At 49.3% G+C, this 109,510-nt stretch overlaps 2 protein-coding genes and 1 pseudogene across 2 annotated transcripts; 2 read left to right on the plus strand and 1 right to left on the minus strand.

Annotated features, from left to right (window-relative positions):
• Positions 1–5,205: 5,205 nt before the first annotated feature.
• LOC132350608 (transcription factor E2F4-like) lies at positions 5,206–6,460 on the minus strand (annotated as a pseudogene).
• A 1,353-nt stretch (positions 6,461–7,813) lies between these two features.
• Positions 7,814–70,831, plus strand: LRRC20 (leucine rich repeat containing 20). Its single transcript, XM_059900340.1, has 5 exons — positions 7,814–7,902; positions 13,490–13,628; positions 41,299–41,448; positions 50,271–50,438; positions 68,251–70,831. Exons 2-5 carry the CDS (start codon positions 13,547–13,549, stop codon positions 68,403–68,405), a joined length of 555 nt encoding a protein of 184 aa, XP_059756323.1. The 5' UTR covers positions 7,814–7,902; positions 13,490–13,546; the 3' UTR covers positions 68,406–70,831.
• A 4,009-nt stretch (positions 70,832–74,840) lies between these two features.
• Positions 74,841–102,283, plus strand: NPFFR1 (neuropeptide FF receptor 1). The gene is given in 5 exon segments (XM_059899668.1): positions 74,841–74,911; positions 87,885–88,199; positions 95,093–95,192; positions 97,355–98,011; positions 98,013–102,283. Coding segments are annotated over 5 exon segments (1,302 nt in total). The 5' UTR covers positions 74,841–74,889; the 3' UTR covers positions 98,221–102,283.
• The last annotated feature ends 7,227 nt before the right edge of the window (positions 102,284–109,510 follow it).

Genomic DNA, 109,510 nt, shown 5'->3' on the forward strand with positions numbered 1-109,510 from the left:
GGGTCCCAGAAGGAGAAGAGAGAGAGAGGACCTGACAAAAAATTTGAAGACGTTATAGTCGAAAACTTCCCTAACATGGGAAAGGAAATAGCCACCCAAGTCCAGGAAGTGCAGAGAGTCCAATACAGGATAAACCCAAGGAGAAACACGCTGAGACACATAGTAATCAAACTGGCAAAAATTAAAGACAAAGAAAAATTATTGAAAGGAGCAAAGGAAAAAAGACAAATAACATACAAGGGAATTCTCATAAGGTTAACAGCTGATTTCTCAGCAGAAACTCTACAAGCCAGAAGGGAATGGCATGACACATTTAAAGTGATGAAAGGGAAGAACCTACAACTAAGATTACTTTACCAGGCAAGGATCTCATTCAGATTCAATGGAGAAATCAAAAGCTTTACAGAGAAGCAAAAGCTAAGAGAATTCAGCACTACCAAACCAGCTCTACAACAAATGCTAAAGGAACTTCTCTAAGTGGGAAACACAGAGAAGAAAAGGACCTACAAAAACGAACCCAAAACAATTAAGAAAATGGTAATAGGAACATACATATCGATAATTACCTTAAACGTGAATGGATTAAATGTCCAACCAAAAGACACAGGCTCGCTGAATAGATACAAAAACAAGACCCATATATATGCTGTCTACAAGAGACCCACTTCAGACCTAGGGACACATACAGACTGAAAGTGAGGGGATGGAAAAAGATATTCCATGCAAATGGAAATCAAAAGAAAGCTGGAGTAGCAATACTCATATCAGATAAAATAGACTTTAAAATAAAGAATGTTACAAGAGACAAGGAAGGACACTACATAATGATCAAGGGATCAATCCAAGAAGAAGATATAACAATTATAAATATATATGCACCCAACATAGGAGCACCTCAATACATAAGGCAACTGCTAACAGCTATAAAAGAGGAAATCGACAGTAACACAATCATAGTGGGGGACTTTAACACCTCACTTACACCAATGGACAGATCATCCAAACAGAAAATTAAAAAGGAAACACAAGCTTTAAATGACACAATAGACCAGATAGATTTAATTGATATTTATAGGACATTCCATCCAAAAACAGCAGATTACACTTTCTTCTCAAGGGCACACGGAACATTCTCCAGGATAGATCACATCTTGCATCACAAATCAAGCCTCAGTAAATTTAAGAAAATTGAAATCATGTCAAGCATCTTTTCTGACCACAACGCTATGAGATTAGAAATCAATTACAGGGAAAAAAACATAAAAAACACAAACACATGTAGGCTAAACAATATGTTACTAAATAACCAAGAGATCACTGAAGAAATCAGAGGAAATCAAAAAATACCTAGAGGCAAATGACAATGAAAACACGATGATCCAAAACCTATGGGATGCAGCAAAAGCAGTTCTAAGAGGGAAGTTTATAGCAATACAAGCCTACATCAAGAAACAAGAAAAATCTCAAATAAACAATCTAACCTTACACCTAAAGGAACTAGAGAGAGAAGAACAAACATAACCCAAAGTTAGCAGAAGGAAAGAAATCATAAAGATCAGAGCAGAAATGAATGAAATAGAAACAAAGAAAACAATAGCAAAGATCAATAAAACTAAAAGCTGGTTCTTTGAGAAGATGAACAAAATGGATAAACCATTAGCCAGACTCATGAAGAAAAAGAGGGAGAGTACTCAAATCAATAAAATTAGAAATGAAAAAGGAGAAGTTACAACAGACACCACAGAAATACAAAGCATCCTAAGACACTACCACAAGCAACTCTACACCAATAAAATGGACAACCTGGAAGAAATGGACAAATTCTTAGAGAGGTATAACCTTCCAAGACTGAACCAGGAAGAAATAGAAAATAGGAACAGACCAATCACAAGTAATGAAATTGAAACTGCAATTAAAAATCTTCCAACAAACAAAAGTCCAGGACCAGATGGCTTCACAGGTGAATTCTATCAAACATTTAGAGAAGAGCTAACACCCATCCTTCTCAAACCCTTCCAAAAAATTGCAGAGAAAGGAACACTCCCAATCCCATTCTATGAGGCCACCATCACCCTGATACCAAAACCAAACAAAGATGTCACAAAGAAAGAAAACTATAGGCCAATATCACCGAAGAACATAGATGCAAAAATCCTCAACAAAATACTAGCAAACAGAATCCAACAGCACACTGAAAGGATCATACACCATGATCAAATGGGGTTTATCCCAGGACTGCAAGGATTCTTCAATATATGCAAATCAATGTGATACACCATATTAACAAATTGAAGAATAAAAACCATATGATCATCTCAATAGATGCAGAAAAACCTTTTGACAAAATTCAACACCCATTTATGATAAAAACTCTCCAGAAAGTGGGCATAGAGGGAATCTACCTCAACATAATAAAGGCCATATACAACAAACCCACAGCAAACATCATTCTCAATGGTGAAAAACTGAAAGCATTTCCACTAAGATCAGGAACAAGACAAGGATGTCCACTCTCACCACTATTATTCAACATAGTTTTGGAAGTCCTAGCCATGGCAATCAGAGAAGAAAAAGAAATAAAAGGAATACAAATTGGAAAAGAAGAAGTAAAACTGTCACTGTTTGCAGATGACATGATACTATACATAGAGAATCCTAAAGATGCCACCAGAAAACTACTAGAGCTAATCAATGAATTTAGTAAAGTTGCAGGATACAAAATTAATGCAGAGAAATCTTTTGCATTCCTATACACTAATGATGAAAAATCGGAAAGAGAAATTAAGGAAACACTCCCATTTACCATTGCAACAAAAAGAATAAAATACCTAGGAATAAACCTACCTATGGAGACAAAAGACCTGTATGCAGAAAACTATAAGACACTGATGAAAGAAATTAAAGATGATACAAACAGAGGGAGAGATATACCATGTTTTTGGATTGGAAGAATCAGTATTGTGAAAATGAACATACTACCCAAAGCAATCTACAGATTCAATGCAATCCCTATCAAATTACCAATGGCATTTTTTACAGAACTAGAACAAAAAATCTTAAAATTTGTATGGAGACACAAAAGACCCCAAATAGCCAAAGCAGTCTTGAGGGAAAAAAACGGAGCTGGAAGAATCAGACTCCCTGACTTCAGACTATATTAAAAGCTACAGTAATCAAGACAATACGGTACTGGCACAAAAACAGAAATATAGATCAATGGAACAGGATAGAAAGCCCAGAGATAAACCCACATACCTATGGTCAACTAATCTATGACAAAGGAGGCAAGGATATACAATGGAGAAAAGACAGTCTCTTCAATAAGTGGTGCTGGGAAAACTGGACAGCTACATGTAAAAGAATGAAATTAGAACACTCCCTAACACCATACACAAAAATAAACTCAAAATGGATTAGAGACCTAAATGTAAGACTGGACACTATAAAACTCTTAGAGGAAAACATAGGAAGAACACTCTTTGACATAAATCACAGCAAGATCTTTTTTGATCCACCTCTTAGAGTAATGGAAATAAAACCAAAAATAAACAAATGGGACCTAATGAAACTTAAAAGCTTTTGCAAGCAAAGGAAACTACATACAAGACGAAAAGATAACCCTCAGAATGGGAGAAAATATTTGTAAACGAATCAACGGACAAAGGATTAATCTCCAAAATATATAAACAGCTCATGCAGCTCAATATTAAAAAAAGAAACACCCCAATCTAAAAATGGGCAGAAGACCCAAATAGACATTTCTCCAAAGAAGACATACAGATGGCCAAGAAGCACACAAAAAGCTGCTCAACATCACTAATTATTAGAGAAATACAAATCAAAATTATGAGGTATCACCTCACACAAGTTACAGTGGGCATCATCAGAAAATCTACAAACAACAAATGCTGGAGAGGGTGTGGAGAGAAGGGAACCCTCTTGCACTGTTGGTGGGAATGTAAATTGATATAGCCACTATGGAGAACAGTGTGGAGGTTCCTTAGAAAACTAAAAATAGAATTACCATATGACCCAGCAATCCCACTACTGGGCATATACCCAGAGAAAACCATAATTCACAAAGACACATGCACCCCAATGTTCATTGCACCACTATTTACAATAGCCAGGTCATGGAAGCAACCTAAATGCCCATCAACAGACGAATGGATAAAGAAGATGTGGTACATATATACAACGGAATATTACTCAGCTATAAAAAGGAACGAAATTGGGTCATTTGTAGTGATGTAGATGAATCTAGAGACTGTCATACAGAGTGAAGTAAGTCAGAAAGAGAAAAACAAATATCGTCTATTAATGCACACATGTGGAACCTAGAAAACTGGTACAGATGAACCGGTTTGCAGGGCAGAAACTGAGACACAGATGTAGAAAACAAACGTATGGACACCAAGCAGGGAAAGCGGCGGAGGGGGATGGTGGTGGTGTGATGAATTGGGAGATTGGGATTGATATATATACACTAATATGTCTAAAATGGATAACTAATAAGAACCTGCTGTATAAAAAAATAAATAAAAATAAAATTCAAAAATTCAAAAAAACCCCTCAGAAAACAAGACGGGAGCTGTGGGTCAGACGGAGGCTGGGCCAATCCTCAGGGACTCTCCCACCCAGATTCCTAACTAGAGATCTCCATTCCTCCTGTTAGCAACCTGCTCCTTCCCCCGCCCCCAGCAGGTTCTCAGGGCCAAGGGTCCAGCAGAAAGGGGGCACATGAGCGGTACAGAGGAGCTGTGTGGTCCCCGTGGGGAGAAGTGAAGGAGGCTAGGCTAGGTGCTGGCAAGTGCCCAGCTCCACCCCATGCTTCCTCCTGGAGGGGGAGGGGCTGGCAGATACAGGGCGGTGGGGCTGGACGAGCTGCCCTAGGAGGGTGATGGAGGGTCCTTGGATCTGTGCCACTGGGTGGCAGCTGAAACTGAACTCTGGGAGGGCGGGGGGAGGCTACCAGATAGGGGAAGTCCCCAAAAAAGGAGCGGCAAACACTTTGGCTCCACAGTGGAGCGGGCTAAGCCCCTTTCCCCTGCTCTCCCAGCACAGAAAACAGGTGTTGGTGCAGGAGTGGGACTTGTGGCCAGAACTGCGCAGTGAGGGAAGGCTGGGGAAGCCATGAGTCTGCGGCTCTCAAGCTGTGTAGGGGTGGGGTGGGGGGAGGTCCCCAGGCGGCCCCCAGGTTAGACAGTCTGTGTCCCAGCCACAAAGGGCATACCCCTGTCAGTCAGAGGTTGGGAACAGGCACATCAAAGAGGTCACAGACACCTTCACTCTCATCCAGGATGGAGATGTAATCGTGGTCTCCAGGGGATGGAGAAAGGCGGAGGAGGGGTGCAAACACTTCTGAGGACATCAGTTCCTCCAAGAGCTCTGAGCTCATGCACTCTCGAGTGGGATCAGATTTCTGACAGCTCTTTGGGGAGCTCCAGAACACCTGTGGGGTCTGCCTTGATGGGTTCAAAGGAGGTAGAAGGGTTGGGTCCGGATGAACTGCTATTGCTGCTGCTGCTGTCCAACAGGGCAGAGGACTGCAGCGGCTGGGTGTCCAGTGCTGTCAGGCCCAGTGGGAGGGAGCTGAACTCACCACTGTCCTTGCTATCGGTTCCAGGGCCACCACTCACTGTGATCTCAGCTGCTGGACCGGCCACCCCCTGGGCTTCGGTGCTGCCGGGAACAGGGTTGGGGATGGTCACCTGGGGACTGCTTGGGCGTGAGGCATTCTGCGGCTGGGCCAGCGCAGGCTTGGGCAGAGGCGGAGGGGGAGAGACAGCAGACGGGCTCTGGAGCAGATCTTCGGGTGGTGGCATAGGCACCGCCACAGGTGGTGAGCTCCATGCCTCCTGTTCACCAGCAGCACCTCGATGGGGCCACTTACATTCTTCAGGTGAATCTGGTACTTCTTCTGCCCATTGAGGCCCTCTGGGATGGGCACCTCCAGGCTGGTGCCCGACGGGGCCTGGATGGCATCTCCAGCAAAGCATCTGCAGATGTCCTCATGAGTCACGTAGGCCAAGCAGCTGTTCTGCACGTCCTCTGTGATGTTCCGGATGGTCTGCTGCACCCACACCTTGTGCTGGTCTAGTTCTTGCTCTCGCTGCTGCAGCTCCTCGATCTCTGCCTTGAGCTCAGTCAACTTGTCCGCAATCTCCCGGGTATTGCAGCCAGGCCCCACGCCCTTCTACTGGATGCTATTCTTGGATTTTTTCTCCATCAGCCCGATACCTTCCAGCACATTAGTAATGTCATAAATCCGCCACTTCCGGCAAACAGCTAGGGTGTCAGCTGCCAGCTTGAGGTCAAGCACGCCGTCCTTTGCCTCCTGCAGAAGCGACACGAACTTGGTAGTGAGAAGTTCCAAACTCTTCTCGTGCCGGCTTGGGGTGCCTGGGGGCGGCGGCGCCTGTGGCCCGGCCTCCGCCATAGCGCCCTCCCGCCACCTCCCCTCAGCCAGGCCAGGCCAGGCCAGCGTAGCCCAGGCATTCAGTTTTGAAAGACTTTCTTGGAGGTGTTTCTCATCCCCTTCCCTTTATTCCGACTCACCTACTGTAGCAGTTTCCCAGGGCTGTTGTAACAAATTGCCACAAACTAGGTAGCTGAAAACAAGAGAAACTTATTCTCACAGTTCTGGAGGCTAGAAGTCTGAAATCAAGGTGTCAGCGGAACTGGCTCCTTTTCGGAGGCTCTGAGGGAGAATCCGTTCCTTGCCTCTTCTTAATTTCTGATCCTTGCCCACAATCCTTGGGATTCCTTGGCTTGTGGACACGTCACTCTACTCCGCCTCCATCTTCACATGGCCTTCTCCCTTTGTGTCGATGTGTCTTTTCTCTTCTTATAAGAACACCAGTCACAGCCTATGCCAGTATGACCTCATCTTAACTAATTATACCTGCAATGACCATATTTCCAAATAAGGCCACATTCTGAGGTACTGGGGGTTAAGACTTCAACATATCTTTTTTTGGGGGGGAGACACAATTTAACTCATAATATCCATCAAGACCCAAGTGAATGTGTGTTCCTTATCTAACTACCCCAATCCCCAGGGGCAGAATTAAATGTTCTTTCTTCAGGACTCCCACATATTTAACACATGCTTCTGTTTATTAGAGCATTTGACTCATTGACCACCATCGCTGGTTGAGTTAGGGGCCTCATCTCTTTGGTCCTCCCCACAGTGCCTAGTAAAGAGTCTATGGGGAATCCTCTGTAAACGTAGGCCTGCGAAGCAGCTACCCTTCCCTGAACCATCATGCCGGGCACTGCACTAAACTTTTCAGGTATTAATCCTCACAATGACCCTGTGAAGTAGGTATTTATACATTTTAATTCTTATTTGATAGAGAAAAACACTGGGATTTAGAGAGGTTAAGTAACTTAGCGTACCCAGAATTATTGCCTCTAAAAACCTGAATGGGCGCCTTGAAGGCACCACGGGAAAAGCTTCCTAGTCCCCATCTTCACCTTTCTCAAAGTACCCCTGATCTGGCTAATTCAACTCTGCTCCCTCGAGAAAAACAAATCTGGAGACTCAGTTCTATTAATCCTGGGATCTGTTGCACGTGCCGGTCTACACTCCCGCCGTCCAAAGCGTTTTTCCTCCAGAAGCCGAACACAAAGCGGATCCACCCTGCGGACGAGAGCGCACAGGCCGCTTTTCCGGGGGCGCCGCGTGAGGACCCGCGCACTAATTGGTTGCGCGCGGCTGCCTACTCCCGCCCCGGGGCGGCTCCTGGCGCGGCGATTGGCCGGGCGACCGTGCGCTCAGAGACCGCAGCTCCTCTGCCCCCTCCCGGCCAGTTCCAGCTCGCCGCTGCTGCATGGGGCGCCGCCGGCGGCCGAGGGAGCGTGACTGCGCTGCGCAGGGCGCTAGGAGGCATTGTCGCCGTAAGTGGAGCAGAGAGCGGCCCGGAACGGGGCCCCACCTTCGTGCCCCGCAAAGTAAACGTAGTCTGAGGCTAAGCGCTGGAGGGGCTGGGGGAGAGAGGGAGAGACATGTCCCCGTTTCCGTAGTGTACCCTCCCCTCCCCCAAGTCACCCCGCGGAAGGAGCAGCGGTGCAGCAGCTGCGGCTTCTGCAGTGCCAAGGGGCCCGGCGCCGCGCCGGCTCTGGCTTGCAGACTGCGGCTGGACCCCGGCTGGCTTGGGGGAGCGGGCGCCGAGGTACCAGGGAATAGGGAGCCTGGGGAAGCCGTCCCGAGGGGGCCTCCGTTCCCCGCGGGAGGCGCCCCTGCTGGGAGAGGCTGTTGTAAATTTCGTGCCTGAAGCCACACTTTTCGGGGTTTGCTTCCCCTCCGGGGAGCTGCAGACGCCTGTCCCAGAGCGTTCCTCTCGGCCTCCGGGTAGCGCGGGAGTCCCCGGCCCTCAGCGATCACCAGCGTTCTCCTCTCTGCCTGCTTTATTCTCCCCAGTCTCCGCCTGCCTGGCGAGCGGAGGGCCGGCGACGAGGAGCCATTGGCTGCGGGCGCCGGGGGGTGGGGAAGACGGTGAGGCGGTCCCCTAGCGCGAGGCGTGGGGACCCTGGCCTGGCCACCGCGCTCAGTCCTGGGAGGCGCAGCCCGAGGATGCTTAGATGCCCATACAGAAGCACGCACGCGGCTCTGGGAACCTCATGGCTCAAAAACAGGGGGCCAGTCCGTGCCGCTCTCGCCCCAGCGGGCTTCTTTCCCTTGGGTGGAAAAGTGGGTCAACTCTGTCTGGGCTCGAGTGGGCCTTCGGGGCTACTTGGGTCCGATCCAGCCGACTGCTTCGCACTTCCCCAGTGGCTCCTTAGCTTGCGCGGTCCAGAGGACCCGCTGCAGCCAGTGGGGGTGGGAGTGGGGGGAGCTCGCACACATGGAGCAAGAGGCTCGAGTTGCCCTTCAGAGTGGCTGCCAGGCTCTAAAGTTCCCAAGTGCCCACACCAGTAACTAAATATAGGAGCAGCTGGTGCGGACGGGGTGTCACAGCAGCTCCTTTGCACAGATCTCGGGGCTTCAGATAAGGTAGAGTTCTCACTGATGAGGGCTGGAGCCCTGGCAGAGGGTTAGGGTCAGTGTTTAAGCAAAAATCATCCCCCCCAAACCTGTGTCCAGGTGAAACCAGGTTATAGATACAGGAGGACTCTATTGCCAGCTCTCACAAAGCAGGACAACTTCTTTTCTGACATTCCATTTATTATATCCTAACTTACCATCTGTAGCGGTTTAATCACATATCAGTAGTGCGTTGGTGTGGGAAATGCTTAACAGTTTGCAAAGATTTCTCAAAAGTTATATGTCATTTACTTCTCAAAACAACCCAGTGAGGAGGGTGGTATTTCCAGCTGACAATGGGACTGCTCACAACAGTGATAATTTTCCAAAACTCTGGTTGGATTAGGCTGCTCTCCTCAAAAAACCTTTCATAGTTCCCTGAAGAGAAACAGAGGACAGACTTACAGGGTGGCCTCCAGCCCCTCCCCCAGTAATCTGGGGACAGACTGGCTTCCTGTCTCCCTCTTTCTCTCATCATTTGGGTACTTCTGCTCAGCCCCTGCCTCTGTTCCCTCTTCCCAGCCATGCCATGTGCCTTCATGGCAGAAGGCACACATGGTCCTTGGGCCTGGCGTTGTGGCCTCCAGCATCTGGCTCATTCTGCCTTTTGTCACTGAGTCTCTCTTACCTGATGGGAAGCTTATTCTGGCCCAAGCCCTGTCTCTGTACCTTAACTCTTCCAGTGAGGGCCTTGTAGAAGGGCCCAGGACATGTTTGTTGGATTTAAACATTTCCTAGGACTATGATGCACACTCTGAAGAAAGAGGAGTTGGGGAGGGATGTGGAGAGGGATGTATTGCTGAGACAGCAGCAGTGTGAGTATGGGTTTGGACACTGTGTTGAAGGGTCTCCAGGATTTGGAGCACTTTGGAGCAGTTTTCTAAGGCTGACCTCTCATGACTGGGACCCCAAACCCAGAACAGACACATATGGGCTGGTGGTTCCTGTTTCCCCCCTTTGGGACACTCTCTGATTTTCTGCTACTACTACCCCTGCCTGTGGGTTGACCAGATGCCTCAAGGAGCCTGCCTGTAGGGTTGGGTTGTCTTGGGGCCCTGTGGTTGTGGTCTGGTTCCAGGAGGGCTGCCTTGCGTGCTGATTGCTCCCACTGGCCGGCAAGGTCTTTCTTTCATGGAAGTGCATGAGACTGGGCAGCCAGAATGGTGCTGACATGCTGATTTTGGTTGACTCAAATTATTTGCATAGATAGGGGCCCCTCATGTCCTAGGGTGGCCCTGCCTAGGAGGCTTCTCACTCAGTGAGGAGTGGGTCCATAGTTCTCTCCGTCACTCATATGTGACTCAGACAATTCTCTATTTTTCTTAAAAACAGTTTCAAACCAAAGAAAGGAAGAGCAGCTTGCCTTATTTCCCCCCCGCCCCCTGTCTCTGAGGGCTCCTGTTACATGCTCAATAAATTCTTGCTACTTTTTGGTCAGAGAGGTCCAGTGTTGGGTTGGGGCTGGAAGGAGCAGTCAGCAAAGTTGGACAACCTTGTAGGACCTCTTTTGGGGACCCACTCCAGACTCTCGTCATCTCAAGTTTGTTCTCCCCTCAGTTCTGGGGCCCTCCTACCCCATCTTGGGCCTTATACCACATATGGCCCTGCCACCCTCCCATTTCAGCCCTGCCTATGCCAAAAAGTGACAGGCCTTGGTCACCTGACCTGGGAGAGGGACTGTCAGCTGGAATTTATAAGAAATTCTCCCTTGGGGAATGGGTAGTTTTAGGTGAAGGGAGAGTGGTTTCCTAGCCAGTTAGTGGGGTTGGTGATTTTAGGTAGCCGGAACCCCTTTGGGGCCTAGGGCACATCTGTGCTGTATCCAGAGCATCCTCTGGGGCCTGTAAGGGGCCTGTCCTCCTAGTGACTTACTCTGACACCTAGACTTTACAGGCTGTTCCTGCTTCAATGTCCAATCTCTGACCCACACTATAGGGTGTCTGAGCTTACCACCAGGGGTAAGGTTTTTAATTTGACTAGTTTTCTTCAATGGGCTTTTTAGCTTAAGGCACCACTGCTCCCACCTGGTGGCAGCTATTAGAATTGCAGGCATAGTGCCTGATTGAAAGTAGCCTATGCAATCTCACCAGGGTTAGCACAGACCCTGGGTAGCTTGGAGATTTACCTTCCCTTTCCTCTCTGTTGTGAGGCCAGGATTGCCTCAGTGATGTTCCTTAGAAAGGTCGTCCTCATCAGAAGCTCATAAGTCAAAGCTCTTTCCTATATTTCCTTCCTCCCTCTTCATTCTTATGCCCTGTTCCTAGTAGATGCTCAATACATGTTTGTGGTTACTGATGATGAATACTGGAGATAGGAGAAGGAGGGAGCATGGTATGTAGGAAGAATCCTGGGCTGGGAGTTAGGAGACCTAGGTTTTTTGTTTCTGTTTGGCTGATTTACTTCCCTTCTTGGGTCCTCAGTGTTCTCATTCATAAAGGCATTAGACTGAGTCACCAAGATTCCAGCAACATTGCTGTGACTCAGGCTTAGGGGGTTGGTCTTAAAAGTAGCATGATGAAGGTATTGGGTCCAGTTTTCCATAGTCCTCACTATTCCCTGCTGTTCTACCCTGGACCACCTTCTGCAAGTTATCCACCTGGCATTGTTAGGACTTATGACCCTTCTCATTTAGATGGTATCTTTGTTGTAAGAGTCAGTTGACTTGTATTTAGATTTGAAACCCAAATGATGGCTGTTGATCATCATCACCATTGGGGGAAACTAACTGAACGTCTGTTTCAGTATGTGGTATGAAGTGCAGGGGGAAAGCATAGTATATATCTGCTCCCTGCCTTAAGCTGTCTGCAGGCCAGCTGCGGGGGATAAGTATGTATATTTTTAAAAGCTCATAAATAACCCAAGTGGCTTGAGCTAAGGCATTGCGTGCTACTGAAACTTAAGGAGGAGAGAACACTGAGGGCTGGGGCAATCTGGGAAGACTTCCTGGAGGTGGAGAGGTGGAAGTTCTACTCATTCCTTAAATATGAGTTCCACTGACTTGTTTGTTTGAGTCATATGGGTATGTAACTGGGATTAAGTGCTGGCATCGTATCTGCACGTGTACTGTTTCATCATTTCAGCTAGCATTTATTAAGTAGCTTACGTGTCCTGAGCCCTGGTCTAGAAAGGTATGTATTTTTTGTTCAATCCTCATATGAACCCACTGCAGCAGGTGTTACTAGATCTCCTACTCAGATGAAGAAACTGGGGCTCAGAGTAGTTCGGAATCTTTCCCAAGGCTTCTCAACTAATAAATGTCAGAGTTGGGCATTAGGCCTGTCTTCTTCCTTGGCAAGATGCAGGCACATACTGAACTCATCACTAACTCTCCCTGAGCACCTGAGTGGGCTTGACTCGGCCTTCCTGTCCAGTTGAGCACATGTGGACTTTTTCTTGGTATCTGTTTGTACCCTCACCCGCTTCTCTCTGCCCTTCACATTCTTCTGCCTTTGACCCTCAGATGTGTTCAGTAGAGCTCCTTGAGCTGTCTGTGGATCTCGGATTGGGATCCAGGAGCAAGAAAGAGCGCTGATGTTGGCCTCAAATTCATTATCTGCATGGGGTGTTGCCGCTAGTGATGTGGGTGACTTTTGTAAAGAAGTGAGCACTGGATGTAGAGTTGGGCCAGGTTAGTGCCATTTACTTACTTTGACCTTGGTCAGGTCATTGAGTCCCTCTCTCTGCCTCAGTTTCCTTCTCTAATAAAAAGGAGTTGGAGACATTTCCCGAGTCCCTTATGTCTTCTACACCTGATCGTTTTGATTGTGTCCTCACCCTTCTTTAAGCCTTTTCTCCCCAGTGATCCTGCCCCCCTTCCTTTTTCCTTGGGGTCTCGCCAATAAACTCAGCATCAGGCTAACAATCAGATCTGTGGCTAAAACTGTAACTTTCCCTCTGTATTGCTGCATGGAAAGGGAATTCTTAGAAACCACCCACCAGCCAGACAGTGAGCTCTGACCAGGCAGGGCTGTGTTTCATTTGCCTTTGTGTGCCCACTTCCCGCCTGCGGGAGGAACCTGGCAGAGGTGGCTGAGGAGAACTAGGAGCTGGAGCAGTTGTCCTGTGGACTGGCTCTGAGCCTGTGGGATGGAGGGACAGGTGTCTCTCCTTGCACTTGGCTGTACCCCGCCTTCTCCCCACTGCTCTGCCTGTTAAGTGAGTCACAGGCCAGCACACACCTAAATCCTCACACCCGCCTGGCCACTGGTTCAAGCCCTGGTGAGGTCATAGGTGTCAATTCTCCCAGGAAACTGGTAGGGCCGGGCTGATGGACAGATCAGCCACTCTGAAGGCTGAGCCGGATGTGGCCTGGGCTCTGGGCCCCTCAGGAGGAGGTGAGTGGCCTGGCCCCTCCCTGCGTGCTTCCTGCAGCCTGCGTCCCCGGGGGAGGGTGGGTCAGGGGTGGGTCCCTGGCTGGTGGTGGGCAGGCACTTCATGGCCCTTTGTCTTCCCCAAGCACAGGTCCCTTTATGAGCAGCAGACCAGCCTGGTGGCTGGCGGCAGGACACCTGAGTCTGCATGCTGAGGAAGATGGGTGAGGCCGTGGCCAGAGTTGCGAGGAAGGTCAACGAGACAGTGGAGAGCGGCTCCGACACCCTGGGTGAGTGAGGGCACGGCTTTTCCAGCTGTAGGGCACCCTGTACGTGGTTTATTGAATCAGTTTGGAAATGAGATAGAAAGAGAAGGTGAAAGGCACAGTATCAGCATGCACCCCTCGGCGTGAGGAGCTGTGTTCCATGGACTTCTGTTTTTTTTAAATATATTTTTGGCTGTTTTGGGTCTTCATTGCTGCGCACAGGCTTTCTCTAGTTGCAGCGAGTGGGGGCTACTCTTCGTTGTGGTGCGCGGGCTTCTTATTGCGGTGGCTTCTCTTGTTGCAGAGCACGGGCTCTAGGAGCGCGGGCTTCAGTATTTGCAGCATGCAGGCTCAGTAGTTGTGGCGCGAAGGCTCCAGAGCGCAGGCTCAGTAGTTGTGGCACATGGGCTTAGTTGCTCTGTAGCATGTGGGATCTTCCCGGACCAGGGATCGAACCTGTGTCCCCTGCATTGGCAGGTGGATTCTTAACCACTGTGCCACCATGGAAGTCCCTCCATGGACTTTTTATTGCAGTTGTGTTTAGTTTGTGTATACGGGGTCATAGTTCAAAGAGGTTTGAAAAGCACTGAGTAGGGCTTCCATCTGCCGGGAGCATGTCTGCCTGCCCTCAGACTGCCGATGACTCCAAGTGTGTATGTGCCCTTGGACCAGGTGGCAGTAGCTGGCACTGCACTGTGCTGGTGCCTCCCGAGTGTTGCCTTATTGAATCAGTAGTTGTGGCTGGCAGGCTCTAAAGCACAGGCTCAGTAGTTGTGGCACACGGGCTTAGCTGCTCTGCGGCATATGGGATCTTCCCAGACCAGGGCTCGAACCTGTGTCCCCTGCATTGGCAGGCAGATTCTCAACCACTGCGCCACCAGGGAAGCCCGCTATTATTTTTAATTTTTCTCATCTCCAAGGGCTGGAGGTGGGGCCTAAGTCCCTCCCCTCCCCCACCACAAACGCACCTCCTCCAGGTGTCAGCCAGTCACCTGGCTGGGTGTCCCCACTTGCCTTGGGATGGGGAGTTCAGTGCAAATCAACGGATCTCTGTGGTGAATAACCTACCCCTACCTTAAAATGGTGCACGGGAGAGAGACACATATGCGGCTCATTCTCATCCAGATGTGTGAAGGGGGCAGGGTGGAGGAGCAGTAGAGGGGGGAGAGTGGAATTCTGACCTCCCGGGGGACGTGCTGTTTGAGGGAGGATTTCAGGAGGCAGCAGTTAGGAGACGGGTGCCCCAGGCACCGGGAGGGCTGCGCCTGAGTGGGGGCGAGGCTGCTGCAGAGTTGCCGCTGGGGAGGGGGGAGATGAGGTATGCCACTGGCAGGCGGAGAGCCTGCAAGGCTGTGTTGAGTCTAGACTTCAATGTCTGAGGACCAGAGATTGCAAATTCAGTTGCCTCCGCAGGCCAGGTGGGGATTTCTGTGAACAGAGTGGACACCCTGCCTGGAGTGAAGTGTGCAGGGCGTCTAGGGCAGGGCGCTCTGCAACCAGCTTCTCTCTCTGCTCGGGTCATGCCCACTGAAAAACTGGCAGCCCTGCCTGGCCACTGCAGTGCCTGGGATTGGAACCCTAACTGGCTGGCACCAGCGCCTGGGCCCTCTCTGTTCTGGGGTGGGGGGCAGATGGTTGCCGATCGCCGGTCAACTTGGGAGAGGAGTTAAATGCTTGAGCCTTGGTGGTCTTGGCTGAAGCTCGAGACTTTCACGTGGAGGTGGCTGGGTCTTTAAACTTAGGGCTGAATGAGAGGGGGCCTTTTTACTTCTTCAGCGCCCAGCAAAGAAGCAGAATGTCAGAGCAGGCCACTTTGGGCGCCTGGAATCCTGACCCTTTGGCAGGTGGAGCTCATCAGGCTCATGTAATCTGAGGGGTCAGCAGTCAGCATGTATTGAGCACCTGCTGTGTGCACGGTGCTGGGGGGCTCCCAGGGATATGTGCAGTGGAGCTCTGGACCTGAGACTGGCCCGCCACTGGGACAGCAGTGACTGACGCACGGGCTCCGTGCTGAGCCGTGTCAGATGGACTACAGGTGGTGGTAATTCAGAGGTGGGAGACATTGCTGGGTGTTGAAGGAGTCTGGGAAGGCTTTCTGGACGAGGTGGGAATTGATGTGGGTCTTGAAAGATAGGTGAAGTAACCCGATATGGTTCTCACGTAAAAGAGCAAACAATCTGAAGCAACTAAAAAGCCAGTACTGGAAAATTGCTTAAAGAACTTTTGTTACAGCTGTGTAATGCAATTTACGTAGCTATTAACCATGGTGTGTAAAATTTCATTACATGCTTGAATGAGGACTGGCAAATTCTCATGTATAATGTGAATTGGAAAAGAACAAGGATCCCAAACTGTATAGACAGTAAGATGCCAATTATGTTAAACATGTATATACATAGATAAAAATTGGAAAGAAATAAGATACAAATGGATGTTAGAAAATACTATTCTTCATTTTCTGAATGTTCTATGATGAACATATTACTCTCACAAGCAGAGAAGAATAGATTTTAGGGAAAGGACCACCTGCCACTCTAGAAAGTGAAAGTAAAACCCACTTCCCAACAGCAGACAAGAGGTACAGGAGTTAAGGGAGTAGCTCCTGCTCTAAGCCCCTGCCCCTGGGTGTGGAATGAGCTTCCCTGGCTTCTCCCCTTCTGCTGGGTTCCCCAGCTTGCCTCCCTGTGCACAGGCTGGGGGCTCAGGCCCGGTGGGATGTCTGCTCCAATGCTGCAGAGTGGGAGATCCCTGCAGAGGCTGGGCTGGGGAGAGCTCGATTACAGGCTCTCACCTTACTCAGGTAGGTAACCCTGGGAAACATCACTCGCGCTGCCTCGGCCGCTCACGGGTGCACACCAGAGCCACGGGTGCACACCAGAGCCAGGCTTGCTCCTCCTGTAACCTGAGCTTTGGTTCACAGCCCTTGTTGCCTCACTCCAGGCCTCTTGACCCCCAAGAAGTAGGCTTCTTTCCACCTGGCCTCTGGTCTGCCCCTAGGTTTGAGTTGAAGCCACTTTCTTCCAGCCCCTCACCCCTCCTCAGCATCATCTGCTAGACTTTTCGGATGAGCTTGCAAAGAGTTGGGAACTCTGCCCTGTACTCAGACTCCCCCCCACACACACGAGGCACTCCTCTCTATGCCCCCCTTGTCTCCCCAAGTTAGTTTTTCCTCTTTTTAAAGGCCTCATGCCCACCTGGACTTCGCTGGGTCCTTGCACCCCTGAGGGGCTTCTGACCTCACCCTTCCCTCCCTGGCATCAGATGGCAGCACATCCAGCCAGTGGACCATCAGGCCAGGCTACTCTGCACCCTCTCCTTTCCAGGGGGAGGCTCCCAGGTTTGGGGGGATGACTTTAAAAAACTGATCATTACTGCAGAAGAGCAGGATTTGGAAAGGCTTGGGAGAGTGTGGGAAGGGAGGGCTTGGCTGGCTGAGATAGAGGCACTAGCAAAGATGGGAAGAAGGAAAAAACAAGGTATGCTGGGAAGGAAAGGAGCTAGCATTTATCTGGGGCCTGCTGTGTGTCAGGCTGCCATACTGGGCATTTAAGATGCCTCAGGTGGGCCCACATGCCTAGAGCCCGTGCTCCACAACAAGAGAAGCCACTGCAATGAGAAGCCCGCGCACCGCAATGAAGAGTAGCCCCCGCTCGCCGCAACTAGAGAAAGCCCGCGTGCAGCAATGAAGACCCAATGCAGCCAAAAATAAAAATGATAATAAATAAAAATAAATATTAAAAAAAAAAGATGCCTCAGGTGGTAAGGAGAAGGGGGCAGCCCCCGTGGGCTGCTTCTGCTTACATGCAGATCATGGACCCCACTCTAGAGCTTTCACAGTGGAATCTCAGAGGTTGGGCATGGTGACCTGCATGTTAATGGGGACCCTGTATGATTCTTCCCTGCCTCGAATTTTGGGAGCCACTGGCTTACTATTTACAATCTGGAACTTCCTTCTCCTGGTGGGTTCTGGAGGGCTGGGTGGCAGGGGTAGGGTGGGGTGAGGGTGGGTGGTGTTGTCTGGGCAGGCCTCTGGATTTCTCTGTGTGTGTGTGTGTGTGTGTGTGTGTGTGTGTGACAGAGAGAGAGAGAGGGAATGAATATGAACATGGACTTGATCCATCCTCAGGGAACTGAGCGGCTAGGCTGGGCGCTGTGAGATCACCAAGTGAGGAGACCAAGGCTAGTGAGAGAAGGGATATGTTGTTCCCTACTCCCCCCCTTCCCCTCCTTTCCCCCTTCCCCTCCTGCCCTCCCTCCCTCCTCTCAGGCTCACTCCTGCTTTGGCCACTTTTCTCCTGTCTCACCAGCAGATGGCACCCCGTCACCAGCCGACCTGGTGACAGGCAGCTGAGTCAGGGACTTGGCCAGGGTGTGAGGGCCGGGTCCCGACAAGGGCTTCCACGCCCTGGCCGGCTCACATCCTGTGTCTACATTCCTAGCTGACTCCACAGTGATTTGATTTTGCAGCCCCTTTCTTGAGCAAGGGTGCTGAGTAAGTACAGTATCAGGAAGCACTTGATATATACTCACTGGACAGAATAACATCTTCCCTTGGGTCAGACACTGCCACCAGCTCCTTTGTCAACAAACACACATTGAACACCTACTGTGTGTACCTTCCCTGGAGGACCCAAGTGTCCCAGAAGTGCCCAGTCTGGAGGGGGAGACAGACACACACACATACTCACACACATGTCCCGAGGGAGGGGGGCAGCCAGGGTTTGTGGTGGGAGCAGTCTTTTTTGGCCCCAGGGGGGGCTTGTGGGTCTACAGTTCCTGGCCCAGAGCCCAGGAGGCTGGTGCTGGTCGTAGGGGAGGAGTGTGTGTTTTGCTGCCATGTCTCCTAGCCTGGGGAGTCCTGAGGATCAGCCAGGTACAGGTCAGCTCTGAAGGCATGGAGGAGGGAACAGGCTGTCTGTCACAGGGCAGCCCTCAGCCTGGCCAGGGCCACTTGTCTCTTTACCGCGAGGGCTGGAAGCCTCAAATCTGCCGACAGGCCACCTTTCAGTTCCTTGAATTGCTAAACCCTTTCCAGCCTCAGGGCCTTTGCACATTGCTGTTCCCTTTGTCTGGGATGCTCTTCCTTGTTCTTCATGGCTGGGCCCTTCTCATACGTTAAGGTTCAGCCTAAATGTTTCGTCTATAGAGAGACCTCCCTGACTTTCCTTTCTAAGTGGCCTTCACCCAGTCATTTTTCTTTAAAAAAAAAAAAAAAGAAGAAGCTATGAAAAGGTATACACAGGTAGCAAAGTCCATAAAATCATATATACTTAGTTCAGCAGATATTTGTAAAACGAATACTCACGTAACTACCATCCAGGTCTAGACATGGAACATTGCCAGAACCTCCAGAAGCCGCTCCCACCCCCAGAGGTAGCCACCATCCCAACTGTTGTGATAAGCTTTTCCTTCCTTTCTTTAGTTTGATCTTGCTTTCCTTTCATTTTCCTGGCCCTTGGGTATTGGAGAGAGCAGACTGTGGGCGTTGGTGGTGGGGGATCAGGAGGTCTTGCTTGGCAGGATGTGCCAGTGCAGAGAAAGAGGTGGAGGTGAGACCCTGGCAAGGGCTAGTGTGTGAGGGTATCATTCAGAGGCAAATAACCAGTATACAAAGGGAAACCAGTAGAGCTTTCAGAGAGCCCAAGGGTTTCACTGGTACTGAGTTGGCACAGTGCAGTAGCCTGTGGTGCAGAAATGCAGGGCCTGCACCTGGCGTGCCCTTCTCATTTCAGAGGCAAGTGATTGGTGTCAGCCCAGCCCAGTGTGCCTGTGGAGTCCTGGCTGCTTCTGAACTGGCCCCAGAGAGGTGGACACATATGGCCGTGTCCAGGCAGGTAGCACTGAGCCCATTATTCAGGCAGGTGAGGCGGGGCCCTGGTGGGCATTTCTGGAAATCCTTTTATTTCTCTCTCTCTTTTTTTTTTTGGCTGCACTGCACGGCTTGTGGGATCTTAGTTCCCCGACCAGGGATCGAACCCGCGCCCCCTGCATTGGAAGCGTGGAGTCTTAACCACTGGACCGCCAGGGAAGTCCCTGGAAATCCTTTTACACCATGCTGTGGTCTGGCATTGCCTCTTTGTGCCCAGGTCGCTATGGGCTTGTTGGGGTCCTGTATGGACCCCCAGCCTCAGGTGTAGAAGGGGCCGTGGAGGGAAAGAGAACAGCTCAGTATTGGAAAGCAGCTCTTGGGATGGAGAGAGAGAAAATTTGTTCTGTGGCTCCAGCCTAGGCATTTGCACTCTGCGGAATACTTTTAAAACTATATGTGTTTAACTTAAAAAACAGGGCTTCCTTGGTGGCGCAGTGGTTAAGAATCCGTCTGCCAATGCAGGGGACATGGGTTCGAGCCCTGGTCCGGGAAGATCCCATATGCCGCGGCGCAACTAAGCCCGTGCGCCACAACTACTGAGCCTGCGTGCTACAACTACTGAAGCTCGCGTGCCCAGAGCCTGTGATCCGCAACAAGAGAAGACACCGCAATGAGAAGCCCGCCACCGTAACGAAGAGTAGCCTCCGCTCGCCACAACTAGAGAAAGCCTGTGCGCAGCAACGAAGACCCAGTGCAGCCAAAAATAAATAAATAAAAATAAATAAATAAATTTATATTAAAAAACCCCCAGTATGTATCACCTGTGCCTAGTGCACAAAGCACAAGGCCCAAAGGGTAAACGAGAGGCCAGGCTTCCTCCCACCCTGTCTTCTGGTCCGCTGGTCCCTTCCCCCTGGCACAGTGTCTTGTGGAACTAGAGGAACAGTTGCGAAGTTACGCTGGCTAACTCTAGAGTTGCTAAAGGATGAGGATGGTGAGCTGTGTCCTGAAGTTGTTTCTGTAGCAGTGATGGGACAGAACCCCAAAGCCCTTTGGTTGGGGCTCAGGTCTCTCTGTTGGTGGTGGGGGAGTCCCTGAGTCCCCGTCTAGAACTTTGGAAGCTCCAATGGCCACGAGCCCCACCCATCTCCATCCCAGCCCCACTGTGGGCCTCAGTCTTCTGGAAGGAGGGAGGATAAGAGTGGGGGGTCTGTGGTGGGCATTCTTAAGCACAGCACACCTGTTCCTTGGGTCCCTGTTTGCTGTGATGTTGCCCTGACACAGCGGTGGTGCTCAGAAGTCATGTGTCGGATGGATGGAGGAATTCCCTCATCCCACAGGTACAAATCGCTCAGTCTTCTTTCCTTAGTTTTCTCTCCTCTTCATTGTTCGGTCTGCAGAAATCACCCCAGCCATGAGAACCGGTCCAGCCCTGAGGGGCCTCCAGGGAAGCCCAGTGGGAGGTGGAGGTCTCATCACAGCAGGGAGACTGGGCCCTAGATGGCACGGTGACTTGTGGAAATGCCACAAGCCCTGGACACAGGCCGCCAGGCGGCCAGCTGATTGCATGGTGTGTGGAATGCTTGCAGGACCTAAAGTGAACTAAGTGAGGATGAGTTCCCCTTCTACTGTCTTGAGTTGTGTACACACTGGGTGTTGGTTTAGCATCCGTGTTAAGGGGGTTGCACAGAAGAGGCGGCATTTCAGCTGAACCTTAAAGGACGGAGCAGGTTTAGGGGTGTAGGTGTGGGACAGGAGTGAGGGGAAGGCGTTCTAGGTGAGGGTGTCTGAGCAAAGGTGGGGCAGCATGCAGGCAGGTGCTTGTGATGGGAATAGCAACACGGGAGAGCAAAGGGAGCTGAGGCAGGAGGGGAGGTAGGGGCTGGCCCAGATCTCAGAGGGCCTTGAGTGTCACCTTAAGTAGTTCCTACAGTAAAGTCCTAGCTTACACAGAGGTTAGGTTCTAAAGAGAGCCTGAACAGTGAAGATCACCTAGAGTCAAATGACCCATGAAAAAAAACAACCCGGTGATTTAATCATCGCTCAGCCTTAGCACGTAGCTGCTGTTATTGTCCCCATTTCACAGAGGAGGAAACTGAGGCACAGAAAGACGAAGCAACTTCCCCAAGCCGGGGGGATTTGCACCCAAGCGCTCCGACTGCAGAGCCTACGTTCTTAGCCCTGTGTTAAACCGCAGCCTGGGACAGACCGTTTTGATGGTTGGGGACCAGGTGAGGTTGCCGGCTCGCAGATAGCACACCCAGGCTGTAGGGAACCATGTACCTTCAAAAACACTAGAGTCACACTCAGCATCTGAGTTCAGCAAGTTAAATGGGGGCCCAAGCTGCCTCAGCTGTACCTGATCTGGACAGCAGTGGGGGGCCCCTGACAGGTTCTGAGCAGGGAGTGACGTGATCCGGGCCAGGTTTCGGAAGAGCACCGCCGGGCACGGGATGGATGCGAGACCATGGAAGGGAGAGCAGGGAAGAGACACCTTCCATGCGCCGGGCCTGTGCTGGTGTGGCCTTGTCCCGAGTCAGACCAGTGGGAGGAGGACGTGAGGAAGGAGAGGCTGCGGGAGGGGCTGGGCAGCCGATTGGCTGGCGTACAGTTTGAAACCTGGTCATCATGTAAACTGGGGAGGCCTGGGCCTTTTGGGTGGATGAGGGGATTCTGATGATTTGGGGTCCCCAAGGGACACCCCTGAAGAAGCACATAGCAGGGCAGTATGGGCATAGCCAGCTAGAAATGAAGATGTCTGCAGAAGTGCTGCTGCCCCAGAGGGGCCCTAGTTCTGGGGTCCCTGACAGCCCCAGTGCATCCTTCACCCCTCCCACCAGCACAGACCAGCAGACACCCCAAGAAGCAGGTGGTTAAATAGGCTGCCAGGCTGCCCTGTGTCACTGGCACTGAAGAAGCATTTTTTTGAAGGCAAAGAGAAATCTTCTTTGAAACCACATGGATAATTATTCAGCTTTAAAAAATGTATGTTGGTGGAAGAACAAAAATGTTCTGCTTCAGAGAGATAACCGAATAGATAATTTGGTGGCATCAAAAGCTTGTGTCGCCCAAGTATGAGGATGTTAGCCTTGAGGAGGTGATTTAGCAAGGCTGAGGAGGTTATTAAAATCAAATGCTTCCAGAAATGCAAACATGGCTCTGGCTGACAAGGCAGCTGGGGATGGAGGGAGGTGATGCAGGGGCCTGGCAAAGCCAGTCATTCTGGAGTGGAGCCCCAACACACCCCGAGCTGTAAGTGTGGTGACCCAGGCTGAAATGAGTGATCTGTGCTCACCTTTAGACGTTAGGAAATTGTAGTTTATTCAGAGACAGGTGCTGCCAAAGGTCATTATCATTAAAGATGAGGTTGAATTAAGAGCTGCTTAATTGGCATCTGCCTCATCGTGGTTGACTGTGTTTTGCTAAGATGCATACTTTTGTCGTGCTTCAGTGTATTGCTGGGATTCCTTATTCTGTCAAGTTCACGTCAGCAAACGTGTATTCACTGTGTGCCGTGTCTGTCTGTATCACGCTCTGCAGAGGATGGGGAGGTGAGAGGAGGAGGAGGGAGCTGATTACTGAGCTCCGGCAGGTGTCCCATTAGGCCATGCACTTGCTGGTATTGCTGCCTGGATCGTCCTTTGCCCAGATCTTTGCATGCCCTGCTCCTTTTTTATTCTTGTCTCAGCTAAATGCCACTTCCTCCGAGAAGCCCTAGTGAGGGTTGCTGCCCTTGCCCCTGCCTCAGTTACCTGCTCCCCATTACACCGTTTTATTTTTTGGAGAGCAGTGTCATTGCCTGACATTCTTTCAGGTATTTGCCTCTGTATTTACCACTCTTCTCCCCAGGCTGGCGTGTAAGCTCCTCGAGGCCAGGGACTCTGTCTTGCTCATCACTGTACCCTTGGACTGTGCTACCATGTACTGGATACTCAGGAAATCTTTGCCATATGAATGACTGCATCTGATTTTCTCAACTGCTCTGGACGGGTGGTATTTTCGTGTCACTTACAGAAGGGGAAACCGAGGCTCCAAGAGCTGTAGTGGTTTACCCAGATTCTCACAGCCAGCAAATCTTGTGCTGGAATTTAAACTCGAGTCTCTTGGCCTCCCTCGCCCTCTGCAACAGGCCACCCGCCTCATTGGGACCTAATCCTCGCCCTCAAGGAGCTCTCCGCCCTGCCAGGAAGAGTGAGACAAACACATTAGTCATTCTTATGGAAGACAAACAGGCGAGGGGCCCTGACAGAGGCGGCAAACACACACCTGCAGCTTAAGGGCGGGAGCAGTTCTGTCAGTTGAGGACTTGAGCTGAGGCTTCTTGGAGAGGTGGCCTTTAGACAAGACCTTGTAACATGGTGTTGCTGGGAGAGGATGTTGAGGATAAGGGGCACATTCTACTTAATGGGAACGGCACCAGCAAAAATACGGAGGTGGGAGAATAAAGGGAATTTGCAGGGAACAATGAGTAGTCTGGCTCGGCCAGAAGGTGGAAGCAGAGTCGCAAGCAGGATACCTAAAAAGGGGGATCGGACCCGGATCCCTCGGTGGGATTGCTGGGCTGCAGAGAGTGGGTTCATTCTGTGTGGCATGGGGAGTCCATTCTTGAATGGAGAGGGGTATTCAGGTGACGGGTATGGAAAGGTGGGGGCAGGGTGTGGAGAGATTCCTCAGTGAAGAAGCGGCCATGGTCATTGTCAAGGTGGATTTCAGGGTTGTTAAGCTGGTTTCTTTTAGGTAACAGTAAAACCATATTAGAGTAATCACATCTTTGCCACAGACAGCACGGATCTTGCCATGAGTTCAAACCCTAAACAGATATTAGCTCATTCTTTTCTTCATTCCCCGAAAGGGCATTTGAACCCCCATTTTATAGAGGGGGATCCCAAAACAAAGCTTCCCAGGGATGAGGGGTATGGTTACGTTCAGCAGTGTTCGCCCAGCTCTGAGCTGGGCCTGAGGGGTAGTCAGCAGGAGGGCACGTGCTCCTCCAGTCAGGTTCATTGCTCACGGATCCTGTAGGCAAGTCTGCGGATATTTACCAGTTGGGGGAAGATGGTCCAGCACAAGCATGAAGGCAGGCGTCCTGAGGTTGAAGGTGAGGTGGTTGGGACACCCTTCCTGGGGGAGGTGGGGCTGGGCTGGCAGGAGGAGCTATAGGGGCACAGCGGAGAGGGAAGGGCATTCTGGACTGTGGGAATGGCATGAGCCAAGTCTGGGTGATGAGTGAGCACGAGGACTGGCAGGTGGGTGGCTGCGGTGAGGTGTGCAGCCGGCGGCCAGGCCCTGGTGTTTGGCTGGGTCAGATGCTGAGCCCACGGTGCTGCTTGGAGGCGTTTGCTGCCACTTCCTGGGTCCATTCAGTTGTTCAGCTGTGACCTCAGGAAGCCCACTTACTCCTCTGAGAAAGCATGCCTTACAGGGCAGGATTCTTTATTATTTCAAGCCTGAGTGATTGTTTGAGGAGGAGAAAAGGCATTGTAAAAATCCAGTCAGTAACTGCAGCTCTTTTGTGCCCGGGCGCTGCCTTTGTTCGGTAAGTACAGTCTCCCCAGATGTCAGCTGCAGCCCCCTTGCTCTCTGCTCTGCTCAGAAGCCGGCTCCAGGCTAACTGAGTCGTCTGGCATCTCGTCACCCCTGGAGAAGCCTACATGCACACGTGGGCTTCTGCTATGGCAAGAGTACTGTCAGGTCTGCCAGAGTCTTACTCTGCCCAGCAAGTTAGACCGGGGAAATATATTCTAGGACATGCATTGGCTCCTCCTGTGGGCCAGGCCTTGTGCCGGGCACTGGGGGCGTTGGGGAGGATGAGAGGTAAAAGGACACTGTCCCTGCCTGCAAGGAACAAGTGTTTGCCTCCCTTTAACCATGTGCATGTGATGTTCACGGTTTTGGCCATGTCAGAGGGCCAGATGTACTCTCAGTCACAGGTGGAGTAACGTGATTGACTCTCAAGTCAGGCTGCCCTGGTTTGAAGCCTGGCTCAGCCACTCATTAGCTTTGTGACCTTGGGCAAGTTACTTGATCTCTCTGATCAAGTTAAGTCTGATCTGAGTTAAATTTCTGTTTTCTCATGTCTAAAAGGTCCTTACTTTCTAGAGTTGTGAGGATGAAAATTGGATAATGCCCGTAAATGTTTAGAATGGTGGCCAGCATATGCTCAGTGCTATGAGTATTAACTATGATTATTATTACTTAACATTTTTCTTTAAATAAATTTAGCATAGATACAATTTAAAAAGAACTTTATATCATTACTGTAAATGGAAAGTCAACATAATTTTTCATTAATAGTTGATAACCATAAAAACAAAGATGAAAACAGAACACCGTTATGAAATCTTAGGTTAGGCTTGAATCTGCTTCCCCATTAAAGAGGGGGTAAAGCAAGGACTAGAGGACTGAGAATTTGAAATGGGACTTTCTCACCATGTGGCTGATTGTTATTTGTACAGTGATCACCATCTAAGTCCTTCTCAAAGTGTGGTCCGAGGACCAGCAGCATCAGCATCCCTGGGGGGCTTGTTAGAAATGCAGATCCTTAGGCCCCATCCCAGATCTGCTGAATCAGAACCTGCATCCTGGGACTTCCTTGGTGGTCCAGTGGTTAAGACTCCATGCTCCCAATGCAGGGGGCCCGGGTTTGATCCCTGGTCCAGGAACTAGATCCCGCGTGCATGCCGCAACTGAGTCCACATGCTGCAACTAAGAAGTTCGCGTGCCACAACTAAAGATCCCGCATGCCACAGCAAAGATCCCCCCCTGCCACAACTAAGACCTGGTACAGCCAAAATAAATAAATAAATTTTTTAAAAAACAACAAAAAACCCTGCATCCTAACAAAATCTCCATGTAATTCATGGGCACATTACAGTTTGAGAAATCTGGTCTTTTGTTGCCAGATTTGTGAGTTACGCACTTGGAGAGAGATGGGCTCAGTTCAGTCTCTGTGTTTTATGCATGAGGAGGTTAAGGTCCAAGAGTGACCTGCCCAAGGTCACTTGATGAGTTAAGAGCAGCAGCAGATCAGAATCCAGGTCTCCAGACTGGCTCTGCAGGGCAACATCCTTGAGAGGATGGGAAGCCGAGCCAAGCTTGGCTCCTTCCCATCTTTACTTACTGTGTGACCTTGAGCACATTCTTTACCTCTCTGGGCCTTAGTTTCCTTATCTGCAAAAGGGGACTGACACTACTGCCCTTCCTCAGAGGTTGTTGTCAGGGTTAAATAAGATGATGCTCAGTCAGTGTTGGCTGCTGTTGTCCTTGTAGAAGACCTCAGAGCCTGCCGGGGCCTCTCCAAGACCTGGCTCAGCGTGTGGCCTCTGCTCAGACCGGCTGTGATCGCCTCAGAGCTGTTGGTGGCCATGCTTTCCGCATCAGTGTGGCTGCCGTTTCTGTTACCTTTTGTTCTACATGTTAGTGATGAGTCATTGATTGAATGAAGTAATTTAATATCTCAAATCAGTGACTGTGTATCACTTGGTTGTATTCTGTGTGGGATTAAATTTTGGTTTTAATTAAATACAGGATTTTTTTTTTTTAAGTGATTGGCTGGCTTGCCAGGAAGAAGCAGGGATTGTTTTGGCAAGTCCCACATCCCACAATAACACACAAATATGGTTGTCTCCTTGTGGTGATGTTGTTGGAATAAGTGACTGCCAGGGGTCCTCTTCATCCTTCAAGGAGCAACGGAGCTGAAGCACATCCTTGTAATGAATTCTCTCATCAAAACAATGTCTTTTCATCCTCATAACAGCATCTCTTAGTTACTGAGTACACACTGTCTGCCATGCTGTGCTGGGCCCCTTGTGGACCTTTTATTTCATGCTCAGAACTGCCCTGTTAGTTAGATCATCTTGTCCTCATTTTTTTTTTTTAAGATGAGGAATAATTCACATACCATAAAATTCACCATTTTAAAGTGTAACATTCTGTGGCTTTTTATATATTTACAAGATTGTGTAACCATCACCACGATCAATTTTAGAACATTTTCATCACCCCAAAAAGGAACCCTGTACCACTAAGCAATTACTCCAGATTTCTCAAATCTCCCCCAGCCCCTGGCAACCACCATTCTCCTTTTGTCTCTATGGATTTCCTTATTCTAGACATTTTATATAAAGGGAATCATCCAGTTAGTGGCCTCTTGTGGTTGGCTTCTTTCACTTAGCACAATGTTTTTGAGGTTCATCAATGTTGTATCAGTACTTCATTCCTTTTTATGGCCAAGTGATATTCCAGTGTAGGGAGCTACCACATTTTGCTTATCCATTCCTCAGTTGATACACATTTGAGCTATTTCTACGTTTGGCTATTGCAAAGGATGCTGCTATGAACATGCATGTAGAGGATTTTGCGTGAATTCTTGTTCTCTTTTTATGGAGGGGGAAACTGAGGCTGGGGTTAAGTGACTTCCCTGAGATCCCATAGCAAGAAAGCCCCAGCCCAAGAAAAGCCTCCGTTTGGATCTGGAGGAAGAGAGTGCTCTCAGTCCCACACTGTAGGTATCTCTTCCTTTTTTAGGTCTCTGGCTATTCTTGTGTGGTTAGAGCACATCCTGACTGTTGGGTGTGATGGCCACTGACCGGGGGCCAGAAGCTCAGCTTTGTTTGTGGAGGCAGGCACTCTGCAGTTCCATCATTTCCCAGAGAGGCTGGGACTTCTGCAGTAGGTCACGGAGAAAGCACCTCTGAGTTCCAGAGTCTCACGTGTGCAGCATTTGTTGTTGGGCTGTCGGCTGTGCTCTGCAGTAGCCCCTCTGAGCTTGGCCCTGGTGGGATTTTACCCCATTCCCCATGTAACCATCAGGATGGATCTCCACTGACCCAGCCTCCTTAGCCTGTTCCCCATGGATAGCTGGATGTTAGGGATGTTACTTTCTTTAAACTGAGGATATTTGTAAGAAGTAGTAAGTGCTTGTTGTAAAAATATCACACAATACAGAGATCTATAAAGTAGGTAGTAGAAGAAATAACACCCCCAAAAGCATGGCCATGTTCAGTGGTCTCGCCATGTTCCCAGAAGATGCCATGCACATTTCCCCTTTCCTGGGCACCTTTCTGCCCTTCTCTAACTCCCCGCCAGGGCCCAGTATAACTGCTGTTGTGGTGGAACTTTCTGGACTTCTGCAGTGCTCGGTGAGCTCCTCCTGTGACCTTTCCTCTCCAGGTGGCATGAGACAGATGGGGAAAGGCCAGGAAAAGGCTGCTCTAGAAACTGGGAGTTAAACACCAGCAAAATCCCCGAAAATCCCCAAAGCAGTTTTGTCTGGGGAAGGGGATTTTCCAGGAGGCGGGCCAGGGCTCTTTTTCCTCTTAAACCTTCTAGAGCTAGTTAGCTCTATAAACACTGTGCACAGATAACAGAATCCAGCCTAATTGTGTGCACTGGTGCGTTGATACCAGTCCTTGATGACTTGTTTCGCTTGCTCTCTGCACCCCGCACCTCCCAGCTTTGGAGATCAAACAGCATTTCAGAGACCGGCAGCCCTTTGGCTTCTTACGCCAGGATGCCAGCTCCCAGCCCCTAGCCCTTGAATATACATGGAGGTGCTGGGAGTTTGATCTTCTGGAAGGGGTGCTGGCTCTTCCCAGCAGGCCCACGCCTAAGTTTTCATTTTCATGTTCCAGAAGAATCTATTTTCTCTATACCAGGCTCCTGAATGAGAGTCTCATCCCACCCAGGGCCTCTGATCTGAGGCCCTCACACAATCCCACGTGTTGTATTGCTAAACTGAGCTCTCTCAGGGTAGACCGCCTGGGTTCAAATCACAGTTCTTCTATTTACCTACTAAGCCTGTGTTTCTACAATGATAAGATGGGAATGAACGTAATACTCCCGACTTCATGGGGTTGTTGTGAAGATTAAATTAGATAAAGTGTGTCAAATATTTAAGAAAGTCTCAGGCACATAGGAAGTGCCATACAAGGGTAAGCTATTATTATATCACCTTTTTTTAAGACTATCTTCTGACGGTAGTAGGAGGAGGGAGCATAGCGTGGTGTAGACTGATGTAGGGTCGTAGAAAGACCATGGGCATCGGAGTTGGGTTACTCTTGGTTCAAATCCCAGCTCTCTACTCATGGGCCTGGGTGACCAACTTCCCTGAGCCTCAGATCCCCCCATTATACTGCATGTTCCAGCGTGTTCTAAGGCACAGACAATTCTAGAACCCTTGGCGGCAGCTTGCAGCCTCTCCTCTTTGACAGGAGCACTGGCCAGAGCTCTTTGCTCTGTAGAATCACGGAGTCACAGAATGTCCAGCCTGGTTGAGACCCCCCCAAATACCATGGTGTAAACCCTCATTTACAGAAGAGGAGCCAAGGCCCCCGGAGAAGTTGTTTCCCTGAGACTCCACAGCTAATAGCAGAGGGACGGGGACGAGAACATGGTCCTCCTGAGCCCAGCCCAGCTGCTTCCACACTGACGGTCACCTGTGCCTCTTTCAGAGCCAGAAACATGCACAAGCAAGAGAGAAGAATGAAGAGACGGTGGCTCTGTCTTGAAATAGCCCAGTCTGAGGGGAATCGGGAGGCACCCAGGGCAAAGTAACTTTCCACAAGTGAGCAAACTTAAAGCCCCTGCACAGGCATGGACCAGCCAGCACTTAGTTAATGTGAATTGCTGTCATTTTTGTCACCATTATCACCATCAGTCAGGGCCAAGAAACCACAGCTGGTGGAGGCCCAGTCTCTCTAAGCAAGTAATTCTCAAACTCAAGTTGGAGGGCTTGTTAAAACACAGATGGCTGGGCCCCGCCCCCAGAGCTTCTGATTCTGTAGGTCTGGGGTGGGGCCTGAGAATGTGCATCTCCAACAGGGTCTGGGGAGATGCTGATGCCCCAGACACCCCTTGCCACTGAGAGTGGTCCTTGGACCTGCCTGGTAGAAATGCAGGATCTCAGGTCCCGCCCGAGACCTGTAGCATCAGAAGCCTCATCTTAGCAGGATCCCCAGATAATCTGTTGGCACATTATAGTTTGAGAGGTGATGGCGTAGTGCAGAGTTCTCTACCCTGGCTGCATGTTAGGATCACCAGGAGAGCTTGGGAACCCCTGATTCCCAAGCCCCAGCTCACACTAATTAAGTCAGAATCTCTGCGAACGAGACTCAGGTATCAAGAGTCTGTAAAGCTCCCCGGGTGACTGGCCCAGTGTGTCGCCAAGTCTGAGAACCACCAGCTAGAATTCAGAGTGGCAGCCAGGAGGGGTCTCAGAGATGATCAGCTCCAACCTTGGCATTTACCAGAGATGCACACCAAGGGCTTAAGACCCGAAGGGTCCTGCCTGAGGTCCCACAGCCAATTAAGTGACACATCCAGGCTCTGGATAATTCTTTCACCAGCTCTTTCAACTCTAAGCCTCCTTAATATAGCTCCATGGTAACTGCAGTATACCAGTGTCCACAGGAATTCAGTGTAAATCTTGGAAGGCCTGTCTGCTCATTGGAACTCAAGATCTCTTGTTTCAGAGCAGCTGACCATCCCAAGTGACAGTTACATATTGTAGGGAGGCTGTGTACATAGTGGTTAGGAGCACGAGCTCAGGGCCAGCTATGCCCTTTACTAACAAGCCCGCAGGTCTGTGTCTCAGATTCTTCCTCTAAAAGCAAAGATGGTGATAATAGTTCCCATCTCATGAGGCTGTTGTGAGGATTAAGAGTTAATATGATACTACTGAGCCTAAAAAAGGATGAAATTTTGCCATCTGCAACAACATGGATGGTCTTGGGGGGTATTATGCTTTGTGAAATAAGTCAGAGAAAGACAAATACTTATGATATTGCTTAAGCTGAAAAATAAAACAATCTAATGTATATAACAACAACAGAAAAACAGACTCACAGATATAGAAAACAAACTAATGGTTACCAGTGGGGAGAGGGGAAGGGGAGGGGCAAGATAGGGGTAGGGAATTAAGAGGTACAAACTACTGTGTATAAAATACATAAGCACAGGGAATATAGCCAATATGTTATAACTACAAATGGAATATAACCTTTAAAAATTGTGAATCACTATGTTGTACACTTGAAACATAAAATATTGTATATCAGCTATACCTCAATAAAAAAAATTGAAATTAAAAATAAATTTAAAAAATTTAAAAGTTAATATGACAATGCTGAGATCACTGACTTGCACATAGGAAGCACTCTATAAATGTTGATTATTATTTCATTAACTGAGTGACCTTGAATAAATCATATGACCTTGAGCAATCCAATCTTTTAACTTCTCTATGATTCAGTTTCCTCCTTTGTTAAATGGGGGTAAGTATAGAACTGACCTTACAGAGTAGTTGTGAGGAGCAGATGAGATTGTAGGTCTGAGGCCCTGAGCAGTTTTGGACCCAATGGTGGCTGTGGTCATATGTCACAGACAGAAGAACTTACAGTAGTAAGTTCTGGCTGGGGCAGGGTCTGAGCTGGGCTGTTCCAGACTCTCTGAAGGGAGCATCTAAAACCATGGGGATTGAGGTTTCTGAGATGTTTTGCCTGGAGTAAAGCTTATCATGTCCTTCATCCTCATATATGTAAAGCATTGTCACGTGGGAGCAGATATCTATGTGTGATCCAATAGGGCAGAAGGACCACTAGGTAGTGGCAGGGTAGCAGTTATATGGTTCATGAAAGAACTCTCTAACAGTTCAAACCATTCTGTGGAGGGGAGGGGAACTCCCCATCATCAGAGGTGTTCCAGAAGAACTCTGTGCTCTCCGGTGGAGACATTGAGAGAATTTCAGGTCTGAGATTGGAGGCTGCATTACTCAGTATTTCCCAACTTTGCTTATTGGTAAGAATCACCTGGGAATACTTGTTAAAAAAGGCAAATTCCCTGGTGCCATTCCAGACCCACTGAGGCAGAATCTCAGGAGTAGGGGCCTAGGACCCACCTCTCCAGATGCTTCTTACTGGGAAATTTGGAAAACATGGGCTAAATGGCCTTCAGCCTCCTTCTAATCCTGGAAAAAAGAGTCCACTAAAAAAGACGTTTGTGAAAAGAGATATTTTGTGAAAACAAGACATTCTGGGTGGGACTGGGTCACACTGGTGGCAGATTTCCTCCTGCAGCCTGGGGAGTCTTGCATCTTGGTCAGGCCACAGAGCCCACGCACCCGCCAGCCTGAGTCCGCGACACTTTCTCCTCGGGTCCTGTGGCTTAGTTGCCAGGGGCTCCATGGTCCTCTGCGCTCCCTGCACAGGGCCCTGTCACCAGGTCCACCTCTCAGCAGGAACTGAGCAGGGGTCAGAGTTCTGTTTCTAAGGAACAACACAAGCTTGACTCAGCCCTCCTGACTTCCCACAGAATGTTCTGTTTACTGCTTGGATTTTGCTTTTTCTGCCCTGTTTTCGCCCACCAGTTACTTTTCATTAGGCATTTGTTAGAATTTACGAGATAACCTTTAATGAAGGACCCATGCATTTTGAATTAAAGAGCTTCTTTATTAACATGAAGTACTATTCTAATTAGAGGTTTGGGACATGCAGTTTGGCCTTGTGATAATAATTATGATTATGAGGATAATTATGCCTTGTGTTTATTACAGTGCCTTCCCCCCAAGGGTCTCTGTTCTCTACTATAGCTCAAGTGTCGGTGCCGGGGGCACTGAGGAAAGGCACACTTGAATCCAGCTGCCATCCAGATGTTGACAGAGGACCCTGTGTTGGTAACCCCAGCCCCTGATGGGGTCTGTGGGCGTGCATGCACCACCAAGTAGCATGAAATGATTCCTTCCTCTCTGGCGAGGCTCCAGAAAATTGCAGGAGGAGCCAAGGCTCAAAGGTGGAGCCCCAGAGGAAATGAAGGTTCTCTGGGCTTTTGCTTATGCCATGGCCCATGCCTGGGTTGCTGTCCCTCTCTCCTCTCTGATTCTAGTAACCTCTCATCCATCAGTGTGCAGCCTGAACCTAGGCGACCAATTGCCCTGAGTTGTCTGGGGCTAAGGAGGGGTCCCCCAGGATGCAGGGCTTTTGGTACTAAAATTGGGAATGTCCCAGCCAAACCAAAACAAGTTGGTCACCCTACTGGAATCTTTGCATTCCGATTCTTTGCACTCTATCATCTCCCCCAAATGACCTTGGACAATTTACCTATCAACACGGGCCTCATTTTCCACCTGTGAGGAGGGTGACTCATGATTAATACATAAACAGCACCTGCTACTGTGCCTGGCACGTAGTCAGTACTCGTGATGCTAGCTATGCCTGTTTTTTTGAGTTGAATGAGAACTTTGAGATCACCCAGCCTCCATCTGGTTCAGGAATCTTCTCAGTGGTGACCCTGCCTTATCACCCCATGACGCTGCACTTACTTCCTCACATGGAACCTTTTCCTTATGACTGCTGAACTAGCCCCCATCCTGTCAGCTCTGAGAACCCATAGAGAATGGGACTCTCGGTGACATCCCATGGCTCCTGGAGGATGACTTGCCTGTCTCCAGCCTGGGTCTTCTCTTCCCTGGGTAGGGTCCCCCTCTCCCTTAGTGGGACCTGGCCCCCAGCTACATCCTGGCTGTGTCTTCTGGAAGTCGTGCTGTCTGCCCTCGTGAGCATTGGACTTGGCTCAACCCTGGGGGCTTTTCTCTACTACACACAGGCATAGTGGGTATAGAAGGTGCCCATCCTTTGAATTAGACCTGGAGAAGAAGTTCCTGAGGACAAAAGGCTCATGAAGAAGGCTGCGGGGCCTCTGTCCCCAGATCGCAGGTGCTGAACTGGAAAGGCCTACAGGAGTTTGTAGCCAAGGCCCTGGTGTCCCATTGAGCTACTCAGCAGAGACTCCACTTTCTCTGGCCTAGAGACAACTGGGCACGTTCTTGACTCAATGGGGCAGGATAGGAAAATGGTTAGTACCCCTGGCTGCCTGATCAGCCTAACCTGTATCCAAATCTTACTCCCCTACATTTAGCTGAATGACCTTGGGCAAGTCACTTACTTGCAGTTTCCTCATGTGTACAGAGAGGATAGTTCTGACAGCCTAGCTCACATGAAGTAGTGAGTGGTGCTATTTATGGTTATTATTATCCCCACCCCACCCAGGGAATGGACATGAAGTGTTTTGCTCCATCTGTACGGATGGGAAGGTGACTGGGCAAGGTCTGGGTACCTGGATCTCCGTATTCTTGACCCAGGGACCATGGAGAGCTGTGCCGGAGATCATGGGCCTGTCCTCCCAGTTGGGATGGGAGTTCACAGGCAGTGTTAGTGGCTGGTGACGTGACCTGGATGGGGGTGTTTGCATCACATCCCAGCAGGGCACTTTGTAGGAACCTTTGGGGGCCTTTGCCGTCAGAGGCAGCCAGACTGTTCTGAGCAGGAGCTCCATGGTGCACACTCCTACCCGAACACCAGTCAAAGGATGGAGAGAACAGACGGAGTCCCCAAGAACAAAAAAATCATAGGGAAGCCACAGGGCACAATGCGGAACAGTGCCTGGCACACAGTAGGACCTCAGTAGCTATTTGTGGAAGATAAATGAAAGCAGCAGGTGTGGATGCATTTCGGGCACTCAGCACCCCCCCCACCCCAGATGCCGGGCCATGTGCTTCTGTGACTGTGTCGGTGGGCAAGTGAGGCCGCAGAGGCCATGTGTTGCTTGCACTGGGGACTGGGAGAGTGGGGTGGTGTACAGTTGGGATGGCGTGTGGGCAGCCCAGGTGGGAGGAACAAGGCTGTGGGCTGGGCGTTTCTGAACTGATCTCCTCTGGAAGACAGCTGCTTTGAGGATCCTTGGAAATAACCTGAGTGGCGTTATGTCTCTTCGGCCTTCACTTTGAGCACTTTCTGTCCCCGCTTTGGGGAGCAGGGTGCATTATATGATTCTTCAGTAGTGCCTGAGTGCTGAAGGTGCCAACTCATAACTTCTACTTCAGTCCAGTACAGAGAGCTACTGTCTTTCTTTCATGGGTCTGCTTCTCTGTTTCTCAGATTGGTGAGGAGCTGGCTGGCTTCAGTTTATCCTTGAATATGCCAGGTTATTTTTTTCCAATAAAAGCTATTTTTATGATACGTTTATTTTTCTATTTTAAAAGTAAAGTATCACCATATATACTTAAAATATTTTTATGCAGATAAAATTGGTACTTATTTTGTACAAAATAAACAAACAGAAGGACTATAAATAGTAATAAATTGTTCAAATCCTTTGTAATAACCATTTAACATTCTGGTTATTTTCCTTTTGGTCTTCTTTCCCAGACATGTATACTTTTCTACATAGTTGGAATTACTGTGTGCACATAATTTTTATATTCTGCTTAAAGAAAACACCTAAATGCTATAACTTGAACTATTAAACAAGAAAAACAATGAACAGACATAGATTGATAATATTATTTAGGGAGCTCTACCAACACCTGGGGGGGTGATGGAGTGGGTGGAATGCCAGAACTCCAAATACATAGATTGATAATATTATTTAGGGAGCTCTACCAACACCTAGGGGGGTGATGGAGTGGGTGGAATGCCAGAACTCCAAATAGAAAAATAGCAAGAGACCTGAACAAGATTTTCCACCAGGGAAATAAAAATGGTTAATTAACCATGAAAGATAATCAGTCTCATGAAAGCAAGGGATACCATTTTCCCTGATCATATTAGCAAGGATTTTTTTAATGATCCTCTTACTTGTTGGCTAGAATATATGTAAATTGGTATAAATATCCTGGAAAACAGTTTGGCAACACATATCAGTGGCTGTGTATTTATTTACTAATTATGTTTTCTCCCTGGTGAATATCTATCATCTGGTGGCCTTTTTTTTTTTTTTTTTTTTTTTTTAATAAATTTTTATTTATTTTTGGCTGTGTTGGGTCTTCGTTTCTGTGCTAGGGCTTTCTCTAGTTGTGGCAAGCAGGGTCCACTCTTCATCGCGGTACGCAGGCCTCTCACTATCGCGGCCTCTCTTGTTGCGGAGCACAGGCTCCAGACGCGCAGGCTCAGTAGTTGTGGCTCACAGGCCCAGTTGCTCCACGGCATGTGGGATCTTCCCAGACCAGGGCTCGAACCCGTGTCCCCTGCATTGGCAGGCAGACTCTCAACCACTGCGCCACCAGGGAAGCCCCTGGTGGCCTTTTTTAAATTGAGTTATATTGAGCATTTAAAATAATCAAGATAACAACTTAGGTATCCTATTTATAGATCCTTTTTCACAATCTGTTGCTTGCCTTATTTTCTTCTAAGCATCCAGGTGTTTCATATTTTTTTATAGTTAGGTTTGTTGATCTGTTCCTTTGTGATTCTTCATGGCTCCTAGGTTAAGTGTTCCTCACTTAAGAGGTTGTATAAGTCTGTTTACTTCTGATTTTTTGATTTGATTTCAAAAAATATTTAAAGTGTAATTTTATCTAGAGTTTTTTTTTTTTGATTCTTCGGTTAATTGAGAGTCTCTTTCTCTTATTTTCCCAATATTGTTAATTGGTTATTCTGACATCAGTTATTAATCCTTCTCTTCCCTAATTTATTTGTGAGGCCTCCATTTTAGTGTTTATTAAACTATAACATATTATTTATGGACTGTATTTTCTGGACTATAGATCTGTATTTTCTATGTAGTTACTGTATTTTCTTTCTATGATCTATTTTTCCTATTACCCTCTGTTTTAATCAGTGCAGCCTTATAAAATTGGTTATCACTCCACCTTCTTCTCTTTTAGAGAGTCTTGCTTGCTTATTCCCCAGTTGAAATTTAAAACCATTTCATCAAGTTTAAAAAAAAAACTTTTTGGGCTTGGAGTAGGAATTGCATTAAACAATCTTTAAATTAACTTCTTTAAAAAATCACCGTTATTTCAATATTTTAATTTGTTGTCAATGAATGCTATATATCTCCATGTACAAACCCATTTTTATTTGTTTATTTTTTATTTATTTATTTATTTATTTTTTACTTAGTTTTTTGGCTGCATTGTGTCTTTGTTGCTGCACGCAGGCTTTCTCTAGTTGCGGTGAGCAAGGGCTACTCTTTGTTGCGGTGCACGGGCTCTAGGTGCGCGGGCTTCAGTAGTTGCAGCATGTGGGCTCAGTAGTTGCAGCGTGCGGGCTCCGTAGTTGTGGCTCGCGGGCTCTAGAGCGCAGGCTGAGTAGTTGTGGCACATGGGCTTAGTTGCTCTGCGGCATGTGGGATCTTCCCAGACCAGGGATCAAATCTATGTCCCCTGCATTGCCAGGCGGAGTCTCAACCACTGTGCCACCAGGGAAGTCCTCCCATTTATAAAAATATCTTTGTGAACTTTTCTACTTTTCTTTTTTTTTTAATCTTTTTTTAAAATAGATCTTTATTGGAGTATAATTGCTTCACAGTACCGTGTTAGTTTCCGTCGCACAACAAAGTGAATCAGCCATATGCATACACATGTCCCCATATCCCCTCCCTCTTGAGCCTCCCTCCCATCCTTCCTATCCCACCCCTCTAGGTCATTGCAAAGCACCGAGCCGATCTCCCTGTGCTATGCTGCTGCTTCCCACCAGCCAACTATTTTACATTCGGTAGTGTATGTATGTCGATGCTACTCTCACTTCGCCCCAGCTTCCCCCTCCCACCCCATGTCATCAAGTCCATTCTCTATGTCTACCTCTTTATTCCTGCCCTACAACTAGGTTCATCAGTACCGTTTTCTTCTTTTTTCTTTTTAGATTCCATTTATATGCGTTAGCATACGGTATTTGTTTTTCTCTTTCTGACTTACTTCACTCTGTATGACAGACTCTAGGTCCATCCACCTCACTACCTATTAGAGAAATGCAAATCAAAACTACAATGAGGTATCACCTCACACCGGTCAGAATGGCCATTATCAAAAAAGCTAGAAACAATAATTGCTGGAGAGGGTGTGCAGAAAAGGGAACCCTCCTACACTGTTGGTAGGAATGTAAATTGATACAGCCACTATGGGGAACAGTATGCAGGTTCCTTAAAAAACTAAAAATAGAACTACTTTTCTTAATATTGGTCAGATATATTTTCCATTATGATTATCTCTATATTTTATATTATATTGCTGTTTGGAATAGGATCCTAAAAGCTATATTTATTGCTGGCATATAGGCAATTCAATATTATTGAGTTTTGCACTTTTAATTAGCCACTTTGCTGAGATCTTTTTAATTTGTGTACTTTGTCAGATGACTGCTTTGTTGAGGTTATGCAGTCATCTCACATGCACATAATAATCATTTTGTCTGTTTCTAATGTTTATGCTTTCTATTTCTTTGGCCGGAACTTCTAAGACCATATTCAGGGACACCGATGATGGAAGGCATCCTTATTTTGCTCTTTGTTTTAAAGGGAAAGCTTCTGACATTTTCCTTGATGTTGTTCCTGGCAGGTCTGAGACTGTTGCTTTTAGCCAAAGGGGCTGTTGTGATTCACAACCACAACAAGATTCCTTTCTAGACCTTTGTGCATCTGGCACAAAGCACTAGGGGGCTCATTGTTTGGAAGTGTTTGCTCTTTGAAGAATCCTCAGCTTGCCCCAAACTTCGAGCCTACAGAGATGGTCTGGTTCCAGCCCTTGATCTATTTTTACTGGAAGTCTGACCTCTGGGCATTCGTTCTTCCCGGCAGGACCTTGCACTCTCTTCTGCAAACCCCACTTGCTGATATAAGAGCAGGTACCTGACGTTGGACTGGTACGCAGGGCTGGGGTCACCTAACATAGCCCTGGACCAGAGGAAACAGTAAAGACACTTCTTTTCTTTTCTTTTTGGCCACACCACGCGGCTTGTGGGATCTTAGTTCCCCGACCAGGGGTCGAACTCAAGCCCCCTGCAGTGGAAGCTCGGTGTCCTAACCATTGGGCCAACAGGGAATTCCCTAAAGACACTTCTTAACAGGATGTCCTACCCCTATGGTTCCTCAGTCTTTTGGACTTTTGCCCTTACCCCCACCTGTCCCCTTTCTTTCCTTAAACCGGCTTAATGAGGTCACCAGTAACCCTGCCCTGCCCCCCAAGCCTGGTGGACCTCTGCTGACACTGTGCTCTGGGGGTCTTCCCAGTCCAGTGGGAAAGCAGACACAAAAGGAGGTTAATACAATACAGGATGAAGAGGTCTCATTTATACCATATGAGACTCAGAGGCTGGAGCTTAGGGCTGTCAGGGAAGGCTTCGTGGAGGAGGTGACATTTGAGCTGGTATTAGAGCCAGAGTAGAAATTCTGTGAAGCAGATAAGGGAGAAGGGCTTCAATTTTGATTATTTCTATAGACTTTGCATTATTGGTGCTGTTCAGAATAGGATCTTTAAAAACTGTATTTTATTGCTGGCATATAGGAATATTATTGAATTTTGTATATTAATATTGGAACAATCTTCAAAGGCTTAGAGGTGCCTGGGGAAGCCCGGCCTCTTTGGGGAAAAGACAAGAGTTTGTTGAGAGATGGGGCAGTGCTGTTTGAGTTGGTGAGTGCTCCTGAACGGGGTTGCGGGGGCAATCACCAGTAATGGGGGTGATCCAGGAAGATTTCCAGAAGAGGTGGGATGGGAACTGGCCTTGAAGCATGGAGACGATTTGGGTAGGGTGGGAAGGGGAGAGCAAAGTGGAAGGTGAGTAGGGAAACGACATTTGTATTTAGCATTCCCACTACTTATCTGCCAGGCACTTGGTTAGTACATTGAGTACTTTTTATTATATTTACTTTTCCTGACAGCCTTGCTAGGTAGAAAACGATACCCCCGTTTTACAGATGAGAAAACTGAGGCTCAGGAAACTTAAGTGACTGAGATGAACTGGACAGCCTAATCTCTGAGCCTCCATGCTTTCAGTGTCTCTCTGCTGCCATATATATGAAACAGGTTTATTGAGATATAATTCACATACCATACAGTTTAGGTTGTACAGTTCAGTGGTTTGAGTATATTCACAGAGCTGTGCAACTATTACCACATCCAATTTTAGAACATTTGCATTACTCCAACAAAGAAGCTCCTCACCCCTTAGTTGCCATCCCTCAATACCCCCAGCCCTAGGTAACCACTAGTCTACTTTCTGTCTCTGTACATTTGCCTGTTCTGGACATTTCATATAAATGGCCTCATACAATGTATTGTCCTTGGTGACTGGCTTCTTTCACTTACCATAATGTTTTCAAGGCCTGTCTATGTTGTAGTATATATTGATACTTCATTTCTTTTTATTGCCAAGCAATATTCCTTTTTATGGATATAAACATTTTGCTTATCCATTCGTCTGTGGGTGGACACATGGGTTGTTTCCACTTTTTGGCTATTACGCATAATGCTGCTGTGAACATTCATGTGTACTGTTTTGTGTGGACACATGGTTTCATTTTTCCCAGGTATATACCCAGGAGTGGAATTGCTGGGTCATACAATAACTAGGTTTAACCATTCGAGGAACTGCCAGACTGTTCTCCACAGAGGCTTCCCTGCTACCTCTTAGACAGACCTGTCTTCAGAGTGACAGGATGGGGAAGAAGGTCAAACCACAAAGTCTGTGTGAATTGCCTGTTTTCAAAGAAGTAGACTATTATAAAGTACTCTTAAGACCCTGGCTTCGCCGTTGAGTCTGATGATCCTGGAGGGGCTTGTGGATCCTTCAGGGCCTCAAGCACACGGCTGTGAGTGCTGGTCATCAGAGCTCTGTCTTCTGCATTCCAGCTAGCAGGCTGTGCTGTTAGAGAAGGTGCTAGAATAAGCCGTTAGGTTCAGTGTGTGAGACTGGGACACAGTGTGTGTGTCCCAGTGTGATGAATGGTGATGAAGGCTCTTGGAGGAGGGACGGCAGGGTCTTGAGCCTGGCACAGGGGAGGCAGGTAAGGAGACAGAGGAGGCCGGGAGGAGAGACAGGGTCGCGTCTGTGGGGTTTGGGGCAAGTCCATGGGCAGCTGTGGCTGCTAACTCCGGTCTTTGTCCTTTGGCTGCAGACCTGGCCGAGTGCAAGCTGGTTTCCTTCCCCATTGGCATCTACAAGATCCTGCGAAATGTCACCGACCAGATCCACCTCATCACGCTGGCCAACAACGAGCTCAAGTCCCTCACCAGCAAGTTCATGACCACGTTCCGTCAGCTCCAAGGTAGGCCCTGGTCAGCTGAGGCCAGGAGGGCATGCTGACCCTCATCCTTCAGGCTCCGACCCTGTCTGGGGAATGTCACCAGGGCTAGTCCCCAGTCAGCTAGTCTCAGGAAATCATTCCCAAGGGGAGGCTCTAAGGGTGGACCTGTGTTCTCTGGAAATCTCTAAGTGCCACTCCTGCCTCTAGCTGACTGTGAATCAGATTGACTCATGGTCAAGGGTGTGGGTCCCGGAGTGATTCTCTTGTTTTGAACAGACCAGTAGGGTATTTGGGGTCCTGCAGCTCAGGAGTAGTTATTTTTCGGTAGACTTGAGCGAGCCCCCTTCTGACCGCCATGCCCCAACCCCCCTGCAACCTAGCATTGTTCTCCCATGTTGCTTTCTCAGTTCAGGAGTGACAGACGCCAGGGCTGTTGTTTCCTGTGCTGTGCACACGTACAGCAAGCAGACACGGGTGCTCGGCAGGGAGGTGGGCAGGAGGCTGGCAGGTTGAAATGGCTCCTCCAGGTAGACAAGCAGGCGGCAGTGCCCGCTCTCCACTCTCCAGGTAGCCCCTCCATCCTTCTGCAAGAGTCCACTGCCACTCTGTGACCCGTGGGATGGAGTTGCAGCCTGGGCGCTTGGTGTGTGTTCGTGAAATGGTGGGGTGGGAGAATTGGGGAGGGCACAGGGGGCACAGGGGAAGTGATTCCTGCCTTCTGGAATTCTCTGTCTGATAGGGGCCTGAAAGGAGTCTAAGAGCCTGTTTAGAGAAACCAATATGTAAAATGCTGATGGAACCTGCGGGACTTGAGGAGCATATTTCATGCAGCTTCCCACAGGAGGTGCGAGCGCTGGGTGGAATCAGGAGGGGAGGGGGGAGGGGTGAATTGGCAGACCCAGTCCAGGGAGAGGAAGCGGCTCTCGGACAGCGGCTCAGGAGGGAGCTACAGGCGGGACCTAGACTGGGCGCAAACACCAGGACAAGCAGGAGGGATTGGTCTGTGTTGTCGTTTCTGACCGAAGCTCACAAAGCTCATTGCGTTCGTGCCTAAAAAGCTAAAGTGCTTATGTTGGGGTGGAGGGGATCCCAGGGCAAGACGTGTTTCCCCAGGGGCACCTGTGGGTGCTTTTGACCAGGCTCACTTTTCCCGTCCTTCTTTTTCTGGTGGCTGCTTCTTTACACAGGTGAGACGGGTCCTCCCAGCTGCCGGGGCCCTTGGACCAGCAGCTCTCGGCCTGGCTGAAATTAGAATTAACTGAGGAGTTTTTCTACAAACAGCATTGCCTTGGCTCTACCCCAAGACCAGTTGAATCAGAATGTCTGGGTGTGGGCCTGGGCCTAGGCATCTGTTAACATCAATATCAGTCGTTCTAAAGTGCCGGCAGTCAAGATTGAGACCATAGTTCAGGGGTTATAAACACCAACGCCTAAGAGACTAGCATGTAGGTAATGAGTGACTCAGATTGGGCATGGGACAAGAGGGAGTGGTGGGGACTGTGGCCCCTGGTACGTGCCCTACTCAGCTTCTGCCAGACGTGCCACGGGTTTGTTCTGGTAGTTTTATTCAATTGAAGCTGGAAAGGTGGATATTTATGTAAATTTTATCCATTTTTACTTAATTTTTATTTTAATCTGGAAGCCAATAGAACACATTTTGCAAGCTAGACTTAGCCTGTGGGCCACCAGTTGGGAGAATCTCCCATAAAATATTAGAGCTGTCACTGCCATCTCACCTCACGGGTGGAGAAGGAAGGTCAGGGCGAGAAGGCACTTGTCCAGGCTGTCAGAGCCGTACACCCAGGTCACCCACCCTGAAGCCAGGGCTACCTTTCCAGGCCACCTGCATGAGCCCAAGGGCCTGGAGAGGACTTGACATGGCAGTGCCTTGTGGGATAAGTAAGTAAGCCGTCTCCAGGGACACAGCAGCGAGTGTGGGAGAAACACACTTAGGGCCCCTGGATTCGTGATGCATCATGATACCCTTCCATCAGAAGTCTGTTCAAGAATGCCGTTTGAACCCCCTCCTGTGCTCTGGTGGCTCCTGGCTCCCCCCACGCCACCTCCGATTACAAAGGCAAGGCTGCCATGTGCCCAGTAATTGGATTTCACAGAGGCAGCCGTGGACGAGGTTGGTGACCAGGCAAGGAGGGGCTGGAGCTGAGAGACCCACCTGTCTCTGGACCCCAGCCTTTGTTGTGGTTTCTCTTTCAAGTAAAAAAACCCTCTCCTTTTATGTGTGAAGAGGAGACTGGAATAGGCTGTGCTGGGCTCCGCACTGCCTGCTAGCGTCGTCTTCTGGATTCTTGACAGAGCGGGTGGGCTGCCTTGGTGCTGGGGAGAGAGCCACCTGCTTGCTCCCTGCCTGCCAAGTTGTCTCCTGTGGGTACCCTGGGGACTTTCTGCTGCTGGGGTCACGGCCGCCTCAGAGTTGGGTGGTCTTTAATTACATCCCCTTGATATCCTTCACCCGTCTTATGGCGGGAAAAATGGAATCTGTCGAAAGGGCACATCGGTTCTGCGGAGAGTGGATCCTGAGGTCTGGCTGTGGCTCCTCTGGCCCCTCTCCTCCTGTGTTCCCATCTCCCCACTTCCTCCAGATGCAAGTCATTCAGCTCTTCCTATTGAGTGTGTCCTGGGCCTGCCAGGCCAGAGGTGTGTAAGACACACCTGCAGAAATAGACAAAGACCACCCAAATGAGAACCAGCAGAGGCTGTTCATTCAGAGTTTGCTCTAGCCAGGGAGTCAGCCACTGTCACTTGCATTTGGCAGAGACTCAAAGGCAGGCAGAGGAATGGGAAAGCTTCGTAGTGGATGAAAGGGAGAAGGCTTCAGGTGGGCCTGATGGCAGGCTATTGGCCTGGGGAAGCTGGAGGCGGGCGGGCCAGCCAGCAGCAGGGCATCCTATGGGATTGGTTAGGATGCGCATCTGGCTGTCTCTGGTTGGTCCTGAGTGGGATGTTGGGACAAAAATTTAGGGAAACTGTCAGTTAGTAATCAAGTCCCAGCCATTTGGGGCCAACTGTTACAGGGGGTATTCTTTGGCTTCCAGGATTTTCGATGGAGATAGTAGTCTGACTTCCTACAAGCCTGACTTACAGAAGACTAGCTTCCTGGGCTGGCTGCTTTACTAATGGTTTGTTTTCTTGGGCAGGATGCTTCAGGTTATGAGTCCCAGTTCTATTTTTATACTTGGTCTGGCCATCGTCTGTGTGTATATTCAGTCTCTCACAGCCTGCCTTTCAACTCAATTCATTAGTTCATCCTGAGCGTCTGTTTAGGGCCGGCGTGAGCATGAACAGGTAATAACAGGAAAGCCCAAATTCGCTGGGCACTTAGCCCCCGCCAGCTCCACACTGAGGGTTTTACACACATCATCTCATCTAATCCTCATAGCACCGACGTCTGGGAAGGATAAGGAAACCAAGACCTAGACCTGGTCCTTGAGGAGCCCACAGTCTCTCAGGGAGGCAGGTGTAGGAGCAGACAACCACTTTATAATGTGAGGGCACATTTACTAAAAGTCTGGTGACTCTGTGAGGTCAGTCCTCTTACTATCTTTGTTTTACATGAGGAAACTGCAGCACAGAGAGCTTAAGTGACTTGCCTGAGGTCACACAGTGAGAGAGAATAGGGTCAGGACTGGGGGTCCAGATCCAGAGCTCCTTTATAAACTACTAATGGGAGTGAAGTGTACGCACACTTTTGCAACTTGCCCCTTTTACTTAGCAATATATTTTAGGAACTGGTTCACGTTGGTAGAGTGAGAGCCACCTATCCTTTTCATGGGGGCAGAATGGCTAACACTTCATTTTAGTCTGTCCCAGACTCCTCGGTTAGAAGAGTTTTCTCACCCCTTCCCTCTGTCCACCCAAGGAGTGGATGTGGCTTTCGGAAACTTCACTTCTTTCCCCTCTGTTCCCCGTGGGCAGCAACTGTCTCTGTGTGAAGAGCCTGCAGTGCTGAGTATGGGCCACTTGAAGGACAATTGTTCCACGTGACCCACTGACTCTGCCCTGCAGGAGGGCCCTTGCAGGTGGGAAAGTAATTGCTCATTGATGCAGTGTCGCAGCCAAGGTGCTGATTGACCCTCAGTGGGCAGGTATTTTTGGAGTTGGCACATTCCTTTGCTACCAGGCTGCGTAATTACTGCAGGCCAGCCTCATCTGTCCCTTAATGTAATCAGCTGGCCTTGTCTCTCCGCTGGGGTCAGTCTGAGGCCTCTGAGTCAGCCCTGACAATTGTCCAAGATAAGGATGATGAGGAAGTAATAAGGGGAACTTGGGGAAGGAGAGATCCATTTAGCAGACTCCAGAAACCACAGTTCAGAAGGGATAATAAATAAGGGGATGTCATGCCTGGCTGCTGTCAGGCTGGGGACAGTCCTGGGAGTGGGATGGAGTAAGGTCTTCTCCCAGAGACCCTGTCCATCCTGGGAGCCTAGGTTGTTTGACTCTGAACCTTGGTGTAAGAGGGCAGGAAGAAACATCTGGAGCTCCCCTAATACAGCCACACACACCCCCCTCTGCCCTGCGACAAGAGGGCAGTGAGACCCTGGGCATAATTGTGAAAGTCTGATTGACTTTCCTCCAAGCCATATGTCCCAGCGGCATCTACCTTCTCTTATTTTATCTTTTGATTCCTGCCTTTAATTATAGCTTTCAGGGTTTTTTTCCACAAAAAGCTCCATAATCCAGTAATTAAGTCTCATAGATCTTGTACCCCTCTAACAGAAACAGTGCTTTTACTTTTCAAAGATTATCCTTTTCGTGTTCAAGCATAGGGCTGAGCGTGTAGTGGGTGCTTAATACATATCTGTATTGTGCAGCACGTCCTGCTTTTCACGACACTCTCAACTCATTCTCACAGCCCTGCTGTAAATGGGCAGGGAGGACCTTCTCATGGAGGCTGTCCAGGGAGAGGATGGGCCCAAGGACACATGATGAGTTAGATCAGAACCAGGTCATCCTGGTTTTTCCCCCATCATTCATTCACCACTAAATAAGCAGGGATTTGCTGAGTATCTACTCCGAGGACAGGTGCTGCAGGGATTAGAGGTGCAAAACCGGAAAAAGCAGGTGGCCGGAATGGCCCACTTCTCTTGGGGAGGCTGGCTGGGGTTCACATCCTGGTTTGGAGGTTGGGAGAGGAAGGTCAGATTAACTGGGGGAGAGGTTGGGGTTTGTGTGACCTTAGGCAAGTTATTTCATCTCTCTGTAAATTGGAGGTAATGGGTTATAGTAAAATTAAAATGATGATTGCGTGTAAACTCCAGAGAACAAGCACCTGGAGCCATAGTGCCGCTCATTAGATGTTAGCCATTATTATTCGTCTTTGGTCTAAGCCCCAGACCCAGCACGGCTGGGTATCAGTTGACACTGCCTTTCCAGAGCAGATCTGGGCTCCCTTTGAAGCTCAGTAATGGAAAGCTCTCCCTTCCTTCCCAATTTCAACACGGCCCCTCTGATTACCCTAATGCAGTCAAGGAGCTGAACACCAAGGGTGCAAGCCTTGCCTGCCCAGCCATGACTCCCTCTGCGCCTTTTGCTTCTCAGAAGTGCTTCTGAGCTGGGGACGAGGCCGCCTTTCAGGCAGGTTCAGCTCCTCCTCCTTGCAGCTGAGCATCTCCTTAGAGCCTGCTGCTGAAGAAGGGCTGGACTTCCGAGAGCAGCCTTCCCTGGGAAACGAGATGCTGGGCAGGGGCATGATTTTGTATCCGCAAGTCTCAATCTTGAGAGTAGTGATCTCCAGAGAAGGATACACAAAGCAATGACTTGGAAAGCTGCCTCAGCTTTACTGAGTAAAAAAAGCAGTTCTCAAAAGAGTATATAGTCTATGATTCCATTTGTTTTTTAAAAACAATATCCGTCCATCCATCCATCCATAAGCATGTACATAGAAAAATATAGAAGAATGAATACCAAACAACAATGGTTCTGGGGGGGGAAAACACGCAGGATTTTCATTTTCCTGTATTCCATATTTTTGTGATGTCTCTGTTTTTACAGTGAGCATGCATTGCTTTTATAAGTAGAAAATGCATTTAAAGTGAAACAAACTGCATCAGTCAGGATAGGCCAGTTTTACATTAGGAACAAATAATTTCAAATCTCAGTGGCTTCAAAAAACAAAATCTTGTATTTACAGTTGGGATGGCATTGGGTTTCTGTTATGGTTATTGGCACTGTTCACGTGCCTGAGGGCTAGGCGACCTGCTGCCTTCAGTGGTGATGGAGGACTGGACCTGAATTTTCTCAAGAAGATAACTCAGCACAAACAAGGCCCAGGAGGGCTATGCACAGAGTGGGGAAAATATTAAATCAGTGAAAACAAAAATCTCCCTTGGTGATAACAAATTTCGGCAAGAGCATCTAATTTTAAGCAGCGCATCTTTCTGAAGCTTCTCCAAGACAAACCAGCTGCAAACATTGTCCATGGTAGCTAGCTGAGCAGCCTTGTGTGTGTCAGGGTGTGGAGAATCAGTAAGTGGCATGGATAAAATTGCGGACCTGGGAGCCACACTGGCCTGAGGTCAGAACCTGGCTCTGCCATTTCTAATGTCCTGATCTGTAAAACGGGATCCATTCTACGCAACTTCAGTGGGTCATCGTAAGGATTAAGTTGAGGTAAAACATGGTTAAACACTGAAAGGAGGGTACTAGCGTGTGGTGGGTGCTCAAGAGGGTTTACTCTCTCTGTCATTCTGTAGCAGGTCCCCCGTGTAGTCGTGTCCAGACCCTGCCTGCTCCTCCCGAGAACACTGACCTGAGGAATCCAGACAGAGCTTGTCAGGAGGATCCATTGTACTTTTGGGATGGACCACCTAGTGAGCAAATAGTCTGTAATGTGATAGGAGTGAAAGTTGCCCTTTTCCAGAATGGGGTCCAACCAGATGGAATCAAGCCGGAAAGTCATGAGGGGCAAAAGAGCTCCAGAAGAAGAGTCCGCTGTTCAGAGTGGTTCTTGAGCCAAACACTTCTGGAGCAGGAATGCCTTGTTTGGCTTGGACTTTTAATTAACCTCACTGGGCGAGGGAGCAGTCTTGGCTTTCTGACACCTGGGGTGTCAGAAGGTAGTGAGTTGACGCTGGTTTGTAAAGCTTGGAAGATTAAGTCTCCCATGGGTCCGTCAGGCTCTGAGCCTGGGCAGAAAGGGTCCCTGCCCTCCTGCTTCTCCCTCAACCCTGAGAGGAGTGGATGTGATCATACAAAAGCCTCAGGATAATGTTCATTGTAGCCTCACACAAGGGCAGGAGATTTGCAGAGCCTTTGAGTCATGAATGCAGCAAGACAGAGACATATAGAAAAGCTATTGAACAGCAGGGAAAGAAACCTGGGAGGCCACACTGAGCTTTCATTAAAATGATAGCAGTTAGATGAAAAGCTTTTCTGTTTCCCAACTGTGGAGATGCCCCCCGGCTGATTCCAGGCACATCTCCCCAGCAAGATGTGCAGACTGGGCTTCACATGGAAGTGTTTTCGGCCTCCCCCAGAGACTCTGCTTCCTGAAGGTTCCACCCAGCCCTGCCCTGATGTTGGTGTCTGGATGGACCCCTCCCCAGCCCCACTTTCCTGAGGAAATGGGACTGTCATTCCATTCCCCACTTCCCTCCCTTATCTGTGAATCTCAGGGAACATGGGGAACTGCTAGGTGCGTGTGCCCTGAGGCAGGTTACTTGACCTCTGTGAGCCTCAGTGCTCTCATCCATAAATTGGGAGAGAAATTTGTTGGGAGGATTATATGAGATTTCATGAACGACTAATACATTGCCTGGGACATAGCATCACTCGTTAAATATTCACACCTGCCTCTCCTGTTGCCTCTGTCACCAGCCCCTTTGTCCCATGTTTTGTGACCAGCATCGAGTCATCCAGGTCATCCCAATCCTGGCTTCCCTGCCACCTGGTGGTGTGATCTTGGGCAAATTGCTTAACCTCTCTGAGCCACCATTTCTGGTTCTGTCAAATGGAGCAGAATAAGACAAATCTCGCAGAGCTGTTCTGAGGATCAGATGAGACACTTAGCATCAGCTCCTGGCGGTGTGTGGGACTCAGAGTAGGCCCCCCCCAAAAAGAAAAAGAGAGCTCTTGTTACTACTTCTTTATGGGGTGCAGAACCATGCAGGAGTCCAGCAAGATGATGTTGTGTGACTTCTCCTGTGATGTGTCTCTTTGCTCGAGATCATCCCGGAGGACGTTCCAGGGCAGCCAGGGCACGGACCCAGGTGTGAGTGCTGGACCTGCAGGAGCAGAGAGCTGCAGGGGCCTGATCACAAAGGGCCTTGATTGCCTAGGGAGGAGGCCTTGGGGAGCCACTGAAGGTTCGTGAGCTCAGGGCTGCGCTCATGAGGTTAAATAGGTCCCACTGTGCAGCGTTGATTGGAGAGGGGCTGGAGGCAGGAAGCCAGGGAGGAGGCTGCCAGAGTGGTCCAGGTCAGAGGGACCGCTTCTGTCCTAAGGATGTGTTTGGGGGGAACAAAATCGAGAGGCAAGCCTGATTGAGCTGCAGTAAGGAAAGCCTCTCTGGTCATTCTGGATGCCTCAGTTCAAGGATGTGATGGTCCCTAAACCAGCCTTAGGAATGACCCCAGATGTGCCACCCTGAGCAGGGGTGAGAGACCTCTGCTGGGCAGAGCCTTCCATTCGAAAGCCAACAGCAGGGAGCCCAGCTGGAATGATGGGTGGCAGTGGTAGGGGTTACCCCTCCTGTTGCATTAATACGGAGTTCGCCCCTTGGGGGGCTTCCTTCCTTGCCGCCTTCCTGGCCCAGGAGGCCAGCAGTCACTGTGGTCTCTGGGTTGCTCCCCTTCCCCCTCTCCTTACTCTTCCTCCCCACCTGGCAGAGCTCCACCTGGAAGGGAACTTCCTGCAGGACCTCCCCAACGAGGTCAGCACCCTACGGCACCTCAAAGCCATCGACCTGTCCCGGAACCAGTTCCACGACTTCCCTGAGCAGCTCACCACCCTGCCTGCGCTGGAGACCATCAATCTGGAGGAGAACGAGATCGTGGGTGAGTGGACCCAGCCCACCAGGCCCCTCACCTCCCTGTATCTGCAGAGCCTCCCCTGAGCTCCCTTTCCTGAGTGAGGTTCACAGGGCCTCACAGGGCACAAGGTGTGGGCCTCTGGACTCAGAATTTCATAGACAAGAGCGCAAGGTTGTGCTTTCTGGTCTGAGATTCCCGAGTACAGGGCACTGAGCCTAGGAAGGTAACCATTACGAGGCCCTGCCACCTGCCGGGGGCCAGGTCAGACACTTGCTTTCACCTGGCAGGTAGGAGGTCTTGGCTTTCCCCACAGCGAGCCCTGAACTGGCTGGGCCACCTTGTGCCACAGGCTCTCCCTCTCGCGTCGCCATCTGCCGGCCTCAGCTGCCTCTGCGACCCTTCAGCTGGGACCCTCTATGCATTGACTCCTGGCAGAGTCCCCGACTCTCCCTCCCTGGCGTCACAGTGAGCTCTTTGCCATTATTAAGCAGGAGCCACTAGGCAAAGGTGTTCAGAACAGTGTCTCTGTGCCTTCCAGTACAGATATGCTCCCCCCAGGGAACCAGAGGGTCTTCCCGTCTGGGTTGGAGACGTGCCTCCTGCAAACAGCAGATCCCAGCGAGCTGGGATCCTCTGAGGTGGAGGAGGGGTTCCTTTCTTCCTTTTGTAGCAGTTACACGCCTGTCGGTCTCATCAGGACCTGAGCACCTCTGCAACTGCTGTCTGACCTCCCCAGAGAGAGCCCGGCACTCACAGGGTCCTTTTGCGCTCCTCCTCCTCGGCTCCTTCTGCAGCTGCCTTGGGGGGCTCTGGAAGCCCATCTCCAGCCCCATTTCGTCCTCTCTCACGTTGCCTCTAATGTTGATGGTTAATAATAACCCCCTTCAATTATGCTTTTATTTTCGTAAGCTCTTTCACAGCCATTATGCCATTTGATTAAAAGGAAGAGGTCTCTAGTGGTTTGGAGCTGCTTGATGAAGAGCAGCCTGCCTTGTGCGCCGGCGAGCGTCCCTTCTATCGGGGCTGCTGCCTGCAGGGCCCTGGGCCTGGCTGAGTGGGAGGTGGGACCAGCTAAGCTCTGAACTTCTGGGTCCATCCTTTTAGAGATGAGTAAACTGAGGCTCAGGGAGGTTATGAGAGAGCATTGGGTGGCACAGTGAGACCACAGAAGTGCCAGGATAAGAATACATGATTCTAAAACTCAGCCCTGTGCCTGGAGTGGGGTTCCCTTGCCTGGCCTCTGGGAAGGCCCTGGGGGTGGGCTCTGGGTCAGTCTTGCCTCCCAAGACCAGGATCACTGAGTGGCTGGCCCCTGCGTTGGCCCGCCTGGTCACTTGGGCCCTTGTTCTGTCTTTAACCGGAAGGAGCATGCCCAGAAGTGCCTTTTCACTGCGCAGTTCTTCCTCCTGTGCTGTCCTGACCACCCGGGGTCTCGCCCTGAGCTCTTCATTCGCAGCCAGGCTCTCCTTGCTGGGCCCTTCCTCCTCCGCCTCTTGTTCTTTGAGGCCATTCCTGATGCCTCCACCTCCTTCTGCTGCTTATCTAAATGGGGCAGTAACCAAGCAGGGGCTACTTCAGGCTGATACCAAGACCAGAGCTGGGTGGGTAGCTGCAGGCAGGCAGGTCAGGACAAGTATTGGCCATTGGCTTCCCCACTTCCTAACTGCAGCTTTGAAAGACTCACATCCCCTTCTCTGAGCTTCAGCTCTTCTCAGCTTTCAAATGGAGGTTCTCCCCACCCTCCCCAACCCCCCACCCCAGAAGGTGGCTTCCCCGCACCCCCAGCCGGGGAACTGGGTGAGTGGTCTATGCTGGCTGCAGTACAAGAGGTGACTCTCCCCAAAGTGGGAAGTGCAGGGTGGCACAGATTCCCTCATCTTTCCCCTCCCACAAGGCTGACAACACTCCTTAGCAGCAACAGCTCCCAGAGCAGAGATCGGCTGTTTTGACTTCTTCTTTTGTACACGTATCTCTACCTTTCTGCAGAGTGACAATAATAACTCTACACATGGAAGCATCTTACAGCTTACCAAGAGTGCTCGTGTGCAGGCCCAAGGCAACAGGGTGATCATCCCATTTGACAGATGTAAAGACTGAGGCACTAAGACATTCCCCCAGCCTTCATGGTCAAGTGTCTGTTGCACACCTGGCCAGGTAAAAGAGACATCAGCCACTGGGCTGTGTGTCTCAGTCAGTTCAGTCTGTGACAGAGCCCCCTGCTGCCAAGCCTGGGCTAGGCCTGGGGGACATGGAGATGTCGGGGACTGCCCCTGCCTTCTAGTTTTCCCCAAGTGTCCAGCGGCTCCTCGAGGTGCTTGGCTGACCCCAGGGCCTGCTCCATTGCAGGATGCCTGGGTGCTCTCCCCCAGCCAGGTGGAAAGAGGGGCACACGGCGGCAGCTATGATTCCCTTGCAGGAGGGTCCTCACTTTTATTTTCTACCTGTCTCCCGTCCATCCTAGTTACTTGGATGGCTTTCTAACTCCCAAACCAGTGGAAGGCCGGGCCACAGCCTTCGCAGCCCAATTGGAGGGAAGGGAGCCGTAGTCACAGTGAAGAAGGTGAGGGCTGAAAAGTCCTTCATTATGGAAATAGCTTTGCACTCTTCACCAGTTGTAGCCGATCTCCTGCAGGAGCTCATTGGGATAATTGTAGTTGGAGCTTAGGATGCCTTAAGAGTGGCTTATTTTTCCCCTTTAGAGCCCTCAGAGAGGATTGGAAAATTTTTTAAAAATCGTTTTTTAAAGAAATAAATTGGAGATGCATGAGTTGCCTTAAAGCTTTAGTTCAGTAAGTAGAGAACAAGCAGCTCTGAAGCAAGCCCCCAGGTGCATCCGAAGGAGCCTCTGAAGGGACCTGCTCAAAAGATGCCTCCAGCCTGGCCTCAGGAAGGCCTGGAAGTTGCCGAGGGCGGCAGCAGTATCTTGTTTCTGAACAGTGCCGCTGCCCAGTCTTCCTCCACTCTCTGGACCACGATGCAGGGAGAGGAGAGAGGGCTCCGGTCCATGGAGGGGAGAAGGCACAGGACCTCATCAGGGTATGCAGGCTGGGAGAGGCAGGGACACTGCCCTCTGTTTTCTGGTCCAACCGCCGGTGGGCAGGGTGGGGAGGGTGCCCGTCCTTGGTGCTCACCAGTAGCTGAATGCCCTCAGGTCGAGGATCTGGGTTAGCACGTGGCGGCCTCGTGGCTGCCGCCGTGTACGGACAGTCCTCCAGCCCGTGTGTGTGATGTGGCCTCCCTGTGCTCTCACCTCTGGAGCCATCTGCTCCCCACCCCCACCCAGCATGAGCGTGGCGTCTGCATACAGCGGGCGCGCAGTTGGTCGGGAGCACAGTACAGAGCGGGAATTCCAAAGGCTCCAAGGCCCTCCAAAATGACTGACACATAATAGGGCAGGTTGTTTCGAGTTGCCAGCTATGACCCACTAATAAGTTGTGAAACCAGCGTGTGCTGGAGTACATCACCTGTAGCATGGTACATACTGCTTTGTGACTTTTTATTTTAGTTTTGCTATGTACCCGCACAGATATAGGTACTGGGTCATGCTGTAAAATGTTTTTTTTTTTCTTTTTTTTTTTTTTGGCCTCACCACGCAGCTTGCGGGATCTTAGTTCCCTGATCAGGGATCAAACCCACACCCTCGGCAGTGAAAGCGCAGAGTCCTAACCACTGGACCTCCAGGGAATTCCTAAAACGAATTTCTTACAGTGAGTCATGATGAAAAAATATTGAAAGCCGCTTCCATGAGTTTTCCCACAGAGACTTGGGGTCTGTGCTCAGCCAGCCAGCTCCCTGTCCTTCAGCTCTCACCCCTCAACTACGCCGCACTCTTCCCGCCTCTCATCTCCACCCGCGTCTCTGTCCATCGTGGTCGCCACCACTGCATCCTCAGGGTGACTGGATGGTGAGGGTGTCGTGAGGATGGGCAGTGATGCCTCGGCTAAGGGGATGAGCTCTCCTCTCACCCGAGTGTGGAGCCAGGTAGATGACAGGTTCAATGCCGTCTGACTCTTTATCTCCACCCCATCCCACCTCAGCCACCCTGCACGGCCAAGCTCTCAGTCCAGAAGTCCTGCCTCATGTCTTAACCATTTTCTCTGCCTTTGTCCTAACCCCCTGAGTCTGTAGGTCTGGGCCTGGTACAGATGAACAGGAAGTGGTGCAGGTCACAGGCCTCTCCTCCACCACCCACCCCCCCACAAGCTGGGCCCTGGCACACACATAGCAAGTGCCCCCATCCAGATGGGAGGCTTCCTGGGTCCCTGGGGACAAACCTGCCAGGCACTTCCGAGAGGGAGAAAAGGGTTTGTAGCTTAGAGTATTTATTCTGACAACAGTGACTTACAAGTTTCTGGGATATGGGATGGTCCTTATATTTTCCAAACCAGAAGGAGCCTCTGGTATACGGAAGCTTCTGAGTGTGTATGAACAAGACTGCTTGGGGAGAGAGAGTCTCTGCAGAAATAGGGGCGACAGAGATGAATGAGATGCAGGCCCTGACCTTAAAGCTGCTTACAGGCTGTAGGGAAAGTCTGAGTGGGAGCGGAGAGTAAGCTACAAGGTAAGACAAGGTCAGAAGTGCTGAGGAGCCAAGGGAAGGCTCCCAGGCAGAGGGTGGCTGTCCACGTGTCCTTGAGAGGTGGGGTCCCCAGAGAGCCCTGGAAAGGCTTTGCAGGAGGTAGAAGCATTTAGTCTGTGAGCGGTGACGTGGGCAGAAGATGGGTCACCCATCCTGTTAAAACCAGGGAGTCAGTTCTTTACCCCAGCTGCCATCACACAGGCCTTGAAGGTGGGTGCGGGAGCAGCGTTCACTCCTAAGACCTTAACAATTACTCGATGCTGCAGAGCAGTTCAACACGTTCCTGGAACACGTGGGGTGAAGGGGAGACCGAGTACTGATATTTCGGAGACTTCATTTTGCTTAAGCAGGAGACCGTTTTGGTTAAGCTAGAATTTAACTTTCCGTCACCCTCAATTCGCTGGGTGTTTTACCCCGTGCAACCACTGTTCCAGAAAGAGCGAGAGATCATAGGGAAACAAAAGCTTGTTAAGAATTTAACAAATAGAGCAATAGCACTCTTAAAAGGAAAAGTACAGGTATCCCCTGCTTTTCGAAAGTTTGCTTTACACCACTTCACTTTTACGAAAGACCTGCACTGGTACCTGTTTTCGCTAATCAAGGAAATCCGAAGAGGATTTTCACTTTTATGAAAAAACAGGAAAAGCGCAAATCGCATTCAGCGTTTATTTTGCAGCGAGTGTTAACAGAGGAAGTTTGTGCCCCGAGCAGAGAGAGTGGCCCTGCCAAGCTCCTTCCCCAGAACCACATCTCAGCATCAAGCCGCCATGTGCTTTATCTCAGTTTATTTTCTTTGTCCGTTAATAAGATGTGTCCTAAGGTAACTGCTTCTTCACTTTATGCCATTTCTGCTTACGAAAGCTTTTATAGGAATGCTCTACTTTCAGATAGCGGGGGACATCTGTACCTGTATCACGTAGGGATGCTTTGGGCTGCATTTACTTAATTCTGTGTTCACACAGTTTCACTTCTTACTGTCAAGGCCAATAGTTCTCAGAGTGGGGGGGGGTCCCAGGACCAGCAGCAGCATCTGAGAACTTGTTAGAAATACATATTCTTAGGCCCCTCCCCAGACCTCCTCAATCAGAAACTGGGGGAGTGGGGGCAGACAGCAATTTGAGCATCTGTTTGTTTTTGTTTTTTTTTTTTTCGGCTGTGCCACTTGGCTTATGGGATCTCAGTTCCGGACCAGGGACTGAACCCGGGCCACGGCAGTGAAAGCGCCGAGTCCTAACCACTGGGCCACCAGGGAATTCCCTAGCAGTTAGTTTTAATAAGTTCCCCCCCAGGTGATGCGGACGCATGCTGAAGTTCGAGAACCCCTGTCGAGGCTCTGGCTTCTCAAAGTGTCATCCACAGACCAGCAATAGTGCGGGCATCACCTGGGAACCTGTTAGAAATTCAGAACCTCAGGCTCCACCTCCAACCTCCTGAAAATCAGAACCTGTACCTGAGCAAGACCCCCAAGTGCTTTCTATGCACAGCAGGGCCTGAGAAGCGCAGGGCCTTTTCCTAAAGCACCAGGTGCCACCTCCGGGCAGCTGACTGTGCTAATGGCCGCACCGTCCTCCCAAGCACAACTGCTCCTTTAAGCCTCACAAATTCCTCAGGGTACCCAAGGTTTCCACAAAGTACAGGACCCTTGTCCCCTGGGCTACAAGGATGGTTTGGGGGCACTGTGGAGACTTAGAGGGAGCACACCTGGCCCAAGGGGGCACCTGCACCCCTGCCACAGCCCAGTGTATCACTGGGGGCCCAGGCCCTGTATCACAGCAACTTCTCCCTTCTCTGGGCAGGCGGGGGAGGGGCAGATCCCTCCAGGGAGCCACAGCTTCACTCTGGTCTCCATCAATAGAAGAGATTCTCCAGGATATCCTCCCTTAGCCTGGGGCACAAATGCCCACTAGGACCTCAGGATCGCCCTTCCCTGACATTGACATCACTGTGCCACCCTGTTTCACAGACTAAATCGATCAGCATCACAGGGGCAGAGAGATGTGGCTTTATTTCACTTTGGGGCTCTACCAAGCTGCCCCTTAGTGAGAGGTTCTGCTGGCTGTCTTTGCTGTTGGAACTCTCCTGTGGCTGGGGGCATGAGCCACAAGCACTGAGTACCAAGTACTGAGTGAGTGGTACACGAGGAAGCTGGGCTGGGGAGGGCTTCCCGGGGAGCGGGAGTGAGCGGGACTTGGTCCTATTGTTCCGCATCACACCCCCTCTGTGCCTCTGTGGGGGGGACAGGAGGAGAGTTCTTTCACTGGAGCCCAGAAAATAGTTTTTAAACAGAGGAAACCCTAGGAAAGCAGAAGTAGAAATAATGCTCTGTTTGATCTGAAAAGATAAAATCACACAGACTTCAAAACCTAACAGCTGTGGCTGCTTGACACTGCTCCTCTGTAATCGTCTCATTTAATCTGCTCAGGCCTCTCTTCTGGATAGGGGGCGTTACCTCCACTTGACGGCTAAGAGAGAGGCTCAGAGAGATTAAGCAGACGGCACAGGGGCCTGGTGGAGGCAGGATTTGAACCCAGGTCTTTGGCACGCCTGGGCCCACGTGTCTTTGGTGTTCCGGAGCCTGCCATGTCTTCATGTGACGGGAGAGGAGGGTGTGGATGGCGCCTGGGGCAGCAGGTTGGGTGCCACACGTCTGGTAGCACCGGTAAGCTACTGGCCAGGTCACAAGGGCAGAGTTTTCTTACACTGGCCTCGCTCAGCCCTGGCAGGAGCCCTGCGGTTGCAGAGAAAGGAGCTCTCCCTGTGAGCGGCCTTTTAGCTGGTATTTACAAGGGGCTGATTGGCAAGCACAATTCCTGTAGCTCCCTGCCTGCCAGAGAAGGCTGTTAGCCCCTAAGACAGGTCAAAGCAGAGAAGGTCTGGGAAGACAATTGCAAACCCCTGACACATTCTTCCTGCCCATCTTGGGCTCCAAGCCCATCTGGGGGGAAATGGATGGATCCCTGGACATTGGGTTTGAATTACCTCCACCACCACCCCCACCCCGTCCCGAGCACAGCCAGCTGGCGACAGTCTGAGCCTTTCCCTGCCCTCCAAGCGCTGAATGTCACAGTGCCCAGGGGAAGGTGATTCACCCTCCAAGGTGGCAGCTGCCTGCTTGGCACAGCAGACTCATGCCATCTGCCCAGAACGCCCTTGTCCAGCACCAGCAGAGTGCTGCCCCGTACCCACGGGTAGTGAGCAGTCGGTACAGGCATTGATCGTGAAGCCATCACTAGACACAGTGTAGGAGCGCTTGCTGGCTGTGGAGCCACTTGAGGGAGAGGTTAGGAGTGAGCAAACAGTCTTCAACAGCAATTAGTGCAAATTAGACATGGTCCCCAGACATGGAGGGGAGGGAAGCTCCTGTTGCAGCTCCTGCCCACATGCGTCTGCCAGAAGGGAAGTAGCAAGCCGGGTCTCTGGGCAGAAGACATTTCACACGCTTGGTCTCTGTCCAAATGGCATTCTCTGTGCCAGCCACTGAGTGGTAAAACCTTGATTACCCACAGAACCTCCAGTTCTCCAGGGTGCTGGTAGCACTCTGCTGGTAGCACACAGGTGAACAGCAGGAAAAGTTCTTTGACATTTGCTTAAAACAAAATACTTTCTTGCTCCCTTAGACAAGCCAGTCTAAGGGACTGTCTGTCCCTGTCTCTGTCCAGAGTGCTGGAGAGCAGCCCAGATGCTCTGACTCTCAAAGCTCAGCCTTGCAAGGGCCTTATTCAGGAAGTGAGAGGCTCGCAGGGTCACGAACACGGATTTAGGCATTTGGGAAATGTTCATTCGACAGTTGTCATTTTTTGATTGAGCAGCTTGCTGTGCGCTAGGCGCTGTGCTGGAGATGGAGATGGACAAAGCCCGCTCCCTGTTCTCACGGGGCTCATGTCATGGTCAGTTACACTAGCTGATACTTAGTGGCCATTTATTTCATATCTGGATCTTCTCTAACCATTTTCAAGTGTGCTCTTATTTAACGCTCACGACAACCTTATGAGGCAGGCACTATTATTCTCCGCAGGTGAGGAAACTGAGGCTCAGGGAAGTTAAGTAACTTGGCCAAGGTCATGCTGCCTGGACAAAACCAGGGTTCCAACCCAGGCAGTCTTGCTCCAGAACCCCAGCTATTGAGGACAGTGCTTTGCATAAGGAGAGACAATTTTTGCATATAGCTGGAGGGAGATTGAAAGCCACAGGAAAGTTATGGCTGGAGCACGTAACTTTGGTTGGAGGGAAACTTCCTTGGGGTGGAGAGAACAGTGTAAGGTGATGAGGCAGGATTCCCTATGCCACGAATGCAGGCAATCAGCCTAGCTCTTGACAGCTCTGCCCCACACAGTGAAGCAGGTGGGCAACATCCTAGGATGGAAATGCTATATGAGTGTTTTCACCAGATTCTCTCATTAAGCCTCACTGGGAAGACCAGTGGTACTCAAACTAGCTGTGCATTCAGATCATCCGGGAGATTTTAAAAACACCTGTGTCCAGGCCATACCCCATGCCAATTAAGTCAGAATCTCTGATGGTGGGTTTGGGGCTTGATGATTTTTTAAAGCTCCCCGGATGATTCCAATGTGCAGGCAAGATAGAACCATGGAGCTAAACCAGAGCCTTCCATCAACAAGCACATTCCATCCCTGAAGAAGCTGTAGCCTCTTTCATCCTTCTCTCAGTGTCTGTTGCGTGTGTGTACGTGTGTAGCTACATCAGGATGAGAAGAGCAGTCAGCCCAGCCGTGAGAGCTGATGGTTGGCTGGGAGGGTGGCAGAGGTGAGCTCTGTGGACTTGCCTCTTTGCTCAGGGTTCCTCTTTCCCACGGACCCTACTGACCCCTGGACCCTGGGCACGGTGGCTCTGCTGCCACAGTGCCCACAAACCTCCCACTTGTGATTTCCCTGTAGCACAGCCCGCTCACCTGGCATTTTCAGAAGGAACTTTATCAGTGAGCCAGAGGCAACTGAGAACATGCAGACAGCAAAACAGTGGGCCAGTTCCCAAAGTTCAAGTTTATTCCAAAGAATCCTAGTGTAGGTGGACAGGAGTTGGCCTGAGCTCTGACAGCTTGTGCTCAGGAGCCTGTGGTCCTGCCTGGGCGGGCTACTTGACTTGGCTCACCATTACTGGAGGTGCTTGCTCAAGTTCAGTGACCTCACCTTGGTAGCTTGAAATTGGCCATGGTAGGAATATTTACACCACGAAAAATCGGCAAATGCCACAAATCAGGGATGTTTCCTTCCAGGAAGTGGATTGTTAAACATTAGCCAGCACACCACTTCCTTGCCGGTGTGCTGACCACTCCAACCACTTCCCCTCCACCACCACCTTCCACTCATTTTGTTTCTCAGAAGCTGGTTTCCCTGGTGAGGCCCTACCTAATTCACTCCCATCTGGTGCTTATCTTAGGAGCTTTTCTTCTTATTTTTCCAATTATAACGGAGGTCTTCTTTCTCTGACAATGATCTTAAGCCTGAGTAGAAAGAGTTGTAAAGCTGGTGGCAGCGACCTTAGGTTCCAAGCACGGAGAAGATTTACAAAGGAGCTATTCACGTGTCCGCCCCACCCAGGAGAAGAGCCTGTAGCGGAGGCGATTACTTTTCCATCCCACGCGTCCTTCACCCCTCACTTCCAGACTCTTACTGTACACACAGCAGATGAGGCAGCTCTAGTCTTCCGTGTGAGTGTTATAGACACATACCTCCAGCTGTGAGGGAGGGACCGGCAGACACTTCATGGGAGGCCATGGCAAAACTGCCCTTCTTTCCCGAGGCCCTCCTGGAGTATCTAACTGAAGCAGCTGGAGGAGCAGAGCAGCAGGGGAGGGGGGACTTTAGCGGGGAGGGGCGGTGGGCACAGGGGAGCAAAATGGGGAATCTGACCGGGTAGACAAATGCCAGGCTTGGGCCAGGCAATCCAAGTTACTTACTTGGCTGTCTCCAGAGCAGCCAGTAAGGGGACCGTGTTCTGACCCGGCTTTGACTGCACGTCGGATCCGGGCGGGGGAGTGTGCAGGAGGTGGCGGTGCTGGCAGGTGGCCGCACTGGGAGCCCATGGGCCCACCTTGCTGGCCAGTCTGAGGTGCAGAGGAGGAGGAAATCACAGTGGGGGCTTTTCTCCCCCTTTGTTTTTCTTTCCACACAGCCTGCACTTAAGGTTCATTAATGTATTCCCTAAAACACTCTGTGCTCCCCATCCTCTTGACGGGGTGCCCGCCACACTCTCTGCACCTCCTTGGGGAGCGCCGCATGGTCCCTTCTGCCAGCCCCCGTGGCCCCATGAAGCAGAGGGCCATTTAAAGATGGGAGGTGGAGGTTCAGCGGGGTTAGGGGCCTGCCTGAGGTTGCACGACTCCAAGTGGCAGATCCGAGGTCAGGGCCTGGGTCTCTGCCCCATCCACTCCCCCAGCTGGCCTCCCTTTCACCAGAGGACTTAGAACTCCCCGAGCCAAACAGCCTTCCTTGAGGGACTCAGCCTGCAGGACTGTCAAGGGCATGCAGTGTTCTCTGTGCTTCCTGAGCGCAAGGGCTGCTGCTGCTTTCTTCCTGCGTACATCCCCCTGACAACCAGGGCTCGGGCCAGGGCTCTGTGCAGTGGGGGAGCTCGGTCACTGCCCCCACCCCCGGGCTTCTGAAGGGACAGACCCAGCCGTGAGTGTGGCCTGGGAGCCTCCTTGTTACAGGCACAATTCTCTGTCCCGCCAGGTTACCATAGTTTGCCTGCTTGTGTCTTGTGGCATTTCGAGTGGGGCATGAAGCTCAGCTCAGCTCAGCATCCTTGATCTTCGCTGTTGAGGCACCAGGCACCAAGAGCTGTGTCAAGGCTGATGTCAGGCCAGCCTGAATTCTCGAGCACGAATGTGCCCACAGCCCCCTGGGGAGGCTAAGGCAGCCTCCCACGTGCTGCCCACAGGCCTGAGGCACTAGGGCTGGGGCGCTGCCTTTGCATCTTTACCCAGCACCCCAGGTCCCATTGTAAGGAGGCCTCAGGCTCCACGCTCACTGGTCAGGATCCTTTGGGGATTGGAGGCAGAGAAGCTGAAAAATCCTGAAAAATCCGGCATTCTGGCTGGAAGGAGACCACCTGGATCAGAAGTGAGACAGCCAACCTTGTGTAAACTGTTGTGTTGCACCAGCCTGGGCGGCCAACAGGGCACCATGATTTGTTTCTAAGCTGCCAAGGAAGCCGGGGAACTGGGGCCCTAGGCCACCAGGTTGGGGAGCCTCTCATCCCAATTCCAGATGGGACCTTAGATGTCATGGGACTCAGCTCCACCCAAAGCAGGAATCAGAAGTCACTGGTCTCTGCTGGGTTACCTCTGTGCTGGGAAGCTCACTCAGTACCCCTTACCACTTCCCTGGGCCCAGACCCCTCCTCCTCTCAGCCTCCTTTCAGACCATGGTTACCACGCGTATGATGAATCGTGCTCTGAAGCGATCATTTTTATCATCTTGCCTCTAGCTTGTCCCACTGGCATGAAACAAGTTTTCCAGTCAATAGTGCCAATGATTAGTGAAGGGAGGTCAAGCTGACCTTGGAGAAGTAATTTTCTCTAAATACTTCCCACTCTGATTCTGCTTTTATTGATTATTTTAAGCTTCCACAGACATAGGCAGGAGTCTGGGAGGGCTGTCTGCGGTGGGAAGAGGGTTGGATCCATCTCTCATTGTCTGTAATAGTGAAAGCTGGAAACAAACTAAATGTCTAACAGTAGAAACACGAGCCAAAGTGTGATCCCGCCATTCCATGGACTACCACGTGGCCATAATAATGTCACAGACTTGTAACCTGAAAAGATGTTCACAATGTGTCGTCAAGAAAAGCATGTTATGGCATAGTATCTAGGAGGCCATTTTTGAAACATAGTTGTGTATGCACACACACACACACGCATGCATGTTTAAAAGTTGGTAAGGCCATGTACCTCACATTAACAGTGATTGGTTCTGCGTGGTGAGACGTGGGTGATTTTATTTCTGCTCGTCAATATTTTCTCATTTTCTAAATTGGATTATTGCACTAAAGGGCCAGTAACCTATCACAGCCTTGGCCCACAGAGGCCTGGCCCTGACTGGCAAAGGTGCCCAGAATGGGTCAGGTCAGGGGAAGGGCCCCAACTCTTGAATGTATTGAGGTCAGAGTTGCTTAATCAAGTGGTGTTGGTGGTGGGTCCACTGTGTGCCCAGCCCAGGGTGGTTCTGAGCCTGAAGGAACTTACGATCTAGTTCAGGAGGTAAAATATTCATTCATTTGTTCGTTCACTCATTCATCCAACAAATAGCTATTGAGCACCTGTGAGCACTGTGCCAGGTACTGCACTTCTAGGGTGAACATAGTCCCAGAGTGTGATGCGTGATATGAGTCTTGTATAAAGGGTTATGGGACTTTGGATGCGGACCAGAGGGAGTGACAGAGGAGGGGGCCTTTGAGCTGGAATATGAGGATCCACAGGACATGGGCGAATGGGGATGAAGGCGTGGCCCAGGGGAGAGGGCAGAGCTGGGCTCCTCTTCCTCTCCAGGTGTGCCAAAGCCCAGGGACCTGGCTTCCATTACCACCATGACGCCAATGTGTCTTGTAGCCCTAGGAAGCTTATGTAACCTCTTCAAGCTTCAGTTTCCCCACCCACACAACGCAGATCATTTCACATCCTCCTCTCCACCCTCCAGCCATCTCCTGCTCTTGTCAGAATGCTCTGAGCGTAAATGTTCTCTTTTAAGCTTTATCCAGAAACTCCCCATTGGCCTCTTGGGCTTGTTGCTTGCTAGCTTGGCTGCTCCAGTTTGTTGATTCTGCCAGCTTTGACGCAGTCTGATGGCCCCATTGCTCCTTCCTCTAAGCTGCTCAAGCAACTTTAGCGGTTAAATCAGGGGAAAGAGATACACTTAATCCCCGCCATCACTGTCCTTCAGCAGAGTGGTTTGGGGAACGCTGCAGACCCTGAAGAGGCCAGCTCAGTGAGTGGTACTTGGAAAAGACAGGCTGAGAACTCAGGCAGCGCTGCTGTCTCTAGGCCTGGAGTCACGGGGATTTGCTCCAAGCCTGGGCTGCAGCTGGTCTTCACGCCACGCCCAGCAAACCTCGGCAGGGGCATCACAGGGAGACCCTCCTCCCCATCTCAGGAGCACCGGCCCCTCTGCAGCCCGCAGGCCTCCCTGGCTGAGGGGTGGAGGAGTCACGGAGTCCAGAGAGAGAAAGTCCTTAGCAACCCCTAGTTCTTGCTTGAAGGCAGGCCAGGGTGATCTGACATCACCTAGGGGATAGTGGACGGTGAGGAACCTGATTAGGTATCAAGGGTGGAGGATTCTGGCTAAACCAACTTAGCAGAATTCTTGCTAAAATTGGACAATGAGAGATGAACACTGAAGCACAAAAGTCAGGCCTAGTTGAAAAATCCAGGGGAGCTGGAGCAGAGTTAGAGGATCATTGTCAGCCTGGAGAATCCGAGGCCCAGTTTCCTTATCTGCCAAATGGGTCATTATGAAGAACCACCTAGCACAGGCCCTCAAATATCAGTTCCTAGAAGCAGCCTCCTTTCTTGGGCCCTTTTTTTTTTTCAATTGGCTGTGCCCCGCGGATGTGGGATCTTAGTTCCCCGACCAGGGATGGAACCTGCGTCCCCTGCATCGGAAGTGTGGAGTCTTAACCACTGGACTGCCAGGGAAGTCCCTTGGGCCCATTTTAACAAAGTGTTAACCTCCCTGGGCTTTGATTTCCTCCTGTGTCACATGGGGGTATAATACCCTGTGAAATGACCTGACTTCTTAAGAGCCCAAGGCAAGAGGATTTTCTTATCTGGGCGATCAGGGGCAGAGGGGATGGTGTGTCTGTCCGGCCTGCCCGGCTGCTGGCTGTGCTGTTGGCCATTACAAAGCTAATGTGCTAATGTGGAGAAGGGGAGCTTCCAAGTCATTAGCCCTTCTCTTCCCAGCCATTAACTGGTAGGGAAATTGGGGGCCCACTTTCCATGAATAAAGACAAGAAATGCCCCAGGCAACCCCTTCCTTCAGCCCCCACTCCAGCAGCCGCCCCACCCAGTAAGGGGCATAGAGGAGCAGGCTGCTGGCAGCTGTGTAATGTGACATTAGCATGCGGATGAGCTCCACAGGAAGCAGAAGGTGAGCAGGAACTGAGAGCGGTTGATCTTGCTTTTCCTCCCCTCCCAGGAATAGCATCTGGTCATAACCTTGCATTCTTTTTTTTTTTTTATTTTTTTTTATTTTTATTTATTTATTTATTTATTTATTTTATGTTTGTGTTGGGTCTTCGTTTCTGTGTGAGGGCCCTCTCCAGTTGCGGCGAGCGGGGGCCACTCTTCATCGCGGTGCGCGGGCCTCTCACCGTCGCGGCCTCTCCCGTTGCGGAGCACAGACTCCAGACGCGCAGGCTCCAGACGCGCAGGCTCAGTAGTTGTGGCCCACGGGCCCAGCCGCTCCGCGGCATGTGGGATCCTCCCAGACCAGGGCCCGAACCCGTGTCCCCTGCATTGGCAGGCAGATTCCCAACCACTGCGCCACCAGGGAAGCCCAACCTTGCATTCTAGAAACGCCTTATCTCTGCTTCTTTCCCTACCTGAGCCTCCACGTTTGCCTTGGGCTCTGGGTCCCTCCCCATCGCCTCCTTCACGGCTCCTGTCCTCTCATCCATCATGCAGGTTCCTGCCTGGCAAACAAGAGCCCCCCCACTCGCCGCACTATAGCCAGTCTCGCTTGGGACCCAGCTCCCGACCACGACCCACCCTAGTAACTCCCTGCCGGCTGCCCAGAACGTGTTTTTGTGCCCACCATGTCTATGTGCCAGATGTAGTGTTTGGCCCTGGGGATTCAAGGACAAAGAAAGACTCTGCTCTCAGGAGGTTAAGAGTTGCCCCTGCCTCCAGCACTGGACCCTTGGTCTAACGAACAGAGCCAGCCCCCAGGGAGCTCAGAGCCACTCACCCCAAGGTGCTAAGGGAGGGCAGACTCCCGTGATCTGTGATCAGTGATCTTTGATGTTACTATTGCAAAAAGACTGTGACTTGCTGAAGGCTCACATGATGGTGAACATTTTCTTAGCAATAAAGTATTTTAAAATTAAGGTATGTACATTGTTTTTTTAAACGTAATGCTATTGCATACTTAATAGACTACAGTGTAGGGTAACATAACTTTTATATGCACTGGGAAACCAAAAAAAATTCATGTGACTCGCTTTGTTGTGATATTCACTTTATTGCTGTGGTCTGGAACCAAACCCGCAATATCTCCAAGGAATCACTGCACAGATATTCTCTCATTCATCCTTAAACAACCCTGTGAGGTATATACTATTATTACCCTGATGTGAAGTTTATTTTATTATTATTATTATTTTTTTTTTGAAGGAAGGATTTTTTATTTATTTATTTATTTATTTTTTGGCTATGTTGGTTCTTCGTTTTTGTGCGAGGGCTTTCTCTAGTTGCGGCAAGCGGGGGCCACTCTTCATCGCAGTGCGCGGGCCTTTCACTGTCGTGGCCTCTCTTGTTGCGGGTCACAGGCTCCAGACACGCAGGCTCAGTAGTTGTGGCTCACAAGCCTAGTTGCTCCGCGGCATGTGGGATCTTCCCAGACCAGGGCTCGAACCCGTGTCCCCTGCATTGGCAGGCAGATTCTCAACCACTGCGCCACCAGGGAAGCCCCTATTATTTTTTTAATCGAAGGATAGTTGATTTACAATATTGTGTTAGTTGTAGGTGTATAGCAAAGTGATTCAGCTATACATATATATTTTTTTCAGATTCTTTGCCATATAGGTTATTAGATTCTTTCCCATATAGGTTGAATATAGTTCCCTGTGCTCTACAGTAAATCCTTGTTATCTATTTTATATATAGTGGTGTGTATCTGTTAATCCCATACTCCTAATTTGTCCCTCCCCGACCCCACCTTTCCCCTTTGGTAACCATGAGTTTGTTTTCTATGTCTGTGAGCCTGTTTCTGTTTTGTAAATAAGTTCATCTGTATCATATTTTAGATTCCACTTAGAATTGATATCATATGGTATTTGTCTTTCTCTGTCTAACTTACTTCACTTGGTATGATAATCTCTAGGTCCATCCATGTTGCTGCAAATGGCATTATTTCATTCTTTTTTATGGCTGAGTAATATTCCATTGTATATATGTACCACATCTTCTTTATCCATTCATCTGTTGATGGACACTTAGGTTGCTTCCATGTCTTGGCTATTGTAAATAGTGCTGCTGTGAACATTACGGTGCATGTATCTTTTCAAATTAGAGTTTTCGTCTTTTCCAGATATATGATATGAAGTTTAATAATTTGCTTTAGGTACACAGTTGTTATGTGGTTGACCTGGGACTTGAACCAGAGACTGAGTGATCCTAAAGATTAGGTGTGAGGAACCATAAATGTTATCAAGTATTAGTATAGCTGCTGCCTGTTCTGGTCCTCTTTTTTTTTTTTTTAATTGAGATAAAATTAACCATTTAAAAGTGTACAATTCAGTGGCATTTAGTGCATTCACAATGTTCTGCACCTGTCAACTCTAGTTCCAGAATACTTTCATCACCCCAAAGGAGACCCTGCACCCGTTAAGCAGTCACTCTCCAGTCCCCTCACCCCAGCCTCTGGCAGCCACTAATCTACTTTCCACCCCTATGGCTTTGCCTATTCTGGACACTTCATATGAATAGAATCATATACTCTGTGACCTTTTGTGTCTGACTTCTTTCATTCAGCATAAGGTTTTCCACGTTCATCTATGTTGTAGCATGTGTCAGGCTGACTAATATTCCATTGTTTGGCTATACCACTTTTTGTTTATCCATTCGTTGGTGGACATTGGCTATTGTGAATAGTGCTGCTGTAAACACGTGTGCACGTATTTGAATACTGAATACCTGTTTGCAGTTCTGTGAGTTCCACTCAAAAGTGGCATGGCTGGGATAAGTGGTAATCAGTGTTTAACTTTTTTTTTTTTTTTTTTTTGGCTGCGTTGGGTCTTCCTTGCTGCGCGCGGGCTTTCTCTAGTTGCGGTGAGCGGGGGCTACTCTTCTTTGCAGTGCGCGGGCTTCTCATTGCGGTGGCTTCTCTTGTTGCGGAGCACAGTAACTTTATTTTTTAGGATGCTTTTCTGCATGTGGTTGTAATGCCCTGGTGGGCCCCAATGGCCCCTCACACAGGGCCGGGTGCCGGACACTGAGCGCATGTGCATCGGGTGATGCATCCTCCTTCTTCTCTGCCCACTTGGCTCCAGCCCCCTAATCTGTCCCTCTCTCCCTGACAGACGTGCCCGTGGAGAAGCTGGCCGCCATGCCCGCCTTGCGCAGCGTCAACCTGCGCTTCAACCCGCTGAATGCCGAGGTGCGCGTCATCGCCCCACCGCTCATCAAATTCGACATGCTCATGTCTCCGGAGGATGCGCGGGCCTCCCCACCCTAGGCTTCCCTCCTCATGCCCGCCCAGCAAGGGACAGAGGCCACCTGGCCTGGCGGCCTGAGGGGAGGGAGTCCCACGCGCCCATGGGAGGCCAAGTTTGGGGGGTTGGGGGCGGGCGGGCTGAATAGCGTGTGGCGGGAGGGGTGTGGCGGTCCAGGATAGATAGCGTAGAGCAGTAGTGGGCCCTGGAATGCCGGGAGGGAGGAGGCGAGGACGGGGCTGGAGCCCAGACTCTGGGCTCTCACAGCTTCTGTGCAAACCTGGGCAGATCCTCTGAGCCTTACAATTTGAGGAAAGGGGCAATGGCAGGGGCTTTTGCCTCCTTTGGGCTCCCTGAAGGCTTTTGGGGGAACACATGCCTCCAAGTTACCTTCAAATCATTGGTACCTTCTGGGCCCACGGATGAGCATCGCTGAGCATTTTCCAGGCCCTTGTGTGTTCGAGGCCTTGTTTCTAGTGCTGAAAGCCAGTGGCTGCCATAAGAGGGACAGAAGACAATCTCCATCTATTTATTGATTCCTGAGAATCGACCAGGATGAGGCCTTCCACAGTGCCCCGTGCTCAGCCCTGTGGGTCCCTGGATTGGCAGGAACCTGAACCAGGAGTCATGGGAAAGCTGTGGAGACAGTGTGGCCTGACACTGTAGCAGGATTGAGAACGTTTGTATAGGAGCCCAAGAACCAGCAGGCTGGCAAGTGGAGAGCAAATCAAGTAGGCTCTGTCCTTCCTCATGCCTAAGAAATCGGTGGGGTAGGAAGTCAGGAGTGCCCCATCCCTCCCCTGGGAGTGAGCGGGGGTGCCTGGCATCAGCCCTTCTGCTGCAGGAGAGGTGGCCCAGAGAGAAGCAAAGCCATTTGCACCTGTGCCACCCTCAACAGTCTCCCTCTGGCAGGAGTCTGGCTGCCTTGTCACTGGTCCACACGGGGCAGAAGGCACTATGGACCATTGGGTTCGTGGCCAGCCAGCTCCCAGGCCACCACCCAGAGCCCTGATGACCTAGTCATCTCTAGGCCCTCAACCTGGAGTCTAGGGTGTGGCCAGGTAATTGCGTGACCAACCATCTCTGTTTGCCCGGGACTGAGGGGTTTCCTGGGACGTGGGACTTTCAGTGCTAACACTGGGATGACACCCGGCAAACAGGGGCAACTGGTCCCTCTACCAGGAGAGAGCCTGGGGCTCTTGCTTCCTGACAACACCTGTGGTTTGGAGAACCTCTGACCCCTTGATCCCCAGGTATCTACCTCCCACCTTCTCATCTGTGGAGCAAGCAGGCTCAGAGCCCACCTTGCCTGGTCTGTGGGAGACACCTGAGGCCCCAGGGCTTGGAGCAAGCCAGGCTACCCAGATCCTACATTTGTGGACCAGTGGCCAGTCTTCCATTCCTAAGGTTAGGCTGTTCAGAGCTCAGACCACCGCTCAGAGCACTAACACTTTATCAGAACGCTCCCAGTCCCGTTCCCGCTCTCCAGCTCCGAGGCCCGCCCCCGCTCAGGCCTTCTGTCTCTCGGCGAGAGGCTGACAGGTTGGGCCATTGTTGGCCCGTCACTGAGCGCTCGGTGTTCATGTTCACTCTGCTCATCTCCCAAGGTCTGGTTGGTGAAGCTCTGGAAAAAAGGGTTTTCAGGGTGAGGAGGCTGAAACGGGATCTTCTAGGGCTTCCGAGTTCAGCCATGGACGCTGGGGACAAGTGAGTCTGCAGTCCAGCCTAAGCTGTCCTGGTACCCCCTACCCCCCAGCCTGTGTCCCGGAGTGGAGTTTCTCCTTGTCAAAGAAGGGGCGTACTTTTCCGACATGCACAAAGGCATTGTATGGCTAGAACTTTGCAACTCAAGTATGGTCTGTGGGCCAGCAGCATTGGCGTCCACGGGAGCTCGTTAGAAACGCAGAATCCCAGGCCCCACCGCAGACCTCCGGAATCAGAACCTGCATTTCAAAAGATCCCCAGGTGATTCCTACGAGCACTTTACTGTTTGAAAAGCAGAGGCCTGGGGTGACCCTCGGGATGTCCTCAGAGTGGAGGGTGAAGGTTCTCAGCTCTCCCCCTGCCCTGTCAGGGGTCCGAGTCTGTGCTCATCCCCCTCCCTAAAGCAGTCCCCAGAGACCTTGGGCCTCTTCGATCTTTTCAGAGTCTGTGTGGCACTCCCAGTGAAGGGACTGACCCAAAGCCACCAGGAGAGGAGGGCTGGGTTTGCCCGGCCCTCTGGAGCCCTGCCTTTCCGGGTAACCTCTGCATGCTAAGCCGCTGCTTCCCCAGGTCCTCGCCTCAAGCCCTTTGAAGGGGATGCTTCTGGAAGCTGTTTTCTACTCTGCTTGGAGAGCTTGCCCTTGCCTGCTGGGGAAGCTTGGGCGTCAGAGACGGCCCCAAATCAAAGCCCACTGTGTGAATGAGCCCTTAGTTTCAGTCTGCAATAAAGAACGCGTTGGTTTCATCTGCCTCTTGGTGTTTGATTTATTCTCACGGCACACACCTCTCGCGGCCAGAGCGTTGATCCCACCACCAGCGAAGAGGAGGGGCTGCCCCTCTTGCTGGAAGCATGAGGTAAAGCAGCTCGGCTGGGGTGAAGCTTGGAACATTCACAGTGGGCGGAGGCACGGCCAGGCAGAGTTGACGCCTGCCCTGACGCTGTGCTGCTGCAGAGCGCTAAATATCAGCTGGGGGAGACCCGGTACCTGCGGAAGGATGAAGGGACCTGCTGTGCCCCCATTTCTCCCTGACTGATGCCAGAAATTCTACCCTTAGCGATTGATTTCTCAGGGTCCGAAGTTCTGAAGGAGGCGTCTCTGGACCAGCAGCAGCATCCAGGGAGCGGGTTAGATAGCTCCCCCCGACCCCCCGTATCTACAGAATCAGATGCTCTGGAGGTGGGGCCCAGCACTCGGCTTTAACAAGCCCTCCACGTGTTCTGATGCAAGTTAGAAACTGCTTCTGGGTTCAAGGTTTAAGTCAGTTTTTGTTTTCTAAATCTGGGGGGGTCAGCCTGAGTTTGCCTTGAGTTTTAGGCTAGACTCTCCATCATTTTTATTTAACAAACACATATAGAGCTTAGTGCATACCAGGCAGTGTCTAAGCACGTTACAGATATTAACTCATTTAATCCATCGAAAAACCGCAGTGAGCTCTGTGAGTTGGGCAAATCCTTTTCCCCTCTCCGGACCCCGATTGCTGTCTGTAAAGGGAAGGGGCTGTACTAGGAGGTCCCTGAGTGCCTTTCCAGAACTCCCCTGGTCACTGTCTCTCTGATTCTGGGGGCTCTGCTCTAGCTGTCTGCAGTGGACTAGCCTGGGCTCAGGCTGGTGCCCATCCCCACCCCAAAGGTCAAGCAGAAGACGCCCCCTGACTCCGTTTCTTCTTGCTGAATGCTGGCTCACCAGAAGTATCACAGATTGACCTGTTGGTCAGACAAAGCTGAGCCGACTCTTCTCCCAGTAAGGGACAGCTTTACTACGTCTTCCCAGCGTGTCAGCATGGGGAGGGCAAAGTCACGGTAGTGAGGAGATTTCAGAGTCTGGTTTCAGGTGGAGCTTTCAGTGCAGGGGAGGACGCCTTGACTAGGATTGCATAAAGATTGTGATATAGTTTAGGATCGGTGGACACAACAAAGAGATGTTTTAAGGCGAGGGGTTCAAAGAGTCTTAAGTCTTAAGCTCCCTTTTGATGCTATTTACTGAAGAGTCGGGCAGTTTGATGTTCATTTAAATGATTCTGGAATTTCCTAGAATGAACAATACAATGATTTACGACTTTTACTTCCTGGGCAAGAGTTTCCTGGAATAGTACTGTTATGTCGAAGAGGATGGGATACAAAGACTTATTAATGTCGACAGTAAGCTGTATGGGACTAGAGGGTCGTTTTGTTTTGTTTTGTTTGAGAATACAGCTGACATGTTATATTAGCTTCTTGTGTATAACAATGATTCAATATGTGTATATATTGCAAAATGACCATCACAATAAGTCTATTAACATCCATCACCACACATAAAGGGTTTTGGTCCTCAGGCTCTCCCAAATTCAGTGTTGGACGAAAGGACCTTACTTTGGAGCTGCCATTTACATGAAACATGCCTGTCCCTTCTCAGAAAGCTGGCCCTGGGCGGGGACCAGTTCCTGGAAGGGTGAGCGTTGGCAGGGGCCCAGAAGGCCTGGCCAGAGCACTGGGAGAGTTGCCAAGGCCAGGGAGGGCAGGCCTGAGAGACCATGTCACTGGATCGCTGGGCAGCTCATGGGCTGGGCCGGGCCCAGGGGCAGCCGGATCATGCTGTGGACACGTGCCTCAAGGCCGGGTGGGCTGGACCCATCCCTCAGAAAAGGCACACAAGCCCAGATACTTTAGGTCCGAGCAGGGGCACTCACTGAGCGCCTACTGTTTATCAGCACTGGGCCAGCACTTGCAGGTTTTCTCGTTTACTATCAGCAACAGCCTCTTGGTGCTCACTCTGCAGATGAGGACAGGCGTAGGGCTTGGGGGTTGGCGTGTAGCTCGGAAGGAGCAGAGCTGGGGTTTGAACTGGGAGGCTGACTCGGGTGGGAGAAGCAATTGCTTTTTCCAACTCACATGTTCCTTCTCCCATCACATTCCTGTGAAGAGCCTCTGAGCCTTGCTTTCCTCATCTGTAAAATGGGTGCAAAGACTGCCTCCTATAATGCCACAGGTGGTGTAGGTAAGTAGCCCTTGGTGATCAGCATTATGTCCATTTCACACACCCGAGAGCTTCCTCACCCATCTGCTTACACCTGCCCTTGTGTGGACAGCTTTAGTGCCCTGACAAGAACCTTGCCTCTCTCAGGCGAGCACAGAGCTGTTTGTCACACATCCCTGGGGCACATCTGGATGCTGAGAGGAGATTTAATTCCACAGGGAATGAGAAGACTGACAGCTCACCGCTCCCCCCATCTTCACAGTTCAGGGATCTATGAAGTTCTGCCTCGGGCTGCCAAGGACAGCTAATAACTCAGGACAATGAGGCATTCAAGGCCTTGGCCAGGAGCCAGCTGGGGCTCATGCTACTCTGTGTACATCCAGATTCTTACCAGCCAAGAGCACCCTGGCACCCTCTCTCCTGTAGATGGGAAGCACTTAAATTAGGGTGTCTTCAGGGGTGGACCCTGCAGGACCGCCACACCACACAACTCCAGTGGTGCCAGTCAAAATGCATTCTAGGGCTTCCCTCGTGGCACAGTGGTTAAGAATCCGCCTGCCAATGCAGGGGACACGGGTTCGAGCCCTGGTCTGGGAAGATCCCACATGCCGCGGAGCAACTAAGCCTGTGTGCCACAACTACTGAGCCCGTGAGCCACAACTACTGAAGCCCACGCGCCCAGAGCCCATGCTCCACAACAAGAGAAGCCACCGCAATGAGAAGCCCGCGCACCACAACGAAAAGTAGCCCCCTCTCGCCAAAAACTAGAGAAAGCCCGCGCGCAGCAAAGAAGACCCAAAGCAGCCAAGAATAAATAAATAAGTTAATTAATAAAAAAAAAGAAAGAAGTTGCAAAAGGACCCTGAGCTGAATTCAGCCCACAGATGTATTTTGTTTGGCCTGCACAATGTTTAGAAGTAATTTTGAGTTAGTTTCTCAATAATTGTAAATTGGGAGCTAAAATTTTTCAAGAAAAAATCTGGGTTTCTGGCTTCTGAAAAATCAGAAAAGCTGGCAACCCTGAGCCTACATTCTGATGGCAGTGATCTCCTGGATCTGGAAGCCAGGCAGGAGTGCCCTAGTGGCCACACCTGGCCACATTCATTTATGCATTGGCCTCACCTGCCCCGCCCCTGTAGGCCCCCAAGTCTGACACCTGGTTAATGTTCAGCCTGTGCAGAGGGGTGTCTTTCCCTAGGAGGACAGCACAGCAGGAGGAGCGGCCAGCAGGGCAGGGGAGGGATGATGAGCCGATTTAAAAAGAGGTGGGATTTCCAGGTTTGTGTCCACTGGGAGCTAGGAATGTGAGTACTAGGAGACCAGATTAGTGATCACCAAATGATTTGCTTCTAATCCCACCTCCGTTTTCACATTGATGCCAAGAATGTGGACTTAAGCAACTGTGTAACTTGCTCAAGGTTACACAGTAAGCAGAACTTGTTCTAGAACCGGAGACTCCTGACTCCCAGACACAGCATCACACAGCCTAACACATGGCACACTGCCAGCCTGGACTTCAGCCAGGTTGCTTGGCTAAACCTCAGTTCCTCCAAATTCACCACAGCCCATTAAACCTTCCCTCCCTTGGCTGGCGGTTCCTGTTTTGCTCTCTCCAAGGAGAAAGGCAGTCCTTCAGTCATGTGATTGCCCCTCTGACCTCCCTCAGTGCCCCCAGAAAGCTTGATTTAAGAAGATCACCCTTCACCTTCTCCCCCACCCTTCCCTTCAGACCCTTCTCCAAGCAGGGGTCCACATCGATTCCAGTTAGCACAGGAAGCGCTCCTCCCTTCAAGGACCTTCTCAATCCCACTGCCCTCCTGCCAGCTCCTGGCATCCAGCTTTTCAGATGGAAATCAGTTCCCAGGAAGGTGAGGCTGTCTGTGCAAAGACTCCCGGGGACACAGCACTTGAACCCAGCCACATCTGTTGGGGGTGGGGTGGGATGGGGAGCAGCTCCCCTGAGCATGAGGGGCGAGGCCAAGGGCTTGGCCAGAATGGGCAGAGCGGGAAGCCCTGAAGGGCAAGGAAGTGGTGGGGCTCCTCGAGATGAACAGGGATTGCTTCTGTGCCCTGGATGACTGCACTCATAGTTTCTCAGATGCTCCAAGAGGACCAAGAACCTTGAGGGTAGGGTGGGGTGGGGGGCAGCAGGGCCAATGCCCTAGGAGTCTAGAGGAATGTTCTGCCTCTTTCCTCCACTGTCCAGCTGTGTAATATTGGGTAAGTCATTAACCTTAGTGGCTTCACCTGTAAAAGAAGAGTGACGATGCCTGCTTGACTGAAGGTTCGGGGCTGGGCAGTACCCCAGACTGACGGGCAGGTGAACCTGGGAGGAGGCATGATCTGAAATAGAGCAGTGGCAGTCAGCTTTCCCGGGAGGCCCTTTGGAGGAGGGAGAGGAGTGAGAGAAGAAACTTTTTAAATCTTCATAGAAAGACCTTTACCCAATCTATCTGTGTAGCCTCCACCCATAACTTTGGGGATAAGGAAGGACACTGTGTCAGTGGTACTTGCCTTTTTATCCTCACAGCAGTCTTGAGAAGAAGATGACATATCCCATTTTACAGATGGGGAAAATGAGGTTAGAGGGCTTAAGCAACTTACGCAGGGCCACACAGATAATAAATGGTGGAGACAGAATTCACACCCAGGTCTTTCTATCCACGGCACTGCCCTGCCTGGCCCTCAAAGGCTGGACCACTGAGTTTGTTTTGAATGGTTCCACATGTACTTGGGCACAGTACAAAGGTTCCGACGGTGAAAGAAAGAAGTCTGCAGAAGAGGAGGGAGAAGGAAGGAAAAGAGGCTCTGTGATCCAGAATGATTTAAGTAAAAAAGACCAGGTGGGGGAATTGACCACAAGCTTAAGTTAATGCACCAGAATGATGTGACTGCTAAAGAAAGAAGAAAGGGAGGGGAAAAAGAAGGAGGAACCAAGAAAAGGTGAGACTGAACTATTCAAAGCCTAGTGCCCACAGAAATATAGCTCATATTTATTGAGCACCTTCTATGTTAGGCACTGTTATAAGTGCTTTGCTATATGGTAGGCACTATTATTATCCCTACTTTTTAGATGAAGGGAAACTGAGGCACAAAGAGGTTATATAAATTTCCCAAAGTCACACATACAATAAGTGGCAGTGCTGGACTATGCAGATTTTACAGCCTTGTCCTGAACTCTGCATTGGTCAAGGGGGCTTGATGTGACTTGTCGCAGTTCTGGGTCCTATCAGGGAGACTTCAAGAACTGTGAGCACTTCCACAGGAAGGTGGACTCAAGATAGTAATGATATGATAACTAACTTTTATTGAGCTCTTACTCTGAGCCAGGCACTATTCCAAGAGCTTTACACAGAGGAACTCCTTTCATCTTCACAATAACTCTAGGGGATAGGCATTATCCCCATTTTACAGATGGAACTGAGGCAAATCACAGGAAGCAAAAAGCCCAAAGAAACTCAGGTGTTTCACCTGCAGAAGGGCAGACTTGAGAGGGTGCCCTCCCTCCCTCCAGCTCTCTGAAGGGCTGTCCTGGGGAAAAGAGAGTGACCTGAAGGCAGAAGAACCCACTGCTGGGCATTAGGATGGGGACACCTGCCCAGGTCAGGGTTACACTCAGCGACCTCTAAGGCCCTTCCAGTCCTGAGACTCTGCCAGCCATTTGGGGCAGAGGACAGGCTAGAGGGAGAAGGGAGACTAGGAAGAAGCCTGGTGGGAACCGTTTCCCCAGAGTCCCCCCAGAATAAACCCCTAATCCCCAATAATGGGAAGAATGGGACGTTCACTCTCTTCCATCTGCCTGGAACCTGGGATCATCATTCATATGACAAAAGTCTATGGTGGTGCCTGACAGGGGCTGGAATGGTGAGAGGGAGATGGCCTCCTATCCAGCTCAACGGACCATTTGTTGGGCATCTACTACATGCTGGGCAGAAACTTTGACGTCATCTCATTTACTTCCCTCAAAGCCATTTCACAAATGCAGAAACTGAGGCTCAGGTGCAGGTAAGACACTTGCCCAAGGGTAGACATCTGGTGAGCGCCTGGCCAGTTAATTCCAGAGTCAGTGGTCATCTACTGACACATTGTCCCTGCTCTCCTTGCCCTCCTGTGTATCACAGCTGCCTCCATCCCCTTCTCAGGAGGGCCTCAGGGTCCTGGACACCAGGCTGGGTGGCTGGGGGTCAGGCTGGGGTGAGACGAGGACGACGAGTGGCGCTGGGATGGGAGTCACGGGGAGAGGGACACAGAGTTATCGGATGTCGCTGCCAGGGCTGCAGTTGCCAGTGGGCTGTCCTCTACTTTGGACGGGTGCTCCGTCCCTGCGGAGGGAGTCACATCTGGGAGGCGACCCGGGGCGCCCAGGCTCGGACACATGCTGCGGGCAGGGGGCGCTGCGCAGGCAAACGTGTGCCGGGTGCCATGGCGACGGCGCGGCGCGGCACAAGCCCCCTCCCTCTGGACGGGGAGGGCGGGCAGCGGGCAGCGGGCAGTAGAGCCGGGAGGGTAGCTGCGCTGCTCGGGAGCCTTCAGCCCCGGCCGCTGCCCGGCCGCCTCCGGGCGGCAAGGGGAGCGAGACCCCGCGCAGGGCTGGGGCCTGCGAGCGCACGCCCCTCCGCCCGCTTCCGCCGGGCCCTGGGCTAGAACCGCCAAGCGCAGAGGCTGGGGCGCTCGCCAGCAGCCCAGCGCCGGAGCCCCCCGGTCCCCTGCCGGCTCACAGGGGCCCGCTGCCTCCCCCCGTCGGTGACTGTCCCAGAGCGGGCCGGAGTGGGCAGCATGGAGGGTGAGTGACCCCGGGGCTGGGGCTGGGGCTGGGGGTGGGTGGGTACCGACTAAGGAGCAGTGAGCCAAGAGAGAGGAAAGGGACTGGGGGTCTGATGGGGGGCTGTCCAGAGCCCGACACTGTGACACTGTGTGTATGTGTGTGTGTGACAGACAGACACACATTGAGAGAGAGAGAGAAAGACCTAGAGCGCTCTGTAGTGTGTGTGCGTGAATATGTATGTGTGAGAAACTGAGAGAGAGAGGGAGGAGGGGGAAAGACCTGGAAGCCTCTGTCCCTGTGTGCATAGGACGCTCCCTCCTGCCTGGGCAGGGGATCCTTTGAAACCGGCTGAGGACAGCTTACCTATTAGCTTTAGAGTAATTGCCATCCCTTCCAGCAGGCAAAGTTGCAGGGATGGAATTCTACACAAGATCTCCTCAATGCAGAATTTCCCTCCCTGGGAGAAAGGAGAGGGAACTATGGACCTGACCTCCAGGACTTTAAGGGATAGGGACCCAAGGCATAAGGCTGCTTCCTCCAGCCTTACCAGGTGGGGGTCCAGACGCCCCTCTCAGCCAGTGTGGGAAGGGAAACCATACTTGGGCAAAGAAACTGGAGGACTGAGGGCTGGTCCACTGGCTTGCTGGGTGTCTTTGGGGTTTTGCCTAAACCTCTCCGTGCTATTGGTTACCCATCTCTTGAATGGAGAAACTTACATTCAGCGGGCTTCACAGAGTGGCTGTGAGGGTAAAATAAGACAAGATGTGAACAAAATCATACCTGTAAAAGAAGGCTGCTCCAGGAGGTAATAAAACCCAGAAATGGCAAGCAAGGCATTGCAAACACTGCTGGCAAGAAAGAAAAGGGAGTTTTACAGAACATTGTGTGCAGCTGCACTTGTAGCTTTCCAGTGAGCTAGGGTTGAAAAGTGCACACACACAACACAATGAGAAATGAGATACAATGAGATACAATGAGAAATGCAGAACCGAAGTGTCAGTGAACAGAAGCCAAGGAAAACTGGCGAAGACAGAGCAAAGAGCTTTCAAAGTCTGCGTAAGGATAGCAAATGAACCTGCTCGGGGCTTGGGCGTGTGGTGCTCGTAACCTTTACGCACAAGGGAGAGCAGCCAGCGCAGGGCACAGGCAATTTTACTTCAAATGGTGGAATGAGGAGCATAAGGAGGAAATTGAAGCCCAAGATAGGTGATTGGATAAGGCGTCAAGCCACATAAAATCCAAGCCCAGACAAATGACATCCCAGGGACCTGGAGCCATTTGCAGATATAATTATTGCCTTGGAGGAAATGACAGAGAATGAAGGAAGTGCCAGAAAACTGAAGATGGGCAAATGTCCTGATTTTCAGAAAGGAAGAAAAGGTAGATTTAAAAAAACCCTAAACTGCTCAGATTGATATTGACCTCTATTAAAATTCCAGAATAAATTATCAAACATATAGTGAACACTTAGGAGACAATAAAGCAATCACACATCTAAGAATTTTTTTCAAAGGATGCCATCCTGTACGCTTGCAAAGATATGTGCCCAAGCATTTTCATCACACTGCAAAATTGGGAATCATCCAGATGTCCATAAATTAAGTAAATTAAATGATGAGAACACCTGCAACGGCATGCTGTATAGACACTAAGAATTGTGTTTAGGATTTTATTTACTGGCACGAAAATATGTTTACTGCCTACTGTGAGTAATTTTTTAAAAAGCAGGTTTTAGAACACATGTTTAGTATGATCCCCTTTATGCAAAATTACATAGGCTTATTATTGGATGTATATGTAAAGTATAAGCAAAGAGATGGTCACTAACATCTTTGGGTGCTCCTGCTTCTGAAAGCATACCCTAAGAGAGCTTATGCCTGGAAGCAGAGGTCAGGAGAGTAAGATGGGAAAGGGAGAAAAGGCAAGAACCAGAACCAGTTGTGTGGACGAGCTGGGTTCAGCTATGGGCCAGTAGGGCCCATAGAGAGTATGGGCCTCTCTCTCTGGTCGCCTTCTGAGAAAAGTGCAGAATGCACCTGAGATTTTCGCCACGCAAGATGGGGAGCTGACTGCTCTTTGTTCCTCTCCACTGGCTGTAGTCCCACACTTCTAGGTTGTTCCCGTTTGTGGCTTCAAAGAAAGCAAACCAGAGAGAGCCCTGGTGGAGGCTTGATGAGGCGCTGGAAGTGCAGGGTACTGTCCACCCGGCCAGAATCTTTGGGATGTGTCTGGGAGCATCACAAACGCGTCGGCCATGGGGGTCATCTCTGGGTGTGAAATTTCAGGGATGTTTATTTTACTCTCTTCTTTTGTCATGCTCAGAACTGCTTTATAGTAAGCACGTTGTTTTTTTATAAAAACAAAACAATCTTTTTCAAAAAGAAAGAAAATAACGTAGTGGTCATTAGGAACATATTAGTGCTCACTAAGAACAGACCAGGCTAAACCTACCACATTTCCTCTTTCAGACTGGGTTTCCAAGAGGTAGAAAGATGAATTACGAGATTTCAGCAGGACCCTGCTAAGTTCTCTCATGAGAGCCCTGTGAACTGATGGAGAGTTGTGGGAAGGGGGCTGGAGGACTGATGGCGGGGCTTTCATTAAGACTTTAATGCAGCTTAGAGGTCCCTCGGACTCTGACCTTGACATGACATTAAATAATTTAGAGGGAAAATAAAAGGCATGCTCATCAAATCTGTGGATAAGAGCCATAACACCCACACAGCAACAGTTCAAGATTTAAATGAAGGGTATCTTAACATTCTGGAATGCTGGATCAAAACTAAGAAAGTGAAATGAAAATGGAAGTGAAATGCAAAGTCCTGAATTTAGATTCCCCCCCAAAATCAATTGCGTACATTTCAAATAGGGGAGATCTGGCTTGCAATCTTGAGGAAGGTTTCTGGGGAGATCAAAATGGATTGACAGTGAGATGGATCTAGCTAGAATCCTGCTTGCTGAAGAGACACTGAGATGTTCAGGGTGGGAAAAAAGGCAGGGAGAGGGGGATGACCTTGGGGACAGGTGCCCATTCTTGTTCTGTGTGGCTCCAGGGAGCAGAACTGGGGCAGGTGGGGACAAGTTACAGTAAGACAACTCAACTCAACAACAGGAAGAACCTTCTGTCACTCAGAGTTGGCCTAGAAGCTGTGTGCTTACCAGGTCTCATTGAGCAAGGGTCACGGACTGGCCGGATTACTGACTGGAGGGCAGAAGGAGGTATTCTTGGGTGGCTGGCCCCAAAATAGGATCTGGATGGTCTCTGAGGGCTTGCAGACAGACACCGCAGTCTGCCCAGCCTCCTGCAGAGCTGCTGGGGTCAGTGGGCAGTGGTCCCCCTCAGGCCTTCCACCCTGGGCCTTGGCTGTGTGGTTTGCTGTGCAGTGAGACAGCAGAGGACAGCAGTCCCCGCCCCAGTCCCAGCCCAACCCCAGTCCAGCGGCGTCCTCAGAGCCCCTGGAAGCCTCCACAGCTGCCTGCCCAGCCTGGGAGCTCCGTGGCAGAGGGAGGCCAGAGGCTGGGAGGATCTCTGCTCACACTGCCTGGCGGTGGGTGACTTGTGGGGAAGTGGCCCATGCGGGGGAAGGTCACCGGAGAGAGGAGGGGAGAGGAACAAGCTAGCTGGTGTCCCTCCAGCACGGGACACAGAAGCTTCTTGGAAGTCCAGGTGGGCTCTGCTTTTCCGTGCCCCCAGAAATGCTGCCAGAGACACTGTCAGAGTTGAGACCCACTGATGTAGTGAGTATTTTAATCATATTTATCAGAGCTTCCTTCTGATTAGAAGGGTTAAAACTCAGGTTAGTGAAAAGGAAACTAAGAGTCACTTAAAACACCCGCTGTGAATATACACTGTTGACGTTTTTTTGTTTATTTTTTGTCATTTGTTTGGAATGGCACACACACACTTTTATACGGAATACAGTTGATAATGCGTGTACATACTATTTTGTAAGCATTTCAACCTCGGCCAGTATTTTCCCTCACACCATCAGAACTTGTTCTATTCCTTAGGTGAATCCCTAGAAGTGGAACGCCTGGCTCCGGGTGTGGGTGTGGTGTCAGGGTGCTGAATGGATGTGCCCCAGTTGCAAAGGCTGAGCGATGGGTGTCTCTCCCACGCCCCGCAGCGCACAGCCACTCTCTGGCGTCACTGAGCGCTTTTCCTTTCTGTGAACCTGATTGATGGAAAGCTTACCCCTGTGTTCTTTTAAAATTGCATTTCTTTGATTACAAACGAACTTTTTTGTCTCATGTGTTCATTAGTCATTTGTACTGTGTTGTGCTGTGTTCTTCTGTGGGTCCCCAGTGGCTCACGGCCCAGGCTGTGTTCACCCAGGAGGCTCTTGGGAAGTGGGTGCTGAATGGTGAACCCAGGTCTCTAGTCTGGGGCTGAGCTCCCAGGTGGTGGTACCAGGGCAGACAAGCAGGTGGCTATAACGATGAAGGTATTAGTGGGAGAGCTGTGAACTCAGAGGAGTACCCAGACGGATTCTGTGCTCAGGAATTTCATTTTGGTGTTGATTTATCTCTCATGCATCTTTCAGGCTTTGTAGGGAGGCCCACACTAAAAGTATTATAAAAGTATCATACTCAGATTCATTGTGCAGTTTAATACTGTCAGTAGGGCTGCTGCTGGGCTAACACGTATTGAGTGCCATGTGTCCCACATTTTGCCGAGTTCTCTTCATACGTTATCTCACTCTTTTCAGTAAGTGTGAGCTTATCTCCATTTTGCCAGTGAAGACTTTGGTTTCCAGAGAGGTGATGACTTACCCGAGGTCATAGCCAGGAATTGTGTGTTTCCACTTTAAAGCTGAGAACAATAAGTTCCCACATAGATGAGGAGATGTCTTAGTCAGCTTGGGCTGCTGTAACAAAATACCATAGACTGGGTGGCTTATAAACAACTGAAATTTACTTCTTACAGTTCTGGAGGTTGGGAAGTCCAAGATCAAGGTGCAAATCCAGTGTCTGGTGAGGACCCGCTTCTTAGTTCACACATGGGCTCCCTGTGTCCTCAGGTGGTGGAAGGGGCAAGGGAACTCTCTGAGGTCTCTTTTACAAAGGCGCTAATCCCATTCATGAGAGCTTTCCCTCATGACCTAATTACAGTTGACCCTTGAAAAACACGGGTCTGAACTGCGTTAGTCCACTTATACCCAGATTTTTTTTTTCAGTAGATGCGTACTACCGTACTGAACGATCTGTGGCTCGTTGAATCCATGGATGTGGATCCACAGATACGGAGGGCTGACTGTAAAGTTATATTCGGATTTTCGACTGCACAGGGGTCCGAGCCCCTAACCACCCCACGTGTTGTTCAAGGGTCAACTATACCTCCCAAAGGCCCTACTTCCAAATACCATCACACTGGGGAAAAGGTTATAGCATATGAATTTTGAGGGGACACAGATATTCCATCTATTGCCTGAAGTCACCAGGCAGGAGAGCTGGGATTTCCCAGTCTGTGTGCATCCACTACCTTCAGGGTCTTTGGTCCAACTCCTTTATCTGTGGTTCCCAGACTGGAGTGTCCATCAGAATCACCTGGAGGATGCGTTAAACCAGAGATACCTGGTTTCTGGTTCCCTGGGGTTTCTGGTTCCCTAGATCGGGGGTGATTCCTGAGAATCTGCATTTCTAGCAAGTTCCAGGGGAAGCTGATGCTGCTGGCCGGGGACCACACACTGAGAACCAGCGCACCCCCATCTTCTCTCTGGCCCCAGACTTTCAGTGGCTCACAGCTTGATCTCTCAGATCATCAGAATGCCCTGGAGATAACCATTATTATACCCTGAGACCTCCAGGAAGCTCCCCGAGTAGAGGAATGGCTTAATTGGGTTCAGCGGATGAAATTTTCACAGGCTGTAGTGTATCCACAAGGGCACCAGGCAGATCCCAGGAAGGACGAGTCCAGGTGTTAATGAGGTCTCCGGCTGCTGGCTTGGGGCCCAGGTGGGGTGGGAGGCCTGCCTGCTTCCAACCCATCTCACCACAGGCCAGGGGAGTTGCCAGGAATAGGAAGCAGTTTTTCCTCCTTGAGAATAAATGCCGGAAACTGGCCTAAGTATAGAGACTGATGCTCAGGCTCAGCCGAGGGTCCAGGGACGGGCAGGGTTGCTCCCAGACACTTCTCAGGGCCGAATGAAAGGCAGTGGGGGAAACAGGCAGACTAGAGTTTAGCTGGGCAGGTTCTGGCAGTTTCCTCTACCCATCTACACCCACAGATTTCCCCAAGTCATGCGGGTTGATTTTGAGGCTCAGCAAGGGTGAGCTATCTAGGGAGGCTCCCAGCAGACTCTGTGATGGGGGTTCTTTCCAGAAGACCCTGGAGAAGGCCTTTCAACACCAGAAATGCCAGCCTTGAGCAGGACCCTGTCACCTGATGTCGGGATTTGTCTTTCTTTCCTTTTTCTCCTCATACAAATATTTATCCATTCAACAACCATTTACAATTGTCAGGCCCTGATGAGATGCTGGGGATATGACCACCAATGAAAGAGTGAAGATCCCTGCTCTCCAGGACCTGACTTTCAAAGGTGGAGGAAAAAAACCAGTAAACCTGGAAAGAAATAAAATATTGGCAGATTGAAGAAAATAAGCAGGATGCTGTGAAAGATAATAGTGGGGCACCTAAACTAAATAGAGTAATCAGGTACAGGCTTCTCCGAAAGACAACGTTTAATTGAAAGCTAAAGGAGGGGAAGAGGCAGAGAGAATAGGAAGAGATAAAGGCATTGAGATTGGAAAGAGCAAGAATGTGTTGGAGGCATCACGAGGTGACCAGAGCACAAAGGGCAAAGGGGAGAGTAGCAGGGGGTGAGGCCAGTGATGACAACAGGAATCAGACCATGCAGTAGAGAGTTTGGATTGTATTCGAGATGCAATGAGGAGTCTAGGCAATAATTGTTAGTGGCTCCTGCTGAAAACATTGGTGAAAAGCTAATGGGGAACTTGACAGTGGAGGGATCAGGCTGACATCACCTAAGCCCACTGATCAACCTTAGCGTTAAGAAAGAGACCACCAGGTGGCCTAGTGGTTAGGATTCCGGGCTTTCACTGCCGCAGCCCAGGATTCTGCAAGTCGCGTGGCCAAAAAAAACCCAAAAATAGAGAAAGAGAGACCACCAGACATAATCAGATCAAGCCTCTAGATCTAATTATCATTTATAGGAAATACAGGGGACAGAGAGTAGAACGTGTAAAATTACATCAAGAGGGAACAATCAGCAAATCCAGTCTGTGAGAAATTCTACAGACAAATGACGCAGACATTTATATGACAAATAAATTACAGGGGGCTAAAAAGAAACAGAGGGAAAACCTAGAAACTAAGAGAGACTTAAGAGCCACATTAACCAAATGCAATGTGGAGATGGTGATAGATTTTACAATAACAGACCTCCAAGAATCAAGATTCCTGCTCCACACCCCTTTTGCAATGTAATGTTGCCACTCCTTCTATCAAGAGGTGGAAAATGTTTCTCCTTTGGCTTGAATCTGGGCTGACTTTGTGACTTGCCTTGGCCAACAGAATGTGGCAGAAGTGATGATATGAAAATTCTGGAGCTTAGATCTTAAGAAGCCTGTGGCTTCTTCCCTTGTTGTCTTGGAACCCTGAGACCGCCAAGCTAGCCTCTCATGAAAAAGCCCAGTCTAGCCTCTTGGAAGATGAGAGGCCACATGGAGGAGAACTAAGACACCATAGCACCAACCACCAGCCATGTGAGGGAGGTCATCTTGGACCTGCCAGCCCCAGCTGAGCCATCAGATGACCACAGCTGCATGGTGATCCCGAGAGAGGCCTGCAGAAGGGCCACTCAGATTACTAAGCCACAGTGCCATGTCACTAGATTTTGGGGTGGTTCACCACATAATACGGAATAGAAACAGAAACCTTGTTTGGATCCTCACTCAAACAAACCAATTATTTTAAAAATTCTGTAAAATGAGGGAATTTTGAATGCTGGATAATTGATAATATTGTGACAAAATGGTTAATTTTGTTAGGTGTGATAATGATACTGGGTTATGGATTTTTCTTGAGTCCTAATTTTTAGAGATACAATCTGAAATATTTATGAATGAAAGGAAGTGATGTGATTGTGCCTCAGAATAATCCAAAGAGAGGTGTGGGTATGGATGAAACAAAATTGGCCTTGAGATGGTAATTGTTGAAGGTGGATGATGTATACATGGGGGTTCTTTATACTCTTCTCTCTTGTCATGGTTCGTTAAACTATATACTCTTGTATATATTCACTATTACATTCTCTCTTGTACATGTTTGTCATATTAAAATAAAGATGTTTGGGTACAACTGGATGCCCCTGGAGGGCCTAAGCAGAGGAATATCATTTCCTCTTCTCACTGTGCACCCAAATCTTCCAGTTTCTCCCCCTCCACTGGCAGTCCCTCCACCCCCCTCCCGAGTGCCCCGCTGCACCTGCTGGTCCCTGGGGCCCCCACTGTGCCAGGTCATCGGCCTGTGCTCCCCCAGGGTCTTTCTAGCCTCCAGGTCCCAAGCCTCTGGCCAGGCTCCAGGTCCCAAGCCTCTGGCCGGCCTCCAGGCCAGTGGCTGAGCTCTGGATGCAACAGAAGATTCCCCCAAAGACTCCTCATCTCCTGGAACAGGCCACATTCAATCCCAGAGGAAGGCAGGAGGAGAGTTTACAAGATGACATCATGAGTCACCATAACTAATGACTTCCCAGAAGAGCTGTGGTTGGACACTCAGCCGCTCCCTTCCATACGTGTCTAGAGAGACACACACTGAAGCCTGGGATGAATTAGAGACACACAGAGCAGGGCCAACTCTGTTGCAGGCACCTGTGCCCCCTTGAGCGAGTCTGGGAACCCCTCTGATCCCAGTTCTCCCATTTCAAATGGGGCTAATACCTAACCTGTTTACCTCATGGGGTAATGGGGAGGGTTAGATCAAATAATAGACACGGAAGCGCTTTGTTAAATGCTGTGCAAATGAGGCAGCTGATACCACCATGGGAGGAGGTAAAGGGTGGGTGGTGGCCTTGGCTTTGGATGGTCTTCCGGAGAATTTAACGTGTGCCTTCTTTGATCCTCAGCCCTGGTTCAGAGTCCTCTTTCGTTCTCTCTCCCTCTACTGCCTTCTTGCCTCCCCAACTAAAGTTCTGTGGAGATGATGAGGAGGGACATCAAAGATTTTGAGGGTCTCATAGTTAGGATCCCAGAAGAAAACGAGTGGTGCACTCAGAAAGGGTTTAACAGAAGAGAGTTTAATAGAGAGACTTTACAGTGGGCAGGGGAAGGCAAGAGAACCAGCATGGGATGGTGACGCACCCAGCGACTGGCAGTCACAGGAAGCGGTCAGTGCAGAGAGGCAATGGTGTCACTGCGGCTCTGCAAGAGCTGGCGCCATGGGAGAGGAGTCACCCAGCAGGAGCTGTGCCCATAAAGACAGTCCCACAGGAGACCTGGTCCAGGCAGGGACGGAGTCAGGAGATGAATACCCTGACCTCTCTCTCCTCCATTCCTTCAAGCTCCTTCAGTGCCTCCCATTGGCTGAACCCAGTCAAAAACCAGAGGGCAGGGAATAGAATCTAAAAAAGAGTGGGTATATGTATACGTATAACTGACTCACTTTGCTGTACAGCAGAAACCAACACAACATTGTAAATCAACTATATGCCAATAAACAAACAAACAAACAAGCAAACAACCCAGAGGGCAAGGGAACTTGGGTCATATAGTCCTGATGTAATGTAATCCTGAGAAGTCAGCCTCTGGGGCAGAGAGCGGGGCTGAGAAGGATGGAGCCTAGATGGGGCAGAGGGGGATTGTGTGCAAATGGAGAAGAGCCAACATTGGGAAATGAAATGAGTGGTGGACAAGACGGTGGGAGGTGTGAGATCAGGGTTTGAGTGGCTGTGGGATGGAAGTCTTGGATCAGTGCATCCAGTTGCAGTTGGAATTGAGTACACGATCTGGGTATTAGGGCAGGGGCAGGGTTTGGAGCACAGAAGGATCTCACCAGCGGTGAGAAGTCAGTCATCTCTTCTTCGCCTAGGGTCCTGACCCGTGTGCTCCTTTGCTCCTAGGGGAGCCCTCCCAGCCTTCCAACAGCAGCCGGCCCCCATGCCGGAATGGGAGTGATGCCGAGGCCAACCCCGCTGCAAACCTCACCTTCTGCTCCTACTACCAGCACTCCTCCCTGGTGGCTGCCATGTTCATTGTGGCCTACGTGCTCATCTTCCTCCTCTGCATGGTGGGCAACACCCTGGTCTGCTTCATTGTGCTCAAGAACCGGCACATGCGCACCGTCACCAACATGTTTATCCTCAACCTGGCCGTCAGCGACCTGCTGGTGGGCATTTTCTGCATGCCCACCACCCTTGTGGACAACCTCATCACTGGTGAGTGGCAGCGCTAGAGGCAGCAGGAGTGTGCCCCCACCCCTGAAATCACGGCTGGCCTGGTCTCTTGGCCAAGATGCCATTGTCTCAGAATCTCAAGACAGCCTTGTGGCTGAGGGATTAGACTAGCAATAATAGATATAACGAATTAATCATTTTCTATGTTCCAGGCATTGTGTGATTTACTCTTCCTGCATGATCTTAACTAATCCGCACAACAATCCAATGAAGTATGTGTTATTGTTATCCCCAATTTATGGATGAGAAGACTGATGCTCAGAGTGATTAAAGGGGCAGGTGTGTAGTTTACACGGCTAAGTGTCAAGTCCCACATTCTCACATCTATATTTCTAACCACTACACTGTTCAATCCTACTCTCCCAGGGAGCTCCCTTGGGCAGAACTAGAACCAGCCGGTAGAAGTGGGAGGGAGGCAGGTTTCCTCTGAATAAGGACCTAAAAACTTATTTGAGATGTTCTCCAACAAAAGAGTGTTCTCTCGTACAGGTATTGTGCTCGCTGTCACTGGGAGTGTCTAAGTAGGGAGTGGCTGGCTGTTTAGCAGGGATTTTGTAGAAGGGATTCAAGCAGAACTAGACCACCCGACCTCTAAATTCCTGCCTGTCATCCTGCAAATATCAGAAGGATCCTACCGTCTTCTATTCTCTCTCCTGTGATTCGCCTTTCTTATTTCAGAATAAGCCTCCACAGACTAACTGGTGGGAAGGACTAGTTTCCAAAGCTGTGGAGACCCCTAGAGGTCTGCGCCTGCAGGTTCTGAGCTCAGAGCTCCCAGGAGCTCAGGATTCAAACGGACAGCCCCATTTGGAGTGACTTAGCTGACTTGAGGCTGGGGAACTAGCAGCCTGTGTTTCTGTAGGTTCCAGGACCCAGAAAGTGGAGCCAGGGCTGCCAGTTTCCCCTCGGCTGTACTGGCTGTGCCTGGTGGGATCTTTAATCACAGCTGAATCCCAGGTTCTTTCAGGGCTGCTGAACAGAAACTGCATCCTTCTTCCCAAAACACATAGGCAAACATATGCATGCATGCACACATGTGCAGAGGTGCACACACAGGTGCACGCACGCACACACACACCAGTTAACAATGATATGGTGAGGTCACTAGTGGGTTAAGGTGGTGTCTGCCGGTCCTTTTCACATGCGTAAATTTTAAAAATTGTTTAAATTGACAACACATTCACATGGTTCAATGGTCAAAAGTTAACAAAAGGTATCCAGTGAAAAGTGTTCCTTCCACCCCTGTGCTCTGGCCTTCCGGCTCTCTCCTGGGAGGGAACCGATGCTGCCAGTGTCTTGTATCTCTTCCCCAAAATACTTAGTGTAAGTACAAGCACTTTCCAAAAATATTTTATATAAGTACAAGCAAATTAAGGAAATGCTAAGTTTCTAACCGGTCAGTTCTGCACCTTTACTTTTTTCCTGCTTAAAAATGTAGCATGTGGGACTTCCCTGGTGGTGCAGTGGTTGAGAGTCCGCCTGCCAATGCAGGGGACACGGGTTTGATCCCTGGTCCGGGAGGATCCCACATGCCGCGGAGCAACTGGGCCCGTGCGCCACGGCTGCTGGGCCTGCACTCTAGAGCCCGCGAGCCATAACTGCTGAAGCCCACATGCCTAGAGCCTGTGCTCCACAACAAGAGAGGCCACCGCGGTGGGAAGCACACGCACCACAGGGAAGAGGGGCCCCCGCTCGCCGCAACTGGAGAGAGCCCGCGCGCAGCAACGAAGACCCAGTGCAGCCAAAAATAAATAAATAAAATAAATAAATTTGTTAAAAAAAAATGTAGCATGTAATTTGTAAATAGGATTCATTAAAATTAACTTACGTAGAGTAAGTTACTCCATACTAATAAATGAAAGAGGTTTTTATTCTTTTTTTACAACTGTTTAGAATTCCATTGTATAGATGTACTACAATTTATTCAACCAATCTCTTTTTGATGGGTATTTACGTTGTTTCTAATAGAATCTTCTGCAAGAAAAGAAAACTTCACGTAGTTTTTCTTTCTTTGTTTTTGTTTCTGTTTTTTTGAATTCAGGGGCAGAGAGTTGAATTATTCGCATCCACTGTTCCTGGCGCTATGTGACTTCACTGTGTTGGGAAGCCCCTTGTTTATCTTTATTCATTCCCTTCTGTACCCTTACCCCACTCCAAACCCCCTCCCCCACTGATAGGCAAACATTCTATTAAATGTAATGTTTGTGATTTGTGGTTTGCATGCATTCTTACAAAATGTGCATTGTACATGTGTGCATGTTTTACATTTAAATATTTTTGCTAAGGTATAATTTAACATACAAAAAATCCACCCGTTTTAGTGTACAGTTCCACAAGTTTTGACAAACATATACAGTCATGTAGTTACAATCAAGATATAGAACAACTTCATTGTCCCCCAAAACTCCCCCTTGTTCCTTTGTAGTTGCTTCTTCCCTCTACTCCCTGGCACCATTGGTCTGTTTTCCTGTAGGGACAGAAAATATCATTTTGCCTTTGCAAGAATATTATATAAATGGAATCATACAGTATGTAGCCTTTTGAATCTGGGTGTGTTTTGTTTTGCTTTCTTTTACTTTCTATTTTGAAATAATTTTAGATAGATGTACTGGAAAGTTGCAAAAATGGTAGAGTGTTCCTATATACTCTTCACCTACCTTCCCTTAATGTTATTTTTTTTTTCTGGAGGAGATTAAGCTTTTAGTTCTTTTAAATTTCTTTTATTTATTTATTTTTTATACAGCAGGTTCTTATTAGTTATCTATTTTATACATATTAGTGTATCTATGTCAATCCCAATCTCCCAATTCATCCCACCACCCGCCTCCCCAACCCCGCTTTCCCTGCTTGGTGTCCATACATTTGTTCTCTACATCTGTGTCTCTATTTCTGCATTGCAAACTGGTTCATCTGTACCATTTTTCTAGATTCCACATATATGTGTTAATATACTATATTTGTTTTTCTCTTTCTGACCTACTTCACTCTGTATGACAGTCTCTAGGTCCATTCACGTTTGTACAAATGACCCAGTTTCATTCCTTTTTATGGCTGAGTAATATTCCATTGTATATATGTACTACATCTTCTTTATCCATTCCTCTGTTGATGGACACTTAGGTTGCTTCCATGACCTGGCTATTGTAAATAGTGCTGCAATGAACATTGGGGTGCATGTGTCTTTTTTAAAAATTAATTAATTAATTAATTAATTTTTGGCTGTGTTGGGTCTTCATTGCTTCGCGCCGGCTTTCTCTAGTTGTGGCGAGTGGGGGCTACTCTTCATTGCCGTGTGCGGGCTTCTCATTGCAGTGGCTTCTCTTGTTAAGGAGCACGGGCTCTAGGCACGAAGGCTTCAGTAGTTGTGGCTCACGGGCTCTAGAGGGCAGGCTCAGTAGTTGTGGTGCACAGGCTTAGTTGCTCCGCAACATGTGGGATCTTCCTGGACCAGGGCTCGAACCCGTGTCCCCTGTATTAGCAGGTGGATTCTTAACCACTGCTCCACCAGGGAAGCCCTGGGGTGCATGTGTCATTTTGTATTATGGCTTTCTCTGGGTATATGCCCAATAGCGGGATTGCTGGGTCACATGGTAGTTCTATTTTTATTTAAGGAACCTCCATTCTGTTCTCCATAGTGGCTGTATCAATTTACATTCCCACCAATAGTGCAAGAGGGTTCCCTTTTCCCCAAACCCTCTCCAGCATTTGTTGTTTGTTAGATTTTCTGATGATGCCCATTCTAACTGCCCTTAATGTTAATATCCTAAATAACCATAGTATAATGATTGAAACCTGGAAATTAGCATTGATACAATACTATTAACTAACTATTAATTAATTTGAATTTCACTCCTTTCCCCACAAAGGAGTCCCCTGGAGTCCTTTTCTAGTCCAGGATCCAACCGAGGGCCATACATTGTATTTGTTTTTTGTTTGTTTGTTTTCTCCAACCTGTGACTGTTCCTTGGTTCTCAACTTTCCTGACCTTGACATGTTTGAAGAATACTGATCAGTTATTTTGCAGAAACTCCAGAAACTTGGGTTTGCCTTATGTTTTCTTACAATTAGATTTAGTTTATGCATATTTGATGAGAATACTACAGAAGACATATTGATAAGGCACACACTATCAATATGTATTAATGGTGGTGTTAATGTTGATCACTTGGTTCATGTGGTGTCTGCCAGATTTTTCCATTATAAAGCTACCATTTTCCCCTTTATAATTAATAAGTATCTCACTGGGAGATACTTTGAGACTATGCAAATGCCTTGTTTCTCACTATAGTTTTACTCACTAAAAGCATCCATTGGATGGTTCCTGCCTGCAACAGTTATTACTGTTATATTTCCTCAGTGTTGATCTTCTACTTAACATCATTCCTCCTACATTTATTTTACTCTATGGGTTATAACCCAGTTTTATCATTATTTTGTTGCTTAAATTTCCCCCAGTTTTGACTATTGGGAGCTCTTTCAATTTGGCTCCTGTGTCCTTTTGACATGCCACCATAGATTTTTTTTAGTATCTCCTTACTTTCTGGCACCATAAAGTGTTCCAGGCTCACCTTGTATGTTCCCTGCTCCAGCCCTGGAATCAATCAACAATTTCTCTAAGAAGGTCTGGTTCCTCATATTGGAGAATAGCATTTAGAAACCAAGACCTTGGCACTAGATGTGATCGTTGGCACTGGGGTTTCATTGCTTCTAGGCCCTCTCGAGGGACAGAGCTAGGAAATATATGTGTGCTAACACACACATACTTAACATGTGCATCTTTATTTCTATATCTATCCATCTGTATGTATATTGAAAACTATTATGCCTCTGATTCCAATCTAATATTACAGGATCATTTTAACTTTCCTCTTTTCCTCACCTGTAACTTCTTTCTCTAACAGTGAGAAATCTATTTATCCACAATATATTTACTTATTTGTTCAATCTTGGTATACACATAAGGTAGATTCAGTATTGCTAACCCATACCCTTGTGAGAAACACATTTATTAATGAGAGTACAGTGCACGTGTATAGTTCTTTTTGTAATCTTATAGTATACGGTCAAAATACTGTTTTCCAAAATTACTGAGGTTAGTTTCTTGCTTCCCCATTCCCCTTCAATGTGGTTATTTTATTCATTTGTAATGCATTTAGGTTCATTTGTTATTGTTTGTGTCCCACTTTGGGTTTCCCCCACATCCTGATGTTAATTAACTTATTTTTTGAGGATGTGAAACATTGCCATAATTCTAAAGAGTCAGATCCATACAAAAAGATATACTCAGAGAAGAGTCACTCCTCTTGTCATCTCTACTACCCGATTCTTCCTCATTCTTACCGCCTCCCTGTATAGGTAGCCAATCACGTTATTTTCTGATCTACCTTCCTATACTTCCTTTGTACAAATGAGCAAATAAGTGTATATTTTCCTATATCCCCTTCTTTCTTACATGAAGGGTAATATACTATAGATACTCTTTGCACTGTGCTTTTTGCATTTAGCAGTATATTTTGAAAACCTCTTCATATCAGTTCATAGAGGTCTTCCTTATTCTTTTTTACAGCTGTATAATACTCTTCTGTGTAGATGTACCATAATTTATTCAACAACTTCTTTATATGGGCATTTAGATTGTTTCTGATATTTTGCAATTACAACAATGCTACAATGAATAACTCTGTGCATATGTATTTTGTGTCATCAGAGGTGTATATTCAGGATAGAGTAAGATCAAAAGATAAGTGCATAGGTTAGGCATCGCCTAGTTCCCCTCCAGAAGGACTGTATCGGTTTTCATTCCCACCACCGATGTCTGAGAGCTCCTATTTCTCCACAGCAAATATCATTTGCATTTTTTAAATTATGAATGAGGTTTGAACATTTTTTTCATATGTTTCTCAGTCTGCTCTCTACAGCAATATTGACTTTCCATGACATTTAAACTCCCTGGCACCCAGACCAAACTCTCACCACTAATCCATGGTGATTTAGGGACAAAGAGACTGTAAATCAATTAGTCTCCCCCTCAGTTTCACATCTGTAAAAAGGAGAGGATAATGGGGCTGCTGTGAGGATTGAGTGAGCCAGTGCCTGGCATCCAGTAAGTGTGCAGGAAGAAAATCAACATGGGGGAGGCCGCTGGTGAAAGAAGACCCCAGCCTTGGAAGATGACTCCTGTCTGCAGGCACAACAGACAAGAACAAGGTGGGCCCCCCCACCCCCGCCCTGCCTCCAGGCCTAGCGGGGCAGAAACACTAGACAGTTACCAACACACGGCCTCAGGTAGCCAAGATGTGGACCTGGCTACTAGTCCTGAGAGCAGGTGGGACCCAGGTCTCATGAGAAAGCAGAAGCTTGGGGATCAGAGTGAGGACATCAGGTAGGAGGGGCTAGAGCTGCTTATACCTCCCCCTACCTGACAGTCAGGCTTGATCTGTGCTGGTGGTTTCCAACTTTGGCTGCCACTCAAATCTCCTGGGTAGATTTGGAAAATACGGTTGTCTGGTGTGAGCCTGGGCACTGGTCCTTTTCCAAGTTCTCCGCTGATTCTAGTGAGCAGCCAGGGTTGAGAACCACTGGCCTAGAACCTGGAACAGGGCTATGGGAGCAGAAAGCCAGGCAGGGCTGGATGGATCTAAAGTTCATGGAGAGAAATCGCTGGTCAGTATAAAGACTGTCTGTAATAGGACTGTCCACGGTGGTATTGGCTGCTGAGTTCCTCACTCCTGGAAGTGTGTAAGCAGAGGCAGGATGACGACCTGGCAGGACATGGAGGAAAGATGCAAGCCAGAGGGGACTGGCCCCGATGGCCGGAGGTCTCTGGCTCTCTGTGAATGAGGCATCTCTCACTCTGGTGGCTTCTGTCATTGCAGGGTGGCCCTTCGACAACGCCACATGCAAGATGAGCGGCTTGGTGCAGGGCATGTCCGTGTCAGCTTCTGTTTTCACACTGGTGGCCATTGCCGTGGAAAGGTGAGAAGGTTCCTGTCTGGTTATCCCGGGCCTGGCACTAGGACAAGCTGCTGTCTCCACTGCTGGGCCTGCCAGGAGGCCGGGGCTGCTCTGTGGTCGGTGGGGCTGAATCCTGAGCCACAGAGGGAAGGGTTGTGGGGCTGGCTGCCTTCTAGACTTGGGGGACTGCAGAGGACACTGCCACCTCCTTCTGGAAGGCCCGGAGGCAGCTCCTGAGGAGGTTTAAGAGGGATTCCTGGGCCCTAAGAGGAGCTTGGGGGCAGTCCTTGCTTCCTGAGCAGCAGTCCTCCTTGCTGGTCCCTGACTCCCCATCTCCACCGTGTCCAGCTACTTCTGGTCTTTCCGCCTCAGATTCCATCAGATTCTCTGATAAGCGTGGGTCTGCTAATGGAACGGAGCCAGGGACCAAGGAGGCTTTCTTTGCAGGCAACACAACTGACCCAACTGCAATAGGTCCTCCTCCCCATCCTCCCTCTCAGTGAGCCCTTTCAATAAGGGTTCACTCCAGGCACTTCCCCCAGGGTGAGGGAGGCAGGCAGGTAAGCTGGAGGGCTGCCTAGCTGCATGACCTTGGTTAAGTCACTTAACTGCTCTGAGTCTCAGTTTTCTCATCTGTAAAATGGTAAATATCCTACAGGGTGGCTGGGAGGCTTCAGTGATCTTCTGTTTGTAAAGCTGATACACACCACCTGGCACAGAGACCAAATGTCAGCTGTTAATATTATTCTATTTCTTCCTTACACCCACACCCTCCTCCTTGTCCTCTTCCCAACATGGGCACCTATTAGCTCCACCCTTTCTAGAATCTAGTGTCTTCATCCTCTCTCCACTTTGGCCCTCATCAAACCCAGTCTTTTGTGACCCAGTGAAGTAGGCAGCTGGGGAGATAGAACTGGGTTCCTGTCTGCAAGGCCACTGATGGTGGGGGAAGTCCTCCTTCACTGATCTTCATTTTGTTGTCATCGTTAATGATAGGTGAGTGTGCAGTGTCTCCCAGTAGTGTTTGGAGTATTCTTCAAGTTCCTGTCTCCTCCAGGAAGCCTTCCTGGTCTGCCCCAGGATTCCCCTCCATCCTTTAAGTGCTGTTGCACTTACAGCCAGTACTATGTGCTTTAAGAATTATTTGTTCTCTGGCAATTCCTTAAGTATGTGATGCTATGAGACCAGTAGGCCCAAGTCAGGTAGGTTGAGAAAACAAGGCTTGAGACTGGCTGTGGGAAAAGTAGAAAGTGTTGTCAGGCAGGGGAAAGGGTGGGGAGTCGGGAGAGCAGGACACAGTTTGCTGAAGTAGAAAGAGCAACATGGCTGGGAGTCAGCTCTAGGCCTGTGTTCTAGTCTAGGTTCAGCTCCTAAACTGCCCCATGACTTTCTTAGACTAATTAGATTGGCATCTTCGACCAGGAGAACTGGGCACAGGTATTTTTTAAAATGCTTCAGGAGATTCTAATGCACAGCAAGGGTTTACAGCTGCAGGTTTATATGGCACAGTGCAGCAACACAAATCTGGGTTCAAGGCTGGTCCTTGCCAGTTTCTAGCTGTGTGACCTTGAGCCAGTTACTTATCACCTCTGAATCCCAGTTTCCTCAGATGTAAATTAAGGGTGTAATAATAATCACTGCTGAGACATCCTAATGAGGAAATGGTGCAGGTCTGTCCTAATTCTGTGGAGGCACTGTTGGAAGGACGCTGGCCAAGGTGACATAGGGACAACCTGTCACGTAGACTCTACACCTGAACTCCCAAGATTTTCTGGAGAAGCCATAAACAGCTAAAAATTGTTTTCTCTGATACACCTACCCGATCGGCCTACTCAAGGACAGAATGTGTGGACTTATGGCTCTGCTACCTGCCAGATAATGTTTATCCCCAAAAGGGCACAAACAGGATTCAGCTCTTGTAAAACCCTCCTTTCGCCTGTGTTGCGTGGCTACTCAGCCGAGGAGCTGACTCCCCAACAGGTGAGAAACCAGTTTGCTTGCAAACGAATGTAATTAACATCTGAGCCTTCTTTGATGCCACCTAAGGTGCGACGTCGAAGGTGGAGTGTCCCTACCCCGCTCCCAGCCCTCCGCCCTCAGTCGGGGATGGCTCTCATCCCTGGGGCCACTGGGACCCCTGGGACCCGCCCAGACCCCCGCTTCTCTTTCCTCTGTCGCCGCAGGTTCCGCTGCATCGTGCACCCTTTCCGCGAGAAGCTGACCCTGCGGAAGGCGCTGGCCACCATCGCGGTCATCTGGACCCTGGCCCTGCTCATCATGTGCCCCTCGGCCGTCACGCTGACCGTTACGCGCGAGGAGCACCACTTCATGGTGGACGCCCGCAACCGCTCCTACCCGCTCTACTCGTGCTGGGAGGCCTGGCCCGAGAAGGGCATGCGCAGGGTCTACACGGCCGTGCTCTTCTCGCACATCTACCTGGCGCCGCTGGCGCTGATCGTGGGCATGTACGCGCGCATCGCCCGCAAGCTGTGCAAGGCCCCGGGGCCCGCGCGCGCCGGCGAGGAGGCGGCCGGGGAGGTCGGCCGCGGCGCCCGGCGCAGGGCCCGGGTGGTGCACATGCTGGTCATGGTGGCGCTGTTCTTCACGCTGTCCTGGCTGCCTCTCTGGGCCCTGCTGCTGCTCATCGACTACGGGCAGCTGAGCGAGCCGCAGCTGCACCTGGTCACCGTCTACGCCTTCCCCTTAGCCCACTGGCTGGCCTTCTTCAACAGCAGTGCCAACCCCATCATCTACGGCTACTTCAACGAGAACTTCCGCCGCGGCTTCCAAGCCGCCTTCCGCGCCCAGCTCTGCCCGCCGCCGTGGGGGAGCCACCGGGAGGCGTCCCAGCGGGCTCCTGCGCACGCGGGTCTTCGTGGAGGTGCAGCCCAGCGACTCGGGACTAGCCTCCGAGTCGGGCCCGAGCAGCGGGGCCCCCAGGCCCGGCTGCCTCCCGCTGCACAATGGCCGCGTGGCCCCCCCTGGCTTGGTCGCCGAGGGTCCCGGCTTTTCCCATATGCCCCTCACCATACCAGCCTGGGACGTTTGAGTGGGACATGGAGAGCAGGCCCCTGAACCCGAGGGCCCCGGCTGGATACGTGACACCCAGGCATGCTAGCGGCCTGGTGTGGTGTTAGGAGAGGGTGCCATGTGCCTCCCTCTCAAATACAAGGCAGTGAGCAGTTAGTTGCTAGTGGAATCTTCTCTGCCACCTCCCCCTCAGACAGAGGCAAAGGCGGGTAAGGGGAGAGGAGCCTTGTTCCCCCAAAACCCTTCTGTGTGGTAGAAGCCGCCGGCATCATCCCACTGAATTCTCAAAACGCTTTCGGAACAGGGGTTTTTCATCCCCATTCTAAAGATGTGAAACTGAGGCTAGAAGAGATGAGGCTAGCCCAGTCTCAGCTGGAAACCCTACAGGAGTCTGTGTGACTCCAGTGCCTGATGGTTTTGACCATCTCCAGCTGCCTCCAGAAGGACCCCCGTAAGGCGAACACAGTGAAAAGTGTAAATCCTAATTAGGCAGCTGGGAAGAAGCGAAAAGCAAGGCTGGCCTGGCCATCGGATGCTTGGTGTCCACGTCCTGGTGTCCTGTATGTATGATTGAAGCCACTCCCCTGACCCCTTCCCAGGATAGCATAGGGTGTTCTGTGTAGGTTTGTCTTGTTTGTTCCAGGAAGTGTCCAGGGCCATTCTCTTCTCCCCAAAGTACCATTTACAGGATGTCATGCCTGAGCAGCTGCGGAACTAGCCCTGGGGAGCCTGCATCAGTTGCAGGCACTCTGGGTGTGAGCCCAGAGAAGGGGGGGTCTCTGTCCTCCCTCCTCTCCTCATAGGGCCCACCACCATCACGGCGGCCCAGGTGAGAGCTCACAGTGCGACAGGCAGCTGCAAGGCCACAAGAGGCATCAGTTTATTTATTCATGGACAGGAGGAAAGGAGGGCATAGCACCCACCCACTTTCAGCCTTCCGAACACATCTGCTCACTGGAGCTGCAAGTATAAGCCTTCCCCAAGGCCTTTTCCCCTGCTCCCTCCAGGGGACTGCAGGGGAGAAGTTGGCCAACCAAAGCTATGGTGTCCTCTGGGGCCTCTGGGATGACAAACACTAAACCTCTCCCTGGCATGGATAACTTGTGTGCCCTAAAAAGGGATGGAGACCATCCCTTGTTTTCTCTGGCTCTCACCCAGCATATCTGCATCACCTTGAAGAGAGAGGCTTCTCTCCAGGAGGTGGGAGGAATTGGGATCACCTTGTGATCCTTGCACGGCTCCAGTAATCTGCAGTTAACTGGGTATTCCCCCTCATCTCTAAAGAAAACGCACTGCTGCCAGAATTTTAGTGAATAAAAAGGAAACATTTCCAGGGCAGAGAAAATGTGACTCTGAGGCTCCAGTAGTCTCCTTGATCGACACATGATGACTTAAGACTTAACCCTGTTTACTCCATTCTAAGTACTAGATGTAGGGGCAGAAGAAAATTCCTAAGCCACTGTACAGTGTGTTCTCCAAGCATGTCGCCAGACACTGTCTCATTTGATCCATACAAATGAGGCTGAAGGAGATGTTGCTGTTTTACAAAGTAACTGAGGCTCAAAGGGACCAAGGTCACGAGCCACAGAGGGGCAGGGTTTGGGTTAGAATTTGTCTTCTGGTTTCTTCCCAGGCCCCTTCCTTCCTCTCAAGGAAGGTGGATTGGGGAGGAGAGCTGGAAATTCCCACAAAGACTTTTTGCCTGATGGTGGACCAGAATGCTCACAGAACCAGAATCCCCACCCTCAAGCTCTTGGTCTGGGAAATGAGAGTCTATTGTATTTACTCTCGTAATATCTGGCCTGAGCTGTTCTGTGTATGCTCTCTATGACTCATGTATTGAGCAGGCTGCCAAGATCCATCATGACCCCACCCTGGTCACGGTGTCTGGGAGTGATGGATGAGGATTTAAGGAAAGCGTGTGCTATCCTGTCCCTCATTAGGTAGTGCATGTGTGGGCCCCATTTCTGGTGCTGTATCAGTGTTCTGTGTCACATAGGCCAGAGGATTCCTGGCTGCTTGCTGTAAAGAACTCTTGACTCCAGGCTCTAAAAATAGACCAGAGCAAGGGCCCTCTTAAACCCAAATGCTTGTCCCTGTGGCAGGGGGGAATCTGTTGGGAGACACTGTCTGGTCTCTCCTCTGGTGTGTTTCTCCCTCCGCATGGTCTCCCCAACCACAAAATCACAGCCTTTACAGCTGGGGGGAGACCGGGGCACTCACCCAAGCCAAACTTCTATCAAGGCCCCTTTGTTTTACTTCCCCCCAAAGATGCCACGCTTTGAAAGATTGGGCCTGCCAAAACAAAAAACAAAACCTGCACTAGGCCATAATTCATATATTTGCCGTTATTTTTATTTCTTTAAAAAAAATCTGTCAAAGGTTATGCCTGCTGGTTCAGATTTGATTTGAATCAGGCATGACTTGATGCTTTCATGAGGGGTGAGGCCTTGTGGGTACCTGTGGAATGTCTGGTTTTTTGTGTATGTGGCAAAATATATACAACATAAAAGTTACCATGTAACCATTTTTAAGTGTACAGTTCAGTGGCATTAAGTGCCTTTGCATTGCTGTGTAACCATCACCACTATCCGTTTCCAGAATTTTTTTAACATCCCAAGCTGCAATTCTGTACCCATTAAACAATAACTCCGCATTCCTCCCTGCCCCTGGTAATCACCATTCCACTTTCTGTCTCAGTGAATTTGATTACTCTAGGTACCTCATGCAGGTGAAATCATACAGGATTTGTTCTTTTGTGATCGGCTTATTTCACTTAGCGTAATGTCTTCAAGGTTCATCCATATTGTAGTAGGTGCATAATTTCCTTCCTTTCAAAGGCTGAATAATATTCCATTATATGTATATGCCAGTCATTATCCATTCATCCATCGATGGACATTTGGGTTGCTTCCTCATTTTGACTATTGTGAATAATGTGTGGAGTTTTAAGATATTGGAAGTAGCTCCTGAAAATAGGGTGTGTGTGAGCCCTGAGGACAGATGCCGCAGGTTGAGACCCAGGATCTTTCCCAACTTGGCATTTATGGGTGATGAAGCAGAGGCTCAAGGAAAGCTATGATTTGTCTCATTCCCCTGTGCCCACCCCAGCTGCTCTGAGCTTCTGTTGGGCTTTACTTCTTGACTAGAGTAGATAGAAAATTGTATGCTCCCTCCATGAGGTCATATTTTATGAAGGTATTTTTATAAGTGTACGTTTATTATCCTGGCTGGAATCCTGTGACCCAACACCTGGGTCCTGTCAGGGGCCTTGTCCAGTTACCCCAAGGCACACAAGGGCAAGCAATATGGACTTCACCCCATGTGCCATCCTTTGCCTACAAGCTGGTTGGGTCGCCTAAGGTGACTGCCCTTTCATAGGCAGCAAGTTTGGAAATGAATTGGATGTGTGATAGGGGAAAAGGGCCAGAGGCCTGTTGACCCTGAGCATCCCCACCCCAGCGAAGCCCTTGAAGGGACTCCGTGTCCTGTCCTGCCATTTGCAGCATGAGCGATCATTCTAATCATGGGTCTCCACTGAGGAATGGCCTCTTGACTTGACCAAGACCATGCAGCACTCAACAGACCAACGTGAGCTGGAGGCGGACTCCCGGCCTGGACCCTGAAAACCACAATCTGCCCAGCCCTCTGCCGAGGACTTTCTCTTGGGGCCTGGAGGACACATGAGTTGACTTAGGTTGGAATGGAGGGCAGAGCTGGCAACTAGGATGAGAGCTCCCCTATCATTAGTCTACTGTGTATTCATCCAAAAATCCAGGTGACAGCCAAACTGAGAGCTGGATGGACAAAGCACTCCTATTAAGCTCTGTACCTTTTTGCATCTGTTTCCTCAGCTCACCCCTCAGAAGTGCCACTGAGGAAAGATAGATGAGAAGGAGGTGACCCAAATGGGCTTCACTGCAAGCAAACAATGTGGAATCAGCAATAGACTTCTTGTTGAATAAGCCAATTATTTATGTTTCTGGCATTTTATTTTTGGTGTTTTTTTCTCTCTACGCAAATACTCCATTGTGGAAATTTTACAAAATTTAGATAAGGAAAGAGAAGAAAATAAAAAGCACCCAAGGGCTTCCCTGGTGGCGCAGTGGTTGAGAATCTGCCTGCCAATGCAGGGGACACGCGTTCGAGCCCTGGTCCGGGAAGATCCCACATGCCGTGGAGCAACTAGGCCCGTGAGCCACAATTACTGAGCCTGCGCGTCTGGAGCCTGTGCTCCGCAACAAGAGAGGCCGCGATAGTGAGAGGCCCGCGCACCGCGATGAAGAGTGGCCCCCGCTTGCCGCAACTGGAGAGAGCCCTCGCACAGAAACGAAGACCCAACACAGCCATAAATAAATAAATAAATAAATAAAAATTTAAAAAAAAATTTTTAAACATATATATGCATAGAAAATGATTCCATACTTATCTCTTGTGGTGGGATTTGGGTGCTTTTTTTTTTTTTTTAAAGAAATTCCTTTATTTTTATTATTTATTTATGGCTGTGTTGGGTCTTCGTTTCTGTGCGAGGGCTCTCTCCAGTTGCGGCAAGCGGGGGCCACTCTTCATCGCGGTGCGCGGGCCTCTCACTATCGCGGCCTCTCTTGTTGCGGAGCACAGGCTCCAGACGCGCAGGCTCAGTAATTGTGGCTCACGGGCCTAGTTGCTCCACGGCATGTGGGATCTTCCCGGACCAGGGCTCGAACGCGTGTCCCCTGCATTGGCAGGCAGATTCTCAACCACTGCGCCACCAGGGAAGCCCTGTTTTAAAATTTTATAACAGCTTTATTAAGGCATAATTTGTATACAATAAAATTCACCCATCTTAACTGTACATTTTGATGAGTTTTAGCTATTGTATACAGTTGTGTAATCACCACTACAATCAAGATACTTCCAGCATCCCCCCAAAATTCCCTTGTGCCAATTTGTAGTCAACCCTCTCCCCTCCTCCCTGCCCCAGATAACTACTCATCTGATTTTGGAAGGTCATATACTTGGAACAATATGGTGTGTAGCTTTTTGAGTCTGGCTTCTTTCACTAAGAATAATGCTTTTGAGTTTCATCCATGTTGCAGCATGAATCAGTAGTTTGTTCCTTTTTATTGCTGAGTAGTATTCCATTGTATGGCTATATGATATTTTATTTGTCCATTCATCAGCTGATAGACATTTAGGTTGTTACCAGTTTTTATGAATTTATGAATTATGAATAATGCTGCTATGAACATTCATATATGTCTTTATATGTATATATGTTTTCAGTTCTCTTGGGTAAATACCTAGGAGTGGGTTGGCTGGGTTGTAAGTGTATAGTTTAACTATGCAAGAAACTGCCAAAGTGTTTTCCAAAGTTGATGTGCCATTTTGCATTCCCATCAGCAGTGTATGAGAATTCTAGCTGTTCTTGCCAACACTTAATAGAATCAGTGTTTGAAAAACTTTCCTGGGACTTCCCTGATGGTGCAGTGGTTAAGAATCCGCCTGCCAATGCAGGGGACATGGGTTTGAGCCCTGGTCCGGGAAGATCCCACATGCCGCAGAGCAGCTAAGCCCGTGAGCCACAACTACTGAGCCTGCGCTCTAGAGCCTGTGAGCCACAACTACTGAGCCCGCATGCCACAACTACTGAAGCCCACGCCTAGAGCCTGTGCTCCTCAACAAGAGAAGCCACTGCAACGAGAAGCCCGCGCAACCTCAATGAAGTGTAGCCCCCGCTCGCTGCAACTAGAGAAAAGCCCGCGCGCAGCAATGAAGACCCAACGCAGCCAAAAATAAATAAAAATTAAAAAAAAATAAAAAACTTTCCTGATGACTAGGGATGCTGGGCATCTTTTCATATGCTTATTGGTCATTCTTATTTTATTTAAAGTGTTTTGAAACCTATCTTTAGAAATATGATTATATTGAAATGTAATTATACGATATGATTACATTGTAGAGATTTTAGTACAAAAATTTGCCCTGAATCTAAGAGGAATTGATCACTAATGGAGGATTTTTAAACCCATCAAGAATGGGTTTAAAGCAAGATAGATCCTTTGAAAGGATCCTGTGGATAGAATGTGGTAGGGGTGGAGGGCTACTTTAATAAGTGATTAGGAATGGCCTCTCTGAGGAGGCGAGATCTGAATATAGATATGAATGAAGTGAGAGAGGGAGCATGTGAATAGCTGAGGAAAGAACAACCCAGACAGAGAATATCATGTGCAAAAGCCCTGAGATAGGAGAGGGAGCATGAGAAAGGAGGTCATGCACATCAAAATGGTACTGAATTTCAATAATTACATTTCTGGTCAACTCAAAACATTTACTGAGTGCTTGTTAAAAGCCAGGCACAGTACTAAGTGCTTTGTGTCTGTTATTTATTTCTCACAACAGAGCATAAGCTCCATGAGAACAGGAGCTATGTCTATTTCACTCACTTTTGTGGACTCAGATCTAGGACACTGCCTCGTACGTAGGAGACACCCAATAAATGTCTGTTGAATGAATGAAGTAATTACATAAACAGGTATTTCTTATTATTCCCATATTATAGATGGAAAAACCAAGTCTCAAAGAGTTAAGTAACTTACCGAAGGTCATATAACTAGATGGTGCTGAAGCTGACTCAAATCTTGGCGTGTCTGACCAGGAAGCCCAGATTTTTGCCACTCCCTCAAGCTGCTGTGAATTCTCCTTCCTATATTTGGGAAACTGAGGTTCAGAATAAAAGAAAGAGGCTTGATGGAGATCCCCTTTAATCCTAAAAATAAAACCAGCCAGCCACAGGCTCCAGACTGCTGTTTTAGCCATAAGACCACATTTCCATCACATTCCGTGGCTTCCACAGATCTGAGATGGAAGGAATACCAGCAGTTTAAGTAAACGATGTGCATTTAGTCTGATCCAATACCACATCAAGCCTTCATGGCAGCCATGGGCTGAAAGAAATCATCCTTTGGACTCCTCTGCCTTGTGGTCATTGATGAGGTGAAAGTTGCTGAACTGGCTGTCAGGTCCCACCTTGAGTTGTTTGTGTTCTCTTAGTAACTGCAATGCCCAGGTCTTTGAATCCCATAACCAACAAATGCTGCTGTTGTCATGTGCAAGCAACCAAATGAATGTGGTTGGAAAAACCCAAGCTTGGTGATTCGGGCAAATTAGCTTATCTGTCACATAGCCAGTGGTGGTGTTAAATCACTCTCTTTTTGAGGAATAATCACTCCCCACTGCCCTCTGTCTTCCTCTCTGCTGTAGCATGTGTTAGGATTTCATTCCTTTTTCAGGCTATTAGTCTATTTTAGCCAAGATATTTTGACTTCAAGTAACAGAAATACCCAATTTAACTGGTTTAAACTCTAGGAAATTTGTTATCCAATGCAATAAGAGATTCAGAGGAAAAGTAACTCCAGGCTTGGTTAAGTCAATAGCTCAAAGATATCTTAAGAATTCAAGTTCTGTCCATCATTTGCTTTGCTAATCTCTGCATGTCAGCTTGGTTCTCAGGCAAACTCTCTCGGTGGTTAATGCCTCATAAGAGGGCTGCAGCAGTTTCAGTTATTTGTGTTAGCCGAGCTTTGGCTAGATTATGCTGCTATAACAACCTCTAAAATTTCTGTAGCTTCAAACAGCAAGCATTCAGGAGTATACGCTCCTTTTAAGATAAAACCTTTTCTGGAAACACTGGGCAGCCTTCCCTTCATCCCACTGGACAGAATTGTATCACATTTGCATGCCTGAAACAAGTCCTGACAACCATGATTGTCTTAGCTTATTTAAAATGCATTCCTTTGCAGGGGGAGGGTGGAGGGATAAGTTAGGAGTTTGGGATTAACGTATACACACTACTGTATACAAAATAGATAACCAACAAGGACTTAGACTGTATAGCACTGAGGAGCTATACTCAATATTTTGTAATAATCTCTAAGGGGAAAGAAGCTGAAAAAGAATAGACATATATGTGTAACTGAATCACTCTGCTGTACACCTGAAACTAATACAACATTGTAAATCAACTATATTTCAATAAAAAGAATAATAAAATAAAATGCATTCCTTGAAGACAGTGGAGGGGCCGGCTGCCCTGAAGCAAAGGTATGTATAGAGTAGATTCCTGAACAAGTTAGGATGCTTTTAGAAAGGAGGGGGTAATATGGTTATTGGGCAGGCAACTAGCAGTGTTTGCTATAATATTCAAAACTAAAGCCATCATTTTGCTTACCCTCCATCCTAACCAAACTATCTCAGTAAATGACACACCATTCAACCAGTTGTCGTAGCCAGAAACCTAGAAATCATCCTCAAATCCATCTTCCTCATCTTCTACTCTGTCTAACCAATGATCAGTTCCATTGATTCTACCTTGAACATAGCTCTGTAATCACTCATCTCTTTTGCCACCCAAGTCCAGGGCACCACCATCATCTTTTACCTGGGCCACTGCAGCTGCCTTCTCATTGTTCTCCCTGCCTCTGTTCTTGCTAAAATTCAATCCAGGCTTCGAGCTGCTAACAGAGCCACTTTTAAAAGCAATTCTGACATGTCACTTTCCTGCTAAAATCCCCTCCTAGGTTTTTCATTTCTCTTTTGGAAAAAGTTCAACCCTCATGTCATGCCTTCCAAGGCCCTCCACCATTTAACTCTGACCACATCTCTTCATAGTCTCTTTCTGGCTTCTACCTTGTCCCTTTTGCTTTATTAACCCCTTGTCATCTTTCAGGTCACAGATTAAGGGTCACTTCCTTGGAGAGGTTCTCTGCTCCCACAAGGCAATGCTTTGTACTTCCTTTATCACTCTACTTATCCAAACCATTTTTTGGGCAGCACCCCACAGCGTGTGGGATCTCAGTTCCTTGACCAGGGATTGAACCCGGGCCGCGGCAATGAAAGCTTGGAATCCCAACCACTAGGCCACCAGGGAACTCCCTCTACTTATCCAAACTTTTTGGACGTATTTGCTGAAGACTGTCTTCCCTTCAAACTATAAGTTCTGTGAGGGCCCAAACCATGTCTTTCGAAGCACTACATCTCTACCACCTAGCACAGACAATAGTCACAAGTGTTAAATAAAACACAGTTACAGATTTGAAAGTTTTCCTGTTATAGGACCTAGAGGTGGTAGTTGACACCAAATATATACATAAGGTAACCTAGGGAGAGGGTATCTCTAGAGAGAGAGAACATGAGACGTTAGAAAGACAGTGATGATCAAGATGAAGAGATGAATGGGACTTCCTTGGCGGTCCAGTGGTTAGGACTCCAAGCTTCCACTGCAGGGGGCGCCGGTTTGATCCCTGGTCGGAGAACTAAGATCCCACATACCAGTGCGGTGCGGCCAAAAAAAGAAGAAGAAAAAAAACAAAGATGAAGGGATGCAGAGAAGGCTAAAGGGGAAAATGAGAAATGAGTGGCCGGAGAAGTAGGACGGATGTCAGAAGGACATGTAGTCACAAGCCAAGGAAGAGAGAGTGCATCAGGAAATTGGAAGTGCCTAACAGGGTCCACCACAGCAAAAAGGATATGGACTGAAAAGTGCCACTGGTTTGGTTACAGAGCAAGAAAGACAACCTTTGAGAACAGTTGGGTTCATCCTTTGTCAAACTGTTATACTTAAGAAGGTATTTTTGCCCTCTTTTTCATTAATTCCTCTATCTATTGGTCCAGCAAAGAGTCACTAAACACCAACTCTAGGCCAGGTACTGTGCTAGGCCTCAGGGAGACATGAGAAAGAGAACAAGGTCCAAAGGGCCTGTGGGGTTCACCAACATTGCCTGCAAGGGAAAGTTACAAAGCACTGACTTCTGCCCCAGCTTAGGCAGGACTTGGCTTTTTACTGGAGTTGGTACTTATTGGCTCCCTGAATACATTCAATATAAGAGCTAGCATGCAAGTCCAGAGGTCAGCAAGACTTTATTTGCTTGCTCTGAGCTGGCAGGAAGCAAAAGGGAAAGTGCGTGTGGCACACTATTGCATCATTTCTGTCTGTTCACAAGTCAGTCACAGATGAGATTCTGGGGTTTTCTAAGAAAACTAGCACCATCTGCTCAAAGGTAGAAAACTGACAGCACAGTTCAGTCGGAAGAGCATCCTTTTATTTATTTATTTATTTATTTATTTTTGGAAGAGCATCCTTTTAAGAAACTCTCCGAACATGAGCCTACTTAGTGTTCACTCTGCAGAGATTCCCTTATCTTTCAGTAATGTGTTGCATTACTGACTAAACTACTGCTCTACTTTTTTTTTTTTTCTGCCCTTGTGTTCTAACTACAGTAAAGATGTGTGGTGTAGTGTTCAAAAGGTCAGTGAGTCATGACCTTCTGAAGATTAATGGGAGTCTGGCTGGAGATAAGGGAGGAACACTCTAACTGGAAAATTATCTTACTACGTTTTCATTTAGTACAGGGAGCACCTCATTTTATATAATAGATATTGATTTGAAAAAAAAAAGAGTTTAAGTCAAAATGTCATAGAGGCACATTATCTTTAATGCTCCAGAAAATCAAGATCATTTAAAGAAGACCAGCCCATCAAAAAATTTAAATAAAACTAGGCATTCTTCGAAATAATTTTGTAATCAAATTCGTGAATAATAATTGCCTAATTTGAGGATTCTGAAATATACAGTAAAAAAAAACAAAACACATAGAACTGGGGAAGTAAGTGATGCAAATATCTGCCCACAACCTCAACCGACTTTAGCTTTTGGGGTCTGGCCTGACACCATGAAACAGTGGTATAAAAACAAGCTTCAAGGAGCTTGCACCTGAGGAAATGTCCTCAGGGGACTCTGAGCTCACGCCTGGACTTTCCCAATGCTTCCATCTAAAGTCCTAGGGGACGTGGGGAGGGTTGGGCAAGCCGGGGGAGCAGACTGAATCCTCCACTGGGGAGAGTGGGAATAACAATTTACACTTCCCGAGTGCTTACAACAAGCCAGGCTCTTCCTCCAGCTCTTGACGTGTATCAGCTCAGTTCATCATCCCAGCAACCCTTGAAATCGTTACTATTAACATCTCTATTTCCCAGGTGAGAAACTGAGTCACAGAGGTTAACAGCAATTTGCTCGATGTCATACACTAGAAAGTGGGAGCTGCTACCTAGCCGGTAGCCATTACAGGTGTCAGTAATATGTCTTAACTTTGCTTAAACGGATCAGAAAACCGCTCACCTTTAAGACTGCTTGGCAGGGATTGCCAGGTAAAGCAGCCGACTCCTAAACGTCTTTTGAGATAAGGAATTACTCTGCGGAGAAGGGTGTGTGAGGCAAAGGTGAATTCCCAGTGTGCGTGAGAGGCGAAAGGTCGACGGTCAATTCTTAGCCG

Source organism: Balaenoptera ricei, chromosome 16 (genome assembly GCF_028023285.1).
Source record: "Balaenoptera ricei isolate mBalRic1 chromosome 16, mBalRic1.hap2, whole genome shotgun sequence".
NCBI lineage: Eukaryota > Metazoa > Chordata > Mammalia > Artiodactyla > Balaenopteridae > Balaenoptera > Balaenoptera ricei.

Excerpts from the sequence above, each read along its gene's own strand:
- LRRC20 (XM_059900340.1), top strand. The coding sequence starts at position 13,547 with ATGCTGAGGAAGATGGGTGAGGCCGTGGCCAGAGTTGCGAGGAAGGTC. Across the intron at positions 13,629-41,298 it reads GAGCGGCTCCGACACCCTGG|ACCTGGCCGAGTGCAAGCTG; the intron begins GTGAGTGAGGGC and ends CTTTGGCTGCAG. Across the intron at positions 41,449-50,270 it reads CACGTTCCGTCAGCTCCAAG|AGCTCCACCTGGAAGGGAAC; the intron begins GTAGGCCCTGGT and ends CCCACCTGGCAG.